Source organism: Lissotriton vulgaris, unplaced genomic scaffold (assembly GCF_964263255.1).
Source record: "Lissotriton vulgaris unplaced genomic scaffold, aLisVul1.2 SCAFFOLD_219, whole genome shotgun sequence".
Taxonomy (NCBI): Eukaryota; Metazoa; Chordata; class Amphibia; order Caudata; family Salamandridae; genus Lissotriton; species Lissotriton vulgaris.
Genome location: NW_028246735.1, coordinates 18,736 through 162,914, shown reverse-complemented (window position 1 = coordinate 162,914; position 144,179 = coordinate 18,736). Strand labels below are relative to the sequence as shown.

At 48.3% G+C, this 144,179-nt stretch overlaps 1 protein-coding gene across 1 annotated transcript; it reads left to right on the top strand.

Moving 5' to 3' along the window:
- Positions 1-51,420: 51,420 nt before the first annotated feature.
- LOC147665762 (uncharacterized) lies at positions 51,421-127,596 on the top strand. Its single transcript, XM_086949535.1, has 3 exons — positions 51,421-51,474; positions 111,209-111,300; positions 126,934-127,596. Exons 2-3 carry the CDS (start codon positions 111,210-111,212, stop codon positions 127,344-127,346), a joined length of 504 nt encoding a protein of 167 aa, XP_086805661.1. The 5' UTR covers positions 51,421-51,474; position 111,209; the 3' UTR covers positions 127,347-127,596.
- Positions 127,597-144,179: the final 16,583 nt, after the last annotated feature.

Here is a 144,179-nt window from a genome sequence, read left to right as displayed (position 1 = left end):
CACATAGTATCACAATCGGTATCAATATGAATGTAAACAACCTCCATCCCCAGCCCTTCAGAGTGTCCCAGAACCAGCTTCCAAGCGACCATCCTTCTTGCTCTTGATGAACTTCTGAGGAAAGTCTATGGAGGTGCTCAATTGCCTTGTAGACTGAGGGCGAGTTATCTGGTACGTAGGTGCAACAGCTAGATCCGATGATGCGGCATGCTCCTCCGCGATCGGCTAGAACAACGTCTAGAACCAGGCGATTTTGAAGGGTCACAAGGCGGACCGCCTGAAGCTCAGCCGTGTTGTTAGCGAGGGCGCCAGCTGTGATGTTGATGGTTGTTTCTATTGCCTGGGTCAGATGTCGGATGGCGCGGCTGTTCGCCATCGGGCCCCACAGAGGAATAAGTCCCTTTGCTGCATCCAGGAACTGTGCTCCAGTGGAGTCGGCTTGTCCAATGTCACTTGCGCGTCTCTGCCGGTGATGATCAGCAGGGGCTACATACGTGGGGGGGGAGGACGAAAGCGATGTAGCAAGTGCCCCTCCAACCTTTCGGGAGCCAGGTGTAAGCTTTGGTGCCACAAACAAAGTACATATTCGGAGAAGCAACAAAAGAGGGGGGGTCAGTTGAGTCTAGTGACTTTGTGATGTGGCAGGCACTGTGACCTACCAGCTGTCTTCCCAGGCCTTCGATGCACACCTGGCCAGTGACGTTGATGACAGACAGGGCCACAGTCAGAGTGGCGGCGGTTCGCATCCGTAGGTGGGAGAAGGTGGTTCTAGCTGGATTATGGAGCACCTGCATTTCTACTCGCTCCTTTGCAGGGATGTCCATAAGGAAGGCGGAACCAGAGGGAACAGGACACAAGGGAGCAGGTGTCCTTCCGGTTGTGTTCAGCCAGAACCCATGGTAGAAGTGTGACACTGTTTGACCAGAAATGGTGTTGTCCTTGTGGCTTTCTTGCATGGGGATCAACCAGGCAAGGCAGGAGCCATGAACTGAGAAAGGAGAAGGGATGAAGGGGATGGAGTGACCGGTGGCATGCGGGAGCAGTCCGCAGATCCAGCAGTTGGTGGCATTTGCAGCAAGGTTGTGCTGGTGCAACAGTTGCACAAAGGAATTGTTCCAGAACTCCCTACGCCTCTCTCGGAGCTGAGGTGAGAGGGAGATCAGGTGATGCTCTTTCATAGTGGTTGGCTGTGCAGTGGCTAGCAATATCTGATGAGCAGGAGTGCTTTCCTCCAAGATCCAGAAGGAAGTCATGAGGAGGAGGCAAAAGAGGAAAGCAATGAAGAAGGGGATCTTCTTTGATTTGTGCATATTGTCAGTCTTTGGGTTCCTGTAGTGGGTATTTCCGGCTGCTTCCATCATCTTCTTATCTGGCGCTTCCATCATCTTCTTATCTGGCCTTTCCATCATCTTCAAGGTGCTCGGTAGCGGGCAGAACCATAGACTTTGTTTAGCTTCTCTCCGGGTAACCCTTGGTGGTGTTTGGGTCACCGTTCTGAGATTTAACTTAGTACGTGGTCTACTTAGCCGAAGCTCCCTCCTTTCGACGCAGGAAATAACCTTCCCTGGTTGGCACAGTGGGATCAGGGAATTTTGCAAGTTCAAGTGCCTCGGTATCGGGATAGCAGTTCAGTGATGGTCGATCCTTGTTCAGGAGCTCTTCTTGGTTGTCGATGTCTTCGGTGGTGGCCAGGGTCGAGGAGACCTTCTTGCAGTGGTGTGCGTGCAGCCAGTGCCGCTTCCCCTCCACTCGAAGAGCCGTCCGGGTGGTGATTAGTACTTGCCAGGGGCCCATCCACCGGGGTTCCAGACTCTTCGCCCATTGAAAATTCCGGACTAATACATAGTCCCCCGGTCGGATGTCGTGGCCCGGACCCCTGGAAGCATCAGGGATGGCCTGCTGCACCTGCTGATGAATGACAGACAATGTTTTTGTTAATTTGTACAAGTAATCAGACAGCAGGGCGTCCAGGACGTCATGAATGGAGGTCGGTTTGGGAGCAGCCCAAAGGTTCATTGGTCGCCCGAATACAACCTCATAGGGGGTCAAATGGTGCTTAGTGGGAGTGGAGCGCATTGATAGCAATGCCAGTGGGAGGGCATCTGGCCATTTAAGTCCTGTGGTGGCCACTATTTTTGACAATTTCAGCTTCAATGTAGCGTTGTGTCGCTCCACCAAACCAGCAGATTGGGGGTGGAAGACCGCATGGAACCTCTGCCTCACACCCAACCCCTTCAAAATTAGCTGGATAACTTCTGCTATGAAGTGGGGGCCGTTGTCGCTCCATAAAATTCGACAGAGGCCGTAGCGAGGAAAAAACTCTTTCAGTAGTACTTTGGCAGTAGTCATGGCAGTATTATCACGGGTTGGATAGGCTTCCACCCATTTGCTGAAGGCACATACAATGACCAGTACATACTTCAAGTTTTGGCATCTCTCTAGCTGAATGTAATCCATCTGGAGGACTTCAAAGGGGTGGTTGGGGATCCCAAACCGTCCCCGGGGCACTATAGTTCCTTTCCCGGGGTTGTGTTGCAAGCAGATAAGGCACTGCTGAACCAGACGTTTGGCTGAGTCGGGGATTTTGTCGTTGTGCCAGACTTTGGAAATGAGCTCGACCATGGGGGCAGATCCTATGTGTGCGGGGGAGTGTGCCATAGTCAGTATGGGGATCAGGTATGAGTCAGGCAGCAACCATTTGTTCGCATCCTTTGTCCGCCAGCAGCCTTCATCGTCCTTCCGACCCACCCGTGCCCACTCAGTCAGTTTGTGAGGTGTGCTGGCCGACTGGATGTCTCTAATCGTCTCCCTAGCGTCAGTCCATTTCTCTGCTTGTGACCTGGTCACATACATGCGTGTCGTTGTCCTATTTTCAGCTGTGGTTCGTGCAGTGATATCGGCCAGCGCGTTTCCTTGTCCGACTAGGTCCGTCACCTTCTTGTGTGCCTGACACTTAATCACTGCTAATCGTTTGGGTAGTAGTACTGCTTCGATCAGGGCAGAGACTAGATCCCCGTGGAGGATGGGTGTGCCGTGGGACGTCAGGAATCCCCTTTCCCTCCATAAGAGCCCAAAATGATGAACCACCCCGAAGGCATACTGGCTATCGGTGTATATGTTTGTTGTGGTTCCTGCTGCTAGGATGCATGCTCGTGTCAGGGCAATCAGTTCCGCTGCCTGTGCAGATCGTTGTGTAATGCGGGCTGTCTCTACTACAGTTCGGGCCGTGGTGACTGCATAGGCAGCTGAAGTGGTGCCATCGGGAAGTTTGATGCAAGAGCCGTCCACCCACAGCTCTCCGTCAGGGTCAGGAAAAGCCATGTCTCTGAGGTCAACCCTACTTCTAGTCTGTTCGTCCGTGAGGGTCACACAGTCGTGTACAGGGGGCACATTGGGATAATTCTCTGGTAGGGGTAACAAAGCTGCCGGGTTCAGGGTGGTGCATCTTTTCAGAGTGATGTGGGGTGCGAGCAGAGTCAGTTCGTATCCAGTCAGTCGGGCACTCGTCAGGTGTTGCGTCTTGGTTTGGTTCAGGAGGGTGTCAACTGCATGGGGTACTAGTACCGTGAGGGAATTCGAGAGCACGATCCCCTCACTCTGTCGGATAGAGATAGCAGCGGCAGCTACAGCTCGAAGGCAGGCAGGCAAAGCTCTGGCTATGGGGTCAAGAGTGGCAGAGAAGTAAGCGCACGGTCTTTGCTTTGGGCCAATGGACTGGGTCAGGACAGATAAAGCGCACCCCTCCCTTTCGTGAGTGTAGAGGGAGAAGGGCTTTGTGTAATCTGGTGTTCCCAGGACAGGTGCTGAACAAAGGGCATTCCGCAACTCTTCAAAGGACGTTTGGCATTCGGGGGTCCAAGGGAGCGGGAAGGGGACATCTTTGGCCAACAAGGAAAGTAGGGGTTTTATTACGAGGCTGAAATTTGGTAACCACTGTCTACAGAAAGAGGTTAGACCTACCAAAGAGCGGACTTGCTTTTGGGTTTTTGGGATGGGGGTGTCTAGGATAGTTTGGATTCGATCGGGCGTAAGTTTCCTCCCTTCTTTGGACAGGAGATGGCCTAGGTATGTCACTTGAGGCTGGCAGAACTGCAATTTCTTTTTAGAGACTTTGTGGCCATTTTCTGCAAGAAAGTGTAAGAGTTGGACAGTGGCTGTGATTGCAAGTGGGGTGGTGTCGGCCGCCAAAAGGATATCATCGACATATTGGATTAACACCACTCCATCTGGTAGCTGGACGGCGTCCAGCTGTCTTTTGAGGGCCTGGCTGTAAATGCTGGGACTTTCAGTGTAGCCCTGGGGAGCTCTACAAAATCGGTACGAGCGGGATTTTAGGGTGAAGCCGAAGAGATAACGGCTGTCTGGGTGGATGGGGATAGAGAAAAATGCATTTTTTAGGTCAATGACAGTGAAGGTGGTGGCAGTGGGCGGGATGAGGGTCAGAATGGTGGTGATGTCTGAGACTACAGGGTACTGGGGTACGACCACTTTGTTAACCTCCCGCAGGTCGATGATGAAGCGGTATGCTTTCTCATCTCCCTCGCTTTGCTTCTTAACAATGGGTAGGATAGGGCTGTTGCAGACATTGCTAACTACTTCCTCGACCACTCCTGCATCTACCAGGGACTGAATGATCGCTACCAGTGCCTTCTCGCCCTCGGGTGATATCCGATACTTTGGGAGTTTCGGGAGAATTGCGTCTTGTCTTACCGTTATGTGTATAGGGTCAATCATCATTCGTCCCACATCAGAGTCATTTTTGGCCCATAGGTACAGGGACAGGGTGTCGAGCAAGGACAGGTCAGCGTCAGTTATGGAGTACATGTGTCGTGCTGGGCAGGATTTGGACATGCTCGGGTTGTCATACAGGATGACTCGGACTCCATCTGGGGAACACCTAATGGTAGCCCGAAAATGCTTTAGTAAATCAATGCCCATAATGGCGTCAGGGGAGTTGGAGGAGAGCAAAAATGTTGTGTCAGTGAGGTTGTTTTCTAGGTCAAAGGAGATAGGCACGGACAGGGGGTTAGTGGAGGGCGTCCCATCGAAACCTATCGATGTAATGTGTGAGCCAGACAAGGGTGCCCTTGGAATCAATCGTTTCGATAACACACTACGTGTCGCCCCAGTGTCTACCAAAAATGGAGACTTTGTACCCAGGACCTTAGCGGTGACGTAAGGACCTTGCTGGTCAACACAGAGCTCGACTGGATCCCTCCCTTGCCCCTGGCAGTCCTATGCAAAGTCGGGGGCATTTTCGCTGTCGGATAGTTGATATTGGTTCTGTCGGGGACGGTCAAACGTGTTCGTTCTCCCTGGTCTGTCGTTGTTGGTGTCATTTGTGTACCCTCGTCCCTGTCCCCTATTTCTCGGTCCACCCGCTACGTCCTTGGGGTCCCTATTTCTGTTCATTTCTAACAGGACCGGACACTGGGATTTCCAATGACCGAATCCTTTGCAGAAGGCACACTGGTCCTCGCTAATGTCTCTACGTCCAATGTGGGGTGTTGGGGTGCAATCTTTCGGAGGTGGATTTCTAGGGGTAGTTGATTGGTAGTTCCCCCTGTGGGGTTCTCTTCCGACCGCTACCCCTTGTATCTGGGCTATCATCACCCTTTCTTTCAAATCTTTCTTCTTTCTCTCGGATGCCCTATCACTCTCATTCTTTTGATGTTCGTAATACTGAGCCATCTGAAGGATAGCTGCGGGTTTGGAGGCCCCCCAACTACTCTCGCTCATCTGCAACTTTTGGGAGACCTCTTGTGATAGACCCTTTACATAATTTTGTACAAACAGGTGTTGTCCGGTGGCGGTGGTCATGTCTTGGCCACTGTAATCGGAGAACACCGTCTCGAATCGGGAGAAGTATTCCGATACGTCTTCCTGGGGTTTCTGACGGCAAGCCGTGACTATCGACCAATCTACCTTTTTCTCTGGGATTAATGTCTTTAGCTTCTGACCTATTTTGTCTGGGAGGTCCAGTACGTCTTTTACAGGTTTCCTTCCGGGCTCTCGCTGTCTATCTAGTTCACCGAGTTGATTCCAGGTATGTCCGAACAGATCTGTGTGGTCAGCCTTCCGGATTTGCTTCCACACGTCAGCCGGCAGACACAACCCGAAAAACAAGTCAATGTCCGCTAAAGTCATTATCGTCGAACCCAAGGCTGTGCCTAATTCGGTATAAAATGCTGTCGGGTTCTTTGTTAAATCGGGCAGGGTTTGCCTAAAAGTTAAGATATCTTGTTGATCCCAGTGTTGATAAACCCAATTGTACACAACCCTCCCCTTTGCATCTGTGTGGTTGATATCGTCGTTTGTTCCCTGACCTCGTGGCGGAACCCAGTAAGGGGCCGCTTCTCTGATAGGCATCATAGTGTTGGCTACTTCTAATGAGGACTCGGTCGCTTCAGAGACCATAACCTTGACTTCTGGCTTCTGTTCCGTGAGGTGGCGGAAGACTTCAAGTGTTTGCATGAAGAGGTCCGTCACATCGTGTTCAGTCCCATCTCTGACATCGACCTTTCTATATAAAGCTGTCAATTTAGCGGGGCCCTTATTCTGATACCTATCCTCATATGCGTTCAGGGTGTGGTAGCTGAATCGTAAAATGAAATGTCGTCTGTGGCTACCGGCATGTGAATTGTGCATATCCATCGTGTATTCTTCGCTCTCCTTCCGTTCTACTAGTGTCTTCACTATCTTGTCAATCCCATCCCGCTCATCTTTGCTCAATCTATTTGGTCTGGCTGGTGGTTGCTTGCTAGCCTCGGGGTCATCTGGTGTCGTTACTAATGCAGCCGGTGCAGAGGCTGCAAGGGCCGGGGCACTAGCGCTAAGGTCACTCTCGCTTGTATTTGGAGCTGGTAGGTGCTGTATCAGAGGTTGGCAGAGGGCATATGGAGGGGGCATGTAGATGATTGGAGGACCTAGCAGTAACTCATCGTTCGCCAGTTGTTTGGAGGGTAGCTCAGGGTAGAGCGTAGAGGGGGTCCTAACAGGGCATTGGCCTGTCAATCCTGATTCTTGCTTTTGTGTAGCTTCCTTTCTTTCTTTTATTTCTTCTTCTAGTTGCTTAGCGGCTAGGTGGGCTGCCTTTCGTAATTCTTTCCCTATTTTTGCTTCTTCTCTTTTCTTTCGTTGTTCCGTTTCTTTGCGCCACATGCTGATACTATCGAGCATGGTGGGCGTAGTCTTATTTTTCTGGAGCGCTGCTTCTAATGTTTCTATTTTATGATCATCAAAGGATCCTACCAGTGGCCACTGACTTTCGGGGTCCTTCTTTGTATATTTATGCCATAACTTGTTATAAGCTATAGCGACTAGTCCATACTTAATGAACATGTCCTTATTAGGGGTGCCCTCCAGTGGAGCTGGATGGTTCATCTCTAATAAGCGGTCCAGGCTAAACAGGCTACCAATCAGTGGGGAGAAGATAGGCATGACGGATTACAACGGGGACAAAAGTCTGCACTACCTATCTTATCACTGCGTGCAAAGACTAGACAGAATATTTCTATTCTTCGTTGTTTGCAGGCGGTGAATACCTCAAAAGAACCAATATCAAACAATCAATGTTCGGTCAATCAAACAATCAATGGGGAGAATAAGTAGGCACGACGGGTTACAACGGGGACAAAAGTCTGCGTTACCTACCCTTTCACTACCTGCAAAGAGAGAACCTGTTCTTCCCTGTTTGCAGACAGAGAATCTCCAGAAAACAATCCGCGAACAATAGTTCGGGCCAAACAATCAATCAGTGGGGGAGGAAGATAGGCACGACGGATTACAACGGGGACAAAAGTCTGCGTTACCTATCCTTCGCTACCTGCAAAGAGAGAGCCTGTTGTTTCTCCGTTTGCAGACAGTGAATCTCCAAACAAATCAACAAAAGAGTAATACTAGTATTATCCAAATCAAACAATCATTTCGTAATTTGTCGCATTTACACGACCTTACCCGGACCGCATGGACAGTTTCCTGTCTTCCGAATCCAGCGCCCGATCGTCCTCTATTCTTCGTGATCTTCGCAGCACTCCTGATGGTTCCCAGTCAGGACCGTAGATCACTCGAGAGAGGTCTGTTCGGAACCAGTGAAGTTCGGATGATCGGCTGTCAGACGAGGGTCTATCGGACAGGAGCTCTCCCGATCGTTGCAGTCGTTCACTCTGTCGTCAGGACCTCTCCCACTGGATCCACGAGTCGCTGATGGGCCCCACGTTTGGGACGCCAAATTGTGGAAAAAGGTAGGGCTGATGGCCTTTTTCAAAGTTGCCCGGTGCTAACCGCCTCTATACCATTCTAGTTATCAAACAGAGAGGCAGGCGCTGGAGACTGGAAGGCAGGAAACAGAAGTTTTATTCCGACGGAGCAGAACACATCAGATCAGACAACAAGGTATCGTTTCGAGGTGCTCTAACAGCCTCTCTGAGGCCTGGCCTTTTATACTCTGATTTATGACATGTGAGCATTCTTTATTGCAGAAAAGGCTCTTTGAAGTATGAGAAGACATCCCCGGAATCCTTGTTTCAAACCCACCCCCACATGTATCCACAATAGAGGTCCTCACCCCACATACACTAGGAGGGGACTATTACGCAGCTGAGTGTTTCGCCGATTCTTAGGATGTGAGCGCCTGATCGTATCTCAGGGGGTGGGGAGGCCATGATCAATAGTAGCTCCTTTGAAGAGGAGCGACTCCATACAATAGGGGGGGGCAATAAACTGTATCCCCCGGCTAGGTGATGACCTGGGACCCGTGCGGACAATCGGACTCAGGAAGGGGTCATCAAAGGAGAGGTATTCATGTAAGGAATGGTCTGCACGGACAATCGAGCGTAGAGGAAGAGTTTATCAAAAGAGGGGTATTCATGAAAGGAAAGGAAGTGTTGGTCAGGCGCGGGTGCGACTCCCAAGGACAGAGTCATGCGGAAGGAGAGGGTTTATGACTTGTGCATGTGAGAGCGGGGGGGGGGCACCCAGGGTGTGCAGGGGATGCTCGCAGGGTCAGTGGGAGCGCGCTGGTGATCGATCGTGAACAGGGAGACCATGGTACCTAAAATAGCTGCCATGCATATTGTACATGGATGACAAGATGGCGCAGATGATGTTCAGTTCGCAAACTAAAATTCCACAAGTCTTCATACCCATGTATTATTGCAAGCAGTGGGCTGTTGACGGCGAGTGGGAATGCAAGTTTCAAGCGCAGTGGCCGTACTTCATCGTGTGATTTTGCACAATTCACTCCTCTCCTCGTGCCTACAACAAGATTTTCCTCCAGGGGTGCCCCGAGTTGCGTTTGGCAGAAAGAGGGGCATAGAGGGAGAGTCAAGTGCTCCTCCGCTGGGTTAAAGTACATTTGCTCGGTGAACGACAAGGCAAGGTGCGCATTGGTTGCCAGGGCACTGCAAACTTGCCCTGCCAGTGGTGGCACAGACCAGTTTGATATCTGATACAAGAGTAACAATTTACCACACTTTTTTTTTTATTTTTAAAACATTTATTGTAGCATTCAATAAAAATACAAACATGGGCCTACAACCGCAGGGGCCGGCCGCTGAACAAATTGAGACCGTCTATATCAGAGTATGACACAGCTCATCAGCCAACAACCCTGAGGTCCGACAGCGATTCAGTATAAAACTTGTATTAGAATGCACTACTGAGTCCAGGATGTGACAGAGGTTCCATTTTATAATTTTAAAGAAGGATCAGGTGCCATGCAATCAACCAGAAGAATACGGGGGACAGGACAATTACAGGATATGCACATAATAACCGCTATTATGGAACATTGGCGCTAAAGCATATGGATCGGTGCAGACAACAATACAGTATACATTCAATGTTGAGCACCAGTTCTCAGGGCCTGCCCACCCAGAAATCAGGATATCATAAAAGCATAAGCACTAAATATAAGTACACGATAAGAATCCGAATGAATCGTCAGCCATACTGATCCTTAAAGGAAGAAAAAGGGAGGGAAAAAAAAAAAGAAAAAAGGCCATAGAAAATAAAAAAGGCAAAATAAAAAACCCCTGTCCAGTCCCCCACCCTGCACCCCTGCAAATGGCTACAGCCTAACCCCACTAGCAGCGTGCCTGTCACCCCTATTAACTAAAACCCTAAAAGTAGGAAAAAGAGTGGAGGAGGGCTTATCCGTTTGGGCTCCCTGCCCCTTTAGTCCCCCGGCCAGAAACAGATACCCCCTTTCACTAAAAGACCAAAGTATGACAACACTTGTAGAAGAAATTAGGGGGCACCGTGATACACCTCCCAGCCTCTTAGATCAAACAGTTGTAAATCTCACACCTGTAAAAGCCACTCCAACCCGTCCCGACCCGGTTGAGCTTATCCTTGGCCCTTCCGAATCAGCACACGAACCCCCCCAGCGAGACCCAGAGGCACACAAAGGAGTAATAAAGTAGAAGGGAGTCATACAGAATCAATCTATGGCGACTCATAGGCAGTGAGTCCACAAAAACTTCAGACGCAGAAGAACTCTCCCTCCTAGATGGAAAGCCCCAATGTACCTTGCCCAGGAGTTGTACAGTCACCAAGAGAGGGGAAAATGACCTCAAAATGAATGGAGAGTCACGAACAAAAGTTTCCGGGAGGGGGACGCCTTTCGATACTTCAGAAGTCAATGGTGGTAGAAGGTTCGGCAATACACTGACGACCTCGGGCACACCGTCCTCCAGGGCACCATCCGATGGTTTCAATACTTGCTTCCTCACGGGGTTCTCGCACGGAGACAAAATGGCCACAATTTGAACGGCTGCAGATTGCTGTTCAGACAGTAAGGCTGGGTCCGGTTCCACCAGGAGTATATCAGATAGGCGCGTGTCCACTTTGCTCAATAAGACATCCACATGTGAATGAAACGCCCAAATTTCTGCCAGTATTGACCTCAGCGATGGCTCAAGCACCGTTCGCTCCATAGTCTCACGCCCGACACCAATCACAATCACCTCCCCGGGTGAATCTGGCATCCTCTGGGGGGATAAACAGGATCTCGAACGTGCAGATGCGGAGGGTGACCAGTCTTTAATCGCAGCCACGGTCAACTCAGTTAAAGCCGCAGGCCAGAGGCCCCGACCCACCGAACCCCGCCGGGCCCAGTACCGGGTCTGCGGGACGGGGACCCCCACCCGCAGCCAACAGCAAGCAGAATCACTCCTCCATCGATGCTGGGCAATAGAAACGATCGCCGCCAAATTCGGGCTGAAACAAAGCCTCCACTCCGATTGACCGGACCCAGCCTGCGTCTCCCAGCCGATGTTGTTGCACTGCAGCCCGGCTGTGAAAATACTCGAGGCCCCGGCTTCACCGCTGGAGTAGGCCACAATCTTCAACTCGACAGAACTTCGTCAAATCGGCCGATAAAAGTTTCCGGATTACACCATCGGGGTGCGGAGCAGTTCATGCACACAGAGGCGCGGAGTAAATTCAGGATAGTGTACAGGATATTGTGGCGGGATACGGAGGTCGTCGGAGCCGGGAGCCTAAGCAGCCTTCCTGTTTGCTGACGTAGCTCCTCCCCCTACCACACTTTTATTACTTACAGCCTTGCCCCTTTCGGATCTGCCATGAGGTGTGTGGGGGGGCTGCACGGAAGGTAAATGGCAAAGGAAATGGGAAGCGATCTGGGTCTGAGGTATTTTCACTCTCATCAGTTAATATATAGCTTTATGATTTCGTTTTTGTTTCAGTTGCATTGCTGATCACCACTCAGATGGGGGGGCGACAGCTTGTCCAGACCCGAACCTTGACTGTGCAGCAGGTGCCGTGGGTGGTCGAGAGCCACTCAGGAATAATAGCGGGCGGCTGCACACCGCCCCCCATGGCAGCGCCCAGCCATTGATTTATCCCTCCTGCTCTGTGCGAGCCTTGCCAGTGAAGCGGGCAGCTGCCACAGAAGCAGAGCGGTCCGCAGAAATGCTTTCAGCATATATAAGTTGTTGTAGGTGTGGGAACCAGTGTCAGCCTTGAATTTGTAAGGGATATGTCCTGGGTTGCCAGAATCTGTGGTAAAGATATGTCGGTTGAACACACAAATCGGCTTTATTTTGGAACTGAGAAAGTATTGGGATGAGTAGGGAGTGTTTGCCCTAGCCCAAGCTTTAGGATGCACTGCGATACTCGTCAATTAAGGGAGGAGCTTACATTGGCTTTGTATCAGTCGTGAAGATTTGCAACTCCAGTCACAGTTACAGCTTCATAATTTTACTATAAAGTGGAAGCTTTAAGGACCCCTTCCATGTAGCTGGTCACTTTCCTCCGCCAGTTAAATTACTGGGCCATTGCTTAGAACATGGGGTTAGGAAATCCTAACATATAACTCTCCACCCACCACAGGCTGTATCGGTGTGTGTGGGGGGAGGCGCTCTGGTGTCTGTCCTTTCCACTGCAAATGTACAGCGCTACAGGTCCTCCCATTCCTGCTACGTACAGCGCTATGAGCCCTCCCGTTCCTGGTACGTCAGCGCTATGGGCCCTCCCGTTCCTGGTACGTCGCTGCAGTGTACGTCACCGTAGGGGTTCTGTGCCCTAACTGGTGCATTCTCTGACAGCTGTTTTCATGGGCGTAGGAACTGTGGGGGACGCGGGGGACATATCCCCCCCAGATTTTGGAGTGGGGGGGACACAGGGGACAAGGGTGGGGGGTCCGAGGGGTCAAACAAATTTCCCCTCTACCTCCTGAGAGGGAGATTGGCAGGCCATCAGCGCTGAGAGAGTTCAAAAAGGCAGTGGCAGGGGGGCGAGGGGCCTCTGACGTCACCTTATGCTGTGACTATCGGATCAATGACCCTGCACTTGACCTGGCGCCTCTCCAGTTACCTGTCTGTGAGCCGCCAATGATCCGATAGTCACAGCATAAGGTGATGTCAGAGGCCACTCGCCCCCCTGCCACTGCCCTTTTGAACTCTTTGTGTGGCTCAGCACCCCTGAGGCTCCAGGAATGATTAAGTTCTCACATCAGCTGCCTGTAGCCAGTGCTCTGGTTGATTTGCTGGCTGACCTGACCTCGTCATCGGACTTCTCTGTTGCAGGCTTGAAGACAGAAGGGCTGCAGGCAGCAACACGCTCTGACGCTCGGTTAACTTGTAAGTAGGGGCAAGGGCTGTTACACTGCATTGCCAGGGGCGCCTGGTGACATTTGAAAGTGGTCAGGGGCGTAACAATAACCCCCGCAGCCCATGCAGAGTGGGGGGGGCCCCGAGCTCGAGGGGGCCCCCTTCAGCACTGTGCACGGGAAGGCCCAAGAGCACCAGACCGGGTAGGCAGCGTGGGCCAGCCCTGCCAAGCATCATGCCTAAGGCATTTGAAGTCACGTCTCGAATCACTGCAATAAAAAAGATAATCACGCATTTGGACCTCTGTCCCTTTGTAAAGGAGCTTTGGAGAGTCATTCCGGCAAGTGCGCATTCACAGCTCGTCTGTTTACACATTTAAATGTTTCCAGGGGTGTACAAGCCGACCCAGAGACAGATTACTATGTTTGCCATGGAATTCGTCTCTGGGCCCGGATTGTTACAATTTTATTTCTATCATGCCTTTTGTCACATCTTGTTCGAATCCGGGACCCCTGTGCTGCTGTGATTGAATCGTGCTGCCTACGGAACAGGATGTAATGGGTGGTGCCTTGAAAGCCCAGAAACTAAACAGCAGTGTCACTGCCACACCCGGGCGACCACATGTACCAGATGCAGGGACGGCTGTCTCAGCATCAGCAGCATGTTGAGAGCCAGCTCTTAAGTGAGAAGGTAAGCGCTGCGCCCAGAACTCTGCTCAGCCCTTTCTCCAGGGTTGGGTGAACTCTGAGCATAGGGCACATGTTGGCAGCCTGGACTGAACACCCAGATTGCAGCAGCGGGAACTAGGCAGGTCAGCCGTCCCAGCTCCCAGAGCATCTGCACAGTGGGCTCTGCTGAAAATCAGCAGCAGAACACTGTAAAATTTCAAGTAAGCCAAAGCCTGAAACGAAATTCTCTTGTATACTGACAGTATTGGATATCAGAATTCCCTGATATTTTATTCAGGCACATCAAAGCACGGGTAGCGCATTTTTTATTACATGAGCAATGTCTCCGTAGATTCAGATTATTGGCCTACTTGCCCAACTAGGAGGTTCTTGTTTCATTAACGTTTTAGTGGTGTCATTTTACCCACAAAACGGAAACATTTCTTTGAAAGCAGTAGTTGGAACTAAAAAATGAAGGTGCATTGCATGTAGATTAATTTTCCATTAAGCAACTTAATTATTTGACAAATGTCTTATTTTAACTTGAAAACCAACATACAACTACAATTGGTAATAATGATAGTTTTCTCAGGAAGTGAGAAATTTGCAAAGGAAATACTTCACAGCTTCCCACCCCAATTCAAAACAGCCACCCCTTACAATATTGCACAGCTTTTTTTTTATTGAACATTTTTTATTTTCATATGTGAAAGGTTCCTGTAAAGGTAGCTGGCAAATATTCATAGGATGGCCAATGAATTGTGTTAGGTGAAAAGTTAAAGGTTCTGTATCTGCCCCTAAAATAGACTATGAGCCTTAACAATCTGGAAAGGCTGTCAGATAAACACAGGTCACCCAGCCCTTGCAAAACAACCAATGGAGTCAGTGCCTTTGGGAAAACACAAAGATTCTGCATGTTGTATCTGTAAACTCCAATGGGTGTTTGTGGGGTAGGGAGGACTGTGGTGATGCAGGACCGTGCGTGCCTTTTGTGGATATTTTTTATCAAATGTACAATAAACAGGCTCAGATGTCAGCGGGGCTGTCTCTGCTACTCATCCTCATCACGCTGATAACATCCAGGACTGCTCTGTAACCGTGGCGTGTGTAAAATACATTCTGTAAAGTTCTGTGGCTGTGGCAGAGAGGGAAACCACAAAATACATTGATGTAATAACCCATGTCACAAACATACAACAAACCCTTCTGGGCTTTCTAGTTTTGAGGGAAACTCCTAGTTGTTTTAATGAAACTTCAATTTATTTATTGCATATGAGGGTGAGTCAAAAAGAGCGCCAATGAAATGGACAGGAATTATCCGATATCTGGGCAGGAGGGGTTAAGGTTTCCGAAATCACGGGATGAGGGTTCTCTTGGTGTTGCCAAATATCACTTGTATCGCACACAACTAAGCCATAGGCCAGTATCATTGGATTCTGCAGGAAGGAGCAGGCCCATCGATAATCAGTGCAGCAGGTGCTGTGGCACTGGGGCAAAAGCCTGTGATTGGACCAATATACCCCAATTATTGCTAGATTTTGTTTACCATTTTGTTTAATGTGTTCGTTGAGGCAACAAGAAATGATAGAAAAAGGATCAAACATAGAATTCACTCACACACTAGGATTTGTAGTCCTTCATGGAGTGCTTCTGTTTTTTTTCTGCCCCTTTGGCTCGGACTCCCCAATCAACTTTGTAGAGGCAAGATTCAAGAGTTTATTTACTTTGTTCATGCCATAAAAGTGCTGACTCCTCACCAAAGCACCAGGTCTGAATGGCTGACACACTGGGCATGAAGATACAGACTCGCTGGAGGAGAGAGAGGATGGGGAGCCCAGATATGGATGGTGGTGGATGACTTCCAGTATGTGGTGGGAAAGGAGGCAGAAAGTGGAAAGGCAGTTATAGTGCTACCCTTATATATTTAACTGCATTGCTTGAAAAAAAGACGTTATTATTAACACGACCAGTTTGTTTGTGAATGAGAGATGACAGTGGGTGGATTCCTAGGACTGGAAACAAGCAACCTAGGACCAGTTTCGGGGTTTCACCCCCCTTCAGCCAGGATAGCTTGACTCCAGTGGCATGGAGAGCATGGGACCCACGTCTGACATTGTTTCTGTATTCTGTCCATCAATTGTTCTTTTTGTATTTGTCACCCCGAATGGGACGGGTATGCCGAGACGTGGGTCCTTTGCTCACTTTGCCACTGGATTCAAGCTAGCCTGGCCGATGAGGGGTGTTACCCTGAAATCGGTCCCAGGATGCTTGATTCCGGTCCAAGGAATACCTGGCTTGGCAGTTTGGTCTTGACTGTTCCGATGAGGCACATGGTCAAGACTGATTTGCATATGGCGGGGTCTGAACTGGGGTAGCAAAGTGAGCTAAAGAACCCTAATGGATTCAACCCAGGTCTGTGACTATGGGTGAGTGTCTGAAATGTTCAGTGCTCCGTCCATCATCTCCTTGTGTTTGCTTTGTTTGCCCTCAGCCGGCAGGGTATGCCCAGACGTGGGTCCCTTGCTCACTTTGTCACTGGATTCAAGCTAACCTAGCGGATGATGGGTGATACACCGAAACCGTTCCAAGGATGCTTGATTCCGGTCCAGGAAAGACCTGGCTTGGCAGTTCGGTCTGGACAGTTCCCATGACACACAGGGTTAAGACTGATTTGCATATGGCTGGCTCTGAACTGGGGTGGCGAAGTGTGCTAAAGAACGATGATGGATTCAACCCAGATCTGTGACTGGGGGTGAGTGTCTGAAATGTTTCAGTGCTCTGTCCATCATCTCCTTGTGTTTGTAATGTCTTGGTCATACCATCCCCTAGCTGTTACAGTCTCAGCCTTGCTGCGTTTTTGTTATTGCAGGTATGTGTGGCTGAACTCAGCACATGGTGACACCGGAGCTTACTACAGATGTTGTATCCTGGCAAAATCCCTGTGTAGCCAGCCTGCTACTTGGGGTATTTTCTTATATTTTTTATAATTTAGACTGGGACACATGCAACACTCACCAGGCTTTGTCCCTTTTGCAGGAAACAAGCACATTCCTACCTACATACGCCTTTACTCCACTCTTTCAGGGTTTCTCAGGACATTCTGAAATTAACATTATTACACAGGCACAGCTACTTTGACCTGCGATAAAGTGTCACTCAATGTGTCACACCTAAGGCACTGCAAAGTCACGCATAAGCACACTTCAGCCATTGAAATGTCACACATAAGCAACCTAGCACCTTGGCAGTGATGCGTGGGGGGCCCCCTCTATGTACTTTGCAGGGGGGCCCCCTCCAGTTTCGTTACGCCACTGAAAGTGGTGGGGGTGTGGGGTTTACAAGTTGTGACTGAGTGGAGTCTGGAGTGCAGCCTGAGCCTCTGCTCAGCAGCCTCGCCCTCACCTCTGCTGCCAGTGCTGCTTTTTTATTTTTTTTATTTATAGTGCGTGAAAGCCCTCTCCTCGTCGCATTTAGTTTAAATTGTGCCCATGTATGTTCTGTCTTAATTCCGCACTTTGAATAACTCCCGATAACAAAGGGCCCTTTCACGCCGTGTTCCAGTAATTATTAGATTGGAATTGTGTAAATGTCACCGCGGACTAGTGTTTGCAGGCCTGTCTCTAAATTTGGCTATTCACGGGCATTGCGGCTCAATATTCTTGTTTAAATATGATACTTTTCTAATTATCTGAATGAGGCTTACAAAGTAGATTTAGTTTTATGAGCGGGGACGTGAGAAATCTAACCTCATAAGGACTGGGAATTAATCAGAGGGCCGCTTACAAGGCTTTCAAGGGGTGAATGAAATATCTGCGAGGTAGGAAGATGGGGAAAGATTTTGGAGATTGTTGTGCGAAAATGGACATTCGTGTGTTTTTAACGCATAGGCTGGGGTTCCTAGCGCTACCTTCTGTTCTGTCATTCTTGTCACTGTCCATTTGTGAGCAGCGTCCCGCACCGTTGTTCTTGGCATGCAGTCAGTGCAGTGAGTGTATACATCGCGGCCCCAGGTCACCTCACACAGTCGCAGCTCCGCACACACCTTTGGTTCTCTGAGCACACCAGGTGCAGGTCTCTTCTCGGGCCCGGCGCGGCACAGCCCAGCCGCAGATTGGACACTTATATAATGCTCTGTGTTGACGTGCTGTAGTGTTCTTTAAGAACTCTGAGGAAGCCTTTTGGAAATTTTCAAGACTTTCTTCCTTAAACTACTGTGATAGTTTAGACTGTCAATGTTTTCAGTATAACTAGATTCGTACTGACACATCTGACATTAGGTCAAAAGGTTTTTTTTATATTCATTTAGGAGATGGTGCTAGACATTGCTGTATTACATTGTGTATTCAGATTTGTCAGTGTGTGAAATGATATGTGATCACCTTATGCCTACACTGTAATTTTCTTAGTGTACTTTCATTTAAAAGGCAGGGGCGGCTGGTGACATTTGAAAGTGGTGGGCGTAAATACTGCACTGTGACGAGCGCGCGCAGCGAGCAAGGCCCAACCACCTATGGGGGATTCGGGGTTTCTCCCACGAGAACATTTTGAAAAAAGAGTGGGCAAATAGTGCATTCTTAAGCACATTTGAGAAAGAGGTATCTTGGCCAATACATCTCTGGGAGTAGCCAGACAAGTCTTTTTGCACTTGCACAGATACATCTCTCTCCCTGCATTCGCATAGGCACAGTCACACTGCACTCATAGACCCATTACTCACACTTCCCTGACACATCACTAAGCCAGCATTCACCCATCCACATCACTCACTCTGGACTCACACAGGCACACTGCTCAACCTGCACTCACACAGACATCACTCACCCTGGACTCACACAGGCACACTGCTCACCCTGCGCTTACACAGACATCACCAACCCTGCACTGTCACAGACATCACTCACCCTGGACTCACACAGGCACACTGCTCACCCTGCGCTCACACATACATCACCGACCCTGCACTGTCACAGACATCACTCACACAGGCACACTGCTGCCCCTGCGCTCACACAGACATCACTCACCCAGGAATCACACAGGCACACTGCTCACCCTATACTCACACAGACATCACTCACCCTGGACTCACACAGGCACACTGCTCACCCTGTGCTCACACAGACATCACCGACCCTGCACTGTCACAGACATCACTCACACAGGCACACTGCTGACCCTGCGCTCATACAGACATCACTCACCCAGGACTTACACAGGCACACTGCTCACCCTATACTCACAAAGACATCACTCACCCTGGACTCACACAGGCACACTGCTCACCCTGTGCTCACACAGACATCACCGACCCTGCACTGTCACAGACATCACTCACACAGGCACACTGCTGACCCTGCGCTCATACAGACATCACACACCCAGGACTCACACAGGCACACTGCTCACCCTGCACTCACACAGACATCACTCACCCTGGACTCACACAGGCACACTGCTCACCCTGCACTCACACAGACATCACTCACCCTGGACTCACACAGGCACACTGCTCACCCTGCACTCACACAGACATCACTCACCCTGGACTCACACAGGCACACTGCTCACCCTGCACTCACACAGACATCACTCACCCTGGACTCACACAGGCACACTGCTCACCCTGCACTCACACAGACATCATTCACCCTTCAATGCACTGCACTCAATAGGTTTCATGTCTTTCAGCCTGTCTAGGCCCGACATTGCCTGGTGACAGACTCCAGTACATAACACCACGTCAGCTGGGGCCTCTGAGCAGCTGGGGTGCTCAGCACAGACCCAAGAATGCAAGCAGCCCCCCACAGACACTGGTGTTATTGTAGGCTGTTCGTCACTGCAACACCCTACACTGCAAAGGAAAGTGGGACCGTGCTGGCATTCAGCCACTTTTTCCTGTTCCTTGGTATCTGGCCTTTTTCTTGAGCTCATCACTTTAGTCCCTTTGCCCACCCTTGCGTTGTATCCAAAAGCCTCAAAGGTTAAGCCCAGCCATGTGGGTTGGTGCTGCTGTGAACTAAATGTATTGGCATGCAGCTTAGACAACAGTGAAACTTACCATTCCGTACTTAATTGGTCTTATTTCACAGGTATGACATGACAGTGACATCGTCTGGGAAGGGGGGGGGGGTGGGGGGGGGGGCTGCGAATTACTACTACCAAAAAAGCAATGAAATCAGCTGACATGAAAAAATAGAATGATCCAGAAAACCAAAATCCTGTTGTGATTGGATATGTTCTGTGACACACATTACATGTGTTTTTATAAGACATGTGAAAAACACATGACTTTAGTTTTGTTTAAAATTCTTAATTTAGGGGAACAATTAATAATTTAAGGAATAAGTTACTTCCAGTGAATTTTGACATTTTTACACATACCTCCAGTCTCTGCAAAGATTTTGCCTCGTTAGTACCAGTGTAACATACAAATGCAGCAATGAGAAAGGTGACCAGTCAACCTTTGCAAAGGGCCCTCCACTTTGCAGCAACATAAGAGAGATGATGGACTCTGCAATGAACGGCGCAAGAAATGATTTGGCTTTTCAAAATAAAGTTCATAATTTTAAAACAGGTTCCCGCAGCAAGAAAAACTATTTCTAATTTGTCCGATTGCATTTTGAGATGTAGGAATGTCGCTAAGAGCGTTTAGTTTATTATTCCTTTTTTTGTCCCTCCTTTGTTTTCTTGGTGCATGAAGATGCAAGATTCATATACATATTTTTTCCCATTTGGTCTTTATTGTGAATGTAAATAAAAATAATGCATACTTGCAGAATGTGACTACTTGCCTGCCTTTCTCAATATTTCTCTTCATAACTATGCGATTGTATACGTTTAACGCGCGTACGGTCTCGCACAATGGGCGATTTGTATAGGGTCACTGGAAAGTCCACAAGGTTGTCCCTGTCCCCCCCAGAAATTTAGTGTCTCCGACGCCCATGGCTGTTTTGTTCGTCTTCACTGCTTGAGCATGCTCTCGAGAAAGTGTCACTCATGTTGGTGAAACATTCACTCATTACACAGAATATTACAACAATGTCACACATAGCAATCCAAATCTCTGGTAGCTATGATCAATGTGTTGGATCCCATATCCTCTGCCATACATATTCTAACCAGATCCTCTAATGCTGCGTGGAAACGCGCCAGTTACGTCACCGAGTCCTGGGATCGGGTCTCAGCCGCATGCACCCGCAGCCCGTGTTCTAGTGAGCTGCCGTTTTGAATGTGTTGGCGTTAAGAGTTGCCTGCGGAGGGTTAGCTGATGCGGTTACTCGATAGCGCAGCTGCAGTGATGTATATGAACGGCAGCACAGAAGGAGCCACGGTCAGGATAGCTGGGTGCGTCATGTGCCCTTTCCTTCTTGGACTCTACACGGGCGAGCAGTGACTTGGGCAGAGCTCCTCGCTGCAACCAACGCGTGATTCTAATGCGTGTTTTAATAGGCACGGCACAGCACAAGACCTGCATCATTTCTTATATCCTCCACTGACCTCCCTATACCTGCACGCCCATCTCTCACTCGCCCCCTCGCCCGGGCTGCACCACAAGATGAGTGTCACCCTTCCTTAACATTGGGGTCATCTTGGTTAGATGGGGCTGACCTAGTGCGGGCTGCAGGGGGACATCTGTTCTTCATGAAGCAAACAAGTCAGCTGGCTTGGGAGCTCGTTCTTACAGCATCCTGGTCGCAGGAAGATGGACCAGACTACACAGAGGGAGTTTGGGTGGCAGCGGCGCCAAGCATGGAGAGAGCGCTAGGGGAAGACTGAGGTGCCATCATACTTGGGTGAAAGGCGACCGGGTCACGCATTCCCCTAATTGGTATGGGGAAGGCAACAAGAATTGCATGTTGGCGAGAAGGAACAGGAGCAATTTTCAATAGTCTTTCAAGGAAGCCACCTCAGTGCTTATATATTGGTGCAACTATCAACCTTTGACAAAGGTAATAGTAGGGATGGTGATGGGTCCAATGCTTCTGTTGTTTAAATAGACAGACACAGGACAGAAGTGCCAGAATGGTGCGGCATACTGACATGAAATATTACAGCCTATTTTTTTATCAATGCTTAAGATAGTCTCCTCGTCCAAGCCAGAATCTTGGGGCCACCGGGTGGCTCAAACAAGTGTGTTTTAGCGGACAGATGGCACATGTGCTATGGTGCAGGATATTTGTTCCACCTCGTGACAGCCTGAGGGGGACGACTTGTACTGAAGAGAATTTACGTTGTATGCTATACTTTTCAGTTTGGGGGGATGTTTGGCCTTTTCTGACATCCCTTGACCATTATCGCTTCCTCTCCCATAGAGCCAGGGGAAACAGATTGCACCCTTCCTTAGTAGCACTGCGCCTCGCGGTCCCTAGGTTCCCTCTCACGGACAGGCATGTGCACTGAGTGTGAAGTAGCTTGGTTTCACTAAATGAGGCAGAGGGTCCTGCTGGGTCCTGTGAATCTCAAGATTTGACATTGATGTCATTTGGTCCACTCACACTGCTATTTATACACCCCGGGGAATGGGGACAGAGCGGCACCGTAATTTGCTGCAGGTGGGTGGGGGGATATTCCCATTGCATCCATGCTCATTCTAGCCATCCAGGGGGCTGACTTGGGGAGGCAGAAAGTCAATTCACCAAGGGTACTGGACTGTGACGCAATAAAAACATTTGTATCAATATGCCGGGGGAGGGGCAAACTTAGTGGCTAGGTAAAGGGATTGTCCCTCTGCATTCCAGTGGGTACCTCAGGATGCTTGTATTTTACGAGACTGCATGCCCCACAGCTGGTCTGGCCAGGGGGTGCAGGAGTGGCTACCATAATAAGGGGGGCATGGCCCTTTGAGTGCAGGGTACACTGGTGGGAGAACTCTGGTTGACAAAGTGCATTAGCTACCTACACTCCTCCCTCCCCCCGGCCGCATCCCAACAAAGACTTTCATTTAGTTTGGGGGAAACTACATTGCACCAAGCTTTCTGTCAGGCGCAATTTGAATTCATCACCCAAAGCTATCCACTGACTCCTGGGTGTGTAGATCCCATGCGTATTCAACCTAGCGAAAGACCACAGAATACATTCAGACGGCAGCAAAGTTATTGTCCGGTCAGAAAGACGGTCTCCTATTAACTTACAGGACGCAATGTCAAGGCCATCTAAGGTGGTGCAGGAAGGGCAATGCGGCACTTAGCGAGAGACTTTGCCAGCAGCAGTATGTCCATTTGGGGGCTCGGATATTGACTCACAGGCAGGCTGCCAAGCAAGCTGGATCAAGTGCCTAGGTCACGCGCATTAGGCTGAGGTGTCCGGTGGAATCACATAATGGGGGACCGAATCATCACATGAAACTGCACAGTTTAGATTCCGATTAATGTTGCCACACCTGATATTGTGTACTGTGACAGGCATTTTTCTAAGGCCTCTGGTTGAGACGCAACAGTAGCAGGGCAGGCGCCTACCTTGGGGAGGGTGGCCACAAAGGTATATCAGCCTGGGGCAGCCAAGCTGCCAAGACATTTTTGCACTCTTCTCTAACAGGAGCACCTTGGGGAAACTGTGGGTGGGGCTTGCTATTTGGGCAGAGGACATGAGGTTCAGAGAGCTCTCCAGGGTCCTTTTGGCTTAGCTAAATGATCTATGCACAGGAGGATAGAGGGGATTACAATGGCCTCTCTGTTGGCATCTTTGAATACCTACAAGGTACTACAGATAGGGAGCATAGCAGCTACTCAGCGGATGTGTATCTCAAGAAGATCTGATACACGTGAGTGTAAGGCCTTCTTGACGCTTGGCATAACAGTCCAGTGCACTGCACAGGGGGTGAAGAATAGGCCAAGTCCCTGTTCAATTTGTTTCCTTTTTTCCTTTTGAAGAAGATGGGGTTTCACCTGTCTAAAGTGAGGGGGCACGGTCAGGGGAAGCCATGGAGACCTTGCGCAGGAGGGTTAACAGCGCCATGCGTAAACTCACTGAACAAAGGGGGTTTGGCTTCATCCGGCATGGTTTACTGCACGCCAAGTCCACAGGGTGTTTTGATGAAGATGGGATACACCTGTCCAGAGTGGGAATGGACCTGTTCTTGCTTGATCTGGGGGAGGCCTTGGAATTAGCAGGGTGTAGGTAACTAGGCTTATCGTGGTGAGGGAGCCCTGGGGTGATGGTGGCCACACCCAGTGCTGTGGCGGAGTTACAGGGCAATCCAGAGGCTGTAAGGTACAGAAGGGTACCCTCTGCAGCAGCACAGTAAGGGTGCTAAAGCCAAATAACCCCAAGGAGGTCCTCGGGGTGGGCCCTGGAGGAGCGATGGCACCCAGTTAGTCCTACGGGCGGTTGTGGACCTGAGCAACACTCCGCCCACCCTTAGCTGGGGGGCATGAGTAAGGGGGTGGGAGGGGCTATCCCCTTCCCCAAATCTAACAAGCACCGGTTGGCTAGGGCCACAGTGTATTTTGACTCATCAGGCCGGCAGGCAGCGAGGGGCTGCCTGCCCTGGGATCGCCCGTAAGATAACCCACCATGTTGGCATATTTGTTATGCAAATAAACCTGCAGCAATTTTCTCCACTAAGAATGCGTCTTGTCTGATTATTTCCCCAAATTATTGCTGTGGGAGGGATGGGAGTGTTGCCGATTTTGCGCACTATGCTCCTGTGGCTCATCGTCCCCCGACATCTTCAGCGAGCAGCAAGCGATGGCACAGGACAATGGGAGCGAGGACAGAGCAGGGGCGCTCTGACGTCGGCGCGCACAAATGCCGACAATGCGGCTCTAGGTGAGCGCAGAAGCACGGAGGCCAGTGGAGTGCTGGGTCTTGTGGCAGTAGACTAATCGTCAGCGAATGCAAGCATGGTGTCTGGCACATTACAATAGTCCAAAAAAGCAAAGTTTAGAGAGCTAGGACAGTAGGACGGCCGTCTTTGTCCCTAGAAAAATGTTCTGAGAGGTCCTGAAGAAAGCCCCAATATTTTTTTAGAGGGCTGAAACATGTCGACCATCATAGGGTAATAGCAAGCTACACATAATATCTGTAACCCATTACCCACTCTCCTTTTTTTAAATATACTCCAGATCACCAGGAATAAAGTAACGGGTAGATTCCTGGAGGTATTTTTATATTCACATTCACTTCATCACACACACACACACCTCAACCAGCTCCGCTGTGACCAGGTGTCGTAGACCAGCTGGGTAGCATTTGGCTACCCGGCTGGGACCCGCTGATGAAGCACGACACCAACTAGGTTGGTGTGTGAAGGTTTTCTTATCAAACCTATGAGGTGCCAGACACTCCAGTGTCAGACAGCCATTCACCATGGCCGTCATCTTTGGTTATAAAATACATTACAATTTGCCGACATGCAATCTCTCTGACATTAGGAGGTCACCACAAAGAGGTGTGAAGAAGATAGCTCCATTGGGAATCTTGGCACATGGGGAAGGCATATGGCACCAAGCAGTTAAACATAACTCTGTAACCAGTCGCAACAAACGCTGTCCGGCCAGACATTAGCAGATGCCATGCATCCGGGTCTTTCTTTGCACCCTAAGCCTGATTCTTGTCTTCTCCTGTCAGATACCTTCTGACAGTGGTGAGTTTTTGGATACCGAGGCAATAGCCTCATTACTCCATATTCGTTTGGAATTTTGTAGTCGCTGTTTAGGTTGTCTTATTGGTGTGTGACGCTTTGTCACAGTTGAGGTTGCATCACATGGTCAGCTCAGTGATGGGCCGCGGGTAGCGGTCAGTAGTGTTTGCAGAATTGTCAGCATGTTTCCTTCGAGAGTCTCGTCTTTGTCCGTGTAGATCCTTCTGTTAGTGTTGGGGTTTGCTATCTTCTCTCTTCCTTTAAACGCCCTCAGTCCCTTCCTTTACCTCAATTCTCCAACCGCCCGCTGCCCTCTCCATCCTGTCTGGTGCACATGTTAATGACATTAAATGACCCTTCGGGCTTCTCCCGCCCCTATTCGGCCCCTGCAGGCCCAGGATGCTCGGCGATGGGGGAGGGGCTTCCCTACAGATGGCCCGGGTTGCTCCTGCCACCGACGAGCCATCTTCCCCATTCCACACCCCGAAAAACAAAGTTTTGGAGGCAACTCAACCCTCGGACTTCAAAATAGGGTCTAGTTATTCATGGCTTTCTCGTACTTTGAAATACAAGGGGATGAGCCGGCCCTCCCCGTGATAAGCCAGTGTGAGACAGCAGAAGCCCCCTTGCCCACAGCCCCTCCCCCAGGGCCTGGGCCATGTGGCATCCTGCCACTCTGCTCGGCTCCTTTCCTGGATTGGTTCTCCCTTCAATGGGATCATTCCAGGAAGAGTCGCGGATGCCCTGCCCTCTGGGGCCTGCTGTATTTAAAGAGGACCCTGGCCTTGGAGAAGCACTGAGGTATGCCCACGCATCTCTTAAGGGTCAACACTCACTCTTTTTTTGCCAAATGGCCCAATATGGCAAACTTTTTTTTTATCGGCTCCCTTCCAAAATGTGTGCACATTAATAAGACACTGACATGCAGTTCCTCGACTTTCTAAACAAAAATATGCTTTGCTAAGAACTTCTATCCCTCCTGTTGTGTCAAGGCGCTGTAAAGAACGGACGTTAACTATCACACGCATTAGTGATATTCCATTTGATGACAGAAGGCTGGGAGGGTGAATATGTTTTCTTAGGACCGAAATAGTGACCCGCAAGTCGCACAGATGTCAGGGGTGAGCGTTTAATGAGTGGATCCATCTTGCAGGCTAGTGCAGTCAAGGACCACACAGTTTCTGGGTCAGATATGTTTTCACTTATTTTGTTTTATTTCGCGCTTGAAACTGAAAACATTCTTCATCAGCAGCGCCCAGTAGTCCGTTCTTTCAAAGAGCATGCTTCAGTGTGTGTTTGCATTTAATTCATTCACAGATGGGAACCTACCTTTACACCTGGGCGGTACTTTAAGTAGGATGAAAAAGGAGAGGGAATCTCTGAAAGGAAAACGGCAGAAGAAGCATAAGTTAGGATTCTTAACAAGAATCCCAGCCCATGCGATTCATGGCCGGGCCTAAAACTGATGCAGCACAATCTCGTACGTGACTCCGCGCGACACTTGGCCAGTCATTGAATCCCTCTTTCTATGCATTTGTTAGAGCTCCCAGACATGCAATGCCAGCAGGGCCAGTGGGATTATAGGATTTTACCACTCCTGCATCTCCTGAATTTGCCACAAAATCCATTATTTGCTGCATAATCCGCATATTTATTTGTAAAAAACGTTTGTAGCATAAATTGATCAAAAATGAAGACACACGTGTTGCCAGACAACAGAAGTTCCTTCGCAAAGGTTGACTAGCTATCTTTATGTTGCTTAGCCAAGCCTGTGATTGCAAAAGTTGCAGCTTCACAATTAGTGGATAAAATGGGGTCAAGCGTGGTATGATACTGATTCTTATAAATTATAGCAAGTCCTCCACCTCTTCCTATTTGTCTGTCATGTCTCACAACGCTATAACCATCCGGGGTGGCCTGGCAGAAGTCAGGTCCTGAGCCCGCACCTCCCCAAGTTTCGGTGGCAAAAAGAAAGTCGAGATCATGAGTAATTATAAATTTACTGATATCTAGACTATGACAAGGGAGAGAGCGTGTGTTAATTAACGCAGCTCGGCATCCCTGGAGTGGGGTGATGGGCAGACTGGAGGGGGGCGTCAGCAACTAGAGAATTGGATAAAAGTGGGGATGTTAATTGATAATTACCCCCAGGACACGGGGCGGGAATAATACCCATAGCGGTTGGAGGAGGCAAGGGAATACAATTGTGGCTAAGAAGGCCCGGATTGAGCAGTCTAAGTTGGACCGCGGAGTAGCGCACAGAAGGGCCAGGGGTCATGGGCCGTGTCCGGTCGCGGACGGGCGCAGACGGGCTTGGCTTAGGCGCGGCTTCGGCGCGTCCGCTGCGCCAGCCCGCTGCGCCGTCTGGCCATGACACTGCTTATATAGAGTGTAAGGAGGGTGGGAGGCCGGCGCGACTAGAGCGCAGCCCCAGCCCCAACCACACCTAAGATGGCGCCCGCCGTCGCTTGCAGCCGATTCAGTAACAACGGCTGGGCGAGGCAGGGATCAACAGAAAGCAGCGTGTAAAGGGTGTCAGTGTGCCTCTTCGAATTCCCTTTTTAGCTAAGAGATTTACAGCCCCTCAGCAGAGAAAATGTTAACACGGTTTAAAAAGATTAAAAAACAGTTATCAGCCGTAGGTAAAATAATGAGCACACATATATGATCAGCGCTAGCTCGCAGCCCTCGTTCTCACCAGGGAGAGCTAAATGGCAGCGAAGCGGGATTCAAGTCCAAGCTAAATAGCTGAGGAGGGCGGGAGGCCGGCGCGACTAGAGCGCAGCCCCAGCCCCAGCCACACCTAAGATGGCGCCCGCCGTCGCTTGCAGCCGATTCAGTAACAACGGCTGGGCGAGGCAGGGATCAACAGAAAGCAGCGTGTAAAGGGTGTCAGTGTGCCTCTTCGAATTCCCTTTTTAGCTAAGAGATTTACAGCCCCCCAGCAGAGAAAATGTTAACACGGTTTAAAAAGATTAAAAAACAGTTATCAGCCGTAGGTAAAATAATGAGCACACATATATGATCAGCGCTAGCTCGCAGCCCTCGTTCTCACCAGGGAGAGCTAAATGGCCTCCCTCCCTTTCTGAGCTAAACGACTACACTATAGGCTCCGCTGATTACACAGTATTGGGAGATTTCAATTTCCCTCTGGAAGAACAGGGAAATCACGACACCTCCCAACTCACTGCTGACTTCCTTACTTTAGGACTCCAACAACTGGTGAAGGGACCCACCCACCAGGCGGGACACACACTAGACGGTGTGTTCACTAACAACTCTCTCATTACGATACTAGACACTCTACCCCTTACCTGGACTGACCATAGGGCTATTATATTTGGTATTGACACTCGCCCAGTCAACCTCCCCGCTTCTAGACCACCTAGCAGGGCAGCAATTTGTGCCTGGAAGAATGCTGACATCCCTCAGATGGCAAATATCCTGACATTATCCTCCCCTACTATAGGGTCCAATCCTGTCCCTTCAGCCTCTGACTTCCAAGACTGGATTAGGAACGCTGCTGATCAGGTCGCTCCAGAAAAGTCCATCCAACCTAATAGAAGGTCGCCTTCGGCGGCATGGTATACAGAAGAACTTAGACTTCACCGACAACATTGTCGGAATTTAGAAAGACGCTGGAGGAAATCCTACTGCCCCACTGCTAAGCAATCCTACAAAGATGCCTTAACCATATATAAAAAGGCCATCACTACTCGGAAGATGACTTTTTTCTCGACCCAAATAAACAATGCTAGGAATTCGGCCAGAGAATTGTTTTCAGTGGTCAACTCCCTATCTACACCTCCATCGGGTCTCGGAGTAGAACCCTCCCAACTGTTCTGTAACGCATTGTCCACTTTCTTTACTACTAAGGTGGCAGATATCTATGCATCCTTTGGTGGAGATACAGGGGCTAGATCCACTGCCATCAATAAGGAACACCCCCATATCAACCATGACCGTCTTTCTTTATTTGCTGACACCTCAGAAGACCAAATCAGCAGACTCATTTCCATCACCAAGTCTGGATCCCCTCTGGACCCATGCCCTCCCTCAGTGATGGCTAATCTAAGTGAGGTGATTTCTCACCCACTTATGGAAATCTGCAACAATGCCTTTCAAACCGGATGTTATCCAGCCCCGTGGAAGAAGGCAGTGATCAAGCCTCTTCTGAAGAAGCCCTCCCTGGACCCCTCCGCCCCGGTCAGCTATAGACCCATTGCCTGTCTTCCCTTCCCGGCCAAAATCTGCGAAGCTCTGATGAATATACAGCTCTCAGAGTTCGTCGATACGCACCAACTATTAGACGAAACGCAGTTTGGCTTTAGGAAGGGACACGGGACGGAGACCGCTCTAATAAAAGCTTCTGATGAAATCAGAACCATCATAGATCAGGGAGGAATGGCCATCTTAATTCTTCTGGATCTATCCGCAGCATTTGACACGGTCGACCATGCCATTTTGGTCGACCGTGTCACAGCTCTGGGGATTGACGGTCCGGCTAGAAACCTCATTTCATCCTTCCTGGCCGACCGCACCCAGACAGTCAAGTTGAGTAATTTCTACTCTCCCGTCTCTGCACTACCATGTGGAGTACCACAGGGCTCCTCGCTAAGTCCCACGTTATTTAACATCTACGTAGCGGACTTAGCGAGGGTAATAAAGGCCTACGGGGTGCGATTAACTTCCTACGCAGACGATACCCAACTGGTGCTGGCGATCCATAAGAACGGCACAGCAGTAGCAGCTAATTTTCAGGAAGCAATGCTTGCTGTCAGTACGTGGATGTCCTCCAACTGCCTAAGGCTTAACTCGGACAAAACCGAGGTTATGACCTTTGGCAACTTCGCCCCAGAATGGTCCTCCATCTGGTGGCCCAAACAACTGGGCTCTCCACCCGTCCCAGTGGCAAAAGCGAGGAACTTGGGAGTCATCTTTGATAGCAAACTAACTTTCAACCTTCATGTCAACAAGGTTGTCTCCTCTGCTTTCTTCATGTTAAAGAAAATAAAGAAATTGGTGCCTTATCTCCCCTCCTCTGCCGGGAAGACTTTAGTTACCACTCTGGTATTTTCCAAAATGGATTATGGAAATGCCCTCTTCCTCAACACCCAGAAATCTGTGCTGTCAAAGTTACAGTCTGTACAGAACGCGGCTGCCAGAATTCTTTTAAACATCCCTCGCCGCCAGCCTACTACCCTTGCCATCCGCCAGCTTCACTGGCTCAGAGTAGAGAGCCGTATTAAGTTCAAGGCCCTCTGCATTGCCTATAAGGCCGTGCATGGCACAGGACCCAAATTCCTGACTGAGGCACTCCAGCTGTACACCCCCAAAAGATCGCTGAGATCGGCTAACACTTGCCTTCTACCTGTACCTCGCACCAGAACGGCAACCTGGGGAGACCGTCGCTTTTTAGTGGCTGCACCAAGACTCTGGAACCTTCTACCACTAAATATCAAAAATGCCCCCAACCTGATGAGCTTCAGGAGGCTCGTAAAGACATGGCTGTTTAATCAGTGAACTCTACTATTATGATCCTGCTAGCTCACACATGCGCCGAGACACCTCCGGGTAATTGTTTGCGCAATAAAAATCTCAAAAATAAAATAAATAAATAAATAAATACTGTCCTGCAACCCCCAATCCCAGGATGAGCACCTCCCCACACAGATCCCCCACAATCCTGATACCCTCGGAGCCCCACATAATACCACCACCACCAAGCCAGCCCCAGATCCAACACCCCAGCCCTACTATCCTCACACATCATCCACCTACTCTCCCGCAAGTCTTATACTTCAGTCTCTTTTACTTATGAAGTCCCAAAGGCGAGACCTATTGGCTATGCCAATGCTTGTTTTCATTACCACAAAAGGCAAAGCTATCCACACAGTTCCTCATAACACAATTTAACCCCGCACATTTCCAACCCACATGACATTATTTGACACCAAACCACATAATTCAACTCAACAACACAATTACACAACACATCACATACATCCAAATACACCACTGAATTAAACATGGTGCCTCAAAATTCAAGAGCACACCACGTAAATAAACTCCACTACATACAACTTCCAAATACCATTCCACATAATTACACACCATAACACACAATCCCACTCCACATACTTCCAATACACCCAATACCACATAACTGCTAGCCACATATTTCCACTGCACAGCATGGAACATAATTCAGTACACAAATCCATTCCACACTGCACAATTCCACTACACATATTTCCACAACTGACAATTCCAACCCCAACCACACAATTCATCTACACATCACATACAGACACTCCATAACACATGGGTAAAAGACAATATCTCACTCAAGCAAGACCCATTGCATTTCCATTGCTTGTTATTTTTCCAGCAGTCAATCCGCTGCACACTGCTACCCAGTGCTCAATTGAGCCCATTTGTTAGGCATCCCTTCCATGCATTATTTATTTCATTTATCATTCCAAAATGGATGTTGGCAATATTTGAAAGGTAAATGAAGGATAAAATATATGAAAAATAATTGCAGCAATTAACTGTGTGAATATGCATGCGCATATGCCCATGGCTCTCTTGCAATGTTTGTTGTTATAGTTTGACTAAAAAGATTCCTTGATGGATGCACCTGGGTGCTCGTAAATGTATCTTCATGTGGAGAGCTGGGCTGCCACCTTGAAATAGCTTGTCACTCTGTAACAAATTCATTGCAAGATATCCGCAAGCACATGAGCATGTGAGTTCAGGCACAGCTGCAATCTCGCAGTTTTTTAAGACATTTACCATATAAAATCCCAGAATGACGTCCTTGTGTCTGCATGCATGCACACGCACGGATGGTCCTCATGGACTATTTTGGTCATACATTATGTCAAACCAAACACTGGCAAAGGCCATGCGTCTGCATCCGTCTGTTAAAGGTTAGACCTATCATATGTACCAATGTTTGTTTTATGTGGCATCCATACAGTGTTATTACATCACTGAGCACTACCTGTGGGAGTAAAGGCAGAAGAAAGGAAAGAATGGGTTCCCTCCCTTCAGGTGTGAAAGGGTAGCAAGGGAAGGTCATTGAACAGCAGTGAGGTGTGAAGTCACTAAGATGTGGAGGGTTGGGTGATTTTTGGATACGTGGGATATGCATATGTTTGAATTCCAGTTTTCACATTTGGGTTTTCAGCTGGAGGTTTGGAGTTCCAATTTCAGCCTTCTTTTGCCTTATGATACTTGTAGTTTATATTTGCAATGCTTAGAGCAAAGGTCCATACACCTCACATGTGACAACTTGAAATCACTGACCTAGTACTGAGTTGGCAGTGAACCATTATTCTATGTTACTATATGTTGTATCACATGAATTCTTTCCCGAGTATGGTTTTCTGGCACAACAAACTGTGTGGGGTGCCTTGCCACATGTTTCTGAAGCTTACAGCACAGAGTCTAAGTCATTCTCTGATGATTTGTTCTGTGCATTGTGTTGTGGTCTGTCTCTAGCTAAAGAGGCAATGACGTCTGAAATAGAATACATGTCCAATGCACATCGACATTAATTAGAGTAACACACAAAAATCCATACATGATGGATCGTGGGAACCCAGCCAGAAAAAGTTGCAAGGTTTTTCCAGATTTTGGGCGTACCTTTGTAGAAAAGAAAAATTCTTTTCTTGAGTCCCCTCAATCACCCAAGGTTGCCCCTAGGTGACATGCTTCATCATTGGGGCCATCCCAAGCATCTACTGCTTGGGGCTTGTTGCGACTTGCGAAGGAGACGTAGGAGCACTGATTTGTGAATCTATGTGTAGTGCAGTGTGGTGGTGGAGTGGTGAATAGTAATAGTTAAAAATACCTAACTAGTAAGCTAAAGTTTTATTCCTGCTCCTAGTCGGTATGGTAAAAAGGGAGTAGATAAAGGAAAAAAAAACGTTATGTGGTCATGATCCCTAATATCCTGTCGACATGTTTCAAGGTGTCCCCTACACATTTTCTTCAGGACAACTTGAGGGGATGTTGTCATCAGTGATGTCATCAGTGATGTCATTGACCATGTCATGAGTGATGTAATATGTCACGTCATCACCAGTGCATTGCGGAAGCGCGTGTTATAGTTAGCTCAACAATCTATAACAGGTTCATTTCTTTGGTTTTACATGAGTCAAATATCCAATTAACTATAACGTCCCTGAAACCTATGGTTTTTTCAGTGAATTTCTAAGGTTTTTTAAATACGAATTCCTAACTATAAGGTCTGTAAAACCTATGTTTTTTTCAGTGAATTTCAATGGTTTTTTAAATGTTAATTTCATATGTTAATATTTATAAAACCTATATATATATTTTATTTTTTTGTAATAATTTGCAACTCTATTATCCTTTTGTTTTATTTTGAAAAATTATCTAATTTTTTATATATTCCCCAAAAAGTATGTATATATATATATTTTTTATTTAGAAAACTAGACTCCCTTACCGGTAGTGTACCAAGCTCCATCACCACGCAAATCCTATCCGCGATATTGCCAAACTTGTTAAGGATGCGCATTTCGTATCTGACGGCTTCGTCGAACCCTAACATCATATAAGTATAAGGTCACACCAGCTCTTAGTTTGGTATGTGACGGCTGCGCGGTACCAATACGCGTGTTATGTCATCTACGTATAGGGTCGTGCCAGCTGTGCGTTCCGTTTGTGATGAGTGCACGCTGCCAGGCCCTGTGTTACATCATAGAAAAATTATATTGTGCCGGGTACGCCATTTCCTCATTTATTTTTTTATGTCTCCAAACTATATCTAAATAAGTTTAAAGTGTATGTGAGAGCAAGCGATAATCTAAAATATTTTCCATATTTATATATTTCTAACTGTGATAAACTTATATTATGGTAAATATATTTTCTCAAATCGCGTCGGGTGCGGCCTCCTTGCGCACTCAGTGCGCGCTTTACATGTGATCGTAAAAAAAGCTTTGATTGGTTCATAACGTTTCCCATTGTAACAGTTGGAGTACCCCACCCATTTTAGTCATTCTCTCTACAGCGTTTGATGAGAGACACCTCTTCTGCTTACAGAGTTTTTTTGCAAACTTTTTACTGTGTACACATATGTTTTAGTACACACAACATACAATGATCCTCTTTTTCAATAATCGTGCTCTGTACAGTAGCCTTCCACGTGTGATAGCCATGCATCTGAAACGTTACATCAAAAAACAAATGTGTGTTACATGATGCCCCTGATGTGTGTATGCGAGCATTATTGTGCTGCCTTTCGGCCTGGGTATTGGTGGCTCGAAGGGGTATCATCAGCCACAGGCAGAGTGCACATCCTTGATCACATGTGACAAACAGTAAAGAGTAATGTGTAGATTTGTGTTGCAGTATGCTCTGTTGTCAGGCTTTACCAGTATAGTAGTGTGTCATATGTGAGACTTTCAGATTCTCGTTTGACATGCATTGCTTGACTGTAATGAGCATTATCACTGTGTATGATGTAGCGTCACTGCTAATCCTCCCTCCATCCGAGCACATTCACATGTGTACGCTTCGCGATAGCAGCACTTTCAATAATACCATACACCATTGACATGCACAACAACATGTGATGTTGCCGTTCAATGTTTTCGGACAGCATCTCATTAGCGATAGTTGCCGCCCTCCGGGTACATGCTACATTAATGTACATTGGGGATTGTGCAACATCAAATCTGCAACAGGGACACACACATAAGTACACTTCCTGCCCCGGCAGGAACTGAACAACGCCCAGGTCCCCGGAATAATTATTCACACCCCTACGCTGGCCTGGCGTACGCAAGCCCAGCCCACTTTGCATACGTATAAATAGGATAACAACAACGCCAGAGGTCCCAGTTCTTCAACACTGCTTCAGGTGATATGGCCCCATCCACCTCACATATCACAATGCGCAATAAAAAAAAGGGATCCATGAGGTGTACATCATCCTGGCAATCAAAACTACATCTGAATTGTGAACCCTACTGTCCATTGTGTTTGGACACAAACCAATGACAGCAGGTGAGCAGTGGGGCCTGGGTGCACAGGGGCTGCAATTGAGCGCGGTGCTGTGGAAGGGATGGGGTGCCTCAGCCCGGGTGCAGAGGTGCAAACAAGCGATGTTGCCGTGCGTAATGATGTGATCTCTGACCTCATACAGTCACATCTCTGTCTCATTTTAAGGACGTGGTGGACTGTACTGTAGGACTGAGCAAGCGGGCAGGGCTGCCCTACATACATGTGGTGTTGTCTTTTGGGGCACTGTAGTGAGCTGATTACTAAGTGTACATGCACACAGGCTCGCCCAACTCCATTGCACGCGCACATTATCCTTCTAGCATGCACTCTGTTCCTTTTGTATGTGAACGTTGGCATAATATATTATTTTTTACCCTTGTGTATTCTTATGCACTCCAACTCCTCTTTGAACCACGATTACCACTAACAGTTGGTAGATCGTGCTTCAAGAAGGAAGGATGCACTCAACTGGTGTTCTCTCTTAAGCTTGAAATACACCTTCATTTACCTTAAGACGTTTCCACCAGTTATTATTTCTCCCTTTTCAGACACTGACGCCTTCCATCGTGGTATCAAGACACCGTCCCCGACCGGAGACCTGCTGTGCCACCCTAAGAGCGGCACCCCAGAGTTAGAGCTCATACCGGCAAGTCGTTGGACACACCGGTTGTGGCAGGTGAGCAGTGAAGCCTCAGTATGCAGAAGCTGCAATTGAGAACAGTGCGGGCGAAGGGGCTGGGGTGCACAGGTGCAGGCAAGCAATGTTGCGGTAGATAATACTAGAATCTTTGGCCTCAATCATATATCTGTTTCATTTGAAAGACTTGCTGGACCACACTGTTTCTCGCGGACCCCAGCATCCCAGACACACGTGTGACGGGAGGTGAACAGTGAGGTCTGGGTGCAGTAGGCCGACGCTCTGTCTCCTCCTCCCTCTGTTCTTTTGACTCTGCCTCCCCTTCTCCCTTCCACCCACTCGCTGTCTTTCCCATTCTCACTTTCTTCCTTTCATTCTGACTACCTTTCTTTTTAGGTCTCACCTACGCAGTGCGCATGCACTGCATAGGAGACCTTTAGTCGTCGTGCAGCTCTTTTTAAAAAGCCAATACTTGTGCTTGTGGCGGCATGCGGCTTGCGGGAATGCATAGCCATGCGCCACAAGAACGAGTATGTGCTTTGAAAAAGAGCAGGATGGGTGATCACGCACCCGCTCATCACCAGCACACTCACTCAAGCGCCTCTGAGCAATACTCGCCTGCTTTTTAAAATTTTCTTTTAGCACGCACACAACTCCAGGGCTTGTTATTTCATTCTATTTATTTTTACGTTTTTAGAGCACCTAAGTGGTGCCTTACGAGAACTTCAGGGCGCGTGCTGGCATTGCCTATTTTCTGATGACAGCTCATGAGCGCGGCTTAAGGCTGACTCTGGTCTCATGCCCTGAGCCAATGGTGGTGAGTTTTAGGGATAGCAACCTCATACTGGGAGCAGGAGCCAGTGTCACTGGGCAGGGTGCCTTGGGTCAAAGGGCAAGGAGCCTTTAGTCTTGTGCAAAGGGCGCTTGCTTGAAACGTACAGTACACAGAGCTTTAAGTGGGCATGGTCCCTCCTGGTCATAGACCTGCCAGCAATTAACAAGCATTTGCAATGCAATAGGTCTCGCATTTACGCGAGTTTGAGCTATTCACAATGCAAATAACAATTCCTTTTATTTTAGTTTTTTTTTAAAAACATCAATAAAATGCATTGCCATTTACAATGCCAAAAGCTTAAACTTGCGTTAATGCGAGACATAAAGCATTGTAAATACTTGTTTTCTTGGACATGGCACACATACTTATGTTTCTTTTTTCTCTTGCAGGCTTTGTACGCTGCTTCCGGAGGAGTCTCACCCACTTCTTTCATGTTTTACTGTTGTTCGAATAAAGTTACATTTCCATTTATTTGTGTTGTTTTATTAAAAGTTATTTTATTTTACCAATAAATAAGTGAGTGTATGGGTCTTCTTTTTCTGATAACACTTGTCTGTAGTTTATTGTGAAAATCGGCAGTTGATAGTAGGTTATGAGGGAAATTTTTTTTTATTTTGCGGTGCACCTACCAAATATAAACCAACAGACTATTACATAAATGAAGCCTGGGTAATTCTACAATGGCAAGGGTTCTATGAGTGTATCACTTTATAACACAATGAGTACTGCCCGTGTGATTTCAGAACCAATAAGGCACTGCCTAGGGCCAACCCGGCTTCAAGGACTGGCGAGGTCCACCCTGCATATTTAAGTAAAGCCCCAAAGATTGCTGTACCCCGGTCTTGACTTGGCCTCGAAGCCCCCCGAACAATTTGTAAACAATACCCGGGGAGGTGTCGATCCCCTAGTATGAGATTAAGGTCCCCAGTGCTGCAGAGACCACGCAATATAATAATAGGATTGGCTCCGGAACATTACCTACCAGTGGGCTAATTGTTTTTACCATCCGGGTCTGCTTTATTGAAGCAATATGAGGTTTTCCTCCTCGCTTCAATGAGCCAAACAAGAATTTACTATCACAGGGTGGAAGCAATGCTCCCGCACTGTAATAGTCAACAAAAATGTCCCGCGGATGCACACCCCGGAACACTGTATGACCTGCGCCTGGGAGGTGGCGCTCCATCGGGTCATGATGCATTGGTTAATGCATAACTACAGAATTAGTCTAAACAAATAGTAACACTACTTGCACACGTGTAGAACAGCAACCAGAGTGTAGTGAAGAGGCAGAGGAAGCACAAAATCAAAAAATATAAATCCTACCAGAGGTAGGATCACATAGTTCGATCAGCCGGCGACCCTGGGATGATCGAAACATCTTCACTAAGAAAACGGGTCTTCAGCAGAACGCAAGCAAGCTCAAAATCTTAGTTAGTGCTGCCTTCTTTTTACCTTCTCGCCGCTCGTCGCCAAATTTATGTAGTGAAGAGGAGGACAGCAGTGGATCCGATAAGTAGATTTATTGCAGGAAAAGAAGACAGCTTAAACAGCCACCAACAGGACAATACAGCAAGGCAACCGTCTTCTCCAGCATCATGTACAAACTCCCCGAGATTCCCCTTATGACAGCCCTACATTCTAACATTTATTTATTTATTTATTTATTTCCTTATATAGCGCCTGATTCAATTCCCGAAGGGATATCTCTGCGCTTATGCTTCTACTGGTTAGACTCAATCAGAGTTATATGCTGTTTTATCAGAAAGGTTTTACCTAAGGCAGTGTAAAAAGATAGGTTTTTAGGTTTTTCCTGAAGGATTCAAGGCTGGTAGTTTGTTTCAGCATAGGGGGTAGGGAGTTCCAAAGAACAGGGCCTTTATAAGAAAGGGCCCGACCTCCCTGTCTGGCTCTTCTAAACCTTGGAACCTGAAGCAATTGGTGGCTACTGGAACGTAAAGTACGTCCAGGGGTGTATGGAACAAATTTTTCATTAAGTATTTGGGTCCAGTACCAAACAGGCATTTATGAATGGTACAACATATCTTAAATTTAACACGCTGCTTTACCGGTAACCAGTGGAGTTGGTGAAGAAGGGGACGAGAGGGAGTTCTGGGGGGGCATTAGGAACTAGCCTCGCTGCAGTGTTTTGGACCACTTGTAGTTTTTTCAGTTGTTCCTCATTGGCCGAGATGTATAGGCCATTACAGTAGTCCATCCTACTTATTATTAAAGTCTGAACAAGCGTTTTCCTGTGGTTGTCGGGCAGAAATGGAAAAACACGCCGAAGCAGCCCTACCACATGGAAGCATGCACCTGTGACTTGGGTAGTATGTTCCTTGAGTAGGAGTGCTTGATCCATCCGTATATCAAGATTTTTGACTATTTGTTTCGGACTTGGGACAGGTCCTAACTCTAAGGGCCACCAGTCTGGGGACCACATGAGAGTTGCCCTCCCAAACAACATGACCTCAGTTTTGGTCACGTTGCATTGGAGGCAATTCTGTGCCATCCAGTGTGCCACTGCTCTCATTCCGTCCGCAAATGATTTTGGATTGCGGGTGTAAGAGTGTGGAAAGGAAATAAGAGCTGGGTGTCATCGGAGTATGACACCGGGGTGAACCCATAAGATCCTATAATGTCTGCCAAGGGGGCCACGTACATGTTGAAAAGCGTGGGGCTTAGGCATGAGCCCTGTGGCACTCCCTCGGTGAGCTCCCTAAAGGTGGAGAAGTGGGAGCCCAACTTGACACCTTGTGAGCGACCCGAAAGAAAGCTTTCCAACCATGACAGAGCCACACCTCCTATGCCCACATCCCTCAATCGGCCGAGAAGTAGTTCATGTAACACCGTGTCAAAGGCAGCGGATAAATCTAACAGCACCAGAATCATTGAGCCCCCTCCATCAAGTGACATCCGGATGTTGTCAGTCACTGAGAGGAGGGCCGATTCGGTGCTGTGATTGGGCCTGAAACCAGATTGAGAGTGGTCCAGGCCCTCCGCTGCCTCGATGTAATTTGACAGATGAGTGTTCACATGCTTCTCGGTCTATTTGCTTAGATAGGGCAAGAGGGAGATGGGTCGGAGATTGGAAAAGTCCGTCCATGGTAGTGCGGCACTCTTTCGGATAGGGTTCACCAACGCTTTTTTCCATTCCACTGGCACATGTCCTTCCCTGAGGGAGTGATTTATTACTGCCTGGATTTGGGGTCCTAGCAGGGTACTCAGGGGGCCATCATTTTAGCTGGTAAAAAATCGTTGGGGGATCCCGATTTTATGTGGTTGGTAAGGAGGGGAAGATCTAGGTCACTTACTGGTGGAAAAGTTGTTAGAGAGACTTTTCTTTGTGTGGGTGTGGGGGAGACAGGAATACTACATTTAGAGCTCATGGCTTTCAGGATTTTCTCATAAATTGAGTTTATTTTATTTTCAAAAAACAGAGAAATATCATTGCATAGGGATTGTGAGAAGTCATCTGGGCTAGCACAAGCTGTTGGTTTGACAAATGCTTCCAATATTTTGTATAATTCCTTCGGGGAATTGCCAACCTCTGCAAGTTGCTGGGCAAGGCTGTTCTTTCGAGCCCTTTTTATATTTTTATAATAGTTTGACTGAGCTTCGTAATGTGCCTTCCTATTCTCTTCTGTACGTACTTTCCTCCATTTTTTCTCTATCCTCCTACATCCCTGCTTCTCAGCTCTTAATGCCTCAGTGTACCATTTCTCCTGTTTGGTTGTAGGAAATTGTTTGTGCAACTTCAGAGGGGCCAGTTTGTCTATTGCCTCAGTTAGGGAGTTATTAAATTTGGCTAGTGTATCCTCCACATCATCTGTTTCCATAAGGTTGGGCTTTTCCCAAACCTTCTGCAGCTCCTCCACCGTTACCCTGCGCCACTGACGGCGCCATATTGGTGGAAGGGTTTTCTTGTGAGGACGTATGTTAGTTTCCAGCAGGCAGAATTCCACCAAGAAATGGTCAGTCCAGTCTAGCTGGATAGCAGTTTTACATTGAATTTTGGTACATTATATACTTACATAATAGTAGCATTACATACTAACATTCTACTATGACTTACATTGGAATACTACATAGAGCACATGACTTTACAGCAATAAGTTCACGGTTTAATCCCCCAGACCAGTAGGGGTGAGTAGTTTGCTTCCCCCTCCCTGTATACTATAAACACATACTAACACTACTTTCACAGTTATAAACGCATACTAACACTGCTTACACGGTTATACTACAGCGCCCAGTATGCAACAGTGCCCACAGCCCATCACTTTACAACAATCAGCTCGGTTTTATCCCCGAGTCTTCATACCGGTAGGCGTGAGTACTTCGCTTCCCACTTCCGGTACAGTATAAACGCACGGTGGAGGTCAGTAGTTTGCTTCCCACTCCCTGTATGGTATAAACGCCTACTAACACTACTTCCAGAGGTATGCTACAAACACCAGAGCACATCACTTTACAGCAATGACCTCACAATTTAGGCTCTCAATTTTATACCCGAGTATAGCAGCATCTCATCTCAGCACCATGTCACTCTGAGCAACACTGCACTTTCAGTCCGGTATGAGTGACTACTTCGCTTCATACTTCCCCACAGAGGTTACAGTGCTCCTGTTTCCTATTGTTTTCGACCTTTTTTCCCCTTACTCGTTTCAACGGGATCACAAAATGGCTGCCAACACTTCCTAGTTGCAACAGCTGGCACCGCTCGCAGCCAACAAGCAGCAAGCTCGTGCTCGTAACGCCTCAGCCAATCAGATGGCAGAATTCCCAAATATCGATATCTGTAAATTTCGATGTTTCTCAAAACTACTGAACGGATTTACACCAAGTAAACAAAAGCGTGCTTTCTAGACCAAGACCCTTCTCCCTGCCAAATTTGGGGCATTTCTGTTCACCCGTTCGACCTGTAGCCTTGTCTAAAGTTTCCTATGGAAATGAACATGGAGAAAACATGTTTTGGGACCTCCTTTTTTTTCCCCCCCCTTGATGAATCATCCCCAAAAATTCAACATAGGGGCTGATATGAACAAAGAATTAGTTTGGGAAATTTCATGCAGATTCATCAATTGAGGCCAAAGTTGTAAGCAAAACAAAAAATGCTCTTCCAATGAAAACTTAGTCCTAACTATAACTACCTACAGGCAACCGCCAGTAGGTAATATATGTAGCATATACACTCAAATATATATACAAAGGTAGAAGGAGCTTCAATGAAAACTTGGTTAACAACTAAACAGGGCTTCTTCAAATGCATTACATGTCGTGCTTGTAAATTTGGTGTAAATACAACAAAATACAGCACTCCATTTAAAGAAAAGGAACTTGACATTGAGGGCAAATATAACTGCTGTACGGATTTTGCAGTTTATGTTCTCACATGCCCCTGTGGGCTGAGGTATGTGGGAAGTACGAAGCTCCAGGTGCACGTGAGAATATTACAACATATTAGAGCCATCATGAACTGCGATCCAACCTATCCAGTCGCAAGACATTTTAAATCTGTACATAGTAGGGACATTAATTGTTTAACCTATTATGTAATTGACGCTGTTCCTATGCCATGTAGAGGGGGAAATAGGGAAAAATTGTAGAGACAATTGGAAACAAGATATATTTTACATTTGGATAGTAAATATCCTAACGGTCTCAACAATACGGAGGATTTACACACGCTTCTTTAAACAATCGATTTGACTTTATCAATTAAATATGCTTAGGAGACCATTTAAGAAACTTGTAACATCTAGTTCACTCTTACAGGCTTGTAAATGAGTGAGGCCTCCCAATAACATGGATACAGGATATGGGGAATTTACATGCATTTAGCCCCATCAGTCAGCCTCCAATTCTATATGTGATTCATTAGTTTTAAATTAAAAAAAAAATCATTATTCTTTTTGCACATATGATCAGCACTAAGCACTTTTTCAATTGCTAATGGAATCGTTTGCATGACGATTAGATATATTGAGGTTTACACTTGGGATCAGGTATAGACAAGAATGATATTTTAATCTGGACAACTGACATTATTTAATGATTTTATTGGGGGACAATTTGTGGCAGCTATTCTTATATAGGCTTATTTTTGCACAGATGTGACTGCATTGAGGCAGGAAATTTGCATGATGCTGAGTTAATTTATTAGTAGCATACTAAAAATGTTGCCCATTTTGCACAGATAAATCGACTTATTCTGATAAGAGAGAAGCCCATTGTACGCATGGTTGATTTGCACAATGCGGCAGCATTTAAGCAGTGATTTGCACATTCAGTCATCAATGTAAACTAAAGGAAAAGAAATAATTGCGTTTTTTGCACAAACCATAATATAGTGTTATGTGATTATAAAAATAAGCTTGATGTTAAATGATACGTTACAAGAATATATATCATTTATTGTATGGATTTTTTAAATAGTGTTTATTGCGTATTTTGCACATACTATTAAGCATTTATGCTGCTATATTTTAATAACATTGCTGCTACACTCCAAAAATGTTTTACTGTCTAGAATTGTAATCATGCATAACAACGAAGATTCTAAAAATAACGGAAGATTCCACGAAATTGATTGTTTTTCACTGAAGTGTGTCTTCACTGTTTATGATCACGTGGTTTTGAAAGGTGAAAAAAAAGTATAAATAAACTGACAAGTACTGCATGCCCGTTATGTGAACAAGGGTATTCGTTACCAGAAACGCGTCATGCTGAGTGAGAGAAGGGATAATAAACCTACCTGAGAAGCTCTACATTGCCTGTTGGTCCGTTATTTCTGTGTTGCCGTCCTGCAGAAACAGAAAGTATCTGTATATAAATATATATACATATATATATATATGTGATCAAGATCGCATCTTAGCGATCGAAACGCGTCATGGCAGACACTTTTCTGTTTCAATTTTGAGGTGAAGGAACAAATAAAAGCACTTTTGTGAACAAGCAACATCAGTGCGGTAGCGTTTTGTGGTCCGTACCTTGATGGTCCCATGGATGTCATTTGAGATGTCATCAGTGATGTCATGAGTGATGTCACTGACCATGTCAGGAGTGATGTAATATGTGATGTCATCAGCAGTGCATTGCGGGCGCACGAGTTATAGTTAGCTGAACTAACTATAACGTGGGAAGTTCAAAGGTTTTGTATGAGTGAAATGTCCAGCTAACTATAACATGTGCGAAACCTATGTTTTTTTAAGGAATCTGCAAGGTTTTTTAAATGCTAATTCCTAACTATAACGTGTGTGAAACCTATGGTTTTTTCAGTGAATATATATATATATATATATATATATATTTATTTTTAAATATATATTTTATGTGTGTGCATGTGTGTGTGTTTGTGTGTAGCCAAGTTCTAGTGAAACAAACGCCTGGTGCTGCTTAGGACCACAAAGTTTCAGCTGCAGCCCCCACTGGATGGTCATGAGGTTGATTTGCCCGAACTGAGATCTGTGTGTGTCCTATGGGTCTTGGTTTGCGCTCACAGGGAGATAACTCAGTGGGTGTGGCTAAAGTTTCAAGTAACTATAGAATGTGGTCCTTGGGGTGCCCCAGTGTTCTGATCATTTTAGCATTGTAAAGTGTCCTATTGAAATCTTATTATTAGTTGGCACTAAAGACTTGGGGTTCATTCACTCAAGTCCCATCTTAAGAGACTCGCAGCAGGGGGTATTAAGAGGTCAGTTTGCAGCCACATTTGTTTTTTAAAATGCATTTGAGCTGCAAATGTAAACACCCCCCCCTTTAAAATCAAAGTTTTGTTATTATTACTTATTCCGATATTGGAAGGTTGATGAAATTAAATATTGCAGGTCATCAGTGCTCGTGCCAGACACCCTTCTTTAGTGCTTTCCTAGAAGCGTTGGCACTTACATCGAACCGCTCTGCTCAATTGTTCCTAGCTGTTATTCATAACTCATAATAATAATTGTAATTGTAATTGTAATTGTAATTGTTGTGTCTTATAAAGCGCACTGCTACCCGGAGGCCTCGTAGCGCTATAGACCGCTGGGGAACCCGTCCTGGCTTTCCCTGTGAGATAGTCCCTCCTGGGGGTCTCCAAGGTGAAACCAGGCATCCCCGGCGTTTGTGTGGGGCCGTTGTGGAGATGAGGCAAGCTAATGCCCAGAGTTGCCGAGTGTGCTCCCTGGTCGGAGTAGGCACCGATGCGAGAATTATCAGTCCGCTGATCCTGGTCCAAGACCCTGCCGCGTCGGGAATCGAACCCTGGTCCCGGGCCAATACTCCTTTATTAGCAACAACTTAATTAAGAAGTTGATGAATCTAGAAATTGAAACCTATTTCTGCCAGTTGGTTTCCTCCTCCTGAGAGACAAAGCATTACTGTGAGCTATAACAAACCCCAAACAAACAACTACTGTCTGCTTTTAATAAGAATGTGGCATAGGAAAAAATCATGCTCCAGCTGGCTGATACCTTGAAAGCACACAGGCGTGCTCCTTTTCTCTTCTCCATGTTTGTTTTCTGTTGTGCCCACTGCTGGGCATCGCCAGCTCCCATGCAGGGGTACTTTGCTAGGCTCGCACAGTTGGTCATGTTCAGATTCAGTCCAGCTGCTCATTATTTCCTCCCCTCAAGCAGCTGTTGACTATCATGGGTATGGCCTTGTTGGGGTGGCACATTATACCAAGATGAGATGCTATTGAAGAATGGGCTGTACATGATGTCAATATCATTCATGAGTGCTATAAGGATGTTCTATTGATAAAATTCAGATGCATCAAGATTGCCATTGTTCGTTTTTATAGTTTTATTTGCTGCTTGCAGGTCTCATAAGACCGAATGAAGCTTTCCTAGCTTGAAGTACAGACCCTCATGACTGGTATTGGAGGCTTGAAAGGGCATGCAGGCAGATCCCAGTCTCTGAGGCCCTAGTGCCCCAGTAGCCCAATGTGCCCCAGCAGCACCTGAGCCAGAGCCAGGCAGCACCTGAGCCAGAGCCCGGCAGCACCTGAGCCAGAGCCCAGCAGCACCTGAGCAAGAGCCCAGCAGCAGACTAGCCCCAGAGCCCAGCAGCACCTGAGCCAGAGCCCAGCAGCAGACTAGCCCCAGAGCCCAGCAGCACCTGAGCCAGAGCCCAGCAGCAGACTAGCCCCAGAGCCCAGCAGCACCTGAGCCAGAGCCCAGCAGCAGACTAGCCCCAGAGCCCAGCAGCACCTAAGCCAGAGCTCAGCAACACCTGAGCCAGAGCCCAGCAGCACCTGAGCCAGAGCAAAGCAGCACCTGAGACAGAGCCCAGCAGCACCTGAGCCAGAGCCCAGCAGCACCTGAGCCAGAGCCCAGCAGCACCTGAGCCAGAGCCCAGCAGCACCTGAGCCAGAGCCCAGCAGCAGACTAGCCACAGAGCCCAGCAGCACCTGAGCCAGAGCCCAGCAGCACCCGAGCCAGAGCCCAGCAGCAGACTAGCCCCAGAGCCCAGCAGCACCTGAGCCAGAGCCCAGCAGCACCTGAGCCAGAGCCCAGCAGCAGACTAGCCCCAGAGCCCAGCAGCAACTGAGCCAGGGCCCAGCAGCACCTGAGCCAGAGCCCAGCAGCAGACTAGCCCCAGAGCCCAGCAGCACCTGAGCCAGAGCCCAGCAGCAGACTAGCCCCAGAGCCCAGCAGCACCTGAGCCAGAGCCCAGCAGCACCTGAGCCAGGGCCCAGCAGCACCTCAGCCAGAGCCCAGCAGCACCTGAGCCAGAGCCCAGCAGCAGACTAGCCCCAGAGCCCAGCAGCACCTGAGCCAGAGCCCAGCAGTACCTGAGCCAGAGCCCAGCAGCACCTGAGCCAGAGCCCAGCAGCACTTGAGCCAGAGCCCAGCAGCACCTGAGCCAGAGCCCAGCAGCAGACTAGCCCCAGAGCCCAGCAGCACCCGAGCCAGAGCCCAGCAGCACCCGAGCCAGAGCCCAGCAGCACCCGAGCCAGAGCCCAGCAGCACTTGAGACAGAGCCCAGCAGCAGACTAGCCCCAGATTCCAGCAGCACCTGAGACAGAGCTCAGCAGCAGACTAGCCCCAGAGCCCAGCAGCACCTGAGCCAGAGCCCAGCAGCAGACTAGCCCCAGAGCCCAGCAGCAACCGAGCCAGAGCCCAGCAGCACCCGAGCCAGAGCCCAGCAGCACCCGAGCCAGAGCCCAGCAGCACCTGAGCCAGAGCCCAGTAGCAGACTAGCCCCAGAGCCCAGCAGCACCTGAGACAGAGCTCAGCAGCAGACTAGCCCCAGAGCCCAGCAGCACCTGAGCCAGAGCCCAGCAGCACCTGAGCCAGAGCCCAGCAGCGGACTAGCCCCAGAGCCCAGCAGCACCTGAGCCAGAGCCCAGCAGCAGACTAGCCCCAGAGCCCAGCAGCACCTGAGCCAGAGCCCAGCAGACTAGCCCCAGAGCCCAGCAGCACCTGAGCCAGAGCCCAGCAGCACCTGAGCCAGAGCTCAGCAGCACTTGAGCCAGAGCCCAGCAGCAGACTAGCCCCAGAGCCCAGCAGCACCTGAGCCAGAGCCCAGCAGCACCTGAGCCAGAGCCCAGCAGCGCCAGAGCCCAGCAGCACCTGAGCCAGAGCCCAGCAGCATACTAGCCCCAGAGCCCAGCAGCACCCGAGCCAGAGCCCAGCAGCACCTGAGCCAGAGCCCAGCAGCAGACTAGCCCCAGAGCCCAGCAGCACCTGAGCCAGAGCCCAGCAGCTCCTGAGCCAGAGCCCAGCAGCAGACTAGCCCCAGAGCCCAGCAGCACCTGAGCCAGAGCCCAGCAGCACCTGAGCCAGATCCCAGCAGCAGACTAGCCCCAGAACCCAGCAGCACCTGAGCCAGAGCCCAGCAGCACCTGAGCCAGAACCCAGCAGCAGACTAGCCCCAGAGCCCAGCAGCACCTGAGCAAGAGCCCAGCAGCACCTGAGCCATAGCCCAGCAGCAGACTAGCCCCAGAGCCCAGCAGCCCCTGAGCCAGAGCCCAGCAGCAGACTAGCCCCAGAGCCCAGCAGCACCTGAGCCAGAGCCCAGCAGCACCTGAGCAAGAGCCCAGCAGCACCTGAGCAAGAGCCCAGCAGCAGACTAGCCCCAGAGCCCAGCAGCACCTGAGCCAGAGCCCAGCAGCAAACTAGCCCCAGAGCCCAGCAGCACCTGAGCCAGAGCCCAGCAGCAAACTAGCCCCAGAGCCCAGCAGCACCTGAGCCAGGGCCCAGCAGCACCTGAGCAAGAGCCCAGCAGCACCTGAGCCAGAGCCCAGCAGCAGACTAGCCCCAGAGCCCAGCAACACCTGAGCCAGAGCCCAGCAGCACCTGAGCCAGAGCCCAGCAGCAGACTAGCCCCAGAGCCCAGCAGCACCTGAGCCAGAGCCCAGCAGCACCTGAGACAGAGCCCAGCAGCACCTGAGCCAGAGCCCAGCAGCAGACTAGCCCCAGACCCCAGCAGCAGACTAGCCCCAGAACCCAGCAGCACCTGAGCCAGAGCCCAGCAGCACCTGAGCCAGAACCCAGCAGCAGACTAGCCCCAGAGCCCAGCAGCACCTGAGCCAGAGTCCAGCAGCACCTGAGCCAGAGCCCAGCAGCACCTGAGCCAGAGCCCAGCAGCACCTGAGCCAGATCCCAGCAGCACCTGAGCCAGGGCCCAGCAGCGCCAGAGCCCAGCAGCACCTGAGCCAGAGCCCAGCAGCACCTGAGCCAGGACCCAGCAGCACCTGAGCCAGAGCCCAGCAGCAGACTAGCCCCAGAGCCCAGCAGCACCTGAGCCACAGCCCAGCAGCACCTGAGCCAGAGCCCAGCAGCACATGAGCCAGAGCCCAGCAGCACCTGAGCCAGAGCCCAGCAGCAGACTAGCCCCAGAGCCCAGCAGCACCTGAGCCAGAGCCCAGCAGCACCTGAGCCAGAGCCCAGCAGCACCTGAGCAAGAGCCCAGCAGCACCTGAGCCAGATCCCAGCAGCAGACTAGCCCCAGAGCCCAGCAGCACCTGAGCCAGAGCCCAGCAGCACCTGAGCCAGAGCCCAGCAGCAGACTAGCCCCAGAGCCCACACCAAAGAGAAATGGATGGACTTTTGATGGAAAATGTCCCTATGTTTATACACGCCCATTGGGGAGCGGTTAAGGAAAACATGTTGTTAGTATACACCAGCTAAATACTCCTCACTGCTTCGTATGGATTGTGTGGAAGAAGTTACTGGTCATGTAGGCCCCATAAAATAGTACTGAAGCTGAATGGGACACCAGGTGTACGTTTGCATTTTTTTTTTTTGCATTTCTTTTTAGATTGCGCAAATTCAACCCAAAGGTAATGACGCACTTTACATGGGAATCAGTTACATTACACAAGGACACTTTCATGTTTTTTTGGCACCGCAAGGTTAAGTGATATTTCCAGAATCACAGGATGTTGTTGAGCCGATGCCGAGACTCCTTCCTTGTTTTTCCACTGTTGGCAGCTCTTGCTGTTACGAAACATCCTCTCCCCTTTGCTCCGACAGGGAAGGCATGACCATGTAAGGACAGCAATGAAGACTATGGGGAACTCTGGGCCATATTATCAAGAAAGGGCAATATATTATCGCCGCTTTTATTGGCAGGAAACTGCCGCTTAAGCGGCGATAATGGGCTTGATAATATGCCCTTTCTTGATAATATGGCCCTCTGTCCTTGTGCAGGTCATAATGTGGCCCATGCGAGGGCGTGTTTAAACCTCCCAGTGAGGTATTTACAATGATTCTTATTGATTTCTAAAACACCAGCCTACCTTTGCTGAAACATTTGCGCACTCACTCTTTCGGTCAAGGGGTGCCTAGAGGTGATCCATTTCCGCATGTTGTGCTATCCTAGTATCATATTCCATTCATCAGTTCCTCCCAGTCATTCAGTCTGGGTTGATCATTGGGGAGTGGGAGCTTTCTTCCCGTGCCCCCAGCTCCTCCTTCTCACCGAGGGTCCTGGACTCGCTTCATTCTGCCCCGGCAGGGGCAGAGCCTGTCTAAGCCCATTGGGCCACGCGCACTTGGAACGCATCCCTGCACCCGAGGTGTCCAGGATGCCAGCTACACAAGGTGAAGCTCCCCCCTAGCAGAGGAAGACGGATTGAGACAGTCCATATGAATAAACACGCGACTTCAACACTGCCAACACGTATGAACAGAGAATTGGTAAGTAAAGCCTGTGTTCATAGAAGCAATTACAGGCAGTCCCCAAAGAAGTGGCCGAGCCCAGGAAGGGTGAGAGGGTGGGGCTAGCGGTAAGGATGGTGAACTGAGCACAGCAGTCAAGATCGTGTACAGAAGGCAATGTGGAAATAATGAAAACAACAAGATGAAGGCATGCAAGCAGCATGTGCGCCGCTGCTCGCTCCCGGGCTATACTACATGGGAGTGAACTATATGTAACTAAGGTGGGACATTCACCAATCTTTTGCCATTTGGAGGCGACGATTTTTACATGACAAACACAAAAGCCAATCCAAAGCGTGGGAGGAGTCAGACTCCACAAGGTACAGACAACAGGTCATCGTCCAGTGCAAGCACTGTAGGCTCGACCTAAAAAGCACCTCATTTCATTGTAGCACTGCTTCTGAACCTATATAGGCAGTGTTCTCTAACGGTACCGGTTAGCCTTTAAGGTACTTGACATCTACATAATGGATACATCCCTAATGAAGATTGCAACTGGAACTTGGTGTGAATGAAACCTTTACAGTGATTCAAGTTGTGAACTCCTCTGGAAGAGTGTTGACGCGCTTCGGCCTGATACATTTAGGCCTTCTCGGGACATTTGCAAGGGCGTGAAAGAACATTCCTGAATTTGTGCCTAAAGAAACGTATGGGAGTTGCCTTTATTGCTGTGTCTCTGGCTATATGAATTTACATGAGCACTACAAGATTATGCAAAATGCATATTGTCCCTTAGGATGTCACCTCTATCAAGGGCAGCATTATGAAAGTCATCTGTAGTTCAGCGTGAGGGAGCAGCCATAGCACACCTATTCTTTCGAAGAGTACAGATGTGTCCATTGTAATGTAATGGTGGTTGGTGATATCTCCGAATAGGACACTTTACCCCACACACTTTTACTCCGCGTGCCATTACCCTGCAGTTTTTACACCGCAAAATATTTTACAACACAGGGCTTTGCAACGCAATCCATTACAATGCATTCCCCATTACATTAGAGCAGGTGATCGCATTGTGGAGGGATTTCGCTTGTTTGAAGGGGGAAATTAATCTCAGGAGGGGAAACCCTGCAAAAGAGTGTGAGTTCAGAGGTTTAGGATTGTGGGCAAATAATTTTTGTGCAGGGATCGAGAGTTTAGAGAAATAGGGGATGGTGGATTGGCCCTTGGGTACAAGAAGCTGTGATGAGGCAGCAGCTTGGCACTGAACGATTGCTGCGAGCCAAAGGAGTCTCCTGACCTGAGCCCTGGAGGCCCATCAGTAAATGTCACCTGGATCTCTGGTACCAGGCCAGCATTGTCCTGGGAATCCACTTCACCTCAGGTTAACTGGGCGGGAGGAGGAAGAGGAGGAGAATGGGTTGGGCATAGTAAGCCATTGCAGGAGGTAATAGGATAAAAGGAAGGGCTGCTAGAAGGGAAGGCAGAAGAAGCTGTGGACAGGAGCTGCAATTGTGAAGAGAAACTGAAGTTTGTGAAGCTGAGGTGAGTAGAGGGCGAGGTGGAGTATTTATTTTGTGAGGGCATGGCACCCAGAAACCACAACGATTCCGGTCTAGAGTGAGGGTTGAAACATTGCATCCTTTGGCTAGTCCTGCCTTTAGACACAAAAGTACTTTGCATTCTAGGACATTTAGAACCTTACTGAGCCCTTGCCCATTTGGTCTGGTATTAAAAACTTTAAGGCAATCTGCCTTCTGGTTTAAGGATTGCCTTACTGTAAGTGATCTCATTCCACCTTATTAGCGTCATGAAAGATAAGCATGTTTATTAACTTGCCCTGTTCATGAAACCTTCTGTGCTGCAGCTTCTTCTCCCAGGTAAATACATTCAGGACACTCAAGGTAGCTCTACAGAGCTCAGGTGGACAGTGAGCTGCAAGGGGCAAACTGTGAGGGACAAGCTGCAAGGACAAGCTGTGAGGGATAAGCTGCAAGGAGAAACTGTGATGGACAAGCTGCAAGGGACAAACTGTGATGGACAAGCTGCAAGGGACAAACTGTGAGGGACAAGCTGCAAGCAACAAACTGTAAGGAGCAAGTTGAAAGGGGCAAACTGTAAGGAACAAGGGGCAAGGGGCATACTGTGAGGGACAAACTGCAAGGGACAAACTGTAGGGGACACGCTGAAAGGGACAAACTGTAAGGGACAAGCTGCAAGCGACAAACTGTGAGGGACAAGCTGCAAGAGACAAACTGGGAGGGACAAGCTGCAAGAGACAAACTGTAAGCGACAAGGGACAAACTGTGTGAAACAAGCTGCAAGGGACAAACTGTGGGGCAAGCAGTAAGGGACAAACTGTGGGACAAGGGACAAACTGTGTGGGACAAGCTGCAAGAGACAAACTGTGAGCAGCAAGCTGCAAAGGGCATACAGTGAGAGGCAATCTGCAAAGGGCATACTGCTAGGGACAAGTTGCACAGGACATATTTCAAGGGCCAAACTGTGAGGGACAAGCTACTAGGGACAAACTGTAGGGGACACGCTGAAAGGGACAAACTGTAAGGGACAAGCTGCAAGCGTTAAACTGTGAGGGACAAGCTGCAAGAGACAAACTGTAAGCGACAAGGGACAAACTGTGTGAAACAAGCTGCAAGGGACAAACTGTGGGACAAGCAGCAAGGGACAAACTGTGGGACAAGGGACAAACGGTGGGACAAGGGACAAACTGTGTGGGACAAGCTGCAGGGGACACACTGTGAGCAGCAAGCTGCAAAGGGCATACTGCTAGGGACAAGTTGCATGGGACATTTTGCAAGGGCCAAACTGCGAGGGACAAGCTACTAGGGACATAGTACAAGGAACATACTGTGAGGGACAAGCTACAAGGGACACACTGTGAGGGACAAGCTGCAAGGGACATACTGTGAGGGACAAGCTGCAAGGGACACACTGTTTGGGACACGCTGCAAGGGACAAACTGTGAAGGACCAACTGCAAGGGCCAACCTGAGAGGGATAAGCTGCAAGGGACACACTGTGAGGGACAAGCTGCAAGGAACACACTGTGAGGGACAAGCTGCAAGGGACAAACTGTGAAGGACCAACTGCAAGGGCCAACCTGAGAGGGATAAGCTGCAAGGGACACACTGTGAGGGACAAGCTGCAAGGAACACACTGTGAGGGACAAGCTGCAAGGAACACACTGTGAGGGACAAGCTGCAAGGAACACACTGTGAGGGACAAGCTGCAAGGGACATACTGTAAGTGACAAGCTGCAAGGCACACACTGTGAGGGACAAGCTGCAAGGAACACACTGTGAGAGACAAGCTGCAAGGAACACACTGTGAGGGACAAGCTGCAAGGGACATACTGTGAGGGACAAGCTGCAAGGAACACACTGTGAGGGACAAGCTGCAAGAAACACACTGTGAGGGACAAGCTGCCAGGGACAAACTGTAAGTAACAAGGTACAACATGTGTAAAACAAGCTGCAAGGGACAAACTGTGGGACAAGCAGCAAAGGGACAAACTGTGGGACAAGAAGTAAAAGGACAAACTGTGGGACAAGCTGCAAGGGACAAACTGTGAGAGGCACGCTACAAGGGACAAACAGTGAGAGGTAAGCTGCAGGGAGCATACTGCTAGGGACAAGCTACTAGAGACAAACTGTGAAGGACCAACTGCAAGGGTCAAACTGAGAGGGATAAGCTGCAAGGGACACACTGTGAGGGACAAGCTGCAAGGAACACACTGTGAGGGACAAGCTGCAAGGGACACACTGTGAGGGACAAGCTGCAAGGAACATACTGTAAGGGACAAGCTGCAAGGGACACACTGTGATGGACAAGCTGTAAGGGACAAACTGTATAAAACAAGCTGCAAGGGACAAACTGTAAGGGACAAGCTGTAAGAGACAAACAGCCTGATTCATCAAGCTGATTTGCGTTCGCAAAGGGCCAGATTCTCAGAATCTGGCCCTTTGCGAGTGTGATTTTTGCATTTGGGATTCATCATCCCAAATGCAAAAATCGGTAAAAGCGATTTCGCAATTTTGCGAGGAATTACATTTAAGGAATCTCTATTTGAGATTCCTTAAATGCAATTCATCATCCATTTAAAATTTGCGAATTCGCAATTTCGGCACGCTATTTACAGCGAGGTCAAACCTCGTGGTAAATAGCGAAAACTCAGAAAAATGCTTTTAAAAGCATTTTTCTGAGTTGCATGTTGCACACACACATGTCCTTTGGACATGTGTGTGCGCAACACCTGTTTAAATTAGCATTTAAGGGGTGCTACAGGGTGTCCTCTGGACACCCCTGGCACCCTTTAAATCGCTATCTTATTTGCGATTAGCTAATTGCTAATCGCAAATAAGGAATACTCCCCATTCATTCCTATGGGCCTTTTGGCCCATAGGAATGAATGGGGAGTTATTCCTTATTTGCGATTAGCAATTTGCTAATCGCAAATAAGGAATCATTAGGAATCGCAAAAAATGTTGCTATTCCTTTTTTTTTTTTTTTTTTGGTAATCCTCATATATCACAGATGGAACTCTTGATGGGACACTGGCTCCTCCATGCACTGCTGGCCGTTCTGCGCCGACCCTCGTTGGTTTTGGCCTGATGCACGTTGGTTTGCCCGTACCCTCAAGCAGCCACTACCTTCCCCTCCAAACTCCTTTTCTTTCGCCGATCCGTGTGCGCCCTTTGCTACTTAGGAGTACGGGGAACCAGCAGGGCTCCAGACAAATCATTGGAAAACCAATCATCGAGATTGCCATGCCACCAAGGCTGCCCAAACATTCGTCACGCTTCTGGGATCGCATGCCACATCTGATTTACAAGTTAACATAATCTGCCTCAGGCAATTAGCAAAGGTTGGGGGAGTTGGATCTTTCCATGCCCTACAAATCTCGCGCCTTGCTAAGAGGATGATAAAAAATACAAATTTAGTGGGAAGGTCATTAACTTGATAGTTCATCACAAGCCCAAACATGACTGTGAACCTTGGGAGTGCTATGGGCATTAAGAGGACTTCTTCGAGAAATTTCTTTATCTTCCCCCAATATTCCGCTAAATCAGGACAATCCATAAACATATGAACATCGTCTGCTTTCAAGAGGCCACACCTTGGGCAATTGTAGTCAATATTTGAGAATTTTGCCAGTTTCTTCGGAGTTATATAGACCCTATACATAGTGTATAGGTGATTCCTTTTCAACGCAGCCGGCTTGATTACAGCATTTAACACCCTGAAGGAGTCGCGCCAAGAATGCAAAAAAGGCCCGTTAGTCGGGGTAAAGGCGTTACACCACAATTTACTGATTTCAGCCTCCGTCACATCCTCCCCTTCTAACATTGCCGAATACCAAAAAGATATTTGGCTTTTCCACTTACCCCTTCTAGCTACCGCATCAAATTTAGGGTTAGGGGGGTTATTATCATTTGGTATCCCAGATCTCGTTGTCCACCAGCCTGACAATTGGTAGTATTTAAACCGCGTCAGGGCCCCCCTAGTTAGATTGAACAATGCGTCCCAGCTTAAGAGTTGGCCATCTCCCTGCAGATCTCCCCACCTCTGCAGCCCTGCCTGTTTCAAAGGTAGTGACAGTTGATCATTAAGGCAGGCTGGGAGGCCTGGTGAGTCCCATATGGGTGCCTGCGGCGCGTAATAAGTAATGTTTAGTTTAATCCTTACAAATACCCAATTTTTCAAGGCTGACCTTAAAATCTTCAACCTTACTTTTTTAAAGAATTTTGGGTCCCCAAACTTATAAAGAAAAAAACTGGAGCCCTGAGGAACCTCCTTTAATAGAACAGAGAATAGCAACCCCATTGATGATTGGTCCATATGACCCGCCATAATTCTAAAATGCTTAAAATGAAAAGCGAGGCAATACAGCATTAAATCTGGAAAGGCGAGTCCTCCTGTCTTGAGACCCCTTCTTAATTTCTTCCATGCTATGCGAGGGCCTTTGGCATTCCAAATGAATGAGCCCAGTTTTCCTTGTAGTTTTTTAATTAAGGGTGCTGGAAAAGATAATGGGATGGCATTAAATAGAAAAGTAACCTTAGGGAGCACTATCATTTTCAGGAGATTCACTCTCCCGTATATGTTTAGAGGCAGAGAGGACCAACGTTGCAATAGAGCAATTGTATCTTTAATGATCCTTTCTAGATTAGTTTTGGGGATTTCATCTATCTCATTGACCAAATGGATTCCCAGGTACCTCATTTTATTCTTCTTCCCTATCGAGCTAGACTGCTGGTTCCATTCCATTATTTCCGTCTTTTCAGCATTGATTGAGTACCCCGAAATGTTACCAAACCCCTTTGCAAGATCTAATAGTCTGGGGATTGCCACATCCGGATTTATTGTATACATTAACAAGTCATCCGCGTACAAAGCCAACTTAAACTCCATATCCGCAATCTTGAAGGGTTTAATTATTGGATCGGCTCTTAATAAACAAACGAAGGGCTCTATATACAAGTCAAACAAAAGGGGGGATAGGGGACATCCCTGACGAGTGCCTCGGGAGATATGAAACTGCTCTGTTAAAGAACCATTTACTAGGACCTTTGCTGTTGGGTCTGAGTATAAAAGCTTAATGGCTGTTATGTAGTTCATCGGAAAGCCAAATTTTTTCATCGCCAACCACAAGTAGTTCCAGTCAACTTGGTCAAATGCCTTCGCGGCGTCTACTGCTACTATGGTCAGAGGCAGTTTCTTTTCTTGAGCTACATCAATGGCAGCCACCACTTGAAAGGTCAGCTCATTGAGCTGCCTGTCCGGAATGAAGCCCCTTTGGTCACAATGTACTACCGATTTTACTACCTTTGCTAGTCTCGTAGCCAATACCCCCGCGAATATTTTATAGTCAACATTTAGAAGTGAAATGGACCTGTAGGACTCTATCCTACTCGGGTCCTTATTTGGCTTCAACAATAATGTGACCGTTGCCTCCGCCCAAGACCTGGGGACCTGTCCTCCCCTGAGTAAGACTTCGTTAAACAATAGGGTCAGAACCCCTATGATCTGCTCTAAAACGATCTTAAACAGCTCCACTGGAAGCCCATCTGGGCCTGCGGCTTTGCCCTTAGCCATTTTCGCCACCTGAGCCCTGACTTCCCCTTCTTTGATTTCTGAACTAAGGTAAGAACAATCAGTCTCAGATAGCTTAGGGAGCTGGACATTTGCAAACCAGGATTCTGCTTGTTGCTTACCCCTAGAGGAGTTAGGTCCATAAAGAGACTGCATGTATCTCTTTGCTTCTTCTCTGATACAGTCATCCTCGTTAGTTTTTTCCCCTGTACCTGATAAAACCAAACTGTCTATCTGATTTCTTGTTCTGTCGGCTCGGGCCTTCCATGCCAGGAGACGTCCACACTTCTCACCGTAAGCAAACTGCTGTAAATTACTAATGTCCCACTTTTCCTTCAAATCCTTGTCCAACCCTGCTTGAAAATCTGCTCGCAGACAATCGAGCTCTCTCTGATGAGTTTGCTATTCCTACATGAATCCCGTTTTGCGAGCCTCTAATAGCGATTCCTTATGAATCGCTATTAGAGACTCGCAAAACGGGTCTTTCATGAATCAGGCTGAAAGTGTAAGGGACCAACTGCAAGGGCCAACCTGGGAGGGATAAGCTGCAAGGGCCAACCTGAGAGGGATAAGCTGCAAGTGACACACTGTGAGGGACAAGCTGCAAGGGACACAATGTAAGGGACAAGCTGCAAGTGACACACTGTAAGGGACAAGGTGCAAGGGACACACTGTCCTTGAGGCACACAAGCCCGCTCCTGCATTTTGCCATTATGAGGTGATTCAGGTGGGCCACTATGTGGCATGGTAAATCTACCCCTCACCACCCCTGGTGTTACTGATATTGGGGGCAGGGGAAGAAAGGAAGAAACTGCCCCATTACAAGTTGGATACTAAGGGTACACTTATAAAAGTGAGGGCACTGAAGAATCGGGAACACTGCACCAAGTTCTTTGTGTAATTCTTCATTTCTCCCAGAAGTTCACATCCAGCGCATAGATACACTTACCGATGATTGGTCACGCTATATCCAATTGATTGACTGATTAAGGAGTTTCACACAGGACACTGCCTGGTATTAAATAGGGTAAACTCAAGCTGAATTAACAAAGATCCCCAGATTCAGTGTATTTCTCCCAATTCCGATGGAGCCGATAACTCCCAAATTGTAATCGGCATCTAGGCGATCAAGAAGTAACAACCTGTAACAAGCCATCGGTGAACAACCAGAGACCAGCTGGGGATGTGGCACGTCATGGATCCAGGGGTGTAGGTTCCGGGTGGGATGTTCAGGGTGTTACACCTCCCTAATAAATGTATTCTGTAGCAGTGGTGGCTGGTAGGGAACGGGTTGGAGGGGTGGGCGAGGGGGGATGAAACCACCCCCCAAAAAAACACTTACCTCTTCGGCTGGGAGCGACTCTCCTCCGCTTCCCTGCCGACGTCCCCGAACAAAAGCAGGAACTGGAAGCAAACACAGATTCCCTCCCTAAGCCAATTACAACACTGAATGCAGTGTTGTGATTGGTCTGAGCGCCCTGGTTTGGTCCTCAAATGGGGAATGGCAGACTGGGCATGTTCCTCACCAGGCTGTGTTGTGTAGCCTGGTGGGGAACATGCAAAGTACGCATGACTGTTTGGCCGGCCCAAAATGGCTGGCCAAACAGTCATCAACACTTAGAGTGTGCCCACCACTCTTCCCTCTGTGACCTTAGCCCGCCCGCCCTAACCCAGCCCCGCAGTTACCCTCCCCAAATTATAATAATGAAGTTATTATCATTTTCTTTCTTCTTTTTTCTCTGCTTTGAAAGAAGTAGGGCGACCCTCCTCCGCCTTAGCGGAGGAGCCGCCCCTGTTCTGCAGTAAATTGTAGTAAACCGTTGGCTACAGGTGCTTTAAGTTGGATTTGGAGAGGTGTTTGTCGGATTTCCCATGGGATTCTACATATACATGTAAAAAACACCCAGCCACACTCTCTAGTCTCTGTTTTAAAGGTCTTAACATATGGTTATTTTACAAAATATTGAGTTGTAAGTACCCCAATATTGGCAGTCCTCTCCCTTCCTGCTTCTCTTTAAGCAGCCCTTGTACTATGCTCTTAATATAATGTATTCCAACCAGCGTGATTGATGGGAAATCTGAAGCCCAACCCCCATTACCACCCAATCCTACTGACAAAGCACCTTCCCTGCATGGGTCCTCTTGCAAACACTTTTTAACTTCTCACTCCCTAACCTGCCTACTATGGCTTCCTCCCACTGAGGCGGTTCAAACTCATCAGGCCTACCTACTCCTCGTCCTACCCACTCCTCGTCCTACCCCCTCCTCGTCCTACCCACTCCTCGCTCTCCTCTTTACCCTTCCCTTTCTTTCCTCCTTTGCCCTCCTCTCATTCCCAGTCTTTCTCGCTCAACCTTAGCCTTGCCTGATTCCTTTTCTCTCCCTTCAGTTCTCCTCCTCCACCTTTAGATGTTTTATCCCATTAAACTCTCTTCCTCTGACACTCTCCTCCTGCTGACTTTACTGTACTTCCTCTGTAGCAACCCAGCACAGGATTATTCTTGAGGGGAGTCAAAGGGATATATTACAACATGAAAATATAGTTTATTAGTATAAAGTATTATTTCACAATCTTTTACAAATATCCTGAGTGAGACAAAATATTTCAGCAAAAGAAAACAAACAAATGACTCTCAAGTAATGAGATCCTGACTAGAGACGGATCGTTTTTATTAAGATGACCACCGGCCGACACGTGTTTCTCTGAGTTAAATGGCTTTGACTTCCTCAGGGTAGTGTTTTACCCCACAACTCAAAACGTTCATCAATTTCGTCATCTATCTAGAACTCACGTTTAAAGTTAGCCTTAGTGGCGCTCATTGTCCTCATCTAAGCAACTATCAACCGCACAGTACTTAAGTGCACAGTTATATTCATCTAATGAAAAAGGATTTAATCTAATTCTGCGGCTCGTCACCAATCTTCATGAGGAACAGGCAAATATTACCAGGGGCGGCTACTTAGCTAAGGCGGAGGAGCGTCGCCCCACTGCTCTCAGACCAGGAAAAAGGGACAATAAAAGGATAATAACAGTGTTATTATCGTTTTGTTTTTCTTAGCTACGGGGATGGGTTAGGGTGGGGCAGGGCTGGTGTCACACGGGGAGGAATGGTTCATGCACTTAAGTGCGCATAATGGTTTCACATAAACAAAAAGATTTTATCAAAAAAAATGCAAGTGTTAAAATTATGGGTTTTTTTTAATAAAAATTTTTTAAAATAAAAAGGTGTAGAATAAGGCTCTTCCTCAGATTGGTGAGATGAAGGCACTATGTGCTTTTAAAATACCCCTCACACACTAAGAATCCCTTAGTGTCATGATTCATCATGGGGGTCTTCTCGTCCCTCTACGGGGCGGGGCGTGCTACGACCTACGAGCTACGCGGGAGCACTATTTTGGTGATGAAAGACTATGTGTTAGTGCACTGTGAATGGAATTTGTGAAGTGTAGGGACCTTGTGAAGTGAATAAAAATGTTAAAAATTCCCTGGCTAGTGGAAAAAATAATTTTATTCGCTTCCCTGGCTGGGAATGTTAAAAAGGGGTTGTGAGGTAGGGCTGTTGGCACCTACCAGGTCGACATGTTTCACAGACAGTCCCCTACTGTCTGCTCATCAGGACCTCGGATGGTCCCTACCACAAGGTACTCAGTTCTAAAGTTTGCCTAGAGTCCTACAAACTAATAGCAAAAATAAGCTGTCAGTTTGTGCTTCGGGGCATGAGTTGGCCCAGATTGAAGCTAGAAAATATTTTCAAAAAAAGACGCAATGGTCTCTGTAAAGAAAGTGGGAAAAATAGGAAAAAAAATAACACAATGGATGTATTCAGTTTTAGCACATAGTTCACAAATAGCTCATTTTTCATTGAACATAGTATCATGCATACACTTCTCTGCTGTATTAGCAATGCCACTGGAATTTGGCCATAATTCTTTACCCAAGGTAATATGCTCCATCTTGTTGAGCCTGTTCATTTCCATGTAACAACACATATAGTCTCGACAAGACACACGTACATATGACTCATACATAAAGGCAGACACCCATTTGCTCCCTTGTTTTTGTAATTCTTCATGTTAGGCATTTGTTTTTTGCAATCGGTTTACTTGTTGTCCGAGTTGCGAATGCAAGCGATAATGAATTAGGGATGAACATAAATATATACATATATACATGCTGTGCCTCATGTCTTTGTAATTTTTCATGTTAGGCACTTATTTTTTGCAATCAGTTTACTCGTCGTCCGAGTTGTGAATGCAAACGAAAATGTTATAAATTAGGGATGAACGTGAGTATAATCATATATACATACTTTTCAAGTTCTGATTACGTGCCTCATGAGCCGGCAAAACGAGGGTTTTCAAACTCGGTCAACTGCAAGAATAAATAAAGCCGCACCCTCTAGTTAGATAACATAGTTCGGGAGAGCAGTTTTTTTCTCATGTTTATGAGAAGACCTGCTTTACCCGACTGCTGGTCGCAGTCTCGTACTTACGTAACCGCTAGTATTCAATGCTTCATTCCTGCCCCGTGCCGCTCCGAAGTAACACCGGCTTAGCATCGCTATCATCGTTTTATGAATGCCGGTTGTGTGGTGTCATCGTCCTCTGACTGATTGCAGACACTAGAATGTCAACCCAAAATGGCCGCGTGTTTTGGAACAGCAGTATTTCTTCTATGTCGCTCATTGAAGAATTCTGATTTTTTTTCTTTTTAATTATTATCAGCATGGGGTTGCTCCATATGGATATGTTAAAATATATTAAAATATGCAAAGAGATGGTATTATGTGACTGGGTACTGGGGACAAGGATTCTAGCTAGTTTTCATGCAGTATTTGAGTGTACTAATTTAATTGTATTTTCCAAGACTGGGGTACACAGGCTCTCTTAAATATCCCTACTAGGTTCTACCTCTCATGGGTTCTACTAGTGGTTAGGGAGGTCATTGGGTAGTCAGATAGCCACTTTATGTGAAATTGGGACCGCTTCTCAAGCAATTTGATGTACATATTTATAATCGGCTCCACGGGATGTCATAGTTCAGGCCGTTTTTGTTGGATTTAATTCTGAACACCCAACTTTGTTCCTTTTGTAGGAGTTGTTCCTCTCTTGCGACCAATTCAATTATTGTCCAGGACATCTCCTCTGCTTTGTGACCCATTTATAAGAAATGGTTGGTCAGTTTAGTGCTAGATTTTTTGCATTTCACAGTACTTTTGTGCTCTCCTATCCTTATCTTGATGGCCCGGCTGGTCATACCCACATATTCCAGGTTACATGGGCATTTAATAAGATACACAGCGTTTGAGCTATTACAGTTGCTGAAGTTTCTCTGTTCCCACTTTGTTCCATCATTAAAGGTAATTGTGGTACTTTTTCTGGTCAAGCAACAGACCTTGCAATTCCCGCAGGGATTGTGGCCTTGTACAAAGTTTGCATTCTTCGCATGTTTACTGCGGTCGATTTTTGGTCTAGTATGAACCAGCAAGTCTCGAATGCTCTGTGCTTTTTTATGGGAGAAGATTGGTTTTGGCAGTTGGAGGTTGCCACTATTCAGAATTTTCCAGTTCTTGTTGATGATCTTAGTCACCTGATTCGAGCTAGTATTAAATGTGGTAACGCAAATTGGTCTTTGCTCTTCCTCCTTCCGAATCTTATTTTCAAGAAGACTTTCTCTAGAGTTATTCCTTGCTTGTTTGTAGGCTTTATCAATGATTTTTTTCGGGTAATGTCGTTCTTCTAGTTTTTTCATTAGGTCTTTTGATTGAAGTTTGAAGTTGCTGACCTCTGTGCAGTTCCTACGAAGTCGTAGGAACTGACCGTAGGGCAAGTTATCCCGCAAATGTTTCGGGTGAAAACTTTGGTACATTAACAAACAGTTTTTTGATGTACTTTTAAAATGAGTTGTGGTCATCAACTTCCCATCTTTGGGGAAGATATTTAGGTCCAGAAAAACCAAATTGCTGTTCGAGGTGGTACTTGTAAATTTTAGAAAATCATTCTGTAGGTTCAACCATGTTAGGAATTGTTTAGAGGTTTTTTCATCTCCATCCCAGATGATAAGGATATCATCGAGGTACCTCCTCCAGGTTCTGATGTTATTGCTGAAAGGGTTCCTAGGGTTCAGGATCCTGGTGACCTCTAGGTGGTGGACATAGAGACCAGCTATGCTGGGAGCAAATGTGCTCCCTATGCTGGTCCCATGTTTTTGGAGGTATATGGTACCCTCATATTTGAAAAAGTTCTCTTTTAATGCCAGAGAGCAACACTCCATAATGACATTACGTGAAGTTTGGTAGTCCCATTCTTCCTCAAAGAGCACGTCTTCAATAATTGTCAAGGTCTCATGGTGTGGTAGGCTCGTGTAGAGAGATTCTACGTCACAGCTGATCAGAAGCTGGGTTTCAGGGTTGAAAGTCTGATCTTCAAGGAGGTTCAGTACATCCTTAGTGTCTTTAAGGTACGTGGATGTCCGTTGGACCATCGGTCTTAGGAAGGCATCTGCGAATTTGGACACAGGTTCCAAGATCGAACCTATTCCGGAAACTATCGGGCGTCCAGGGGGATTTTGTAGGCTTTTGTGGATCTTTGGCAATGTATACAGGTAGGGGGTCTTTGGATTTTTTTGGCATAAAAATTCCCCTTCTTTTTTCGTGATCCAATCATGGGCCAAGGCTTCCTCAACCATCGTGGTGATCTTTGTTCTTATTTTCTCAGTTGGGTCTTCTCGAAGGATTTCGTAATTTCGTTGGTCTCTCAGAAGTCGCATGCACTCATTGTCATATTGCCCTTTGCTTTGAATTACAGTGGCACCCCCTTTATCTGCTGGTTTTATTACCACTTCTTTGTTGTTACTTAATTTGCGCAGGGCTATGCGTTCCTCTTTGGAGATATTTTGGTACACTCGTTTATTTGTTGAATTCAATTCTTCAAGTTCCTTCATAACAGCATTCTCAAATACAAGTAGTTCCACAGGTAGTGTGTTATCCATTGGGGTGAAATTAGATCTTGGTTTGAGTCCTGTATCTCCATTGTTTTGGTTGTCTTCTTTGTCTTTAAAGAAGACTTGGAGTTTTAAGCGTCTCATGAACTCCTGTATCTCCTTACATAGATGGAATTTATCCAAGTTGGCTGTAGGGACATATCCAAGTCCCTTTTCTAATACTTTTTTCTGTGGTTCAGATAGTTCAATGTCTGTAAGGTTCACTACTAGGCTCATTTTTTTGATGCCCCTGTCATACTCCTCGTGGACACTCTCGGTGGATCCTCTGTTATGGTGTCCCAGTGCACATTGGTTCCTCTCCTGTTCCTTCCTTTGTTGTGTCCTTGGCGTGCCCCTAAAAAAGACGTATGGTCAAAGTATCCATAATCCTGTTGTTGATAACCCCAGGGTTGGGGTGGCCCCTGTGGGTGCTGGAAACATCATATGTGGGGGATAGTTGTTCCATCCTCTTGTGCCTCGATAGTTTGGTCTTCGGAAGCTTCTCCCTCTGCCTTGTTGTCTAGGGCTTCTATTCCTACTCGAACTCGAGCTGCTGGACCCAGTATCTGATGATTCATCCTCAGTGGTGTTTTCACGAGATGGTTTATAGTCATCCTTAATATAAGGGTACATTTTTTCTTTGGTCCATCTACTTGTATCTTTCTTGAGTTTCTCATATTTGCTTTGTTTCAAAGACATTTCAAATTCATTTAGTGTCTTGTTCAATTCGTTGAGATATTTCTTTAGGGTTGCTGGAGATTCATAGTTCTTTAGTCTTACTTCTATTGTCTGTATCTCCACTTTTAGGTCTGTTGCTAGTCTGCTCGCGGTCTTTATTATTAGCACAATCCAATCTTGTGTGCATCGCCACGAGATTTGGGACCAATCAATTTTGAAGGTTTGTCTTCCAGGAAAATAAAAGGTTCATTGCGTACTATGAGGCCCGCTGGAGCAGTATTCACTTTAAGATATTCAGACATCAATAGCCCATGGATTGCTGTCTTGATTTGTGTTCTTCTCAGTTCTTCCAACTCATCCCAATCATTATTTTTTGTCCCAGGATCTCCACAATTTAAACCTTCAAAAATCCCTAATGTTGCCATTTTTCCTATTTTTCCCTCTTTCTTTACAGAGACCATTGCGTCTTTTTTTAAAAATATTTTCTAGCTTCAACCTGGGCCAACTCATGCCCCAAAGCACAAACTGACAGCGTATTTTTGCTATTAGTTTGTAGGACTCTAGGCAAACTTTAGAACTGAGTACCTTGTAGTAGGGACCATCAGAGGTCCTGATGAGCAGACAGTAGGGGACTGTCTGTGAAACATGTCGACCTGGTAGGTGCCAACAGCCCTACCTCACAACCCCTTTTTAACATTCCCAGCAAGGGAAGCGAATAAAATTATTTTTTCCACTAGCCAGGGAATTTTTAACATTTTTATTCACATCACAAGGTCCCTACACCTCACAAATTCCATTCACAGTGCACTAACACATAGTCTTTCATCACCAAAATAGTGCTCCCACGTAGCTCGTAGGTCGTAGCACGCCCCGCCCCGTAGAGGGACGGGAAGACCCCCATGATGAAGCATGACACTAAGGGATTCTTAGTGTGTGAGGGGTATTTTAAAAGCACATAGTGCCTTCATCTCACCAATCTGAGGAAGAGCCTTATTCTACACCTTTTTATTTTAAAAAATGTTTATTAAAAAAACCCATATATTTTAACACTTGCACTTTTTTTGACAGAATCTTTTTGTTTATGTAGATCTATAAGGAGGGTGATTATATCAATTCCTCTATACTTCCTTTATTGTTTTGGCGCATAATGGTTTCGCCACGAGTCTTGTGCCGGTCAAACAGTCATGTGCACTTAGCATGTTCTCCACCGGGCTGTAATACACAGTCTGGGTAAAAAATATGCACATGCTCCCAGTCCCTCTCTGAGCGCCGAACCACAGTGCTCAGACCAATAACAATGCTGCATTGCAGAGTTGTGATTGGCTTAGGGGAGCCTGTGTGATTTCTGCTTCCAGGACTCATCAGGAAGCAAAGCAACGATGGAGGAGAGACTGCAGCTGTGAGGAGATAAGTGTTTTCAAAAAAATATTTTGTCCCCCTGCCCGTCCACCCCAATTCCCTGCTAGCCACCACTGAATGCGACCAAAGAAATCTAAACTTGCATTTTGAAAACCACAGTGCATCCTCGCTGGAACTCAGTGAGGGCCGGATGTATCACTCTGTTTCAATGCCCTTGCATCTCTCATGGTGTTATAAGAGCAGCACAATACTTTGGTCAGATTTGCCAAACAACGCATGCAAGGCCGCATTGCCTGGCCCTGCATCGCTTGGTGAATCTGGAGTAACGCACGGCAGTGCGAGTCCCTGCCTTGCCTGGCCCTGCATCGCTTGGTAAATCAGGAGTAACGCAAGGCAGTGCGAGTCCCTGCCTTGCCTGGCCCTGCGTCGCTTGGTGAATCTGGAGTAACACCAGGCAGTGCGAGTCCCTGCCTTGCATTGCCTAGCTCTGCGTCGCTTGGTAAATATGGAGTAACACACGGCATTGCGAGTCCCTGCCTTGCATTGCCTGGCCCTGCGTCGCTTGGTAAATCTGGAGTAACACCAGGCAGTGCGAGTCCCTGCCTTGCCTGGCCCTGCGTCGCTTGGTGAATCTGGAGTAACACCAGGCAGTGCGAGTCCCTGCCTTGCATTGCCTAGCTCTGCGTCGCTTGGTAAATCTGGAGTAACACCAGGCAGTGCGAGTCCCTGCCTTGCATTGCCTGGCCCTGCGTCGCTTGGTAAATCTGGAGTAACACCAGGCAGTGCGAGTCCCTGCCTTGCCTGGCCCTGCGTCGCTTGGTGAATCTGGAGTAACACCAGGCAGTGCGAGTCCCTGCCTTGCATTGCCTAGCTCTGCGTCGCTTGGTAAATCTGGAGTAACACCAGGCAGTGCGAGTCCCTGCCTTGCATTGCCTGGCCCTGCGTCGCTTGGTAAATCTGGAGTAACACCAGGCAGTGCGAGTCCCTGCCTTGCCTGGCCCTGCATCGCTTGGTAAATCTGGAGTAACGCACGGCAGCGCGAGTCCCTACCTTGCATTGCCTGGCCCTGCGTCGCTTGGTAAATCTGGAGTAACGTACGGCAGTGCGAGTCCCTGCCGTGCATTGCCTGGCCCTGCGTCGCTTGGTAAATCTGGAGTAACGCACGGCAGCGCGAGTCCCTACCTTGCATTGCCTGGCCCTGCGTCGCTTGGTAAATCTGGAGTAACGTACGGCAGTGCGAGTCCCTGCCGTGCATTGCCTGGCCCTGCGTCGCTTGGTAAATCTGGAGTAACACCAGGCAGTGCGAGTCCCTGCCTTGCATTGCCTGGCCCTGCGTCGCTTGGTAAATCTGGAGTAACGCACGGCAGTGCAAGTCCCTGCCTTGCATTGCCTGGCCCTGCGTCGCTTGGTAAATCTGGAGTGACGCACAGCAGTGCGAGTCCCTGCCTTGCATTACTCTGCCCTGGGAAGGCATCCGTGGGTGGCGAGTTGCCGTTCCCACCCATCCACCGACAGATGTTGGCACATTCCCGGATTTACCATTGCTGGTAGACCTGGGAATGTGTCAGAATGCTCCGCCTCCCCGTGAAGGCCCAATGGGAATCAAGATCCTCATTTCTCCTGCTCTTTGCACGTGGGCCGCATTCAGAGAAAGAGCTTCAAAGGATGGATATTGTATAGCAAGGTGTCCCTTCATGCACAAAACCATCCTGCCTGCAATGGAAAAACCTTGCACCGTGATGCAGCCGTGCCTGCGTTGGTGCCAGGCAGTAGACTGTGCACCAGCGCAGGCAGAGAGCAAGGTGTCCCTTCATGCACAAAACCATCCTGCCTGCAATGGATAACCCTTGACCGGGATGCAACCGTGCCTGCGTTGCTGCCAGGCAGTAGACTGGGCACCAGCGCAGGCAGAGAGCAGGAATGTGCTATATCTTGGTAAATATGGGGCATTCCTGCCCTCGTCCTTTCACGCAGCGCAGTGACGCAAGGGGGGTGGCTGTGCTGCGTTGCGTTGCGTTGCGTGAAATATTAATAAATCTGCCCTAACAGCCCAAACACACAGGTCGAGCAAACGAACCAACACAGCAGGCATAACCAACGACAATTCTGAATCTTGTGTGGGGTTCCTGCGACTTGAGCCCCACAATATGGAAGCTGAGAGACTTGTGAAAGCCCAGCAAAGCCCATGGAAGCCGAGGGGCAGCAGCGAGGCAGCGTTTCATGGTCTTAGCTGAGATGCAATAAGTTGGGGTTGCCTTTCCTACACAGTGTGACCACTGGAGGGAGGGGGTTGCATGTCCTAAGTGGCAGAGCCCCCACCCCTGGTGGACTCCCGTTGTGGTCATCTGTGATGGTTTTAGCAAACTTCCTACTTTGAAGGTGTGAGAAGGCTTGCCCATTATCAATGGAACGACCCTTCTTCACATGAAATGCCACCACAGGCCCTTTCACCACTTTAACCGAGATCTGTCGGCCAATCAGAATATGAGCAAACCTTTTCCTGTACGAGCCCATGACGTCGGCAATAGGCTACAAAGGTGCCCAATTGACCAGGACACGGCAGGGGACGCAGATCACATATTACTGGAACCCATATTAAAGCGGCAAATAAAGAAAGGAAGAAGGGAAGGTGCGCCGGGTCCAAAAGGGATTCCGCCCGTCCTCTTCAAACAAGATATGGACTATTGGGCAGCGGCACTTGAACCCCTTTTTCGGGAGATCAGGTACACTAACATCTTACCAGACACTTGGAAGGGTTCCATCATTGCCCCATATATAAAACAGGAGACAGAGGCCTTCCTCAAAATTATCGGCTAGTTGCCCTAATCGATAATGATGCGAAGTATTTTGCAGTTCTAATACTAGAAGAACCAAAGGCATGGGCCATGAGGAAGTCTCTTATACCTGTTAATCAAACAGGCTTCGCTAAAGCAGTGGGGACAACAACAAACATACTGACTATGGGCATGCTTATAGATAAGGCAGAGATGAAAAAAATGCCCCTGCACCTCTGCTATATTGACTATAAGGCGGCATTCGACAACATCAACCCCAATCTACTATGGACAAAACTCAATGATTGGGGTATCCCAAAAGGTTTGTTGGAGCTGTTAATCAATCTACATACAGACACTTGGATTCAGATTAAGGTGGGGGATGGCTCAATGCTGTCAAGGCGGATGCAAACTAACAACGGCCTTAAGCAGGGCTGCGTGTTGGCCCCCACACTGCTCAACCTGTTCCTGGCGGACTTGGTGCCCTTATTAAACAACTGCAACTCACACTCGCCAAAATTAGGAGGCCTAAATCTACCATGCCTCTTATATGCAGACGACCTGGTGCTAATAAGCCATACAAGAGTAGGGCTCCAAAATCTCTTAAATACGACCCAGAGATATTCCGAGTTAAATGATTTAACAGTGAACCTCGGAAAAACGCAACGACAATCAGCAAGAACAAAAATAAGAAAGTCTTCTCGTGGTTCTGGAATAACACCCGCATTAAAGACACCTCGTCGTACAAATATCTAGGTGTGAAGATTGACAGTGGTGGCCAATTCAGCGAACAAAGGGCCAGCATAAGAGGCAAAGGCCTTGCTCTGGCAATCGCCTTAAAAACACTAAACAACAACCTCTCCGGCCCTTCTCTGACCCCTTTACTACATGTCATACGCGAAACTGTTACCAACACTAACTTATGGGAGTGAGGCCCACCGAGGCAGAGATGCCCTAACACTTGACAGTACAACCGTGTCGGCATACAGAATCATCTTCAGCCTTCCAAAGCGATCCTCCCCAGCACAGATCAGATTGGAGTTTGGTATTCGGTCACAGCTTCTGGCACGACAAGGGGCATATATCTGCTCATGGGACAAAGTAAGAAAAACGACTGAAGGAACGTTGAACGATTATTTATGGAAAGAGCTAGAGCAGACCCCAAACTCACCAGCAGCAAAATACCTGGAAAAGAGCATAGTGAACACCGGGCTGGCAGAACTCTGGGCGTCCCCTGCAGATCACAAATCACTCAACAAACTGGTGAAGAAATCGATCAAGCTTCAGTCATGGGTTCATGATAAAGCCACCCTATCAAAAAGATCTCACGCATGGATGGTATTAAACACATACCTGACACAAGCCTCCCAGCCTTATCTCGGTCTAGGTTATACAAAAAAAAAACTGTCCTTTTTAAGATACAGACTGGGCCTGTTACCATGTATCCTACACCTCCCTCACTGGCTGAGATCGAAAGCAGAAACACTATGCAGGCTATGCGGCATTGGGGCTGAAGACATGATGCACCTGCTATGCTTGTGTGAAGAACTGCAAGAAGAAAGGAAGCTCCTGCTGAAACGCCATTTTATTCTACAGGGGGTACGCACACGAAGGAGTGCAGTGCTAACCTGCTTCTCAGCACAGGACCCTCAGCTGAGTTGCAGCTTCGTGAAATTTTTTAAAGCAGTGGAAAAAAAACTACCAAAAACTGACCCATGAATAATCTATAAACAGGACATACGATTTAAGTTACATTGATGAATCATCTATGTTGCAAAATTAATGAATTTTATGGGAAGTACGAATAGACTAACAGGCCTACAAAGTGGATGAGAAGTACAGAATGTCCTAATGTGGGAGGCCGGCAAACAAAATCATTTTTATGCTGAATCGCTTATGCTTATCGCACTATAGTATGGAATTGATCTTAAACGCATTTTTTATGAGCATTTTAACTTTCTTATTGTGTACTGAATCGCATTGGTTTTAATTAACTGTGCAATAAAATAAACTCTCTCTCTCGTCCTTTCACGCAGCGCAGTGCAGCAAGGGGGGTGGCTGTGCTGCGTTGCGTGAAATATTAATAAATCTGCCCTAACAGTCCAAACACACAGGTCGAGAAAAGGAACCAACACAGCAGGCATAACCAACGACAAGTCTGAATCTTGTGTGGGGTTCCTGCGAATTGAGCCCCACAATATTTAATCTGAGAGACTTGTGAAAGCCCAGCAAAGCCCATGGAAACCGAGGGGCAGCAGCGAGGCAGCGTTTCCATGGTCTTAGCTGAGATGCAATAAGTTGGGGTTGCCTTTCCTACACAGTGTGACCACTGGAGGGAGGGGGTTGCATGTCCTAAGTGGCAGAGCCCCCACCCCTGGTGGACTCCCGTTGTGGCCACCTGTGATGGTTTTAGCAAGCTTCCTACTTTGAAGGTGTGAGAAGGCTTGCCCATTATCAACGGAATGATCCTTCTTCACATGAAATGCTACCACAGGTCCTTTCACCACTTTATCTATTGACCTTGAATGCTGCCAATAATAAAGGCTCAAAATAACAACCAGAAACTCAAGTTTTAAAAACTTTTTACATAACTGCTACATGGGTCATTGTCTTTTGTGACACTGTCAGGATGATCTGGCTTGTCATGCACCTCAGTGTTGTATTCTGGGAGTTGTATTTTCTTTTTTAATTGGCATTGTACGTAGTGGCCAAAAACAATCTTTCCAGGTGTTGCTGGCTTAGAAGCCTAAAATGTCTGAATGAGTCAATATATAAAATAAGATGACACACACTATGTCATTTAAATTTAAGTGAGTAGCCAGAAAATTAAAATACCCCCCACTTGAAAGACGAACCATCCCTCTAATCTTAAAGCACGTGAAGTGGCCAAACCTGACCCTCCTTAGATAGTTCCCTCCATATTTCTCTCCATGCATCCTCTGACACCGCATCTAAGAATGTCCATCTATTCATTCATCTGCCTGCCCTTCCCTTCACCTTTTCATCCACCTATCCAACCATACTTTCTTCCATCCATGCATCCTGTCCACCTTTCATATATCCGTCCTGCATTACAACCTTCCACTCATCAATATATTCATTAATCCATCCATCCTTTCACCCATCCATCCTTACACTATCCCTTCATCCATCGTTTCACCCATCCATCCTTACACTATCCCTTCATCCATCCTTTCACCCATCCATCCTTACCCTATCCCTCCATCCATCCTTTCACCCATCCATCCTTACACTATCCCTTCATCCATCCTTTCACCCATTCATCCTTACACTATCCCTCCATCCACCCTTTCACTCATCCATCCTTACACTATCCCTCCATCCACCCTTTCACCCATCCATCCTTACACTATCCCTTCATCCATCCTTTCACCCATCCATCCTTACCCTATCCCTCCATCCATCCTTTCACCCATCCATCCTTACACTATCCCTTCATCCATCCTTTCACCCATCCATCCGTACACTATCCCTCCATCCACCCTTTCACCCATCCATCCTTACACTATCCCTTCATCCATCCTTTCACCCATCCATCCTTACACTATCCCTTCATCCACCCTTTCACCCATCCATCCTTAGCCTATCCCTCCATCCATCCTTTCACCCATCCATCCTTACACTACCCTTCATCCATCCTTTCACCCATTCATCCTTACACTATCCCTCCATCCACCCTTTCACCCATCCATCCTTACACTATCCCTTCATCCATCCTTTCACTCATCCATCCTTACACTATCCCTTCATCCATCCTTTCACTCATCCATCCTTACACTATCCCTTCATCCATCCTTTCACCCATTCATCCTTACACTATCCCTCCATCCATCCTTTCACCCATCCATCCTTACACTATCCCTTCATCCATCCTTTCACCCATCCATCCGTACACTATCCCTCCATCCACCCTTTCACTCATCCATCCTTAGCCTATCCCTCCATCCATCCTTTCACCCATCCATCCTTACACTACCCTTCATCCATCCTTTCACCCATTCATCCTTACACTATCCCTCCATCCACCCTTTCACCCATCCATCCTTACACTATCCCTTCATCCATCCTTTCACTCATCCATCCTTATACTATCCCTTCATCCATCCTTTCACTCATCCATCCTTACACTATCCCTTCATCCATCCTTTCACCCATTCATCCTTACACTATCCCTCCATCCATCCTTTCACCCATCCATCCTTACACTATCCCTTCATCCATCCTTTCACCCATCCATCCGTACACTATCCCTCCATCCACCCTTTCACTCATCCATCCTTACACTATCCCTCCATCCACCCTTTCACCCATCCATCCTTACACTATCCCTCCATCCACCCTTTCACTCATCCATCCTTACCCTATCCCTCCATCCATCCTTTCACCCATTCATCCTTACACTATCCCTTCATCCATCCTTTCACCCATCCATCCTTACCCTATCCCTTCATCCATCCTTACACTATCCCTTCATCCATCCTTACACTATCCCTTCATCCATCCTTTCACCCATCCATCCTTACACTATCCCTCCATCCATCCTTTCACCCATCCATCCTTACACTATCCCTTCATCCATCCTTTCACCCATCCATCCTTACACTATCCCTCCATCCACCCTTTCACCCATCCATCCTTACACTATCCCTCCATCCACCCTTTCACCAATCCATCCTTACACTATCCCTCCATCCACCCTTTCACCCATCCATCCTTACACTATCCCTCCATCCACCCTTTCACCCATTCATCCTTACACTATCCTTTCATTCATCCTTTCACCCATCCATACTTACACTATCCCTCCATCCATCCTCTCACCCATCCATCCTTACACTATCCCTTCATCCATCCTCTCACCCATCCATCCTTACACTATCCCTTCATCCATCCTTTCACCCATTCATCCTTACACTATCCCTCCATCCACCCTTTCACCCATCCATCCTTACACTATCCCTTCATCCATCCTTTCACCCATCCATCCTTACCCTATCCCTCCATCCATCCTCTCACCCATCCATACTTACACTATCCCTCCATCCATCCTTTCACCCATCCATCCTTACACTATCCCTTCATCCATCCTTTCACCCATCCATCCTTACACTATCCCTCCATCCATTCTTTCACCCATCCATCCTTACACTATCCCTTCATCCATCCTTTCACCCATTCATCCTTACACTATCCCTCCATCCACCCTTTCACCCATCCATCCTTACACTATCCCTCCATCGACCCTTTCACTCATCCATCCTTACCCTATCCCTCCATCCATCCTTTCACCCATTCATCCTTACACTATCCCTTCATCCATCCTTTCACCCATCCATACTTACACTATCCCTCCATCCATCCTCTCACCCATCCATCCTTACACTATCCCTCCATCCATCCTCTCACCCATCCATCCTTACACTATCCCTTCATCCTTACACTATCCCTTCATCCATCCTCTCACCCATCCATCCTTACACTATCCCTTCATCCATCCTTTCACCCATTCATCCTTACACTATCCCTCCATCCACCCTTTCACCCATCCATCCTTACACTATCCCTTCATCCATCCTTTCACCCATCCATCCTTACACTATCCCTTCATCCATCCTTTCACCCATCCATACTTACACTATCCCTCCATCCATCCTCTCACCATCCATCCTTACACTATCCCTTCATCCATCATTTCACCCATCCATCCTTACACTATCCCTTCATCCATCCTTTCACCCATCCATACTTACACTATCCCTCCATCCATCCTCTCACCCATCCATCCTTACACTATCCCTTCATCCATCATTTCACCCATCCATCCTTACACTATCCCTTCATCCATCCTTTCACCCATCCATCCTTACACTATCACTTCATCCATCCTTTCACCCATCCATCCTTACACTATCCCTTCATCCATCATTTCACCCATCCATCCTTACACTATCCCTTCATCCATCCTCTCACCCATCCATCCTTACACTATCCCTTCATCCATCCTTTCATCCATTCATCCTTACACTATCCCTTCATCCATCCTCTCACCCATCCATCCTTACACTATCCCTTCATCCATCCTCTCACCCATCCATCCTTACACTATCCCTTCATCCATCCTTTCACCCATTCATCCTTATATTATCCCTCCATCCACCCTTTCACCCTTCCATCCTTACACTATCCCTTCATCCATCCTTTCACCCATCCATCCTTACACTATCCCTTCATCCATCCTTTCACCCATCCATACTTACACTATCCCTCCATCCATCCTCTCACCCATCCATCCTTACACTATCCCTTCATCCATCATTTCACCCATCCATCCTTACACTATCCCTTCATCCATCCTTTCACCCATCCATACTTACACTATCCCTCCATCCATCTTCTCACCCATCCATCCTTACACTATCCCTTCATCCATCATTTCACCCATCCATCCTTACACTATCCCTTCATCCATCATTTCACCCATCCATCCTTACACTATCCCTTCATCCATCATTTCACCCATCCATCCTTACACTATCCCTTCATCCATCCTCTCACCCATCCATCCTTACACTATCCCTTCATCCATCCTTTCATCAATTCATCCTTACACTATCCCTCCATCCATCCTCTCACCCATCCATCCTTACACTATCCCTTCATCCATCCTCTCACCCATCCATCCTTACACTATCCCTTCATCCATCCTTTCACCCATTCATCCTTATACTATCCCTCCATCCACCCTTTCACCCATCCATCCTTACACTATCCCTTCATCCATCCTTTCACCCATCCATCCTTACCCTATCCCTCCATCCATCCTCTCACCCATCCATACTTACACTATCCCTCCATCCATCCTTTCACCCATCCATCCTTACACTATCCCTTCATCCATCCTTTCACCCATCCATCCTTACACTATCCCTTCATCCATCCTCTCACCCATCCATCCTTACACTATCCCTTCATCCATCCTTTCACCCATTCATCCTTACACTGTCCCTCCATCCACCCTTTCACCCATCCATCATTACACTATCCCTTCATCCATCCTTTCACCCATCCATCCTTACCCTATCCCTCCATCCATCCTCTCACCCATCCATCCTTACACTATCCCTTCATCCATCCTTTCACCCATCCAACCTTACACTATCCCTTCATCCATCCTCTCACCCATCCATCCTTACACTATCCCTTCATCCATCCTTTCACCCATTCATCCTTACACTATCCCTCCATCCACCCTTTCACCCATCCATCCATCCTCTCACCCATCCATCCTTACACTATCCCTTCATCCATCCTCTCACCCATCCATCCTTACACTATCCCTTCATCCATCCTTTCACCCATTCATCCTTACACTATCCCTCCATCCACCCTTTCACCCATCCATCATTACACTATCCCTTCATCCATCCTTTCACCCATCCATCCTTACCCAATCCCTCCATCCACCCTTTCACCCATCCATCCTTACACTATCCCTTCATCCATCCTTTCACCCATCCATCCTTACCCTATCCCTCCATCCATCCTCTCACCCATCCATACTTACACTATCCCTCCATCCATCCTTTCACCCATCCATCCTTACACTATCCTTTCATCCATCCTTTCACCCATCCATCCTTACCCTATCCCTCCATCCATCCTCTCACCCATCCATACTTACACTATCCCTCCATCCATCCTTTCACCCATCCATCCTTACACTATCCCTTCATCCATCCTTTCACCCATCCATCCTTACCCTATCCCTTCATCCATCCTTACACCCATTCATCCTTACACTATCCCTTCATCCATCATTTCAGCCATCCATCCTTACCCTATCCCTCCATCCATCCTTTCACCCATCCATCCTTACACTATTCCTCCATCCATCCTCTCACCCATCCATACTTACACTATCCCTCCATCCATCCTTTCACCCATCCATCCTTACACGATCCCTTCATCCATCCTTTAACCCATCCATCCTTACACTATCCCTTCATCCATCCTTTCACCCACCAATCCTTACACTATCCCTCCATCCATCCTTTCACCCATCCATCCTTACACTATTCCTTCATCCATCCTTTCACCCATCCATCCTTACCCTATCCCTCCATCCATCCTTCCATACTTACACTATCCCTCCATCCATCCTTTCACCCATCCATCCTTACACTATCCCTTCATCCATCCTTTCACCCATCCATCCTTACCCTATCCCTTCATCCATCCTTACACTATCCCTTCATCCATCCTTACACTATCCCTTCATCCATCCTTTCACCCATCCATCCTTACACTATCCCTCCATCCATCCTTTCACCCATCCATCCTTACACTATCCCTTAATCCATCCTTTCACCCATCCATCCCTACACTATCCCTCCATCCACCCTTTCACCCATCCATCCTTACACTATCCCTCCATCCACCCTTTCACTCATCCATCCTTACCCTATCCCTCCATCCATCCTTTCACCCATTCATCCTTACACTATCCCTTCATCCATCCTTTCACCCATCCATAATTACACTATCCCTCCATCCATCCTCTCACCCATCCATCCTTACCCTATCCCTCCATCCATCCTTTCACCCATCCATCCTTACACTATCCCTTCATCCATCCTTTCACCCATCCATCCTTACCCTATCCCTCCATCCATCCTCTCACCCATCCATACTTACACTATCCCTCCATCCATCCTTTCACCCATCCATCCTTACACTATCCTTTCATCCATCCTTTCACCCATGCATCCTTACACTATCCCTTCATCCATCCATTCACCCATCCATCCTTACACTATCCCTTCATCCATCCTTTCAACCATCATCCTTACACTATCCCTTCATCCATCCTCTCACCCATCCATACTTACACTATCCCTCCATCCATCCTTTCACCCATCCATCCTTACACTATCCCTTCATCCATCCTTTCACCCATCCATACTTACACTATCCCTCCATCCATCCTTTCACCCATCCATCCTTACCCTATCCCTTCATCCATCCTTACACTACCCCTTCATCCATCCTTACACTATCCCTTCATCCATCCTTTCATCCATCCATCCTTACCCTATCCCTTCATCCATCCTTTCACTCATCTTCCAATCTTTCCATTCATGCACCCTTTCACTTTGCAATCCTTCCCTCTCCAATCCATCCTTCTGCTCTTCCATCTCTTCTCCATTTCAACTTTCCATCTTTTCTCCCTTCCACTTATCCATCTTTGCACCCTTCAATTATCACTTTTTTTCCTTCCTTTTTTCCTTTCACGTGTCCTTTCCTACCACCCTTTCTTACGCCTTCCATTCTTTTTTACCTCAATCTACCCATCTCTACCCTCTTTCCTTTTTCTTTCATGCTTGCTTCCTCAGTTTATCCCCGCTCTTTGTTTTTCCCGATTCTCACCTTTCTTCGCAGTTCTTTCCTTCACTCTCTGCTAATCACTCGGTGCTCTCCCGACTCTGTCTTTCTCATACTGTCCTCTCTCATGTTTTCTATCCTGTTTCTTTGTTTTGCCCTTCTCTGTCATCCTGACTCAGTTCTTTCCATCTGTCCCACCTTATCACCCTCTCTTCGTCCTCTCTCCCAGCCTATCGGCTCCTTACTTCTCTCATACTCTATGACTCTGTTACAGTTGTCTCTTCCACGCTATCACTCTGTTCTCTGAAGTCTTGTCCTATCACTCTGTATCCATTCTTTTCTGCCACTATCACTATTTCATCCTCCCTCGCCTCCCTTCCTCTTCCTTTTTGGCTCAGCGCTCTCAAACCTCTCCACTCTCCCTCCTCATGAGTATTACTATATTGCTGTTGTATCTCTGTTGTATTTCAGAATAACAACAAATGAAGCAGGAGTTCAGTTGAGTGATTTATTAGGTATAAATCAGTAGAGTAAAATAACCCACAAGACAAGCCAAGGATGAGCGATGCTGTCGTGTCCAGGTAACGGATAATAGTGACACGACAGTAGAACTCAGACATAGAACATGGAACAAAGAATATGTCATATAAAGAATACAGTATGTGTCACAGAACTAGTCAATTAAAGATACAGATACAACATCTCCTTTCCATAAAAGAAAAGAAAAGAATAAGAAAAATAAAACAAAAGATAATAAGGTAAATAATATTCAATACAAATAATAATCTTTAAATTTGGAAGGAATAACAATGTTTCTCTTAACTGAAGTCAAATTGGAGTCAGAAAACGATAGAGAACTATTACCAGTTTCAACGTCCTTAGAAACAGAATTCGCATCAGAATCTCCAGCTGTTTCAACCACCTTAGATACAGAATTCGCATCAGAATCTCCAGCTGTTTCAACCACCTTAGATACAGAATTCGCATCAGAATCTACAGCTGTTTCAACCACCTTAGATACAGAATTCGCATCAGAATCTACAGCTGTTTCAACGTCCTTAGATACAGAATTCGCATCAGAATCTCCAGCTGTTTCAACAACCTTAGATACAGAACGAGCATCAGAATTTAAATCTCTTTCTGCTTCCTTACTTACAGAAGGAGCATCTGTTCCAACTCCAAGCTGATCAGTCTCACACACTCCCTCATTTAAACAAGATTGAGAAATCGCATCACAGACATGTGAAGGAAAATGAGAATCATCAAGAGCTATTTGATCCTGATTCTGCACCAAATCCATGAAATCTTCACAACACAAAAAGGAGGAAGTACTAGAAAGATTTCTTTTAACAAGTTTTTTCAAAATGATGTCTTTTTGATATGGTTCAAGCTTGATAACTGCACTTTTATTCCACCATCCTTTATTCTTAATCATAACAGATGAGTGTGAAGATCTAACCACCTGCTGAGGCAAAGTAAACTTAGATTCCCCTTTGAGAACTTTTTTGGGTTTCTTAATAATTACCCAATCACCAGTTTTGAAAACACAGTTTTTCGGGGAAATGGTATTCTTTAACTTATATTTTTTTTCAAAATTTTGCCTGACACACTCATCAACAGAATTTGCTTTAGAAAGATTTAACTTATTGAGTGAAGATGACTTTTTATCGAAAATAGGCTTGATTTTATCATTGGCATCCCTACCTTTCAACAAGAAACAAGCATTTACAATGCAATGGTCTCGGCATTATTAAAGGTAGAGCTATTGGCATTGCTCATGACATTTTTTTTTTTTTAATCATAAATAAATAGCATTGTCATTTACATTGCCAATAACTTAATTGTTAAATAAATGGCATTGTCATTTACAATGTCAATAGCTTAATCACTCGCATATGCATGACCTATTGCATTTACACCCACACAGAGCCACACACATAGAGAGTCACCCACACACACAGAGCCACCTACACAGAGCCACCCTCACACAGAGCCACCTACAAAAAAAGCTATCCACACAGAGCCACACACACAGAGCCACAAACACACAGACCCATACACACACACACAGACACACACACACAGAGACACACACACAGAGACCCAAAACACACAGAGACACACACATGTTTCAGCAAAAAATCCTAATTTCAGCTAGTACACTGCCTCCGACCACCAACAGAGGTCTAGTGCGTGGTGCGCGCCTGTTAAACAGGAACTGGTAGCTTAGCAGCATCCTGCATGCAGCTCACGGCAAAGGACGTGTCTCCGTAAGTTATACCCTAAAACACTGACCGGCCCAACATAGCAAGCATCTAAGCCAGGTACAAGCCCCCTCTCTCGCTCTCTGCTCTGCCTGGCATTACAGAACTAAGATAGGATGTGGCTTAACGGCCAGATTTGCCGGCTCCGGACCTTGGGCTTAGGCTGAACATCCTGTGATTCAGGGCAAATCACTTTCTCACCCTTGCTTGCTACAAATGAATGCCATGAAAAAAATGTTGCTGAAAAATGTCGCGGCAGCAGGAAGTTTATGCAAAATAACACACTTTCAGTTCTTTTGAAGTGTAAGACACAGCGGAAGCAAAATTACATAAGTGCCCGTGCTCATAGGTAAACACTTTGATCACATTAAACTATTTCTGATAATTGACGCGGCCGTGGTCTCTGCTCTGCCTGGCATTACAGAACCAAGATAGGATGTGGCTTAACGGACAGATTTTCCGGCTCTGGACCTTGGGCGTAGGCTGAACATCCTGTGATTCTCGGCAAATCACTTACTCCCCCCCTTGCTTGCTACATATGAATGTATTCGCGGGACTTAAAAAAAGAGACATAAACGCCCACGGATCGCATCAAGCCTGGGAAAAGAGTAATTGACACATCTCTTCCAATAGCTAGCCTCCATTTACGGAGCTAGCCAATGGAAGACAGAGGCGGGTTAAAGCCCCACTGTAGAAGTCATAAGATCTTCGGCACCGCCCACTACTTCGCAGTGCCACGGTAGCCTCAACCTAAAAAGTATGGTACTGGCATTACAAGACGTAGAAATTAAGAAATTGCCCCTATATCAATTAGAATAATACTAGCAAGGTAAGAATTTATGGATAAGTATAGATTTATTATTCCTAGCTTCTCATATACCTACCTACAGAATATATTTGATTTTTGACATTCTGGTTACAATATTTTTGTAGCATGTTTTTGTTGCATATATTCTGACTACACCATGTGGTGGTACAAGTTGGCACATGTTCTTTGGAAAACAACATCCTTGAAGCACAACATGTTTTTTGTACCCTTCCTGGGCATGGGAAGCCGAAAGCTCTATACACTGCAGGTTTTGGCACATGGGTCCTTTCTTGCTTTCTTGGAAGAGAGGGGACTACACTCTGCTCTATGGTGCGAATGGAAGGAGAAGGATTGGTACACAACCCTTGTTCCATTCACGTGGATTATGGATAATGGGCATCACATATCGAAGTAAGTCTCTCGCAGGGGTGAAGTTGTTTTGTTTGTGTGATCCATTCTACAGTGAAACAATCACATTGTGTTTCAGTTCTTGATTCAAAAGGGCCTAGGTTGGATTGTCCCTGATAGTGGGAGGGAGGGAGCTGCAGGTTTTGGGAGTACTCCCAGAGAACGACTGTCTTGTTTTCTTGAAGAGAGGGATTTTGAGTCTAAGGGAGTCCAGGCTTTCTGGACAACGAGAGCTTCCTGATATGATCAGTTTGTGAGGCAAGTCATTTAGCTTTTCATGGTGTAGAATTTGAGGAAGAATACATGCCAACTTCAATATGCTTCTAGCATCAACAGGGAGGCAATGTTGACCAATCAGGATGTGGAGTCCAATCAGAGCACCAGGAGTCTCAAACCAGGCATGCAGCTACATTAATGCAGGTAATCTTTCAGGATACCAGCGAGTCACCCTAATCCTGGCTTGAAAGATCCGATTGAATAGAGTAGAAAGAATTCAATTTTCTGGGGACGATGCTAGAGCTGATGGAGTGTCATCCAAGACTTTATGTCATTCAGGGGTTTAGCCACAGATTTGGAAATCTCAGGGCCTTAGTGTGTACAGAGCACCAGGGCAGCGGAAGTAAACAGAAGCCTCCTGGAATCTCACGGTGAACAGAGGTCAGACCTAAGGGTAAACATGTTCTTCTGGAGACCTGATGGTCAGTAGACAATACAAATCTCCATGAACGAGCAGTAGCTTTAGGACCTAATGAGAAGAAGGGGGCTCAGATATCTGAGGGTGAGCAAGGACAAGGGAGATCCATAGGTGAACACCAGGTGGCCTATGGGTGAGCTGCAGTGAATAACGCGGTTTCCAATCTTGACTAAAATTACTGGCCTTATAAATGTAAACTACTTTACTTACCACACAGTTCTTCAAAAACATTTTTTGGGTGCTGAAACCTATTTTTGGTACCAATCATACAGATGACAATGGCCTTCATAGAGGATGTAACACGCGCACCACATAGAATGTATCCGTCTATGTGAAAGTCAGCTTGTGTGAAAGCACACTGCATAAAGCTAGGGCATCTTACTATGAAATACATGCCTCTATGTATGCACCAGTCATCCTTTCAGTGTTACATTTATCCGTATCAGAGTCCAGCTCTCATCACTAACGACAGAAACAATAGGCAGCTCGTGAATTCCTTGTAATTCAGACATTCCTCTGTGAGATTTAATAAACAAACAGTGCACGCAGCACACTGGGCTCTGTGTCAATCTCCGCGCAGAAGATGGAAAGCTTTGGCGGGCTCCCACTGTACACAGCAGAAGCGCCTCGCACCTGACAGGCTTCAGAAGGAAGACCGCATGTGTTTTAAAACATGGTCTCAGGTCTCAATGAACTGCACTCCCAGACTCCGAAAACCTTCCCGAATTAATCAAATACCTCAAATAGCTCACAAATGAATCTAACAATACTACACTATTTGGTCACTTAAAACAAATAAACTAGAATTCTAACTAATCACAAAAAACGGTTACACACCGAACGATGACGCACACACTGTCAGCTAGCAGCACGTGGCGTAGGATGCAAGTCAGGAATGAAAATCAAGTGACTTCTGAATACAAATTAATTGAGAAGAGCAAATGATCTACATATTCTGTGCCTGTACAACCAGTAGAAGCGCGTCTGCTCAGGGAGGGCATTCTGCCGCCCTCCTGACCCTGGACAGGCGTCTGTCGTGCTGCCACCCCCTCCCTGCCCATGCGCACACATTCCCCAGATGTGCTGACATTATCCTACATACATGAAGGGGGCGGGAAGACAGCTGGGAGGGTGGGCAGCCCCCGACGCTCCCACGCACATCCTGCCATGTGGCACCGCCGGCATGACTGTATACGCAATCCCCTCAGCGTCACAGAACAACACGCAGCACAATGGGCGCAAGTTAGGGGAATCCTAGAAGAACAGGAAATTCAGTACTGGCATTTAGTGGAACAGCTGTTGTGACCCTATTTCTACAGCTACCGCACCTCAACCACACGAAGAGCACGTGTTTGCAAACTCAACATCATGCCACGCGGGCATCATTGGCTGTGTGCGTTAGGTACATCTGCCCACCTAGATAATCCAAGCCCCTGTGTGCGCCATAATTCTGCTCGGTACTCTGTTGTGTTTATCTGCAAATCTGAGACTTCCACCCCCACAAATCTTTAGGACTAAAATATTCCCCTGATGAGGCATGTATGCAAAACGCAAAATCTCTATTTAGTTGGGGGGTTACTCCCTCTTGGGTCCTCCCTGTCAATGTCCCACGTTATTCTCTTATGTGTGAATGCTCATTCCTCGAAGGAGAAGGGTGGTGCTATGTGAATACTTGTTCTGAAAAGAAGGCACTTCATTCTCAGGGAAATTCGTATTATGAAAGGACTTCTGAACCTTTGCATGCCGAAAACAGGCTTTTTGGATTGACGAAGCTATTTGTGTGCACATTGAAAAATCAAAGAAAATCATATTTATCAAGAAAACCGAAAAAACGGGCAAAGTTGGCCCAAATAACATTTCAGAACCTAAAAAATGAATCAGATTTTCCACGCTGACACATTCAAGAGAAAGACAGATTTGTCATCTTAATTTGGAACAAATTAGGCTTTGATTAGACTGCCAGGATGCGGGACAGAGGATGTAGCTTGTTACGTTTTGAAATTAATTGGGCGGCACTCAGAAAGATGTGTCATTCTAACAAACCAGTTGCCGGACATTGTTCCTCGCTGGCTTGGTTTATGCTCGGACCCTGCATTAGATTTGTCCTATAGCATCCGAGGAGAGATGCGGCATTGTTTGTGATTTGTCCTTCTCCTTGGGGAGCACGTGTAATACTGACTGATCTGGTGAAAGCTCCAAAGAAAAACAACGCTTAGATGTTTTCGTCGATAAAACTATTAGAAGCAATTCTGTGATAATAGTCACATACCGTCAGCAGTGTAAGGAGCAGACGTCATAGTCAACTCAGGGCGACAACATTCCCCCGCCCCACATACCCAAACCCGCAAAGGAAACACAGACAATTTATAAGTTTGGGTAAAAACTGCTGCAGGATTTATTTACATACAACATATGTAAAGATGGTGGGTTAGCTTACGGGCGATCCAGGACAGGCCGCATTCTCGCCACCTGTCCGCCTGATTGAGCCAAACAGCACAGTGGCGAACCACCCAACTGCTGTATAACATAATAAAATACTGACACACCCATTTGCTGGGCGTGCCTAGGCAAACCCCCGGCTGCACAGGCCCACAACCGCCCGAAGGACTACTGGGGTGCCGACACGGATTCCTGCACCTCCCATGAGGTTACAGGTAGGCTCTGGCACCCCTATGTGCCCACTGAAGTACATCATTTGCACCTCTCTTCTTCCGGATCGCCCCGTAACTCCGCCTGCAACGATAAACAAACATATTATAAAGAACCCCCCCAACCCTTACCAATAACACTCTGGGTAAGCGGAAGGGAGGGAAAAGAGTGTTAAGCGAGGTCGCGACGGCGTCCGGGCGGCAAAGAGGATTCGGGGAAGGGGCGCCGCAGCATAAGTACACCACAAGCCCCTCCCCGCCGCCCGGACGAGATTCTCGGCCGGCCGCCTCCTCCAACCGGTGAGGTGGAGGTGCCGGACATTCCAGTGGGGGGGCGGGACCGCCCTCCTTGACTAGGTACCCGCCCTCTTGATGGCCACTGCGCGGCCTCGGGCAGGCGCATAGTCAACTCAGGGCGACAACATTCCCCCGCCCCACATACCCAAACCCGCAAAGGAAACACAGACAATTTATAAGTTTGGGTAAAAACTGCTGCAGGATTTATTTACATACAACATATGTAAAGATGGTGGGTTAGCTTACGGGCGATCCAGGACAGGCCGCATTCTCGCCACCTGTCCGCCTGATTGAGCCAAACAGCACAGTGGCGAACCACCCAACTGCTGTATAACATAATAAAATACTGACACACCCATTTGCTGGGCGTGCCTAGGCAAACCCCCGGCTGCACAGGCCCACAACCGCCCGAAGGACTACTGGGGTGCCGACACGGATTCCTGCACCTCCCATGAGGTTACAGGTAGGCTCTGGCACCCCTATGTGCCCACTGAAGTACATCATTTGCACCTCTCTTCTTCCGGATCGCCCCGTAACTCCGCCACAGCCTGTGCGGTGGTAACCGCTGCCGCACAGGCCCCCCACCAATGTCACTTATACTACCTGCATCCTCTGCTCATGAGTGCCTCCTTCAAGTCCAACAAAAAGAGGTCTAAGCCCACAGGCGTGAGGTGGACACCATCCTCCTCGAAGTACCCCTTGACCCTATCCTGAATCAAGTCATGTTTAATGAAACCAAACCCTCTGTGCTGTGTGAACTTTTTCATGGCCGCATTTACGCGTCTTCTAGTCTTCTCGATTGCCTCACTGGACTGAGCACCCCGCCAGTGCCTCCTGGGCACTACTTCAGACCACCAGACCTCGCATTCGCGCAACAAGTTACCAATGATACCCAGGTCCGTTTTCATCCTGAGAAGCAGAGCTGACTTCCTCACTGAGGTCATGTCATTGCCACCCAAATGTATTATTAAATGCTGAGGAGGAGGCCCCCCCTGGGAAAGGATCTCCTTCAATCGAAATAGCAGGCTATGCCAGCGCATACCGGGGAACCCCCACCACACACACTCTAATTCTGCGAAGGTACCAGTCCACTGTCGGATGGCAGCCCAGCGCGCCAATCTGCTGACCATAGAATGCCCCAAGACCCACACGCGAGTACCTGTCAAAGAAAGACGCGATATGTTCAAGGGTGTTTATTCCAGACACATGTATACAAAAGTGAAACACAGCAAACAAAATTGTGAAGCACAGCAAACAAAGTAAACAACACTGAAGAAGAGGAGGGGGGGAGCTCAAAGCCTAACATAACGCCTATAACAGGCAGATTCCCAACGTCCCACCGACTGCACCTGCCCTGGGGACATCCCTGCGCGGAAAGCTGAAGTGGCCGCCCCTATGCGGAATGAGTGACTCGAGAACTTCTTCCCTTCAACCAACAAGCCAGCCCTGTCAAGGCAAGCCAACATAATCTTGTCCAGTTGGTATTTTGTTAAAGGGCAGGAATCGGCATGCACCAAGAGGTAACCAGGACCCGACGGGCGTAAAGCCAGGAAGGCTTGCAGCAAAGCCACGGGGCAGTAGCGGGGGTCACCCAGGGGGGAAAGTCTAATCAGGGCCCCCCTTCCAGACTGGTCAGTTTTGGATCTTCTCAGCTTGACAGACAAACCACCCTCGAGATTGATATCTGCCACACCCAGGGCATCCATGGAGGTATCGGACTTAGAGCGCGCCACCAGCTCACTACTCCTGAATGCACCAAAGAAAGCTAGGGCGAATGCCGCCGCGAAGAGGGACTCCTCGTACCTGGAGTGCACCACAGCTTGCAACCTCTGCAGCATGGCCTGGAGAGAAGGGAAATCAATGGGGGACCTGTCATCTGGGGCCCTAGGATCCTCCCTCGCCCAACCCTTCAAGGCAGCCCTAATTGCAAAAGAAGCGGTGGGGTCAAGTCCCCCACACAATCTAGCCTCATGCCCAATTGCCGCTAGGTGTCCGCACACCCAAGAGTGCGATTTCAACTGCCGTTTGGCCCACACTATAAAAGCATGAACTTTCTTCTCCAATGGCAATGTTTGCAGACCCAGGTCAGAGATCACTTTAGTGAACGTAGCACGATGGCTTGCGTAGCGCTTACGTGTACTTCGTGCTAATGATTTTTCGCCCAGTTCCCTCATGTGCTGCTCCACTCCAAGATGTGCCAAAGCCTTGACGCAAAGGGGGTCATCTCCTCTCTCGCCTGAGGGCAGGCTGCCCGGAAGCGGTCCAGCTGAAAACGAGAGAGAGCGTCAGCTGCGACATTGGTGACCCCCACAATGTGTCTGGCTCTAAAATCGACATTGCAAAACAGGCACCTGCTAGCCAGTTCCCGGAGCAGAGACAGCACCAAGGGGCAGTTGGCGGACAAACCATTGATCGCCTGCACCACTGCCATGTTATCTGACCAGAACAAGACTTTCCTGTGGGACAAGGCCTCCGGCCACAGGTGTAAAGAAATGACAATCGGGAAGAGTTCCAGGACAGAAATATTGGAAGTAATGCCTCGCTTGCGCCAGGAGTTGGGCCATCGCTGCGCACACCACTCATCTCCCAAAATGACCCCAAAGCCCTCGCGGCCCGAGGCGTCGGTGTACATGTTTAACTCTGGACTCCCCACCCAAGGGGACCTCCACTTCACAGTCCCATTAAATTCCGCCAAGAAAACATCCCACATCCTCAAATCCTTCTTGAGACCGGAGGTCAACCTGACAAAATGGTACTGTTTGTTAATTCTAGCAGTGGCTTTGGCCAGGCGCCTGGCAAAGACGCGCCCCACAGGAATCACTCTCGCTGCAAAGTTTAGCTTACCCAAGAGGCTCTGAATGACCCCCAGCGGCGCCTTGTCTTTGCCCAGCAAGGCCTGGATGTCCCCCCTCAAGGCCCCCACCTTCTCTGCCGGCAAACGGGACACCCCCTGTACAGTGTCAAGCTCAATCCCCAGGAAAGTCAGCACCTGAGCAGGGCCTTCGGTCTTACCCGGCGCTAAGGGCACCCCCAAGCGGCCAGCCAGCTCCACAAAACAGTCCAAGCCCTCCTGGCACTCCTGCGTGCCCTCCCTCCCAATAAACAGGAAATCATCCAGGTAGTGAGACACCGCATACACATTGTATTCCTCCTCAAGGGCCCACTGCAGAAAGGTGCTGAATGCCTCAAAGAAAGCACACGAGACAGCGCACCCCATGGGCATACATTTGTCAAAGTAGAACCCTCCTTTCCATTTGAATCCCAAGAGGTGCTGACTGTCAGGATGGACCGGTAGCAAGCGGAAGGCCGCCTCAATATCCGCCTTGGCCAGCCAAGCTCCTACCCCTGCCCTCCTCACCAAATCTATGGCCATGTCTAGGGAACAATAGGAGACCGAACAAGCTTCTGCAGGCAACCAAGAATTAACAGAGTCCCCCTCTGGGAAGGACAAATTGTGAATCAGTCTGAAGGCCCCAGGATCTTTTTTGGGGACCACCCCCAAAGGGGACACAACAAAGTCGTGGAGGGGGGGGGACAGGAAAGGCCCAGCCACCCTCCCCAATGCTACCTCCTTGTTGATCTTTATGTCTACAACCTCTGGGAGCTCCCTTACTGATTTTTGGTTATCAGCATCTCTGCTGACTCTGGGGCCCTGATAGGGGATCTGGAAGCCTTCGAGGAAACCATGGGACAGGGTATCCCTATCTTTCACATTGGGGTATTTATGAAGGAGGGCAAGTAACCTGGGCAAAATGATTGGCGATGGACCTTTGGTCCCAAGAATGGGGCAATCGCAGACCGGCAACCCAGGTGGTCGATGGGGAGGGCTGAGAGGCTTGCGCTGCTGGGGGACCACAGGAGCTGGGGGAGGGGGGCTGGGAAGATCCCTGGGAGTACTACTTGTCTTTGTTGGCAGCATTGGGCGCAGGGGATCTCTTCTCGCAGGAGGACTCAGGGTGGGGGCCACTGCACTTGCTGCACGCATGGGAGAACTTGCAGGCTTTCCCCCAAGTGCAGTTTCCCGCATTAAACATCCTGCAGGTGGCCGGGGCATATTTTTTGGCGAATTGCTTGTTGGAACCGCCCCCCCCACGCCCCCCACGAAAGGACTGGCGAAAAATAGTCTTCTTCTGTGAGAACTGCCTCTCATTATCAGACTTCCTGGCCTGGACAACACTGTTACCACTTTCTACCTTACTTTTACCCATATGCGCAATCCACAGTCTGACCTCGACCTGATCCCACTCCAGCTCGGGGCAGACAGACATCTTTTTCCGGAACTCGCAGTCATAGGAATACCACCCCATCCCAGATGTTGCTTCCGCTTCATTAACTATGATGCTATTGTATTGGAAAAGACCCTGCGCTTGATCAGGAAAACGTTCTGTTATGACTGCTGCCAGAATGGCAAAGGCCTGACGCCAGTTTTTTATTGACTTCTCAGGCCAGGATTGGAAGCGAGCCTTTTTCTCCTCATCCTTAGACCCCATCCTTCGCACATCTACCCCATCCGCCCCCAGCATGAGGAGCGAGAAAATGTCTATGAACTCCCTCCTCCAAATGCCTTCTTTCGCCGCCTGGGGAACCTGCCAGGCCAGGGAGCATTTGCCAGACAGCAGGGGCGCCATGGTCATGAGGGCCGGGGGAGCGGGGATGGGCACCAACGCTGTCGGAGAGGCCACAGCACTGATAGTTGGCAAAGGAGGAGGAACGGCAGATGCCCCCGCTAGCGGCTGGACTGTAACAACCGCAGGCAAGAGGGCCCCTTGGGGCACACCCTGCGCCGGCGGCAGAACCTGTGAAGAAATAGCACCTTGCACCAGACTGTCTGAAGAGCTGACCGTCTGGACAATAGGCAAGCAGACGGGACTCGCATCCAACGCCCCTTGAGATGCAGTACCCCCCCACACTTGAACAACATCCACCTCCCTGGCAGAGGACAGCGGGGCCACTGATAAAGGTGGCAAAATCACAGATTGCTCAGCAACCGAAGGACGTGACTGGCCAGGGCGCAAACTGGCTCGTATTTCAGACATAAATGACGCTAGCGAGTCAGTAATCTTACCCAGGTCCGCCCGGGTAGCGAATTCTGCACTAGGGGCCGCCACACGGGGAGGAGAGGGGGGGCACACCCGGACCGCCGCCGGGGGGGATGCCGGGGCGTGCACTATCACGTTTCTGATCGGGTCAGCCGCCCTGGACTTTGCGGGGGGCTCCGGTGGGAAGTCTTTGACTGTTGGCTTCCTCGTGCGTTTGGACCTCCCTGTGGCTGAGTCCTCTGCTACCTCTATTTCGGTAATTACTGGGGCGGGGGCCAGCCCTGGAGCTCTTGGGGGGTTGGCTAGTAAAAGTCCACTCGCCCACGCCACCCCATTAGTCTTTATGGCATCCAAGAGGGCTTTCATCTGGGGATCCTGCGACGATCCTAGCCCAGAATCCTCAACCTGTGATGTCTGTGAGAAAAGAGCGGGGGACCCCTGACTCTCCATGCCGCAGTCGAAAGTATCCTGCAAAAGAGAGGACCGTGAGGACGCATTCACACGACTTGTAAAGCCAGAAGACATCAACCACCCCCGAGAGCTCACACCACAGACCCCAGCCACTAAACCAAGCGAGCGAAACACTTGTCCCTCGAGCAAGCTCCCCCTCGGGGAGGCCCACTCGCTGCTAAACGTACCTCAGCAAATCCTCGTGACTTTTGAAAGTAACACCCAGATGCAGATCCTCAAAACGAGTAAAGTACCTGAAACAACAGAATGTGCTGTAAACACCTGTATTCCAACATAGCGTGCCCAACCGGGACACTGAGAGCACCGCGATCCCACACCAGAGATGAATGCCCCCGAAGAAACATGCAGGACGCGGGAGAGAATCTCCACAAGAACACCAAATCGCGCGCGCACGACCACATACCTTGCACTGTCCCTGCGAAAGCGTGTGTGCGACAATGGGCGACCGGATGAGGCCTAGATGCGGAAGCGACTGCGCGCAACGGCCGGAATCTGTAAGAAAAGAAAAGCATGTAAAATGACTAGGCCTCGCTGAGGCCGCAAAGCCGGTGAGCGCGCCCAAACCCACGGGAAGGCCCCTGGTCAGCCTCAAACTCGCCTCCTGTAAAGGCCACACAACGGTGAGAACATAAGCATGTGAGCAACACTCCAGCAGGCAGCAACACTCCAGCAGGCCCGGGAGCCCCAGAAACGCCGGCCCCCCCCCCCCTGCCTCCGGCATCACAACCACGGGGAGGGGCTTAGATATAGCGTGCTCGCTGCGCGCCCGCCAGAACCCCCCACCACGCTCGAAACCCTGACCGCATTGGTACAAAACAGCATTAAGCAACAGGATGCAAGAATACCTGAACCTCGTGGAAAAACCCCGTGGATGCCCTCCCCCTACCACTCTGGAAATCGTAGCGACAACCGAATACAAAGAAATGCCCGCAGGCATGTGACCACGAGGAGGGAGGGGGGGGGGGGGGGGGGGAAGGTGCGGGAGGCACCGCACAAATATCTCGCAGGCTCACGCGCCCACAAGGCCGGACACCGCCAAGCTCAGCGCTCCTCCCCCCAACTACGCTGCATACATTGAAAACATTTATTAAGGCATCATTACGAAAACGTCCGTCGCGCCCTCGCAACAGAAACAAGCCATCCAGCATAACGAACTCACTAGCAAACACGTGATACAAAAGGCTATTATACAAGCATGAATGAGCCCGCAGCATGTAGCTGGATCCCCGCAACCCCCAACACCTGCCCCGCGCCAGCATGCCATGGAACAAAATACCTGAATCTTCGGAAGAAAATGCAGTGTTACGTGGATACGGTCTTACATAAACATGGGACAACAGATGCATATACATAAATTGATCCGCAACTATGGACACTGAATGATCTGCCTACTCGGAAGCAACAAGGTGCTTAACACTTTGCGCGGCAAACATAACATGCGCCGAAATAATTCACAAATACGGACACGGAATGATCTGCATACTTGGAAAACAAGGTGCCCCAAACACATTGCGCGGCAAATCCCAAGCGGAGCTGGCAGGCAATGGGGGACAGCACACACGAATAAACGGAACATTATGCCAAAGCCCCCACGCGAGCCGCCCCCCCCCTGCAAATAGCACGCGATCAGGGCACAAAATAGGCCAGCCTAACGGGCGAAAGTGAGAGGGGAAGGAGAGCAGAGGTAATACGTCCCCCGGGAGTACAACCCCAGCGGCTGCACCCTCCCCCCCCCTTGTCCGCACAATTACACTGACCCTAAACAAGAAAGTATCGGCAGAACCCGCCTTCGCTCGGGGACCAGGACCACCACGGCCCCGGACGCCCCCCCCCCACAGCAGCCCGAACTCACAGGCCACCTCGCCGGCTCGCGCCCCGCATCGAGGGAGCCAGCGGCAATGCCGGAAAAGGGGGGGGGAGGCCGCTGAAGGCCCGAGGCCAAGCTCACCTTAAACCGACGGAAGACACGAAAAGAGTGTTAAGCGAGGTCGCGACGGCGTCCGGGCGGCAAAGAGGATTCGGGGAAGGGGCGCCGCAGCATAAGTACACCACAAGCCCCTCCCCGCCGCCCGGACGAGATTCTCGGCCGGCCGCCTCCTCCAACCGGTGAGGTGGAGGTGCCGGACATTCCAGTGGGGGGGCGGGACCGCCCTCCTTGACTAGGTACCCGCCCTCTTGATGGCCACTGCGCGGCCTCGGGCAGGCGCAAGAGACTGTGGCCGGCCCTCACATGACCCTGAAGGTCAGCAGAAAGAGCGAATGAATGAGGGCAAAGAATGGGTCAGCGGTGCGTAAATCAAAGAAGGGGTTGATGTTCCTTCATTAAAACCTTTTTTAGTCAAGAAATAGGACAGTCGTCTTCCCACTCGAGTCGGAGGGGCCGATGCCCTCGGGATATTAATGGCGGCCGTCATCCGTGGAAATGAGGCATCACTTGAGAGGCTCGCCGCCCTCTGACCCGCAGCGCAAGCAAGTTGTGCAACTCGGCGCAGGGGACCAGGGGTTGCTCATTAGTATTCCTGACAGGTAGCTGTGCTCCGTCTGCCTATCTCGAGACTGTTTAATGTCGATCAGCTGTCTGAAAAAGCGAAATGATGTGGCCGCAGCAGCTGTCCTCCGACCTCCGCTCTCTCGAACCTCTTCTAATCTCGCCGCAGCAGCAGGAGCAGTCTCCGGGAGAGGCAGAGGGAGGGCGGGGCTGCGGCTGAGGGCTGCGCTTCTGCCCTGCTCCGACGGATCTGTGCAGCACTTCCTCCTGCTACAAGAGTGAAACAAGGCGGGCGGGAGGGCATTCTTTCGAAATTAGATAGATTAAATGTGTGATTACGAGTGATCCAGGGATGCCCTCACGGCGGCCATTACTGTTGCGGACCTGCTGTGCAGCAACTTCTTCTTTTGGCGGCGGTCGGAGGAAATGGAAACCCAAAGCGCCGGCAAAAAAAAAAAAGTAAACGCCCACCTCCAAATGACGGAGAGAAAAGGGGCGGGACTTAAAAAAAGAGACAGAAACGCCCACGGATCGCATCTAGGCGGCGAAAATAGTAATTGACACACCTCTCTTCCAATGGCTAGCCTCCATTTACGAAGCTAGCCAATGGAAGAGAGAGGCGGAATAAAGCACACTATTGAAGTCAATAAGTCTCGGGCTCCGCCCACACTGCTTACGCAGTGTGACGCTAGGCCCGAGACCTAAAAAGGAGTAAAACCAGTGATAGAATGGGGAGTATTTAAATAACTCCAAACATTTTCCTTAATGTGCTTTTTGACATCAATTCCAGATGACAAAGCTGTTTGAATGCCTTCTTTGAAAAATGTATTGGCTCTTTCAACGAGTCCATTTGCAGCAGGAAAATACAATGGACTCTTGATATGTTTTATATCATATTTACTCAAGAAATCCATCATATTTTTTGATACAAAATGTGTGCCATTGTCGGAGACTAATTTCCTAGGAAAACCCTCAACATTGAAAATCTTCTCTAGAAAACCAATTACAATATCAGTAGATGGATATTTTACAAAATCATATGAGATCCATTTTGAGTAATAATCAGTTAAAACAATTAAATATCTCATATCTTCCGGCAAAATATTATAAGGCCCAGAAAAATCAATTGCTAATTTTTCCCATGCTTGTTCAGGCAACAAATTGGTAGATGTATAATTTTTTTTACTTTTCCAATGCTTGTCGGATAGGAGACATTCAGGACATTGGTTAATAAAATTATCGACAAAAGAATCCATACTGGGCCACCAATAAAACTTTCTTAAAATATTCTTGGTGCCGGACATTCCTGGGTGCCCAGAATGAGCTCTTTCAACAAGACCCTTTCTCAAAACATTTGGGGGAACAAAAAGTCCACACCTAGTGATGAACTGGTTCTCCAAACTCAACTCTGAGGATATTTGTTGAAAAGGTACAACATTTTTATCAAGACTTCTAACTGGAGGCCATCCTTTCCTAATGTACTCCCTTATTTTAACCAAAACTTGATCTTTCTCATATCCTTCTAACCAATCTTTCTCAGTAAAACATCCCAAAGAATTCTCACAAGCATCTAATGCTGAAACAACGACACACTCATCGTCAAAGGCTTCAGAAGATTCAATCGGATTTTTAAGGGGAATTCTGGACAAACAGTCTGCTCTAAAATTTGCTCCTCCAGAAATGTGTTTAACATCAAAATTATATTCTTGTAATTCTAAATAATTCTAACCAGTCTTGAAGTTGCTTGGCCTGTACCATTTCCGTTCATCAAATAAATGAGAGGCTTGTGATCTGTAACAAGATCGAAACGAGTTCCCCATAAATAGCACCTGAACTTTTCAACCGCCCATGAGCAAGCTAAAGCTTCACGCTCTATGGTACTGTAATTGGATTCGGCTGTGGTTAGGTTCTCTTGTGATTTTAAATGTTCCCTTATATGGCTTTCTTCCTCCCATATGGGCGCACTGGTTTCCCTCTCCCTATACCATGCTAAGCTCCCCCTGTCTCTCCCAGGCCTCTTCCCTCTCTCCTATCTCCAGTTCTGCTTCTGCCTCCTCCTCCACCTGAACTCGCATCCTCTCTGGGCTCATTGTGGGAGTGGCGGGAGCTCTGAGAAGTGTTGATGGAAGAGGTGGGATCCAAGCAGAGGCAGCCATGCAGGAAGTGGCTAGAGACGTTTATATTCCCGCCTAAAACGCCATTGGCCTGAGACAGGATTGAGAATGTCAAGAAACTATGGGGCATATTACCAAGGGCATTATCGCCGCATTAGCGGGACTTTTTCCCGCTAATGCGGCGATAATTTTATCGCCCTATTACCAAGCTGTCGCTAACACCAGTTAGCGACAGCTTGTAGGCGATAGCGGGCATTTAGGGGCCCACTTTGCATGTCAGCGATAATTATCGCTAATGACATGCAAAGTGGGCGTGCCAAGATGTTAGCGACTGAAAACAGTCGCTAACATCTCTAACTCCTATTAACAACTTTTGGAAATATTCGCGATAAGCGCAAATATCTCCAAAAGCTAACGCCTGCTAAAAGCAGTTCTTAGCCATGTTATCCAATGAAAGGTGGATAACATGGCTAAGAGCATTGTCACAATAATGCATGAATATCGCTGATTTTTCAGCGATATTTATGCATTTCGCAGGATTTTTACACCTTTTGAGATAAACCTTGATAATATCAAGGTATCTCAGCGGTAAAAATCCTCGGTGTGCGGCGATATTTTTTTCCCGCTAACCAAGCAATAGCGATAATTATCGCTATTGCTTGGTAATATGCCCCATGAACTTTATTGCGCTCTGTGTCGTCAACTGTATTTGAACTGATGCATGTGATGTCGTTGACGACTGGTATTTTTTGTTTTGTTTTATATAGCGCAAACTCGGCCCGAAGATATCAGAGCGCTTTACAGGAGCACCAGGGGCCGTATTATAGATGCAGCGCAACGCACCGCATTATGGTGAATGCGATGTTCCCAGGGTAGCAGCGAACTCCCGCTGCCCCCAGGGCAGTACATTCATGTGAAAACTGGAGCGGCTGCAAGTAGCTGCTCCGTGTCCTCACAGTGCAGGCAGCAACCCGCCTGTAAGGGGTGTCCGGGGGGCCCATGGGACCCCCTTTATCCTCACCAGCGGGCTGCCGTCAGGGGGTGTACTGGTTTAAGGTGGCATACTGTCAGTGTGCCAACTGAGGGCTTCTTTGCCTCTGTGCCTGCGTCTGTAATACGGCCCGGGCGCAGGGGCAATAGGATTCCCTCATTTGCATGGGGCACGCCCCCTGCAGTTAGCACAGGTGCTTTATGTGCGCCAGCGTTATCAGTATTACAGAAGGGGACGCACAAGTCTGCGGCCCTTCTGTAATACCAGAGTGCCCCGGGAAATTGCAAAGTGGATGCAACCACGCATTAGCCCCCGGGTCACTCCTATAATACGGCCCCAGTTGTGTTACAGACATACACATTCATTTGTGTTAGGCACGGGGAGACTTTATCCAGAATTACAGAAGGTTGAGGGTCCCTGCAGAGAATCAAACTCGGTCCTCCAACCCGAACGCTCTTGTCATTTGGCCACGTCCTCTCCTTATTAGTGTTTAATTTGTAAAAAAAAATAAGTGCTGGGGTCCAATGTTTTGCTCTGAAGTATTTGGCGCTATCTAACTTCGGAGTGTGAAAAACTGAGGCTGCCAGGGCCGGACTGGCCGTAGAGGGCACCGGGCGTTACCCCAGTGGACCGCCAGGGTAGGGGCCTGTTTTGGGCTCCAGGGGGGCCGTATTTGTTACCGAGGGCCCTGCAGTACCGGCCCCTGGTAACAAAATCGTCCGAAACCGGCCCATGCAAACAGCTCGGCCACACCCCCTCAGCCCCCCCCCCCCGCACCCCCCCCCCCTTCCGGGGTCAGCCGAGCAGTTTGCCAAGGCCGGTTTGGGTTCCCAGTCCGGCCCTGAAGGCTGCGTTGCCTTAATTCCCCATCAGGCCTCTCTTATCCCCCACCCAGAGGCTTTCTGCCCCATCTCACTCCGGCAGGTTCTTACTCATCCCTCCTTTCTCCCTTTGTGGCTGTTTTTCCGTCTTTCTCCTTCCTTCCACCTTGAGCGTGTTTCTTTCTCTTGCTCTAGGTCAAAGTGTGACGAGGGACAATAAGTGTCGGTCCCCCAAAAGAGTTCTGGGGGCCCCTACCTGCAACCACCAGCTCAAATTAAGCATGATTGGTAGACTTGTGATGCTGCTGAAGGTTGTTAAATCAATAAAAAAATATATATTGAAAAACAGTAAGTTGTAAAATCTATTAAAAATATATTGAAGAAAAATAACGCTTGGACATGGCAAAAACAATGTGAACGGCATTTTCAACGTCCAGCAAAAGTGTCAGACTCGCTCCGCACACTGAACCCTTTCAAGAGCAGGAAAGGTTGGAGTATGCCTGACAGGCCCGCGAAACTCCTCCTGGCGAGCAGCAGGCGGGACTTAGCCCAGCAATGATCAATAATGTGAAATACAGCAGTGTCATATGCATTATTAAGTTGTATGTATGCAAATTGCAATCTATTATCTCTCTTCCTTCAAAACACACTTACCTTTACAATATTTTTGTTGTCAGTTCTCTTGCTGCGATATTTTAAGAGCAATATGTTTGTGGCTGAGAGTCAACCAATCCTCTTCCTCATCACTTTATTTCGCCCGCAGAAACAACAGCATATCAAGTATTCGACAAACAATGCACATAGAATCTTAATATACAAACTTTAAGAGTACAGATATGTGTACAGTACTTTCACAATTTCCAATTACAATGATATGATTTGGCACAGCACAGCTCAAAAGAGAGAGAATAAGTATAAAGAAGACATATATTACTTTCATTGTATTTCATATCCAGAAGTTGTTTTCACACCATAAAAACAAGCCAGGCATTAGCATGTAAAGAGGACCAGGCAACGACTGCAAGAAATAGAGAGCGCGGCGACATGGACTAAAATAAAAACCAGGGATGAGCGGGAGGTGTATCTTTTCCTTTCCTCATTAAACCGACTACAGAAGTACAAGAGATGAGGCTCCCCTTGAGAGAACCCTGCATCACATGGGTAAAGTGAAAGAGCATCTACAGAGGAAGAACTGGAAGGAAAGCCTCACAGGAGGGGAGTGAACTTCAAACCAAACCTCAGCAATACATATCTGGGTTGTGCGTTCATAACAAAGCATAGATATGTAGGGCCAATTTGATTGGTTCTAGGTGGCAAATGATATTGTATGACCCTCGATTTCATATAATTAGAGCCCCATCTATCTCTGTTGGTTTAGGCAGTCCAACAGCATTTCTTGAGTTAGCTTTGAGGATTCTCTTCTCCAATCTGAATGCCATAAGAGAGTCGGAGCAGAGCGGATCTGATCCAAATTGAAAGGGCCATCCAGGTCAAAGTGACAATTCCAGCTGGAGCACTATTCGGGGACACCTACCAATCTTGTCAGAAAGCCGTCCGCCATTCGATGTGAGTCAGATGTATGTCATCCCCACATGGCTGCCCCATATGTAGTGACCGATGTCCATTTTGCCTCATAAATATTTCTAATTGTATCTTCGGATCCAAGCGTTTTTATGAATCTAAACGGAGCCCCTCTACGTCCTTCCATTAGAAACCCTCTGTTCTGCACCATGTTTTGCCATGTATTTTTTTAGTCAAATAGTACTCCCAAATGGGAGAAAGTATCCACCACCTCCAATTTTCTTCCTTCTATAGTTAGTCCTGGCTGTTTTTCAAGTCTCGCTCCTGCCACAAGCACATAAGCCGTAGATTAATTTACCCTGAGGTCGAGGTTCTTCATGAATTTAGTATATGTTTCTATGAGGGTCTGGTGTGTGCTGCCAGTTCGTGCCACTAGCACCGCATCATCTGCATATAGGAGTAACAGGACTGAAGATGAGTTAATAAAAGGGACATCTGAGGTAGACCCAACCAGCGCGGCTTTCACACCATTAAGATATAGTGAGACTAGAAAGTGGACAAGTACACACCCATGTCTCACCCCACTGGTGATTCCAAAGTGTCTTGTACATTCGCTCTGTCTACCATAATGGACACACGCTGATGCCGAAGTGTACATCTCTCAAATGTAATTGATTATGGACTTCTCCCGACCCATACCTTCCATTATTGTCCATAGTTTATCGTGGGCCATGCAATCGAAGGCGGATGATAGATCCACAAATGCCATGTAAAGATGGTCTTCTTAGCCGCAGTGTACTTGGCAATTAACAAATTTAGGTTGAGGCACTGGCACACGATATTACATCATCAAACAACCTCTTGGTTGAAAAGTATATTTCTTTGCAAATATCAACACATAAGGTATTAACGTAGGCAAAATGACAATTAGCAACAGAAAAATATTCTAATAAAATTCTAGGTATCACAATGCATTATGAAATCACATCTAAGAAAAAAATTGGTTAAAAGAAAGATTTATTGTTCTTCATATATCATGAACCTGGGGCCTCCCTAGTGGTTACAATCTAAAAAGATAAAAGATATTGTCTCCATTTAATGAGACAATTGCAATTAGTTAAAAACAGTTGATGCAGCGTTTCGGTGTAGTTTCCACCTTCATCAGGACGTAACAATTTCTTGTATTTACAATCTTATTGTATTCATAGGGATATGTGTCATTGTAGGAAGGGGGAGGCTCTAGTTGGCGCAGTGCAACACTAGCGACAAGCAGGGACTCTCTCTTCCTCGTCAGGGCTGAGGGTTACCTTCCAGACAACCTCTGCTTACCCTCTAGCTGGTGTGGCTTAAGCAGTCGTAGGCTAATCTTTGGGGCACATAGGGTTAAACACTTGCAATATTACACCGTCACAACCAACCCACCACACAATGAGACCAGACTGTATTCTGTAAAAATATATATCTTTATATAGAATTCAAGCAGGCTTATGAATACAGTTATCAGACTTTCAAGTAGCGGTTCCAAGTTACTTAGTTCAAGTTGCCACAGTTCTTTCGAGCAATAAGAGTTCTTTAGGGCCTTCTGCCCAGTTAAACAAAGTTCTTGTGGAGCAGGCGGCTCCCAGGGGATCTGTCCCACGTCGCGTTGCCTTCCCGGGGTCGCTGTTCGTTGCGGCTCTCAGCCGAGCAGTTCACGGGTCATCCGGGGCAGCGGTGTTCTGTGGCGGCAGGGTCCTCTCCTCGTCGTCCGCTCCGACCCTGGAGGCGGCGGTTGCGTGGTGGCGGCAAGTGGCAGTACGGTCCTCAAGTGCAGGACGTACCCAGCCAAGTGCCGGTGCAGCTGTGCGCTCACAGCTGAGCTGTCGGGCAAGGTACCGACCCTGGGGACTCTCACAGGGCGACTGTCCGTCTTTGCAAGTGGATTGGCTGCTCGTTGCGCAGTCAACTCGAGAGCTCGGACCGGACGGGTCCTCCTTCGCTTTGCTCTCGGGCTCCCGGTGCAGTTGCGGTCACGGTGTTCGGGCCAGCGGCGGCTGGTCCTCACTTTGCTTTCGCTGTTGCTTTGGGCCCCGGTCACGGTGGTCAGGTGGATGTCGTTGCCTTGGAGGAGATTCCTCCGTCGGTACTGCAACGAGAAGCAGCACACGCAGTTGCTTTCTTCAGGGTGTAGCGCCCACTGGTCCTGGGGCGCTGGTCAGGGGGCAAGTTCAGTTGCAAGCCCTTGGAGATCTTTTAGCAGAGTTTGGCACAAAGTCTTGTAAAGCAAAAGTCTTTTCGTAGTCTTTCCTTTTTCCTCTCCTTCGGCAGCAAGGCACCAGACACAGGCAAGAGACAGCACTCTTCCTTGTCCTTCCCGGTCCTTCTCGTCGGGCAGAGTTCCTTCTGTAGCCCAAACAGGATCTAATTTTCAAGGAGCAGGGCTCCTTCTTTTATATGGCATTTCTTTTGTTCTCGCAGGCCAGGGGGGCCTTTGCATAGCCACTCTCAGTCCTTGAGTACCCTGGCGGGTGTACTCCGGCTTCTGCTTTCAGTGTGAGGGGCAGGCGCATCAGACGCCCCACAGGAGGTGGAGCCAGCATTGTGCGGACAGGGGCAGCCAGAGTACCTTGTTGATGGGGCTTCGCCCTTCCTGGGCCAGGTGTCGGCTGAATCATCCGACGCTCCCCAGGAGGGTGGAGCCAGCATTGTGGTGGCAGAGCACAGCAAGATCCAGAGTCAAGAGCCACTCCTACCTCCCACTAAGGTGTAATCTGCGCATTCACCACCTGTCATCCTCCCAGCCCTGTCACTCACACGTCCCAGACAGTCAGATACACATACCAGCAGAGGCGGGCTGAAATGGTTAGGCAAGCAAATGCTAACTTTCTAAAAGTAGCATTTGCAAACCCAGGATACTAAAATAAACTTTACTAAAAGAAATATTTTATCATCCTGAGTTCAGGCATACTAAACACGACGCGCTACCATGCTCCTTGAGCCTGCTGGGATTATAGGGTGTAATAACTCCAGCAGCTCAGTCTGTCCTAATGGAGCAGGTAGCCTTCAATAGTGAAATACGGTTTTGGTTGTAAGTCACTACTAGGACGGCCACACACTTCAGGGTCGCAGTTCCCAGACACATCTTTACGGCTGCTTCGGTGGGTGGCGCAACCAGCGCTGCAGGCCCACCAGCAGTATTGGCATCTACAAGCCCCGGCACTCCTAGTGCACTTTACTAGGGACTAACAGTAAATCCAATGTACCAATCATGGATACCAATCGCATGTACAATTTACAGTAGGGAGCACTTGCACTGCGGCACGGGTCAGCCGTGGCGCAGTGCCCTGAGTATCGGAAAACCAGCAAAACATCGGAGGCACATCAGCAAAAAGTGGAAGGGAGACTCACGCCAAGGTGCCAGGTCTAACATGTGTCCCCTCCAGCTGAAATGTGGGGGGAACTACCCTTCCCCAGGGAGTTCCACATCACTAAGGCGGAAAAATCTGGACAGACCGTCAGCGTTGGCGTGATCGGTGCCAGGGCGGTGTTCCACCGTAAAGTCCATACTCTGTAGAGAAATGGACCACCTCAACAGTTTCGGGTTCTCACCCCTCATTTGCATCAACCATCTGAGGGGCCTGTGGTCCGTCTGAACTCGGAAGTGAGACCCAAACAGGTAGGGTCTTAGCTTCTTCAGCGCCCAGACCACAGCAAATGCTTCACGCTCTATTGCACTCCACCTACTTTCCCGTGGAAGTAACCTCCTACTTATGAAGGCTACGGGTTGGTCAAAGCCCTCCTCAGTCATCTGTGAAAGAACAGCCCCTACACCATGCTCTGAAGCGTCTGTTTGCACTATGAATTCCTTGGAGAAATCAGGAGCCAGGAGCACGGGCGCCGTGCACATGGCAGTCTTCAGGGTGTCAAAAGCCTTCTGACAGGTGTCAGTCCAAATCACATTCCTGGGCTGCTTCTTCGAAGTCAGCTCTGTCAAGGGGGTCACGATCGTGCCATAGCCCTTGACAAACCTCCTGTAATACCCAGTGAGCCCCAGGAAGGCTCTCACTGCAGTCTGGGTCTTGGGGGGTTCCCAAGCCAGGATGGTCTCCATTTTGGGTTGCAAGGGTGCTACCTTGCCACTCCCAACTTGGTGTCCCAAGTACACCACTGAACCCTGCCCAATCTGGCACTTGCTTGCCTTGATTGTGAGGCCTGCTCTGCGCAGAGCCATCAACACTTCCCAGAGGTGTCGCAGGTGTTCTGGCCAGGTGCCACTGAACACCGCGATGTCATCCAGGTAGGCAGCACTGAACTCGTCCAGCCCAGCCAACACCTGGTTGACCAATCTCTGAAAGGTGGCAGGGGCATTCTTCATTCCAAATGGCATAACCCGGAACTGGAAATGCCCATCTGGTGTAGAGAATGCCGACCTCTCCTTTGCCCCATCGGTCAAGGCGATCTGCCAGTACCCAGACGTCAAATCAAACGTACTGAGGAACCGAGCAGCCCCTAGCCGATCAATGAGCTCATCAGCTAAGGGGATGGGGTGCGCGTCAGTCTTCGTGACTGAATTGAGTCCTCTGTAGTCCACACAGAACCGGAGTTCGGGTGTGGCTCCCGGCGCAGCAGCCTTCGGAACCAAGACCACGGGGCTGGACCAAGGACTGCTGGAAGACTCAATCACCCCCAGGGCAAGCATCTTGGAGACCTCCTCCTTGATGCAGGCCCGGACCCTGTCAGTCACCCTGTAAGCCTTATGCTTCACAGGTAAGCTGTCTCCGGTGTCCACGTCATGGACGCACCAATCTGTGACACTCGGAACCAGGGAGAACAGATCTGGAAACTGCCCCAGCAACTGGCGGCAGTCTTCCTGTTGTTCGGGGGTCAGGGTTGGTTCAGAGGTTAACTCCATCCACTGACCCGTCTTTCTCACAGGCCACTAAGAGGTCAGGGAGAGGCTCCGACTCCTCCTCCATTCCGTCATCAGTTGCCAACAACATGCCCACTTCGGACCTTCGCAAGTGGGGCTTGAGGCGGTTGACATGTAGGACCCGCAAAGGGTTCCTGGGCGTCTTCATGTCCACCAAGTATGTCACGGGGCTCTTGCGCTCCACAACCTCGAATGGGCCTGTCCACTTATCTTGAAGGGCACAGGGCTCCACTGGGGCCAGGACATACACCTCTTGTCCAGGCTGAAGCTCGACCAGAGTGGCATTCTGGTCGTACCACCGCTTCATCTCCTCCTGGCTCGCTTCCAGATTTGCCTCTGCAAGTTGTCTGAAGCGCCTGGTCTGGTTTCTGAAGGCCAGCATGTAGCTATATACATTCTGGGTAGGTTTCCTGGGAGATTGCTCCCAGCCTTCCTTTACCAAACTCAGTGGTCCTCTCACGGGGTGACCGTACAGTAGCTCAAAGGGGCTGAACCCTAGGGACTTCTGTGGTACCTCGCGATATGCAAAGAGTAGGCATGGTAAGAGGACGTCCCACTTACGCCTCATCGGACCTTCTAGGCCCATGATCATGCCCTTCAGGGTTCGGTTGAATCTTTCAACCAACCCGTTACCTTGGGGATGGTAAGGCGTGGTGAACTTATACGTTACGCCACACTCTTGCCAAAGGGACTTCATATACTTGGATATGAAGTTGGTCCCCCTGTCGCTCACCACCTCTAGAGGGAATCCTACTCGTGAGAAAATTCCCATCAGTGCACGTCCCACCACGGGGGCCGTCACTGTCCTCAGAGGGATGGCTTCAGGGTACCGGGTGGCATGATCCACCAAGACCAGGATGAACCTGTTGCCCATGGCTGTCTTGGGGTCCAGAAGCCCAACGATGTCAATACCCACTCGCTGGAATGGCGTACCGACCACAGGGAAGGGTTGGAGGGGAGCCTTGTTCTTCCCTCCGGTCTTCCCACTTGCCTGGCAAGTCTGACAGGTTCTGCAATGAGCGTCTGAACTCTTATGCATTTGGGGCCAGTAAAAGTGGGTGACAAGCCTGTCATAGGTCTTGTCCATCCCCAAATGTCCTGCTAAAGGCACATCATGAGCCAGACCCAGTAGGAAGGCTCTGAACTTCTGGGGTACCACCAGCACACGGGCTGACCCAGGTTCAGCAGCCTTAGGCTCTGAATACAGGAGGTCGTTCTCCCAGTACACGTATTGTGTTTTGGCCTGAACACCATTGGCCTGGTCTGCAGCCTGCTGCCGCATATCCACGAGAGAGGGGCATTCTTTCTGCTCCTTGCAGAATTCCTCCCTGGAGGGTCCTCCTTCTTGCTGCCAATGGGTCAGCTCAGGCAGGTCCCCCAGTTCGGCGATCTGTTCCCCTGTAGGCTCCAGGGCATCCCCCTCAAGGTCTGCTTCCTCCTGGACCGTGGGAACCTCAGGGGCCGGTTTCCCGCGCCCCCTGCACCCTCTCCCTAAGGCCGGTTCCTGGGCCTCTCCTTCAGGCCCCAGGACCTCTTGATCACCCCTACTGGCTGCCATTGACCGGGTGGTCACGCACGCCCAGTCAGGCAGACCCACCATCCGCAGGTGAGTCGTTTTCTCCACCTTTTCCCAAGGGGAGTGCTCCAAGTCATTCCCTAGCAAACAGTCAACAGGCATGGTTTTCCTTACACAGACCTGCAGAGTACCAGAGACCCCCCCCCACTCGAAGGGAACTTGAGCCATCGGACACTGACTCTCAGAATTGTCAGCGTTGATAACCCTACAGTAAGCATGGGGTACAACCTGCTCTTGAGACACCAGGTGCTGCCTCACTGCAGTCACACTGGCTCCTGAGTCTCGAAGAGCCTCGGCTTCCTTGCCATTGATGATCACCACCTGCCCATATTTCCTAGTGTTAGAGGGCAGGTAGTTCGTAGGGATCATCTCACTGTCTCCTAGCGAGACTAGGGTCATCTGAACGGGATCTCCACCCCCCGGGACCATCACTTCTTCTCCTAAGTGAACACTAGTCACTTGACGGGGCGGAGCACCAGTGGGTGCGGGTTTTCCAAACAGGCGACACTTGGGGTCACTGGATATGTGCCCAGGCTCGCCACATTTGTAACAATTGAAGGGCCCCTTTGGAACAGGTTTACCTGTCGGGGCCCCATTCTGCTTTGGGGGTGGGGGAGGCTGAGAACCTTGCTGCTGGTTCCCCTGGGAACTACTTTGGGGGCCTTTTGGAACCCTTTCTGTTTTCCCCCCTTGTCCCCCCCACTCTTCTGCTGGGGACCCTGCCCACTCTTGGCGGAGTCTCCCACGGGACCCTTGTGGACCCTGGTGCTGAGCCAGCGGTCCGCCTCCTCAGCAAGCTTCCTCGGGTTGGACAGCTTGCTATCGATCAGGTGTTGGCGTAACTCAGGAAAACAGTGATCAGACAAGTGCTCCCATGCAATTAAATCAAAGAGACCTTGAAAATCATTCACTTTGCTACCCTTCACCCAACCATCCAGTGCTCTGCAAAAATAAGTCACATACTCCACATACGTATTCCCAGGCCGCTTAGTACATCCCCTAAACTTCTGTCTATACATTTCAGGGGTAAGCCCGTACCTGCGCATTAAAGCTTCCTTCATGTGGGAATAGGGTCTCTGCTTCTCAACGGGCAAATCTAGTAAGGTATCTCGCCCTTCACTAAGGAACCTTCCCCACAACCCCGCTCCCCAATCCTTGTCAGAGACCCGGTGGGAGGACATGGCTACCTCGTATGCCCTAAACCACTGTCCTATGTCATCCCCCTTAAAGAACTCCTTAACTACGTCCTTCGGGATGTGCACTCTTGACTCTACCTGCACTGGCGATGTGCTGTCACCAGAGGGAGGACGATCCAAGTCTCTCTCCTTGAGACTTATCTCCCTCATTTTCACTTCATAATCCATTTGGTGCTTTCGCTCTTCCAGCGCCATTCTTTTTGTTTCAAGCTCCAGTTGGATTTTCAATTCTGCCAGCTTTCTTTCGTGATTCCTTGTTTCCTTCCTGTCTGCCAGCTCCTCTGGCGACAGGCCTTTACCAAAGCTGTGCACGCGGTCTTGCCTTTCGAGATCCACCAGATCCATAGGTGCATTCTGCTCTTCAGTCGCATCTTGCTCCGCGAGGGCATCTTGATCCTCCGGGGCCTTTCTGGACTCTATCCAGGCTTTCAGGGCCTTGTAGAATTCTGGCTTATTCTTGCAACCAGCGTGCGTAACTTTGAGTTTCTTACAGAAAAACTTCAGCTCCGTCTTTGAGTATTTGTCCAGCTTTGCGGCGTCCCACTCCACCTCCAACACCTCAGAGGTCGTGGACTCCGCTCCATCCAGGCTCTTCGTGCCCGGCATGGTTCTCACACTCGGAATCTTCTTTCCGCAAAAAGCAAAGTCTGTGGCTAAGTAACTGGACTGAAATCACTGTGCAATGGTCAGAAGCTAAGGTATAGATACCGCAAGTGTAAATTCGAAAATCCTCACCGCTGCGTCCAATGTAGGAAGGGGGAGGCTCTAGTTGGCGCAGTGCAACACTAGCGACAAGCAGGGACTCTCTCTTCCTCGTCAGGGCTGAGGGTTACCTTCCAGACAACCTCTGCTTACCCTCTAGGTAGTGTGGCTTAAGCAGTCGTAGGCTAATCTTTGGGGCACATAGGGTTAAACACTTGCAATATTACACCGTCACAACCAACCCACCACACAATGAGACCAGACTGTATTCTGTAAAAATATATATCTTTATATAGAATTCAAGCAGGCTTATGAATACAGTTATCAGACTTTCAAGTAGCGGTTCCAAGTTACTTAGTTCAAGTTGCCACAGTTCTTTCGAGCAATAAGAGTTCTTTAGGGCCTTCTGCCCAGTTAAACAAAGTTCTTGTGGAGCAGGCGGCTCCCAGGGGATCTGTCCCACATCGCGTTGCCTTCCCGGGGTCACTGTTCGTTGCGGCTCTCAGCCGAGCAGTTCACGGGTCATCCGGGGCAGCGGTGTTCTATGGCGGCAGGGTCCTCTCCTCGTCGTCTGCTCCGACCCTGGAGGCGGCGGTTGCGTGGTGGCGGCAAGTGGCAGTACGGTCCTCAAGTGCAGGACGTACCCAGCCAAGTGCCGGTGCAGCTGTGCGCTCACAGCTGAGCTGTCGGGCAAGGTACCGACCCTGGGGACTCTCACAGGGCGACTGTCCGTCTTTGCAAGTGGATTGGCTGCTCGTTGCGCAGTCAACTCGAGAGCTCGGACCGGACGGGTCCTCCTTCGCTTTGCTCTCGGGCTCCCGGTGCAGTTGCGGTCACGGGGTTCGGGCCAGCGGCGGCTGGTCCTCACTTTGCTTTCGCTGTTGCTTTGGGCCCCGGTCACGGTGGTCAGGTGGATGTCGTGCCTTGGAGGAGATTCCTCCGTCGGTACTGCAACGAGAAGCAGCACACGCAGTTGCTTTCTTCAGGGTGTAGCGCCCACTGGTCCTGGGGCGCTGGTCAGGGGGCAAGTTCAGTTGCAAGCCCTTGGAGATCTTTTAGCAGAGTTTGGCACAAAGTCTTGTAAAGCAAAAGTCTTTTCGTAGTCTTTCCTTTTTCCTCTCCTTCGGCAGCAAGGCACCAGCCACAGGCAAGAGACAGCACTCTTCCTTGTCCTTCCCGGTCCTTCTCGTCGGGCAGAGTTCCTTCTGTAGCCCAAACAGGATCTAATTTTCAAGGAGCAGGGCTCCTTCTTTTATATGGCATTTCTTTTGTTCTCGCAGGCCTTTGCATAGCCACTCTCAGTCCTTGAGTACCCTGGCGGGTGTACTCCGGCTTCTGCTTTCAGTGTGAGGGGCAGGCGCATCAGACGCCCCACAGGAGGTGGAGCCAGCATTATGCGGACAGGGGCAGCCAGAGTACCTTGTTGATGGGGCTTCGCCCTTCCTGAGCCAGGTGTCGGCTGAATCATCTGACGCTCCCCAGGAGGGTGGAGCCAGCATTGTGGTGGCAGAGCACAGCAAGATCCAGAGTCAAGAGCCACTCCTACCTCCCACTAAGGTGTAATCTGCGCATTCACCACCTGTCATCCTCCCAGCCCTGTCACTCACACGTCCCAGACAGTCAGATACACATACCAGCAGAGGCGGGCTGAAATGGTTAGGCAAGCAAATGCTAACTTTCTAAAAGTAGCATTTGTAAACCCAGGATACTAAAATAAACTTTACTAAAAGAAATATTTTATCATCCTGAGTTCAGGCATACTAAACACGACGCGCTACCATGCTCCTTGAGCCTGCTGGGAGTATAGGGTGTAATAACTCCAGCAGCTCAGTCTGTCCTAATGGAGCAGGTAGCCTTCAATAGTGAAATACGGTTTTGGTTGTAAGTCACTACTAGGACGGCCACACACTTCAGGGCTTGTCCTACCTTGCACCTACAACGCACCCTGCCCGCAGGCCTACCATAGGGGTGACTAATATGTAGTCAAGGGAAGGTTCGGGGGCTGGCAAGTGGGTGCACTTGCCCAGCTAGCGTGATGGTACGAGACCGCACGCGGGTTCTGCGGTCGCAGTTCCCAGACACATCTTTACGGCTGCTTCGGTGGGTGGCGCAACCAGCGCTGCAGGCCCACCAGCAGTATTGGCATCTATAAGCCCCGGCACTCCTAGTGCACTTTACTAGGGACTAACAGTAAATCCAATGTACCAATCATGGATACCAATCGCATGTACAATTTACAGTAGGGAGCACTTGCACTGCGGCACGGGTCAGCCGTGGCGCAGTGCCCTGAGTATCGGAAAACCAGCAAAACATCGGAGGCACATCAGCAAAAAGTGGAAGGGAGACTCACGCCAAGGTGCCAGGTCTAACAGTCATCACTTCCGGTATACTACAATAAATCTTTCTAACATTGTGCTGTTATCATTAATAAATGTATGTATTTTAAGTTGCAGTGATCATGAACGAAAGTCATGATTTCTTAATTTTTTGAACATATATTAGAAATTACTGTGTTGTTGAGATAATGGATGAGCCAGCAACTTCCTATCTACTGTTTCTATGCCAGGTGCATAAAGATAGGGCAATCGCCAAGCCTCTGATACATTCCATAAAGTTATATGGAATAGAGTACCCACTACTATTCATTTTAAGGGTCTAATTATGTGCTTGTTGGTCCATTGGACCTCCAAACATGCGGTAGAGGTGCAGTGGCAGTCAGGTACTACCGGATTACGACTAAGGTGGTCGGACCGCCATAGGACCACTGCAACCGGTGGCATGGTGGTCTGAAGCCACAATATGCTTGGCGGTGTCGCTGCAGCAGTGCAAAGCATATTCGAGTTTCCTCACTGGTAATGGTCTCGTGGCAGTGCTCAATCCATGAAAATGCGGGTGTTGAGGAAACTAAGTTAGGGCCCCCTGTTGCCTCTGAGCCTAGGGATACATGCAGGGGGCACATGATGTATGAGATTGTATGGTTGCAGACATGAAAAGTGAAAGGAAAGTCTGTTGGGCAAAATAAATACACCAGAAATCAGTTAGTAATTTGAAATACAAATATAATAGAATCAGTTAAAAGTTACATCAGAATAAAAAATGTTATAGCTCAAACTGCAGAGAGTCCATCTTACCTCTTATGACCCAGACCGTTTTAAAAATAAACTTGTTGACATAAATATGTTCTTTCTGCTGATCACAGTTTATTTTAGAAAAGGAGATCATTAGAATAAAAAATCAGTTCTCATTTTCCTTCTTTAAACAGCAGCTGAAATAATGCACCATCATCTGCCAGCATTGATCCTCTGTGACTTGCCTTTCATCTTGGCTGCTGGCTCCGGCATGCAACCTCGCGACACAACTGTAGTAACTTACTGCATTTGAGCAGCAATGCCATTTTGTTAATACAGAAACATCACAACTTGACTGGAATAAGGAAATCAGAAGCAGGATTTTAGACAGGGATTGCAGGCTGCAATGTATTATAGAGTCAAAAGGTTAGAAGATGAATATGGAAATTATTTATTGAGCACAAACAATGACCCTGAGTGTCAACTCACACTGGCACAACACACAAATTACAGACAAACATCCTAGAAAGGTCAACAACAACATTTAAAAAATCTGAAGATTAAAAGAGTTGCCTAAATAAGTACTTTTTCAAATTTGCAGTAGACATCTCACCCCTTGATCTCCTGGGGGAGTCCGTTCCTATGTTTAGTGGTGCAGACAGAAAAGAACTAGTCACTGGACCAATTTCTCCAGCTTTTGGGGATAATAAACAGAAACTATGTACTGCACCTCAAATATGTCAGGAATGTATTCTACAAATGTGTAAACTTAGATTCAAGCCCTGGGCAGATGTTGGGAACAAAATCAGAGTGGGTGGTGTTTTAGAATGACTGCATCCTGTGGAGGAGAGAACAGACCCCTCCCCTCTGGAACCTTTTGCCACCTCACCATGGATAGCTGCACCCTTGGGAGTCAGAGGTCTTATCTCAGAAAGTAACTCTTTATTTCTTTCACAGGATGGCGCTGATGTATTCCCTGGCAGTGTTTGTCGCCATGGTTCTTGCGGCTCGTGGACAGAACGCCACATGCGGGCCTTGCGGGGCATCAGGTAGGAAGCCACCTTGCGTGTTTCTTCTACTCTGGGAGGCGGTGAGCAATGTATGGGATAACAAAATAAAGGCGGTCCAGGCAGGCCTCACTCATCCCAGAATGACTCATTTTACAAATAAATACAGGTGATGAATGGGTATCACCTTGTCCTATAGTGCTGATTCCATCGATATCCAGAGCATAGCCAAAGACCACATGAACAGTGTCAAATGTGAAAAAGTCTGCTTTAATGCAGATGAGTGGATTTCACTTAAACAACCCTTGGCATTATGCCGGACGAACTAGCATTAAACCCTGTCCTCACTTCCCTTTCGATGCTGATGACGAGCTCAGCTCGTCATCACCCACGGGTGTCGTGTGCTGATGACGAGCTGAGCTCGTCATAGTGCCACTAAAATGGCATTTTCCAGCACAGGGGGGGGAAAACGCCCAGCAGCCATGTGGTTAAGACAACCTACCCATCCACCTCCCCCTCCCAAATAACCCATATCATGTCAAACTGCACACAACCTTTCTTCAGACCCAATTTCATACATTCGACGACCACTGCGCATGCTCAAGCTGTTGCCTCCTTTTGCCTTCCAACTCCCTTCTCTTTCAAATGGATCTCAACTCATCCATTTTCTTAAAATAATTTGAAAAGTTGTAAAAACCCAAATGACACCTGAACAAACTCTGCGTTTTCTGCCCTCCCCAAACCTTAGCAAGGGAAGTGCAACAACTCTTTCCTAGCACCATGGAACTGAAGCAGATAGAGCTCCCTCCCAAGGACAGTCAGATGCACAACATCATCTCTAAAAAAGTGAAGAATCTCATACCTAATGCCAGGATGCTCCAGCAAGAAAACCCCTTTAACTCTGCAAACCCTGGTCATTTCCCTATTAAACCTCCTCAGTGCTTTGTCAATAGCCCCTGGTTTCTTGGTGCCTCTCCACTCCCTATGGGGCAAAAGCTCAGTCCAAACAACCTTTTTATTCCCATAAGGTCCTCTTTTGTACATTTCAAGAGGGCCAAACCTTTCCTGCTCATGAGACTATTCTCTCCTAAATGCATAACTAGCAAATGTAGGCAAGCGGGCGCTCTCCTCATCAGTTCTAACTTTCATAGGGCTTCGTGCCAATACATTACACCTTTACTGAACCATTTTTTTTGCACCGTCAGGTTATCAAACCCCAGTTGCTTCCCAAATTTCTCTCATTCGGCATGATGGCCTGTCCATTTTATGAAGGAATGTCCTAAATCATGACAGGTCCTGCAATGCATCCTGTAACAAACAAAAACATTACTCTTAGCCACCATTCTGCAGTGTCCATCCCAAACGTACATACCTCTTATAACAGTCTGACCTTCACCTCCCCAAACGCTGACTCTCGGCAGCAGACCAACCCCGGACTTCCGCTGCTGTCACCAAACCAATCCAAAATGAGTGAGTACCAAGCTAACCACGTTGCAAACAACGCCTTTTTCATTACTCCCAGAACTTGCGATGCCAAGTTATCAAGCTGAAAAACCTCCCTTTGTCTGCTCACCCCTCAAAAAAACTACTCCCACCAGCACAGAGGGCACATCTTCTCATATGTGAACCTCTGTAAATTGGCACATTTTCCTCTACCAGAGTGATCAGTCTTCCGCCTGGGGGACCACACCTGAACCCCTCCCTCCAAAACCTAATGAATTCCCCCTAAAGTCCCTCTTTCCACTTCAAACCCCAAAAAAACAACCGCACCATGACCAAGGAGAACAATACAAACTCCTGTGCATCCCCACTCCTCCGGAAGCATCCTCAATAATCCCTTAAAAATGCACACCATCTCTGCACTCTGTCTCTTCTCCCGCTTTCCTGCACTCTGGCCTCTAATATATTATTTCCCATCTCACCTGTTGACTGTGTATTATAGACGGTTTGTTCAGAACTATGGGACAATAGTGCCCCCTGACAGATCCCACCTATAAAAAGCAGCCCAAGAAAGTCAATTGGACCCCAGAGTGTCCGAAGGCCTTTGACACTTTGAAAAAGGCTCTATGTTTTGCCCCATTGTTACTGCCCCCCTTTCCCCCCAACAACAGAAAGGAATTTATAGTTTAGGCAGATTTTTAAGAACAAGTTTGGTGCAGTGTTGGCACAAGTAAATTAAATGGGCCTATGTCAGCCATTTGCCTTCATCAGCAGGCAACGTCTCCCTAGAGAAAACAGAGATGGAAGCCTTTGCTGTGGTCTGGTCCTTGAAGAAGCTGAGGCCAAGCCTGTTTGGCACTCAATTCAGTGTTCAAACTGAACACAGACCTCTCAGATGTCTCGTGCAGAAGAGGGAGAAAATCCTAAACTGTTGAGGTGGACAATTTCACTGCAGGGGATCGAGTTCACAGTGGTACACAGACCTGGGACTGCCCGTGTCAAAGCAGGTGAACGCTCCATGTTTCACTGCAGGGGATCGAGTTCACAGTGGTACACAGACCTGGGACTGCCCGTGTCAAAGCAGGTGAACGCTCCATGTTTCACTGCAGGGGATCGAGTTCACAGTGGTACACAGACCTGGGACTGCCCGTGTCAAAGCAGGTGAACGCTCCATGTTTCACTGCAGGGGATCGAGTTCACAGTGGTACACAGACCTGGGACTGCCCGTGTCAAAGCAGGTGAACGCTCCATGTTTCATTGCAGGGGATCGAGCTCACAGTGGTACACAGACCTGGGACTGCCCGTGTCAAAGCAGGTGAACGCTCCATGTTTCATTGCAGGGGATCGAGTTCACAGTGGTACACAGACCTGGGACTGCCCGTGTCAACGCAGGTGAACGCTCCATGTTTCACTGCAGGGGATCGAGTTCACAGTGGTACACAGACCTGGGACTGCCCGTGTCAAAGCAGGTGAACTCCCCATGTTTTTCCACTTAGCTGATAAGGGCTGCCAGAGTGTAGCTTAGTTACCCATCACCTTTCATTTGAGAGGTCTGTGTGAGAAAGTCATCCCTTTTTCCCTGATCACCCCCAATTTTTGATGACACTGGTGGTAACTGACTCTGATTGTGCCCTTGGCTCTGCTAACCAGACCCAGGGCCAGGGCTCTGGTTAAATGGTATATGGTAATTAGGTGTAATTACAATTGGTACTGACAGACTATTTGTAAGTCTCTAGTATATAATAGGGCATGTAGGCTTAGAGGCCCAGTAGATTTAAAGGACTTTAGTGTGTACTGTTGAGGTACCTGCTGTCATTTTAAAAGCCATTGCTGCCTCGCAGGCTGCTTTAAAAATAACATTATATGCAAATGTTACTTTGAAATTATAAAAGTATTTCCAGAGACTCAAACGACCTTATTTTTATATTTGAGTCTCCCCGGAAGGTTTCCCATGGGTGCCCTAGTGGAGGGTGCCTTGTAACTATGAGCATGGACATTATAAAAGATATTTTATATGCCCCGATGACAGAAAATCTGCTAAATTCAGTTTTCCCTATTGTAGTGAATTAGCTTGACAGGCTAACATGGGAATACTTTATTAAAGTATAAATATATCCTGGAGTTAGCTACAAATCTATTTCAAAGTATCAAAAGGAAAGTTACGATAAATCTAACAACTTGCCACTGTTAGATTTATAATAACTATTACACAAAATAAGTTATAGAACTTTCCTTTCTGTGAGCCAAAATCCAGCCTTCCAGCAGCCCTCTCCTCATTGGCCAGCTTTACCAGGCTGAGCCGAGCTGTCTTAATGAGGTGTCAAGCAGCCGGACTTGGGACAAAGGACATCCTGTGGGAGGAGATCTGCAGTTGCAGAAATAAAGGCAGAATGGTTTAGAGAAGCCAAACTGCCCTTCAAAGGATGAAGGGCAGTTTAAGATAGCACAAGCTCACCCCCACTACCTGCACCCCCAGCGAGACAGGAGCCCCAATAATTGGATTAGCAGAGGGGCTGGAAGGAAAGTGTTAAACAAACTTAGCCACACCAGACCTGTGGGTTGGCTAAGCCAGCTCTAACCCTTCAGGAGAGAGTTTCTCCATTTTGGATTTTGCAAGAATATTGTTTTCTGGGACAATAAAATGGCACACTTTGGAGGAAGTGGGCATACCTGAGGGTGGCACCCTGCATGTCATTGGTCAAGGGTGTCCCCCTGCTTGGCTCTCAGAAACACTGGATAAATATGGGGGAGCCGCACAGAAACTGAGATCCTTATCTGAAGAAGGGCTGCCCTGATAAACCTTTTGGAGGAAGAAGTCATACCTAATGTGGCACTCTGGATGCCATTAGTCAGGGGTGCTCCCCTGCTTGATGCCCAGGGACACGGGATAAATATGGGGGAGCTGCAAGGCAACTGAGATCCCTGCCTGAAAGAAACAAGAAGAAAAAGGGATGCCCTGCTGAACCCCTGGCCTGCACCAGGAGGACTGCATTCACAAGGACTGCACCTGCTGCACACTTTGGGCTCTAGCAAAAGAAGGACTTTGCCTGACTCTAAAAGCATAAGGCGTGAACTCCCAGAAAGCAACAGGTGAAAAGAGGTCCTTCTGTATCACCACCACCAAGAAGAACTCAGCTGGACAGCATCTAGTGGATTTTTAAAGCTCAATGAGTTGACTGACCCATTGTTGAGAGTCAAGCCACCGTTGCCGAACCGCTATCCAGCCTGAATTTCAGGTACGTTCGGCTGAAAGACCCAGAGCTCTTGACTTCGACGAGACTTCCAGAATTTTCACCGAGGCCTCGAGCTGAAGCAAGCCGCCGTGGAAAACTTGAAACCAGGCCCGAAGAGGTGCCTCGCTCATTGACAAGAGAAAAGCTCCAGAAAAATGATTAAGTGCAAAAGTAAAAACTTGACAGAGACCTCCTACTCAGTGTAGCTGACCTGTGCTCCGTAGCGGTGGACCTCAACTTTGCATTTGTCCCAGTCAAGCGCGATCAGATGTCTCAAGCTGTTGCAATTTGTTTTTAGGCACTAGAAAACCTTTAAACACTAAACATTTATATCTCTGTTTCCCCACATTGGATTTTTTTTGTTTGGGTGCCATTTTAACCTTACACATATTTCCTATTTTTATAAATTGTTTTTGGATTTGTATTATGTGTTGTGTCTTACTCATTTAATGTATTAGTCTTTTTAAATGCTTTAAACACCTGTCTCCTAAGTTGAGCCTGCATGCTCGTACCAACTACCAAGGGGTGAACAAGAGAATAATTTATTGAGACCTTGACACAATATTTGTGCATCATAATATTTGTTTTCAATTGTAATGTATTCTGATATTTTGTCCAAACACCCCATATTCTGAACTGCACACTGGTGATAATAAGCTGAGGCCTGGAAGGCCCAGGAAATCTAAATAATAATGTCTCAGACATGGCTCAGTAGTAGTAGACCATCCAGCACTTACGTCGCTAAGGGTGCTGTCCATTCTCCAGTAGTTATTCTGCTGGTATTATTGTGCACTTCATTCATTCTTACCTTGCATACTGAAGTAGGCTATCCTGAAGAACATATACACTCTAACACAAAGACAATCACAGTTCATAAGCACAACAATGATCTCTTTGCACTGTTACTTCCTCAAACATGTCTAAGGAGTACCTGAATATCACAAGAGGTACTCTAGGGCACACTAAAGGTGGCTGACTTGATGCCTTCAGCATGAGTTCACCTCCTGCTTCCCGTAAACACACTGTAGGGAAAACAGCTCTCCTCTAATGTAGCATTACTGGATATAGAGCCAACCAATAACTATCACAACTGGCTCTTATCAGACTTACTGAGTAGCAGGTGAGAACAAGGTTCTGGGCACTAACTAGCATGATTGACTATATCCAAAGTCATGGTGCTATTAGGCGGAGTTCCAAACTACCCCTGTCCCAACCGCGTCTTCACCATCGGACAGAAATCAGACCCTCCCTCAATGGAATCATCAACTCGACGTTCAGCTTCGCTGCCTTCCTGGAAACCTGGAAGCACACCGAAGGTATAGCACTTCTGAAGAAACCCACAGCGGGCCAGTCTGACCTCAAGAACTACTGCCCCATATCGATCCTCCCCTTCCCAGCCAAGGTACTGGAGAAAGCAGTCAACCGCCAGTTTACAGTCTACCTGGAATCCAACCACTTGCTTGACCCCTCCCAATCCGGCTACCCGCTCAAACCACAGCACAGAAACCGCCCTTATAGCTGCCATGGACTACGTCAGAGCCATCTTTGACTGCGGTGAGTCTGCAGCCCTGATCCTCCTCGACCTGTCACCTGCCTTTGACACCGTCTCCCACCACCTCCTCATCCAAAGACTTTACCACATTGGCATCTACGGCAACACCTTCAAGATGCTATCCTCTTTTCTCACCGGACACACTTAGAGGATTTGTCTCCCGCCGTACACCTCTGATCCCAAGAGCATAATCTGCGGCCTATCCCAGGGCTCCTGACTCAGCGCCACACTGTTCAACATCTGTATGACTCTGCTGGCACCCATCATTCACAGCCACGTTTTCAACATTATCTCCTGCGCTTTATCTCCCAGCTTATACTCTCCCTCACTAAAGACACGGACACCACCATGGCGAACTTCCAGAACGCCATGACCGACACCACCAACTGGATGAGAGCCAGCTGCCTCCAACGCAACACTGACAAAACCAAAGTTCTACTCTTCGGAACGCCCCCTCACTATAAGATGGTGGCCAGCAGCACCGTCTCCCACCATCCACACCCGCAACATCAGAATCATCCTCGACAGCAAATTCTCCATCAGACGACAGGTCAACTCGGTTGCTTCCACCTGCTTCAGCACCCTCAGACTGTTATGCAAAGTCTTCAGATGGATCCCAACCGACACCAGAAGTACCTTCACTTAAGACCTCATCACCAGTCAACTTGATTATCGGCACGCCCTCTATGCAGGTACCAACACACTCCTACTCAAGCTCCTCCAAACAATCCAGAATGCAGCAGCAAGAATGATCCTGGACCTGTCCAGCTGATCCCACATCACCCCCACTTCCGTAGCCTGCACTGGCTCCCCGTCAAGATGAGATGCCACTTCAAGCTGCTCACATACGCCTTAAAAGAAATACACAACATGGGACCAGAATACCTGGACAACCGCCTCATATTTCACCAACCCACCAGACACCTGTGGTCAGCCTCCCTGGCCCTCCCACTGTCCCCCGCATCCATTGTACCCAAGCCGGGGGATGCTCCTTCTCCCACCTCGCAGCCAAAACCTGGAACTACCTCCCCTTCCACCTCCGAACCTCTACCTCCCTCGCCAAATTCAGGAGTGAACTCAAGACCAGGCTGTTGAAGTAGCTCCACCTCACGCAGCGCCTGGATACCCATCGGGGTGATTAGCACACTTTACAAGTACTGATTGATTGATTGATTGATAGATTTTCCTGTCATCCTCCTTCCACCCACCTTTCTCCTATTCCTCTAAATTGTCAGATGTCTGCTGTGGGCCTACACAACAGTTAAAGACCACATTCCGAGAAATCTGATTGGCCGTTCTGCTTTTGACACTTGAATGGGTGCACTGATTTTAATTGTAATTGTTCATGCATCCCTTTTCAAAGTTGAAAGTGTTATATCCTGTTTATTTAAGTATATGTATCCCAGTTTACCTTCCTCCCTGCTGCTCAGCCAGTGTGAGTGTTGAGCGTGAAATGTCGATGTGCCTGTGATGCTTGGAATGCCTGGGTGCCTGTGATGCTTGAAATGCCTGGGTAACAACACACACGGAGAGAGTAGGGTCCAAGGGAATATTTATAGACCAAAACACAGTTATAACCCCTTAATCAAGACACTATATGTACAAATAATAACTGTGGGTCTAAAGAAACTCAGGTCTCTGTGTTCAAAATATGTCTAATCTGCTGAAAAATACATCGGGACTCGTCACAGTGTGATATGAATTCCCATCAGTTACACACTCTGAACCACCGCCCTTCTTGTCATAATTTGGGCCAGTTTCACAAGGTGGTATGTCCACAACGTACATACAGTTAATCTGAATAGTGGTAACCGGAAAGCAGTGCACAACAAAAAACTGTGAGTGAGAGTGATACAGTTAAAAATGGATAGTGGGTGCACAAATGACTTTAATGAGAAGCAGACCACTTCCAAGATTAAAAACGTAAAGTGCAAAGTGACAGTAGTGTGGAAAAAGAACCCATAATCCTATCGATGCCCAGGCCGCTGGCGCAAACCGCCTCTTAGTTCCCATGTTGAATAATTACCAAATAAAGAGACGGGCGCTGGAAGCAGGAATCAAGAACAGAGTTTAATACTCATGAGGAGAGCCAGTCATTTCGGACACGAAACACAGTGTCTTTCGGGAGGTGCTCTAACAAGTGAGCTGAGACTCTTGCTTTTATACCTTACAGAACACTTGATAACACAATCAGGACAGTATGACGCAAAAGAAAGACATCCCTATAATCCTCGTGGTGATCCTACCCCACATACATTCACAATGGGGACCCTTGACCTGCTGATAAGAGGGGAGGGCAATCACGCAGCTGAGTGTTTCGTAGGATGTGTACGCCTGATCATAGCCCAGGGAGTGGGGTGGCTAAGACCAATAGAGGATCCTTTGAAGAGGAGTGACTTCATACAATAAGGGCAGTAAATGGTATCTCCTGGCTCAGGCGATGGCCTCGGACATGTGTGGTCAGCCGGACTCGGGGGAAGGGGTCATCAAAGGAGTGGTATTCATGCCGCGTGGACAATCGAGCGCGGAGGGAAGGCTTGTCAACAGAGGGGCATTCATGGAAGGGAAGGAGGTGTTGGTCAGGCGCGGCCGTGACTCTCAAGGACAGGGCCTTGCAGAAGAAGAAGTTTTATGACTTGCCCATGTGAGGAGAAGGGAGGGGTAGCCAGGGTGGACACAGGGACAGAGTCACACAGAGAGAGAGAGAGAGAGAGAGAGAGAGAGAGAGAGAGAGAGATCTGATGACCAGTACATGAGAGGGCGGGGGCAGTCAGGTGCAGCTGGGGAGGGCTACGTTAGCCAAGGCGAAGGATGCTTCTTCAAGGGGGAATGGGGGGGGGGTTTGTGCGGGTCAAGCAGGAGAGTCGCCTTTCGCAGCGGGGTCGCACAGGGGGAGAGGGTTTCATGGCCTACGCATAAGAGAGGGGGTTTTAGGATAACGCAGGAGGGAAGCCGGGGATTCCAATGGGAAAAAGGCATGGTGCCTAGAATGGCTGTACATATGCATATGGGTACGGGCTCTTACTGGCAGGGTGATACGGTCAATAATTTACAGTATCCATGGTGCCCACAGGGAGAGGAGTGGGAGAAGAAGGGGAATGAATGCTGTCTATGTACATCAATTTCTTCAACTTTCACAGTAGTTTGAAACAAATATCTACTGCGTATATGTAAAGGTCGACATGTTTCTGCAGTTGACAGACACTAACGGTATCTCCTGCTTCTTCAGGACCAACAATGTACCTTGCTACTGCTTAAAAAGTGCGTGCGTGCATAATGAAAAATATATATAAACCAGGATATCACCTAAATCGGCCCTCTCAATGCTCCTATTTAGGAGAAGCGGATTTCCACAAGCGAGAGGAATCATGTGCAGATGACATATGTAAAAGAAAACAGAGAAAGTAGGACTACATATTGGTGAAAAAGTTATCTCTCCTGAGTTTCATAAGTTGAAATTGCTTATATACTGGTGTGTTCCAAGAACATAACCCAACCATTTATTACTTAGATATGCCTCTCACTCACCTAGAGTTTGAGGGACCGGCGCCGCTCCTCACCTGGCTACAGCTCAGGAAATAGGGGCACTGCTCTGTTTAAAAACCATAAAAACGATAGTGAGAACCCCTCACAACAACTGCCAATCCGTAAATCTGACCAAATCAACTCGTTACAATTACCATGATGTCAGTGGTAATGAACGTATCATATTTATCATTAGTCTTATTCTTTTTTGTTAGTAGTTCTAAGAGCGGTCACAAACTGTGCTCCACGTAACAGGGGAGTATTATATCCACCGAGGGTGGAGAAGTTGTTCTTAAGACATCACTCCGTTCTGTTCCGGCCACAAATGCCGAAGAACCACTTCTTTAAATATCAATTTAAGACGCAATTCAAGAAGACACTGCAAAGGTCAGCCAAAGTGGAATTAACCGCCAGCGCACGCAATACCTTTGAAATTGCACTCTAGTCCAGTATACGAAGAACCGATTTAGTGCATACCTTTCCGTCGGTACTCCGGTCAGGCATCTGCACTGTTTGGGGAGGCACCCGGTTAAGATTACGCGTCATATTTCAGGGCTGAAAGCAGCCCATCAGTCGCGTACGTCATCCGATGCGCATGCGCCAGTTCGCACCGGCGAGAACCCATTGGTCGTTGTTGAACGCGTCATCCCTCTATGTCCGAATGGCCCATGGGAAATGTAGTAGGGGCGCTGTATGGAGGAATGTGAAGAACCCATCACGACAATCTATAATTTATAGAGCGTGATGTTAAGAAAATGTTTGTAATTTATAAAAAAAGTTTGTAATTTATATAAAAAACAAACGGGAAGGCAAAGTCAATTATGTAATGGCATTTCGAGTGTTGTTGACAAATTCACTTAAAAGTGTAAGCCATAAACAGCATCTCGAACACCCTCGTGAGGAATGTGGTGCAGAATCAAGCGCCGAAGCCGCAGGTTCGATTCCCACACTCGCCACAGTATTTCCCAAAAACGCTTTGGTCAATCATTGATTATGAAGTGGGTAAGCATAATCCCTTCGATTGTATGTGACTAAACGAATAGGTGTTTCTTTCTTTCAGAGATATTATACCAGATGATATGCCAGTAGGTCTCAAAACACGTGAACCAGTTTGTAATACTGTCCACATGTTCTTATGTGGTTAAGCACAGATTGATCGGTATGTAAACCGTAAACTGGGGCATGTGAACATATTAGTAAAAGGGACATAGTTTGTAATTAGGTCCCCACAGCGCTCCTGAGTAATATGTATATATATGGATACGCAGCATATTGCTTAGAGGCCACCGACCTATCGACGCGCAAGAAAACCCAATACTGGAGGTCAAAAATACTACTCTCCTTATAAAGCCGTCCAGGGAATGTCTTCATTAAGACCATTTTTGTCTGTATTTAGGCGATACACCCATTTCTGCTCAAGTTTGAAAAGATGTTTAGTGATGTCTGTGACATGAGGGGGAATTCGCGGTTGTTCCAGGACGGTCCAGGAGAAGTCAGTAGGTTTGTGTCCCACCTCTAAAAAATGATTGGTGAGACGAGTGGCCTGCTTTTTGCACCAGATCGTGCTTTTATGTTCTGAGATCCTTGTTTTAATTTTTCTCGTCGTCATCCCGACATATTGTAAGGAGCAAGAACATGTGATGAGGGAAATGAGGTTGGTACTATTGCAATTAGTGAATTGTTTTTGTTCCCAACATCTAGATGTTCCTATATCGAGGCTCGTTGAATGTGATGTTTGCGGACAGGCAGTACAGTTCCCGCAAGGATGATGCCCTACAACTGGTGGCAGATCCCACAGGGTACCCACTTGATGAGATTTCTTGGGTCCTGGTCTGGTATGCACTAGCCGATCTTTAATGCTGGTTCCTCTTTTGTATGCAAACAAAGGTTCTGGAAGATTATCCGGGCTAGTGTTAAGGATCCTCCAGTGTTGTCTCACGATTTTCTTAATGGCATGGGACCTCGTGTTAAAGGTATTAACAAACGCTATCCTTTCGTTCTTAGGTTTGGGAGGGGTCATTTCCAATAGGGACTCGCGATTATTGTTCGAAGCTCTATTTTTGGAATCTCGAATCAATTTCTTAGGGTATTTCTTGACTCAAAGGCATTTCTCAAGTTCTCCTGCATGTTTGTGGAAACTCTCTTTTGTGCTGCAGTTTCGCTGAATACGCAAAAACTGTCCGAAGGGCAAATTGTCCCGGAGCGCTTTCGGGTGGCAGCTGTCGTATTGAAGCAGCGAGTTCCGCGCCATAGGCTTCTTATATAATTCCGATACCAGGCCTCCTGAGGTAGCTGTAATTCGAAGGTCCAAAAATGCCAGGGTTGTTTTGGAATACTCAACCGTGAAGCGTAGAAAGGAGTTCTGTTTATTTAGCCACAGGTGGAAGGCCTTAAGTTCCATTTCCGTTCCACGCCACACCACCAGAATATCATCTAAGTAGCGTTTCCAAGCCCTTATTGATGGTAATAGGGGATTCGTAGATGACAATACACAATCCTGTTCAAACTTATGGACAGATAGGTTTGCCAAACTAGGGGCATTTTGTGGTATCGAGGTGTAAAGGGACTCTACATCAAAGGACACAAGAATGTGCAAGTTGGTGTCGAACTCGATGTTAGGGAGAGTCCTCAGCAGATCTTTCGTATCTTGGATATATGTTGGCATCAGTTTAACCAACGGTCGCAAAAAAATGTCGACAAATGTCGATAAGGGTTCAAGAAGCGACCCGATTCCGGAAATTATTGGGCGTCCTGGTGGAGGGCGTTGTTCTTTGTGAAATTTCGGGAGCACATAAAAATATGGCATCACCGGATTTGAAGTACACAAAAAAGAGGCCTCATTGGCAGTAATCCAGCCTTCCGATAATGCCTCTTCAGTAAGGTGCTTGATATTGATGGAAAGTCTCTCAGTCGGATCTTCGGACAGTGGACTATAAGAATTGATGTCATTAAGTTGTCTGAGACATTCCTGTCCGTAAGTACTCGTGTCCATGAGAACCGTTGCACCCCCTTTGTCTGCGGGCTTGATAGTGACTGAATCGTCTTTCGCTAATGGTTTATATATATTTTTCATTATGCACGCACGCACTTTTTAAGCAGTAGCAAGGTACATTGTTTGTCCTGAAGAAGCAGGAGATACCGTTAGTATCTGGCAACTGCAGAAACATGTCAACCTTTCCATACACGCAGTAGATATTTGTTTCAAACTACTGTCACTTTGCACTTTACGTTTTTAATCTTGGAAGTGGTCTGCTTCTCATTAAAGTCATTTGTGCACCCACTATCCATTTTTAACTATATCACTCTCACTCACAGTTTTTTGTTGTGCACTGCTTTCCGGTTACCACTATTCAGATTAACTGTATGTACGTTGTGGACATACCACCTTGTGAAACTGGCCCAAATGATGACAAGAAGGGCGGTTCAGAGTGTGTAACTGATGGGAATTCATATCACACTGTGACGAGTCCCGATGTATTTTTTAGCAGATTAGACATATTTTGAACACAGAGACCTGAGTTTCTTTAGACCCACAGTTATTATTTGTATATGTAGTGAAATGCCTGGGTGCCTGTGATGCTTGGAATGCCTGGGTGCCTGTGATGCTTGGAATGCCTGGGTGCCTGTGATGCGTGGAATGCTTGGGTGCCTGTGATGCGTGGAATGCTTGAGTGCCTGTGATGCGTGGAATGCTTGGGTGCCTGTGATGCTTGGAATGCCTGGGTGCCTGTGATGCTTGGAATGCCTGGGTGCCTGTGATGCGTGGAATGCTTGGGTGCCTGTGATGCGTGGAATGCTTGGGTGCCTGTGATGCTTGGAATGCCTGGGTGCCTGTGATGCTTGGAATGCTTGGGTGCCTGTGATGCGTGGAATGCCTGGGTGCCTGTGATGCTTGGAATGCTTGGGTGCCTGTGATGCTTGGAATGCCTGGGTGCCTGTGATGCTTGGAATGCCTGGGTGCCTGTGATGCTTGGAATGCCTGGGTGCCTGTGATGCTTGGAATGCCTGGGTGCCTGTGATGCGTGGAATGCTTGAGTGCCTGTGATGCGTGGAATGCTTGGGTGCCTGTGATGCTTGGAATGCCTGGGTGCCTGTGATGCTTGGAATGCTTGGGTGCCTGTGATGCGTGGAATGCCTGGGTGCCTGTGATGCTTGGAATGCCTGGGTGCCTGTGATGCTTGGAATGCTTGGGTGCCTGTGATGCTTGGAATGCCTGGGTGCCTGTGATGCTTGGAATGCCTGGGTGCCTGTGATGCGTGGAATGCTTGGGTGCCTGTGATGCTTGGAATGCCTGGGTGCCTGTGATGCTTGGAATGCTTGGGTGCCTGTGATGCTTGGAATGCTTGGGTGCCTGTGATGCTTGGAATGCCTGGGTGCCTGTGATGCTTGGAATGCCTGGGTGCCTGTGATGCTTGGAATGCCTGGGTGCCTGTGATGCGTGGAATGCTTGGGTACCTGTGATGCGTGGAATGCTTGAGTGCCTGTGATGCGTGGAATGCTTGGGTGCCTGTGATGCTTGGAATGCCTGGGTGCCTGTGATGCTTGGAATGCCTGGGTGCCTGTGATGCTTTGAATGCCTGGGTGCCTGTGATGCTTGGAATGGAATGCTTGAGTGCCTGTGATGCGTGGAATGCTTGGGTGCCTGTGATGCTTGGAATGCCTGGGTGCCTGTGATGCGTGGAATGCCTGGGTGCCTGTGATGCTTGGAATGCCTGGGTGCCTGTGATGCTTGGAATGCCTGGGTGCCTGTGATGCTTGGAATGCTTGGGTGCCTGTGATGCGTGGAATGCCTGGGTGCCTGTGATGCGTGGAATGCTTGGGTGCCTGTGATGCTTGGAATGCCTGGGTGCCTGTGATGCTTGGAATGCTTGGGTGCCTGTGATGCGTGGAATGCCTGGGTGCCTGTGATGCATTGAATGCCTGGGTGCCTGTGATGCTTGGAATGCTTGGGTGCCTGTGATGCTTGGAATGCCTGGGTGCCTGTGATGCTTGGAATGCCTGGGTGCCTGTGATGCTTGGAATGCCTGGGTGCCTGTGATGCTTGGAATGCCTGGGTGCCTGTGATGCTTGGAATGCCTGGGTGCCTGTGATGCGTGGAATGCTTGGGTACCTGTGATGCGTGGAATGCTTGAGTGCCTGTGATGCGTGGAATGCTTGGGTGCCTGTGATGCATGGAATGCCTGGGTGCCTGTGATGCTTGGAATGCCTGGGTGCCTGTGATGCTTTGAATGCCTGGGTGCCTGTGATGCTTGGAATGGAATGCTTGAGTGCCTGTGATGCGTGGAATGCTTGGGTGCCTGTGATGCTTGGAATGCCTGGGTGCCTGTGATGCGTGGAATGCCTGGGTGCCTGTGATGCTTGGAATGCCTGGGTGCCTGTGATGCTTGGAATGCCTGGGTGCCTGTGATGCTTGGAATGCTTGGGTGCCTGTGATGCGTGGAATGCCTGGGTGCCTGTGATGCGTGGAATGCTTGGGTGCCTGTGATGCTTGGAATGCCTGGGTGCCTGTGATGCTTGGAATGCTTGGGTGCCTGTGATGCGTGGAATGCCTGGGTGCCTGTGATGCATTGAATGCCTGGGTGCCTGTGATGCTTGGAATGCTTGGGTGCCTGTGATGCTTGGAATGCCTGGGTGCCTGTGATGCTTGGAATGCCTGGGTGCCTGTGATGCTTGGAATGCCTGGGTGCCTGTGATGCTTGGAATGCCTGGGTGCCTGTGATGCTTGGAATGCCTGGGTGCCTGTGATGCTTGGAATGCCTGGGTGCCTGTGTGAATGAGTTAGGTCTATTAACCTAGATGTGAGGCCGGAGTTATTTTACTAACCAATGAGCGGTCTCATCTAATAATATGTACAAATGCACCATTAGGTAAGATGACATTTATTTACAAAGGTATGAGAAGTATAAACCATCTTTCCTCTTACAGGTGGTTCCCGTGGGTTCATTTGCTCCCCGAAGGGGGTCTCCTTGAAGACGGACAACAACATGTACTGGAGCTCGAGGCTCGGGGTGTTCCTGGGACAGTTGGAGAGGAACAGCAGCACCTGGCTGCAGGTGTGCTTCGTGAACGGGGGGAAGGTGGACATCACCGACCACCAGGGCGCGTATCTATGTCTGCCCCCAGGATCCGAGGATCAAGCCATCAGGGCAGTCAAAAACAAGACGTCTCCCGACTGTGACTTTGAGCTTGAGTATAAAGATCATAAGGTGTCTCTGAAGGCTTCCAATGGGCTGTATTTGGGCAGAATTTCCCGCTCGAACCAAGTACAACACTTAGAGGCAGCAAAAAAATCAATTGATGTCTTTTCCTCTTTCTGCCTGGTGGGGGCCGATGCCTGAGGCTCCCTGTTGCTGGCAAAAGAATTTGACGTGTGCTGATTATATGAAGCTGTATTCGAAGCCTTTAGGCGCATTCATTGTAACTACTGCAAAAGGCAACAGAGAACCTGAGATGAAGCATGTGAATTGCGCTTTAAATTGAGTTGTGGTGTAGAATCTATCACTGACACTGCCAACCAAATATATGCAACTGCAAAAAACAAATCAGACTTTGAAAACAAAAGAAAATAAAGTGTCCATGCTTGACTCTAGATTTATTGTTTGTATGATGCATATTTTCATGTTTGATTTTTCTTGTATTCCCGTACCTTGCATATTTCAGTCCAGTACAGCACACAGTATGCACTTGTGTCCTTATTTGAAGTGAATGTGACACATTTATGTACCTACATAGTACACATATCTTCAGGGTACTTAGATGAGGAGTTAGCTGTAGTATATCTACACTTCCCTATTCACACTTCATTTGCCCCTTGATTTTCTTGCACCAAAATGCTGCTGTTGTCCATATTCAATAGTACACATATGCCTGGATAAGCTCACAATCCGCCCATGAGTCAGGAAAGGGCCATGGACCAGGCTGCATAGACATCATTAGGCTGTGTTAGTACTTGAGACATCAGAGTTTCAGGCATCCTGGCCGTGATTGAAACGCTGCTTATCATGTCACTGAGATACTGCCTTCATGATGTAAATATGGAACTTCTAAAATTACCACGCTAAATCAATCAATCAATCAGGGAATTGTGAATCGCGCTACTCACCCGCGAGGGTCTCAAGGCGCTGGGGGTGGGGAGTGCAGGTCCGAGTCAGCTGAAGAGCCAGGGCTACACACTGGTTATGAAATGTCAATACAAATTATTTTTAAAATCAATAATTCACAAACTTTAGTAACTCACAAGAGAAACATGCTCAGCATATCATTAGCAGGACAGGACAGGCAATTCACCCTCATGCGAGGACAACAACAGTTTGGACTTACTACAGAAAATATGGACAAACTACCAAAGTCAGGCCCAGCAGGTCCCCTCCCTGAAAAGAATGTCTATCAATGAGAGAGCCCCCCTGCTGGCCAAGCACATGCCTATCCTAACAGTGACACTCTCTGGCCTGCATGGCATGACAGACAATGGTTTGCAAACATTGACAATGGACAAACCCATCATCAAGTTGCAAAAGCACAAATAAATGCCTACAGCCAGATGGACAAGCACGAATGATACATTATGTGAAGGACCCCACAGACATCAATAGTACTATTTGACATTTATGCAATTCTATTGTAAGTAGGAGATTGTGGGGGTGATCCGGAGTACTAATGCACTGGTAGTTTTCAAAAGCGCCAACTAGAAACCTTTTAAGTAGGACAAATGTTGAGACATTTACCCCTAGATTCATCAAAGTCCCGTTTTGCGAGTCTGTAATAGCGATTATTAAGGAATCGCTATACAGACTCGCAAAACGGGATTCATGTACAAATCTCAGTTTTTTTTGCGAGTCCTACAGCTTTCTTATTTGCGATTAGCTAATTGCTAATCGCAAATAAGGAATAACTCCCCATTCATCCCTATGGGCCTAACGGCCTATAGGAATGAATGGGAAGACATATCAATGTGCGAATCGCTATTAGCGATTCGCATTTTGAGTTTGGGATTTCAAGGCTGCAGGGGTGTCCAAAGGACACCCTGTTGCACCCCTGAAATGACATTGGGCGCTGGTGTTACGCACACACATGTCCCAAGGACATGTGTGTGTGTAACATACAACTTAGAAAAATGCACTTAAGTGCATTTTAGTTTCCGCTATTTACCACGAGGTTTGACTTCGCTGTAAATAGCGGCCCAGATTTGCGAATTCGCAAGTTTTATATGTTTCATGAATTGCATTTAAGGAATCTCAAATAGAGATTCCTTAAATGCAATTCCTCGCACAATTGCGAATTCTATAATAGCGATTATTGCATTTGGGATGATGAATCCCAAATGCAATCATTGCGCTCGCAAAGGGCCAGATTCTCAGAATCTGGCCCTTTGCGAGTCGATTTTCGTTTCATGAATCTGGCCGTAAATGTGTTACAAAGAGAAAAACTAAAATACAATTACCCAAATAGTCATCATATACATTATCAATTTCTACTGAAAGTCTGGAAATGGGAGTTTTAGAGTAATCGGAGTTGAAAGTAGTGCAGTGAAGATCTAAGGGGAAACACTTACACACAGTTTGTTGGGTTGTGTCGGATACTTAACAATCTGTCTGAATCTCCAGAAAATTTGCAAAAATAGGTTGCAGAAAAAGAGCTTTTATATGAAAACTGCAGCAGATATGTGATAGAGCCTGGACCTATATAAACATTCCCAATAACTCTGACGGCCTTTTATCTGCTTCAGAGGTAAGAGGGAGAAAACATTCACCATTGAAATGTAATACAGCGGAACCAATGTGGCTGCATATTAACTCACTCAACCAGTTCAAGGATTTTAGTTACAAATTCAAAAACAAATTGATATGAACCAATCTCAGCGTTATGGTATAGAAATACAGAACAAACAAAGGTGGCATTCAAAAACAAATTGATATAAACCAATCTCAGCGTTATGGTATAGAAATACAGAACAAACAAAGGTGGCATTCAAAAACAAATTGATATAAACCAATCTCAGCGTTATGGTATAGAAATACAGAACAAACAAAGGTGGCATTCAAAAACAAATTGATATAAACCAATCTCAGCGTTATGGTATAGAAATACAGAACAAACAAAGGTGGCATTCAAAAACAAATTGATATAAACCAATCTCAGCGTTATGGTATAGAAATACAGAACAAACAAAGGTGGCATTCAAAAACAAATAGATATAAACCAATCTCAGCGTTATGGTATAGAAATACAGAACAAACAAAGGGCGCATTCACAAGGACTTATCTCCGATTGATCCCCACCTTAAAGCATCAAAAGTGGAGATAGATCTAACACCACATTCACCACCTGGTGCAAACTGCAGACATCGCCAGTATTCCCGCTCTAACTGCCCCAAAATGTATCTCCAAATAACCCTAATGAGATGCAGAGTAGGCGTTCCCGTGCAAAAACACATGAAAAACCACAACAACACTTTCACAACGAACTGCCAGACATGCGATGCGAAACAAACACAGACGATAAGCCGCGGTAGCAGCCGGGAATTAATACTTGCCTTTTGCTGGTGTTAAGCAGGCTGACTACCTGCAGCATAAAAGGAAGACCAGCCAAGAGCCAAACCTGAAGACCCACAGATGCCATGGAGACAATGATCGTGCACCGTGGATACCCATGAGGGCCACAACACACAACGCAACCACCCCAGGCCTGCCACCACCCCCAGGACCCATCCGCCCCCACCCCCGGGAACACCACAGAGGCAGCGTACACAAAGACAGCGGACCCACCTGAAATGCACCTGCCATCCAGACCCAACGCCAGAGGAGGACATTGCCCACTATAGGCCCAAAAGGACAACCATCTCCCGCATCCTGACCCACATCCCCCACCTGCTGACAGTACCAACCCAGCGGACAACCAACATCCCACAGCAGATAAAGCTGCCGGCTGTGCAGCACATGCCGGCCTCTGGTACCATCCAACACACGACTGCCAGAGTTGGAGGAGTTACACAGCCAGCCCTATCCAAGGTCATCACACCTGTCCTGGATGACAACATCAGCCTGGTACCCCAGCACCCCCACGTCACCCACACTGAGCAGGAGAAGCTAGAGACCAAGCAAGGCCCCTAGGTCATAGCTGGATTCCCTCCTGTGTCGGGGAAAATCAACTGCACACATCTACCCCTTGTGCCCCCTGCCCACACTGCACACAACTACCACAACAGAAAGCACACGCATACCATTAATATGCAGGCAATAGTGGACCGCCCGGCACTCCTCAACAATGTCGTGGCCAACTCCCCAGGCAAAAATGCATGATACTCACATCACCCGACAGTCCATTATCACCCAGCGCTCCAAGGATGACAGACATGGAAATGCAGTGCCCGTTGGTAAGTCCAAAATAAACACACCACACACCTCCGGCCCACAGGCATGCAACTCACAACACTGCCAATGGGCACGCAGCGCAACTACATTCAACATGACACACAACTTGCCAACCGACCAGGCACGACAACACAACTTTATTGAGAATCCGGCCTTGCCATGCCCACAACCCAGCCACGTGGTAAAAAAGGGGGTGGTGATGGACGGAGCATCTGAACCAATCAAACACTCACACCCAGTCAAAAGATCTGGGTTTAATCCATCACGTTCTTTAGCCCACTCTGCCACCCCAGTTCAGACATGACCATATGCAAATCAGTCTGACCCTGTGCCTCATGGGAACGGTCCAAAAGGGGGTGGTAATGGACGGAGCATCTGAACCAATCAAACACTCACACCCAGTCAAAAGATCTGGGTTTAATCCATCACCGTTCTTTAGCCCACTCTACCACCCCAGTTCAGACATGGCTATATGCAAATCAGTCTGACCCTGTGCCTCATGGGAACAGTCCAGCCCGAACTGCCAAGCCATGCCTTGCCTGGACTAGAAACAAGCTTCCGAGGACCGGTTTCTGGCATTCCAGCCGTCTTCAGCCCGGCTTGCTTGAATCCAGTGGCAAAGTGAGCAAGGGACTCACGTCTGCAACACTTATGGCGGCCAAAAGCGGTACAAAAGGGGGTGGTAATGGACGGAGCATCTGAACCAATCAAACACTCACACCCAGTCAAAAGATCTGGGTTTAATCCATCACCGTTCTTTAGCCCACTCTGCCACCCCTGTTCAGACATGGCTATATGCAAATCAGTCTGACCCTGTGCCTCATGGGAACAGTCCAGCCTGAACTGCCAAGTCATGCCTTCCCTGGACCGGAAACAAGCTTCCTAGGACTGGTTTCTGGCATTCCAGCCGTCTTCATCCAGGCTTGCTTGAATCCAGTGGCAAAGTGAGCAAGGGACTCACGTCTGAGCATACCCTGCCAAACTTATGGCAAACAAAGCGGTACAAAAGGGGGTGGTGATGGACGGAGCATCTGAACCAATCAAACACTCACACCCAGTCAAAAGATCTGGGTTTAATCCATCACCGTTTTTTAGCCCACTCTGCCACCCCAGTTCAGACATGGCCATATGCAAATCAGTCTGACCCTGTGCCTCATGGGAACAGTCCAGCCCGGACTGCCAAGCTATGCCTTCACAACTCAGCCACGGCATGGCACCACAGACACACAATAGCAGGATGTGAGGAGAGGCATTGAGCAGGCATGTAAAAGAGCGGCAAGTGACTAAGGAATGTGAACATACCCAATGTCAGGTGTGGCGTGGAGGTGCCGGACAGACCCCAGAGTGCAAACCACGGAAATTGCCATGTGGAGATAAACTACTGGTGCATAGAGTGTCGTGGCCTATGAACGCTACCATGTCCCCACAGGCTGTTGGGCAGAACGCAGAAATGTCGCACAGGTTCTGACCCCCCTGCATGCGCGTGCATAGTGTGTTGGACCTGAGTACACAAGGCCTGTGTAGAGTTGTGAACACAAAGCCCGTTGCACTGGTCGTGGTTCTCATATGGTTTGTACAACGCGTGTGCTAGGGCGGTGCCTCTCTCATCCCGCTACGATTCTTGTGCCGAGCTCGGTGGGCCTTTGTCCTAGTGCGCCTGCTGCACCCCGGGCCGCTGGTCCACAGACTTGTCATGCCTGCCCTAGCCCACCAACGAGACTCCGCTCACCTGCCTACACCGGTGTGTGTTAAAGAGGGCCCACCACGTGCCAGTGGAAGCTCCAAGCATCAGTCCTGCGACCTCTGCAGCCTCCACAGACAATCGCTGGTCCCCCCTGCGCTGGCCCACATTACTCCTTTCTCATTGACATACACCACCGGCGTCCTCTTTGGCCCAGTAGGTCCCACATGTTGAACTGTGTCCTGAGTCCTTAATGGCAGTGACCCCAAGTCCGTGGCAGTGGCCACAGCACCAGACTCCCTTCGATCACTGAGGCATAATTCCATATGGCAGGCCTGCGACACGTGGTGCCACTAACCCTTTTCAACGCAAGCCGTTGACACTTGGTGCCACTAACCCTGTTCAACGCAAGCCGGCGACACGTGGTGCCTTTAACCCTGTTTAATGCATGCCGGTGACACGTGGTGCCACTGAACCTGAAATATGTAGGCCGGTGGAGCCATCCAACCTAAGCCGCAGACACTCGGTGAATGGCCCCGCAGACTGCTGCCTCAGGCCTACACTGTGGTCCAGTAGGTCACACATGTGGAACTGTGTCTTGGGTAAGATGTGAAGGAGTCCACACCATTGGACATGCTTCATCACAGGCAGCATCCCTTAACAGCACTGGTGCCACTAACTATGTACTCAGTGAGTCATGGGCACTATCTGGTTGGACCTTGGTGGCGTCTGAGTCCATGGCCTTTTGGTTTTCTGCATCTTCATCTGGCTGGACCGGACTTGGAGTCTGACATGTGTCTGTTCCATTCATCGCCACCATAGTGACTGTTTGAGTGTGGTCCTTCCCTCTGCATCATGCCCTGGGGGTACACCTTCCACTGTCCACCGAGACACTCCGCGGCAAGCCCTTTTGCCATCTACGGAAAACTGCTCTGCACTCTTGACCCTGCCCCAGTGCCCTGCATGTCAGCGGGCTGTGGCGGTAGGCCCATGCAGGACGCTGTGCAGCAGAAGTCATGGGGCCTTTGTGGTTGAATGGTTGTGTCCTTTACGTTGTACACTGTTGTCGATTTCTGACTGCACTAGGCAGCCCTTGCCGGCTGGTGTGCACTCACCCCACACACATCCAACATAGGTGTCACTTGTGTCGTGTATTGCGGCGCTCTGCATGCAGGAACCACACAGGACACAGATCGTGTAGGGAGGTACTTCTTTATTTCCTCATCATGTCCGTCCGTCAGGGCACGTCCGTCCTCGTCCTCGTCCTGCTATAGAATGTCCCTTCCTGTCCCTCCACAGGAAGTAGTGTCTGGTGACCTGGTCACCACCCTGTGACCCACAGGGTCCTAGTGTCCGGCGTCTGTCGTCTGTCGTGGTCATCACATCTCCCCCCCTGTCACAACAAAGACTTTTCCACATGCACAAATTCAGGGTATACTGTCCACACTGTGAAGAGCTTATGAGAGAGAGCAAGAGAGAGCAAGAGAGAGAGAGAGAGAGAGAGAGAGAGAGAGAGAGAGAGAGAGAGAGAGAGAGAGAGAGAGAGAGAGAGAGAGAGAGAGAGAGAGTCTCTACATTTCTTCTATCAGTCTCTTTGTCTTTTTGCACTCTCTTCTTGGTCTTTGTTCTCCGCTCTGTTCTTGTCCTCCACCTTCTTCTTTGTGTGTTGTCACTTCTCCATTTGTTCCTTGCTCTCTTTCTTCCACTTCCGGTGTCGTTATCGCTCTTTCCCCTTCTTCCATCTTGAACTCCTTGAAGTGTGAGCTGTTTCTTGTTATTTTCCGATGGTCTGAGACTGCGGTCACCATTGACCCTTTTACTCCAGTCACTACCAGCGGATCTTTTGCAAAAGGGCTGTCAGATTTCCTTTGCTGTGTTTGCTTCACTATTACTAAGTCTCCTTCCTTTAGTTGGTGTTCAGCTGCATTTCTCTTTTTGTCAGCATATTCTTTCATTTTCTTTTTCTCTTTGTTGTCTCTTTCTGCGATCTCTCGTCTGTTGGTGTCTGCTATGGCCTCTGTCTGTGGTAGCCTTGTTTTGCTTGCTCTTCCTAACACCAGTTCTGCTGGACATCTGCCCGTGGGGCTGTGAGGGGTGTTCCTATAATCTCGTAGCACTTGACAAAGCGCTTGTCCAATTGAGATCTGTGTCAATTTTGCTCGCTGGATGGCTCTTTTGATGGTCCCCATGAATCGTTCTGCCATTCCGTTGGCTTGTGGCCACAGGGGAGTTATTTTCCTGTGTTTGATCCCCAGGTAGTCCATGAACCTGCGGAATTCTTCTCCTGAGAATGGAGGACCATTGTCTGTTTTCAGTGTTTGTGGTGAGCCCCAGGCAGCAAATATGTCGTCTAACACTGGTAAGGTGGCACTTGCCGATGTCGATGACACTTCCCTCACTATTGGAAATCTCGAAAATTTGTCAATTACTACCAGCAGGTACTTTCCAGTCTCCAGTGGCCCATAGAAGTCTGCTGCTAGTTCGGTCCATACTGCCAATGGCAATTCCGACATCTTCAACGGTGTGGGCTTACTAGACGATCCTGTTACTTGACAGGTGTGACATTGTGACACTTCTTCCTCCACCATGCTGTCTAGTCCTGGGAACCACACTCTTTCTCTCAACATCTTCTTTGTCGCTACCATTCCTCTATGTGACTCATGCGCTATCTTAACTGTTCTCTTCCTTAGTCGATGTGGTATTACAATCCTTGAACCTCTCATCAGGACTCCGTTCTCTGTCTCCGACAGCTCTTCGCCTATCTTTTTGAACACCAGCAGTTCTTCTTTGTTGACCCCTTCTTCTGTGACGGTGTTGCTATTAATATGTCTCCATCTCTGTAGCCTCACTATCGATCCTATTGTCTTCATTGTCGGATCTCTTTTTGTCTCTCGCTCCAGTTCTTCACTTGTTATTGATGCTGGAGTGTTTTGTTTCACGATGAAGTTCAGGTATTCTTCTGCCATTGTGGTACCACCGTTCCGATATGGGAGCGGGTGCCGCGACATGTAATCGGCTGGGTTTTGGTCTTTGCCTGGTTTGTGTATTATTTTGAAGTTATAGTCCATCAGCCTCATATCCCACCTTTCTATTCTTGGTGGTATTTTCGCGTTTGGGTTGCCATAGATAGTCACTAGCGCTTGGTGGTCTGTCACCATTGTGAACGGTTTTCCATATATGAACATGTGGTAGTGCTCACATGCCCATACTACTGCCAAGCTCTCCTTCTCTGGTTGAGAGTATGCTCTCTCGACATCTGACAGGCTCTTACTTCCGTATGCTACTATCTGTCGAGGTGAATCTTTCCCAGGTTTGTGTTGTGCTAGTATTGCGCCAAGACCTACCGGGCTGGCGTCTACTGTTAGTTCAGTGCATAAGTTCGGGTCGAAGTATGCTAAGTGGTCTACTGCCGTCACTGATGCTCTTATTTCTTCAAATGCTTTTGTACACTCTGTGGTCCATTCGAATGGGTGTCCTTGTTTTGTCAGTTCTCTCAATGGTGTGCTCACCGTCGCGAAGTCTTTTATGTACCTCGCGCAGTAGCTGGCAAGGCCAAGAAAAGAGCGCACGTCAGCAACGTCTTTTGGTTCACTCGTTTTTTCAAGCGTGTCTATCTTACTCCGGTCTGGCCTCATTCCTTTCCGTGAGAATATGTGTCTGAAGAACACTAATTCTTCCCTTCCCAGTTCACATTTCTTCTCGTTTACTGTCAGGCCCACCTCTACTAACCGTGAGCACACTTCCCTCAGTGCCGTGTCATGTTCTCCATCTGACTTCCCAAAGACCAGAATGTCATCGCTGTAGTTTAGACTGTTCGTTATCGGTCTTATTATCTGCCTGATCGTTTCTTGAAATATTCTGCTGCTGAAGATATTCCAAAACTCAGCCTTTTGTAGCGAAATAATCCTAGGTGCGTTGAGAAGGTCGTTATGTACCTGGACTGCTCGTCCAGCTCCAATTGATGGTATCCCTTGCACAGGTCTAGTTTGGAAAATTTTCTCATTCCTGTCAGGCAGCTTATCATGTTGTCCAGATGTGGCCCTGGATGTCTTTCTCTTTCGATGGCTGTGTTTGGTATTCTCATGTCCACACAGATTCTTATCTGTGTGGTGTCTTTCTTTGGTACAGCCACTATTGAGGACACCCATGGCGTTGGTCCTTCTGCTGGCTCAATGATGTCCTGTGCCAGTAGGGCCTTTATTTCTTCCTCCACTTGAGGTTGTAGATGTATTGGTACCCTTCGGTGGTGTTGTGCGACTGGCCTGACAGCTTCATTTATGTGCAGTGTTATTTGTCTTCCTTTCAGCTTTCCTAGTCCTTCCGTTAATTTTGGGAATTCCTGTAGTATGCTCTCCTTTTCCGACATGTGATACATCATTTTCAGTAGGCCCATTATTTTGGCTGTTACATTGCTTAGTAGACACGGTGCGGGAATGTCTCCTCGTAACACATGTATTTCTTCTATGACAGTCTTGCCCTTGTGCGTCATGGTGTCCGTGAATTTTCCCATGTTTGTTACAGGATTTTGTGCACCCCACGTAAATACTCTTACGCTTGATGGTTGTAGCGGTGGCTTCTTCTTCATCTTATCATATTCTGTGGCACACATGATGTTGCACGTGGCTCCGCTGTCCAGTACAAATTCTGTTTGATGGGGCCCTACTTCAATGGTCACCCAATCCGTCTTCTTTATTGACTTCCTGTCTATTAGCCTGATGTGTTCCTCTTCATGCCCTTCGTCTGTGGTCATGAGATATAGGCGTTCTACTTTTCTTGTTGTTTCTTCCTCTTCCTCTTCTCCTCCTGACTCCCCAGACGAGCTCCTCTCCGTCGCCTCTATGTGCCGTACATGTCTTGTTGTTGCTGTTCTTGGCCTCCCGGGCCTGCCATGTTCATTTTTGAATTGTCCACCTTGACACATGGTAGCAAAATGGTTGCTTCTGTTGCATTTTCTGCATGTTTGACCGAATGCTGGGCATGGTCCTCTGTGAGGGAAATCCAGACCGCACCTGTAGCATTGGGAACTTTGTTTCTTCGCCGCTTGTTCCTTGTGTCCTCCTTTCCAGTTCCCTTTCTTGCTTGTGTCTGACATTCTATGTATTTGTTCTCTCTTTCGGTCCATCTGTTTCGCTTGTATCATTGCTCTTGCTTCTGCCCTCGCTAGATCTAGAATTTTTTCTAGGGTGATCGGTTCTTTTAGTAGTCTTGTGCGAAATTCCGTGTCTCGGCAGCCTTCTAACAGTTTGAGGCGAAGTGCCTGTTCATTGTCGTATTTTTCAAATTCGCAATGTGCTACTAGCTTTCTCAGCCTTGTTGCAAAGTCATCCATTGACTCTTCTGGCTGCTGATATGCCATGTGAAAAGAATATCTCTCAAAGTCGACGTTTCTTTGGGGGTCGAACTTGGCCGTTAGACATTTTATTAATTTCTCGTAGGTTTCTAATTCACTCTGTGGCAGTGTTATGAGGAGGTCATCCACCTCATCCCCCACTATGTTTAGGAATAGATCTAGTTTTTTTTCGTCCACCACGTCGGTCGCCTTCATGTATCGTTCAAATTTTATGATCCATTTTTCCCACCGGATGCCCACTTGTGGCTCCGATACAGTGAAAGGCACCGGTCTGCGGTATTGTGCACTCTGTGACTTTGTTTCTGGCATTTCTCTTTGCACCTTTGTCTCCTTTTTTTTTTTTTAAACTCTTTTATTTCGAGCTATTTTATATTGATGTCTTTCCTCTTTATTTCTCTCTTTTGTACTCTTGTCTTATGGTGACAGTGTTGTTCCTTTTTTCAGTCTCTTTGGTGCTCTTTTTATTGTTTTGCCTGCCTTTCTGATGGCTGCCCTTTGTTTCTATTGCACTTTTTACTTTTGTCCCCCACAAAATGTCCGCCTTGCTTCTCGCGAGATTTCGCGATCGAAATCTCGCTTTCGCCTGACCTTAAAATGGCCGACTTGCTGTGGCCGCGCTTCTATTGGTCCTTTATGCCTGTTTCCAGTATGGCCGCCGAGATGTGACCGCTCTCGCGATACTACGCGCTCGACTTTATTAGCGCGATCTTCCTTCTCTCTCCGGCGCTGCCGCTGCTCCCCGTGGCTCCTCTTACCGCACGTTGTTGCTTCTTTTTGTTGGACGCTTATCGGGGTGGGCTCCCGTGTAGCTCCTTGCGTCAGCAGCGTCCGCTATGTTGATCCCGTGGTCCCGTGCGCTTTCGAACGCCGTGGTGTCACTGTTTCCAGCCGTCCTCGTCGCCAGATGTTGTGTATTGCGGCGCTCTGCATGCAGGAACCACACAGGACACAGATCTTGTAGGGAGGTACTTCTTTATTTCCTCATCATGTCCGTCCGTCAGGGCACGTCCGTCCTCGTCCTCGTCCTGCTATAGAATGTCCCTTCCTGTCCCTCCTCAGGAAGTAGTGTCCGGTGACCTGGTCACCACCCTGTGACCCACAGGGTCCTAGTGTCCGGCATCTGTTGTCTGTCGTGGTCATCACAACTCGGTATGCGTACCTGCTAATAAATGTGGCCGTGCGCAAGTGCCCGTAGCCATTCACACCATTTGAGCAAATGTGTCCATGTGGTCATTGTATCAGCATGATGGGCACGGGCGCTGCAACATCACAGTGTGCTGTCTTCAGCAGATGTTACCATGTCACCTCAGCCTTGACAGTGACCATGGACAGTAGCTTCGCACGCACCCCCTAGAATGCACAAGCGGCATGTGCTGGTCTGGCGTACATCAGGTCAGCGCAGGGTTGTGCTGATTCGGCAGGGGGAGCAAGGCGTGGCTCAGACCTGGCCTTGGGCAGGAAGTGCGGTAAGTGTGTCTCTGTGTTGGGGTGTTGTTGCCACCAGGGACACAGTAGTCGATGTTGCAGTGTAGCATGCACCAGGAGGGCGGGCTCGCACATACGGGGACAAGTAGGTGGGCAAATCCGCTCGGAGTCTAAGCAAATGCATGGCAAGTGTTATGTGCTTCAGTCCTGCGGATGCATGAGTCAGTTGCCAGGTTTCATTCGCAGCCCGATCACAGCCAGCCATGGGCTGTACACCTGTGTCCGCCCTGTCCGGACCATTGGCCTACACTCACGTGACCGCAGACCTTCAAAAGCCAGCATCACGGTGTTGTTGGCATGCCGCTGGACATTCACGGACAGGCATTACAACAGTGTGCCGAGGGAGTGCACGTGATGCAACCGCGCAGCGCACACAAGTGTGGGGGCTCATGGGAGGGAGAAGCAGCTGTGTGGCAACGTAACACACAGTAAGGCCGCCCATGTGCCACGTGCTGGGCATATCATCCATGATTCCCAGTGTCACAGACATCCCACCACACCCATGACAGGCCTCTGCACATCTCCTGTATGCATGCAGATGGAGAAGTTACTGTAGGGATGAAAGGTCCTTTGTCTGAACTATCAGGCGGTAGCACATCTGCAGCTCAGAGCAGGAACTTGCTTGTGGCCAGCACCACCTGCCAGATACAATAGCATTTGCCTGCGACTCTCACACTGCACACTGCCCGACATGAGACGACCGTGTACACATCCCGCATGCAGAAGTCCTTGGTCAAAGTTAGCGTGTGTGAAATGGCCTTCACACGTACTGCCACCCCACCCCAGGCCTGCACCCGTTGCACACAGACACTGCTCATTGCACCGAGCTGTGCCATTTCATCCACAGGACTGGTGAAGGCCAAGCCAGAGCCACTTCAAGCAGAGCCACTGACGCAATTGCAGACCATCCCAGACACATGATCGACTCCAGTCACGTGGACCTGTACCATGCATGTCTGCTGCATGTACTGGGGGCACTGCCATTGGCTGTAATGCCAGAAACCGATCCCCGGAAGCTTGTTTCCTTTCCAGTAAAGAATTGGCTCGGTAGTTTGGTCTGCCCTGTTCCCATGATGCATTGGGCCAGGGACAGACTAATTTGCATGTAGCCAGGTTCTGAGCTGGGATGGTGCAGTGAGCTAAAAAACGGTGATGGATCAAGCCCTGATCTGTTGACTGGGTAGGAGTGTTCTGCTTAATTCAGATACTCTGTCCATCACCACCCCCTTTTCTGAATCGTTTTGGCCACCACAAGCGTGGTAGGGTATGCTCAGATGTGAGTCCCTTGCTCACTGCACCATCAGGATTCAAGCAAGCCGGGCCGAACACGGCTGTAATGCCAGAAACCGGTCCCCGGAAGCTTGTTTCCTTTCCAGTAAAGAATTGGCTCGGTAGTTTGGTCTGCCCTGTTCCCATGATGCATTGGGCCAGGGACAGACTAATTTGCATGTAGCCAGGTTCTGAGCTGGAATGGTGCAGGGAGCTAAAAAACGGTGATGGATCAAGCCCTGATCTGTTGACTGGGTAGGAGTGGTCTGCTTAATTCAGATACTCTGTCCATCACCACCCCCTTTTCTGAATCGTTTTGGCCACCACAAGCATGGTAGGGTATGCTCAGATGTGAGTCCCTTGCTCACTGCACCATCAGGATTCAAGCAAGCCGGGCCGAAGACGGCTGTAATGCCAGAAACCGGTCCCCGGAAGCTTGTTTCCTTTCCAGTAAAGAATTGGCTCAGTAGTTTGGTCTGCCCTGTTCCCATGATGCATTGGGCCAGGGACAGACTAATTTGCATGTAGCCAGGTTCTGAGCTGGGATGGTGCAGTGAGCTAAAAAACGGTGATGGATCAAGCCCTGATCTGTTGACTGGGTAGGAGTGTTCTGCTTAATTCAGATACTCTGTCCATCACCACCCCCTTTTCTGAATCGTTTTGGCCACCACAAGCGTGGTAGGGTATGCTCAGATGTGAGTCCCTTGCTCACTGCACCATCAGGATTCAAGCAAGCCGGGCCGAAGACGGCTGTAATGCCAGAAACCGGTCCCCGGATGCTTGTTTCCTTTCCAGTAAAGAATTGGCTCGGTAGTTTGGTCTGCCCTGTTCCATTGATGCATTGGGCCAGGGACAGACAAATTTGCATGTAGCCAGGTTCTGAGCTGGGATGGTGCAGTGAGCTAAAAAACGGTGATGGATCAAGCCCTGATCTGTAGACTGGGTAGGAGTGTTCTGCTTAATTCAGATACTCTGTCCATCACCACCCCCTTTTCTGAATCGTGGATCAGTTACTGGCTGAGCTTCCGCCTTGCAGACGTCACATGCGTTCCGCCTGTGTTGCATTGTCGCTCGTGCATATTTGAGTGCTCCATGGATGTTTGCCTCTCCAACGTAACCGTAGCTGACCTGGATTACGAAGTGTGTGTGCGTCCCCTGTTGGCCCATGACCAGGAGTGTCACAGTGATGCATGTTTATGGCATGCATGGATGTTTGGCATGCAGGCTGGATACTGAACCTGGGAGATTGCACATGTCGTTGTGTGCAGTGAGCACATTGAGCCACTACCCGATTGGGCTTGGTTGGAGTCTGCACATCTGTCCGGTTCAGCTGATGGATTACGTCGACGACATGTCGGATGTGGTGGAGAACGATAGCTCATTGGAGATCTTGGCCTATGCTGCTGAACTCACATTTATGGATGAGTGACAAGGTACCTGCAGCCACAACTGGATGTGACCCATTCCACGTGCTCAGACGCCTGGTTGCATTTTGGGAATCTGGTCACATGTCCCAAGACGACAGTGGACATGGCTGCATTGGCCTGGACTCATGATCCAGGCGCGGGCAACCAACATGGGTTGGCACTGACTTGTGTTGGTGATGGACTCCCCCGGAGTAGACATGGGCATTTTCCTACGTTCCTCATTAAGACATGCTGCTGTATTGGTCTGCATATTGTTGCACTTCTCTTGACCGTACTGACATGCACTTGTTGATAAAGTTTCAGCACTTTCACTTGTCTCCAACTGTGTTCTGATTTGTATGCCAATGTGTGTGTCACAGACTCTCTGGCTCCCTGCCATACGTACATTGCTACCCCATCAGGACTGTGGTTTTGTACTTGTGCATTATCATGTCCCTGTTTCGTGCTTTGCTAGATGAGTATGGTCGTTTACCGGCCACAGGCAGGTGCACTTTTGTCCTGTTATTGGTTGTGCAAATGTTGCTGTTTGTACCACATTGTGTTCGATGTTGGGGTGCTCTGCCTTCTATGTGTGTGTGCTGCATTGTGTGTGAGATGTCCCTTCAGCTCTGATTTGGCTCACCCTTCTCCCTTTCAGGCAATGAGGTTTTCACTTCTTTGCTTGTTCAGGGGGTGATATTGCCGGTTTGTGTGACTTGTGCTCTTGGTTGATAGTGTTACTCTTGGGCATGGTTTGTCTGCAGTTGTGCTGTGCTTAATTGTGCATCTGTGCCAATGTGCCCATCTCCCCCCGTCGCCCCAGTCCCTGCTGGTTCCTCTCCCTGTTGCTGTTGTGTCTGTAGTTTTGGTCCTTTTGTTGTGCTTATTCCCACCTGCCGTGTGTGTCGCGGGCTCGGCGGTGCTCCCTGCTTTCCTCATTGCAAATGGGCTTCATCGCCGTATTTTTGTGTTGTGGTTTGTGATTTTATCTCCATCGAGGTAGTTGTATCGCAGACATTGGGCGCGGTTTCGGCAGACTATCGCATGGTACCACCTTATTGTGAATTCCGCGTTGACACAGGGCTATTTTCCCGCGATAGGCTGCGATGTGTAAAGTTGCGTTAGCATTTTTGGGTGATGGTTAGCACACGTTCTTGTGAATATCTTCCAAAGTGAGTCCAAATCCCCTGAAGAGATGAACTCTATATAACAAAAAGCATACGTCTAACTCAATTACAGTGGTAGAGGAGAGGTGGAAAAAAAATTAGCTTCAAATGCATCAGGTGATTCTTGATGGTAAGCATGAGTACACCATCTTTCGCTACACTATCTGCAAAAGGGACAACCCTAAACTAAGAAAGCATTGCAATTAATTTGAGTTGGCAAATAGAAAGATGTCAACCATCAAAGACTTCAGTAGAAGAAATTCAAGCAAGGGTCATGTGGCATGGAGTCACACAAAGCATAAGAAGAGGTACAGGCCTCTGTGTCCCGCTGTGTCCTGCTCCACAATACAGCATCAGATATGTTAATAAGCATGTGACTCCTCAATAATAATTCAATGTTCCGAGCACAAAAGGGATACAGGCACCCCCTTTCCCACGTCCATG

Bases quoted from the DNA above. Each gene is read 5' to 3' on its own strand.
- LOC147665762 (XM_086949535.1), top strand. From the start codon at position 111,210: ATGGCGCTGATGTATTCCCTGGCAGTGTTTGTCGCCATGGTTCTTGCG. The intron at 111,301-126,933 runs GTAGGAAGCCAC...TTCCTCTTACAG, and splicing joins CGGGCCTTGCGGGGCATCAG to GTGGTTCCCGTGGGTTCATT.